Source organism: Budorcas taxicolor, chromosome 15 (assembly GCF_023091745.1).
Source record: "Budorcas taxicolor isolate Tak-1 chromosome 15, Takin1.1, whole genome shotgun sequence".
In the NCBI taxonomy this organism is placed as follows: Eukaryota; Metazoa; Chordata; class Mammalia; order Artiodactyla; family Bovidae; genus Budorcas; species Budorcas taxicolor.
Window position 1 is genome coordinate 75,435,035 of NC_068924.1, and position 144,179 is coordinate 75,579,213.

General features: G+C 43.2%; 2 protein-coding genes and 1 pseudogene across 3 annotated transcripts; 1 reads left to right on the forward strand and 2 right to left on the reverse strand.

Moving 5' to 3' along the window:
- Nucleotides 1–1,757: 1,757 nt before the first annotated feature.
- Nucleotides 1,758–31,073, reverse strand: FNBP4 (formin binding protein 4). 2 transcript variants are annotated; one of them, XM_052652340.1, is made up of 17 exons: nt 30,816–31,073; nt 29,733–29,831; nt 26,758–26,894; nt 26,228–26,411; nt 25,486–25,633; nt 25,257–25,377; nt 23,944–24,279; nt 23,160–23,370; nt 19,693–19,817; nt 18,622–18,726; nt 17,185–17,318; nt 16,008–16,195; nt 11,105–11,418; nt 10,844–10,988; nt 10,092–10,435; nt 5,580–5,737; nt 1,758–2,811 (listed from the first exon to the last, which is right to left on the reverse strand). In XM_052652340.1, the coding sequence occupies exons 1-17, from the start codon at nt 31,039–31,041 to the stop codon at nt 2,721–2,723; spliced, it is 3,066 nt and encodes a 1,021-aa protein (XP_052508300.1). In that variant the 5' UTR covers nt 31,042–31,073; the 3' UTR covers nt 1,758–2,720. The 2 variants fall into 2 exon arrangements, with proteins under 2 accessions (XP_052508300.1, XP_052508301.1); XM_052652341.1 differs by lacking the exons at nt 1,758–2,811; nt 5,580–5,737 and adding an exon at nt 6,834–6,971.
- An 11,610-nt stretch (nt 31,074–42,683) lies between these two features.
- Nucleotides 42,684–86,235, reverse strand: NUP160 (nucleoporin 160). The gene is made up of 36 exons (XM_052652493.1): nt 86,136–86,235; nt 85,748–85,859; nt 80,803–81,013; nt 80,031–80,253; nt 77,874–77,952; nt 77,439–77,553; nt 76,607–76,765; nt 69,915–69,992; nt 69,545–69,642; nt 67,199–67,283; nt 65,616–65,684; nt 63,813–63,896; nt 63,345–63,515; nt 62,305–62,404; nt 61,862–62,027; nt 61,070–61,197; nt 60,818–60,978; nt 58,933–59,066; nt 57,996–58,066; nt 56,784–56,943; nt 56,101–56,170; nt 55,418–55,516; nt 54,581–54,700; nt 54,014–54,109; nt 53,823–53,917; nt 53,633–53,729; nt 53,437–53,542; nt 50,549–50,709; nt 49,266–49,326; nt 48,354–48,464; nt 48,056–48,179; nt 47,267–47,368; nt 46,448–46,589; nt 45,184–45,309; nt 44,351–44,455; nt 42,684–43,667 (listed from the first exon to the last, which is right to left on the reverse strand). Exons 1-36 carry the CDS (start codon nt 86,233–86,235, stop codon nt 43,578–43,580), a joined length of 4,209 nt encoding a protein of 1,402 aa, XP_052508453.1. The 3' UTR covers nt 42,684–43,577.
- Nucleotides 86,236–100,791: 14,556 nt separating this feature from the next.
- Nucleotides 100,792–101,805, forward strand: LOC128059938 (protein enabled homolog; annotated as a pseudogene).
- The last annotated feature ends 42,374 nt before the right edge of the window (nt 101,806–144,179 follow it).

A 144,179-nucleotide genomic window follows, 5' to 3' on the forward strand; every position in this document is an offset into this window, starting at 1 on the left:
GCTGGGGCGCCGGTAGCCTAGCAACCGCGAGCCGGAAGCGCGAAGGCGGGGCGGCTTGAAGCTTCCGGGAGCGAGGCCCCACCTCCGAGGGGGAGCGGGGAACCGGGGGAAAGTGGGCGACTGCTGTACCAAGGCTTTGTTGTTACTCTTTTCATTACAGTATTGCAGCCCGGATTCAGGGGATTAGAAATTGCATTGATGGGGGCTTCCTTGCCGGTCCTGGGAAGGAAATGGCAACCCATTCCAGCATTCTTGCCTATAGAATTCCATGGACAGAGGCTGGCAGGCTGTAGTCCACGGGGTCTCAAGAGTCAAGACACGACTGAGCGACTAACACTTCCACTGTTCCTTTCCTTGCTGGTTCAGTGATTTGATAAGAGACCGCGCTTACATTGCAGGGCACAGGTGGGATCCCTGGTGGGTAGCTAAGGCATGCTCCCATGGGGCAGCCAAAACTGCAAGGAGATCCAACCAGTCCATTCTGAAGGAGATCGACCCTGGGATTTCTTCGGAAGAAATGATGCTAAAGCTGAAGCTCCAGTACTTTGGTCACCTCATGAGCAGAGTTGACTCACTGGAAAAGACTCTGATGCTGGGAGGGATTGGGGGCAGGAGGAGAAGGGGACGACAGAGGATGAGATGGCTGGATGGCATCATGGACTCAACGGACGTGAGTCTGAGTGAACTCCGGGAGATGGTGACGGACAGGGAGGCCTGGCGTGCTGCGATTCATGGGGTCGCAGAGTCCGACAAGACTGAGCGACTGAACTGAACTGAACAGCTTTAAGAAAATTGGGTTATTACTCAAAGGGAGCTGCTTCTCCTCCTTCACCTTATGTTCCCTCCATCCCATAGCTAGAATTGAAAAATTACCTTCTGCGTTGCAAAAAACAAGAAACAGTAAAACCCACACTTTGACTATCAAACTGTCAGACTCAAAAAAATGTTTCTGGTCTGGCAGGATAGGGACAAAGTCACTTAGTCCCTGTCAACAATTCCTAGAAATCTGGTTAACTGTTAGGCAGTTAAAAGCAAAAGCTTTAATGACTAGTCAATAGCCCTTTTTACAATGCGGGAGTCCTGGGTTTGATCCCTGGGTTGGGAATATCTCCTGGAGAAGGAAATGGCAACCCACTCCAGTACTCTTGCCTGGAAAATTCCATGGACGGAGGAGCCTGGAAGGCTACAGTCCATGGGGTCGCAAAGAGTCGGACATGACTGAGCAGCTTCAATGTCAATGTGCTCTATGCAAATGACAAGAAAAACAATTTATATACAAAATGGTCACTCCGATTTTTGTATAAATAAAACCCAACACACAAGCATACATGACACTGATTAGACAGCTGCATATAAATATACTAGAATAAAATTTTAACTACTGTTGTCTTTGGTTAACTTTACATGACTATGAGTATATATAACTCTTGTAACTATATAAAGCCCCCTTTTTTTTCTAAATATTAACCACATTTTGTCATTTCCAGGATTTAAGTAGGCTAAATACAAGCTATTATTATAGACCACAAGCTCCAATACTTAAGTCACACCATATTTTCTGGTACCAGAGTCCTGTTTTTCTAACCCCATTCTCCCACCCTGCAACGGGCTCAAGATCCTGACACTCCTCTTTCTTCTGAGAGCTTCAATGTTTGCCTTATACCATACTTGATTAGAAAAAACGACTGACTTAAAGTAAGTCTTGGTGACATCTTCAGGGAGCAACAGGCAAAACAGGAGCAAAAGGATAACCAATCAGAAGTATAAAAAAGGCTTTATTAGTGCATATATACAAATTTACAAGGTCAGAAACTGGAGAAATACAAACAGCTTTAAAACACAATTTGCTTTTTCTTCAGTTTAAAGTGACTTTTACCTGATTGTGATACAATAGAAAGTACAGAACAGTAAACTGCTTTTTTAAATACTGGAATTTTATGGAGAATACATTCACATCTAAATGGGAGGTGAACTTCGGGCCAAGGTACGACCATGGAGACATAGCGATACATACAGTGGCTCATTACATTTACTCCCACGTGTGGGGAAGGTCTCAGAGACATGAACAGTTGCTGCTGCCACCATACACTGAAATTTATATCTGTCACCTAGTATGTGCAATGACTGAGCTATCTTTATCAGTTCTAGAATTTGTGAGAAACACTCTATAAATTTATAGAGTGTGGCCACCTGTTAGCTCAACATGAATGAGTTTGTATACCTCAGCACTTCAGGGGTGGCAGACTAAGAGGAAGAGGTCAGAAGGAAATTCCTATAATCCCAGTTAAGCAAGGTAGAGTATAGAGCTGCCTTCTTAATTGCACTTGTTCTGAAGATGTTAACGAGAGCGAGCACGCCACACTAGGAACTACAACAGCCTCTATTAGCAGAAAAATCCTTCCCTTTTCGTCGGTGAGTCCTCTATAGAAGTGTCATGAGCCACACGTCCAGACTGATGAGAATAATGTACCTAACATGCTGAGTTTGCCAGTGCGAGAATCAAGGCAGCCAGGTCAAATGGTTCAGCCGCCTCACACCTTTTGGCAAAACAGAAAAAACTACATTTCACAAATGTGGGAATTTTGTATGCTCTTGCCCAGCAAATTTATATGCTCTCCCTCATAACATTTATAGTTTATTGGCAACAGTAAAACTGGTTAAGACTCTGAACTGAACATAAAAAAAGAAAATCCAGCACACAGTAACAAAAAAGTAAAAAACTATGTGTTTGGAGCCATTTTTCGTCTCTTCAGTCTTGCTCGCCAATCTTCAGGAAGGGCTTCAAAATTAGCATTTCTCTCTGCCATGCCACTGTGGAAACAACAGACAGATGACTTCTCTGAGAAAAGAGAATGGAGCTGTTCACTCCCTAGCAAATAAAAACTAACCAAACCTGAAAATGATCGGCCTCATCTGTCTTCATGACAAAGTTTCAAATTTCTCAGCTAAGTACCAGAACAGTTTTCATCAAATTTCTTAATTGATAGGTCAACCAAACACATACAAAATACTCTGCTCTACAATTGTATTTATATGTAAGTGCATATTTATTTTTATGTCTCCCCAGTAACCATTAAAGCTACACTGAAGGAAAATAACACATGCCTGTAGAAGTATTTCTTGGCTCCAAGGAGTTAGAGGAGTCCTTATCCTAGATTTATTTACTTAACCTCTAAGAAGATGTATTTAATCCTCAACATACCACCAGGGATGGGCAGACCTAATGTTTCTGAGATTCTCTTTTCATTAATTCTAACTAGCATGGATCTCTCACGGCTTATTCAAATTCAGTTATTTAAAAAAACTGATTAAAATTCAAGATTCACCTGGCGGGCTACAGTCTATGAGGTAGTAACAGTCAGAAACAACTTCGGGATTAAACAACAACAATATGCTATCTGTTCATAGGTAAACCATATAGTATGCTATGATTTAAAAAAACCACCACCAAGAAAACAAACTCAAGATTCTTGGGAATCTCCTGGCTGTACAGTAGTCAGGACTCTCGCGCTCTCACTGTGGAGGGCCCGGTCAGGGAACCAAGAGCCCACCAGCTGTGTGGCACAGCAAAGACAAAACAAAAACTCAGATTCTATCTTGCAATAACCAAAATGAGTGCATGAGACCCTTTTATAAATCTAAAATAAGATAAATTACAAGATCTTTGTGACTTCCCATCATCTTGAAAGAGTTTACTATTTCATCACTGTAGGAATTAATCATTAATCAATTCCCAGCAACACTAAAAAGGACTAAATAGTAAGAAAACTCGAGAACAATGGAGTCATCTACAAGGCTGCTGCTGCTGCGAAGTCACTTCAGTTGTGTCCAACTCTGTGCGACCCCATAGACGGCAGCCCACCAGGCTCCCCCATCCCTGGGATTCTCCAGGCAAGAACAGTGGAGTGGGTTGCCATTTCCTTCTCCAAGGCATGAAAGTGAAAAGTGAAAGTGAAGTCGCTCAGTCGTGCTCGACTCTTAGCGACCCCATGGACTGCAGCCCACCAGGCTCCTCCGTCCATGGGATTTTCCAGGCAAGAGCACTGGAGTGGGGTGCCATCGCCTTCTCTGCTACAAGGATGATACACAAGTAAAACGAAATTATCATTAATACCATCCTGCAGTTTCCTTCCTGTGTTGCCCCAAATTCCATGCATCACCTTTCAAGGAAGGGAAGTCTGGAGACAACATCTTCACAGTCTCCTCCTGGAAAGCCCCCAGTATTACATAATTCAGATGAATACAAAGATACAGCAGCACTGTACATTCAAATTGTGATGGTGAAACTGGATAAGTAAACTCTCAGGCTACGAGGGTTAAGAAGACCATAATCTAGACGCATTTTCTTAAATTCAAGATTAATGAGTGAACAATATATAGATCAAAAAGGAAATACAGTATTTGCATGTTTTCCCATTTTATGCTGCTGTATGCTAAAACTTATGTGATCAAGTTCGTAAATGGGACAAATGCTAAAAACAGGTGTGCAGAGGCTAGAGAGAAACATATTTTAGGAACAAAGATTTCATGGGAATGACTATTCCAATTGGTGTTTATGGATTTAAAAATGAAAATGTTTTCAATTACGAAGCAAAGATGGCTATCCTCTCTCAATTTTTCTTTTCTGCCACACCATGCGAGATCTTTCCATGACCAGGGACTGAACTTGGGCCCTCAGCAGTGAAAGTGAAAGCCTGACCACTGGAGTGCCAGGGAATTCCTTCAAACATTTCCGTGAGTACTGCATTTATGGATGCTGCAAGTGCCAGAAGCAGAAAATGATACGCTGGAACCTATTGGAGATGAACCTGAAATCTGGCGTCACTATCAGTATGTTCCAGGTAATGCACAACCGAGCAACTGGTTACACTAAAGGAATGTTGGTCATTTCAGTATGTGTACCTTCAAAAATCGTGAAAATAAAGAATAAAAACTTAGTTTAGGTATATGTACATCTTATTAAATTAAAAATTGGTCTCTTGGAGCTACATGGTAAATGGGGATGACTATTTTCCCCTGTATGTTCAGGGTTAAGACAGTTCTTTGCCTAAGATGAACAATTAGTGAGAAGTATTACAACTCTGATGTCTTTCAAAAAAGCTAAACTGTAATTTCTATAGGAAAAAAACATTTCTATGAATTAAAAGCTGCTTGGGTTAAGTCTATAAAGAAATCAGGGCTATGACTTTAAGAACATAGGGGCTTCCATGGTTGCTCACTGAAAAAGAATCCGCCTGCTAATGCAGAAGATATGCGTTCAAATCCCTGATCTGGGAAGATCCCACATGCTGCAAAGCAACTAGGCCTGTGCACCGCACTATTGAGCTGCGCTCTAGAACCCGGGAGCTGTAGCCCGTGCTCTGCAAGGAGAGAAGCCACCACGAGGAGCTGCCCATACACTGCAACCAGACGGCAGCCCCCTGCACTCTGCAACTAGAGAAACGCTCACGCAGCAGCGAGACCCAGCACAGCCATAAAGAAACAAAATAAAATGAAAACAAACACTTCCAGAATACAACGGTTCTAAAAGCACAGCTGCAACCAGCACAGCCTGCCCGTCTGAGACCCTTCCTCTTTACCTGACCAGCTGCTGCTGCTTCCACTCTTCAATGCGCTTCTGTGCGGTTGACTCTCGGTCCTCTTCACTGGAACTAGAGTTTTCCTCTTCATCTAACTCACGCTGGATACTCTGCCACTTCTTTACCAGAGACGGCATTTTGGTTTTACTTTTCTTTCCCTGTAACAAAGGTTAAAGGTCAGAAGGAATATGATACATAAAACAAAACAAGAGAACAAGTTCTTCACATGAGATCAAGATCTCTTCCTTAGTTCTAAGGAGTAAGTGAACTTCAAAATCAACCGAACACAAGCACCATTCTAAATTTTTTGCCAAAAATTTCTACCAAGCTTGGTTAAAAACCTAAAAACTGTAAATGGGATATTTTTTCTTTTTTAAAAAAGAAACAAAAAACTATTTTAGTTGGAGGCTAATTACACCATAGTGATGGTTTCTGCCATATGACAACATGAACCAGCCACAGGCCTACATGTGTCCCCTCCGTCTGTAAATGGGGTATTTTATAAAATCAGGTCAGAAAAATTTCCTTTAGCCTTATTCTATGAAATTCAAAACTCTTGCCCTTATCTCCTCAGAATTACAATGTACCCTTTTATGAGTTTAAACGGATGTAGCGTTTGCATCAAGTGAAACACAGTGCTGAAAAACAAATGATCAGCTTTTCTGGAAAGAACAACAGAATCAAACGTGACTACTAAATATAAAAAAAAGCAAAGAGGAATATTAAAACATTAAGTATAAGATCAGTTCTAAGAGAAGATACTACTTACAATGTAATTCTGTCCTATTAGCTTACCTTCAGTTTCTAAATTGCCTATAATAAACACAGAATCTCACAGTTAAGGAAAAAACCTTGTGATATTTGCTATATATACAATATGGCTTGCTCTATCACTACCTTCGGAGTTCTGATCAATGGCACTCTAGCAAAGATGCCTTCTCTGACCACACTATATGAAACAGTACTGCCTCCCAAAGCCCACTCACTTTCAGTCCTCTGACACTTTTTTCTTCATTGTATTTTTAAACGTTGAACATGTATTTGCTTATCTGTTTCTGCAACCCAATTGCCCCCTACCCTCTCCAAGCCCACCAAAAGAGCTCTACAAAAGCAGAGATTTTTTTAGTTACTGAATATGAAGAACGCTTGACAGATAGTATGTATTCAAAATAAACCTTCTAATATTTGTGATTAGTTCTTTGAATTTAGAGAAATATATTAGACACTGACAAAAAGTAATTTTCACCCCTGTGTTTTTGAAGACTTGGCCACCAGGGAAGATCCTGGCCAAATTACACTCTAAATGTAACAAGCAGGCCCTCAAGTGGCAGGTATGAAGGAATGCTGTGCTCTTACGAGGTCTGCGTATAGTGGCCCAACTGTTTTCCAAGCCTGCAATTAAACACATTTCGTGATTAACCACCCAAAAGAGTTGAGAAAACAAGCTTAATCTTTTCAGTCTTTTAAAATTACTTGGCTCCCTGGCTCAATACCCTATTCTAACTGTCAATAACAGGTTTTTAACCTTCTGGGGAAATGACCGTGTAAAATGATTAAGCCTTCTGCTCCACACACCTTCCCACATTCCATTCTTTCACCTGTGGTTCAATCTGACCCACTGCATACACACCCTTCCCGTAAGCTCCAAACACAACCTATTCTGGGTTAGAATGCAACCAACTGAGTAAAAAGTAGTAAGAATTGTTGTAGTAACGGTCAGTATGCATAGAGGGCTCACTGCAGTACAACCTGTCACCATATTTCTGCAAATATGATTAGAAACAACATAAATCTAGGTAGAGTCTCTGTGGTTTCATTTTGACTTCCATACGATTTTGTAAATTCGAAGTGTATTTGATTCCTATCTGTCATGAGAAAGTAAGTTATGTTTTAGTCATTGTAAGTAAGTTAGGCATTGTTTGTCACGTTCAAAACGATGGATCCAGAGTTGCACTGGCTGTTTGAACACATTTTAAATAGGGGAACCTTGCAGTCAGAGGAAAAGATTAAATGGCTAGAATTCCTTTTTCTCTAGTAAACTGCATACAAAACCTGAGCAAAAAGACTGAAAAAATATATAGGTCTCAGATATTCTTGAAATTAGGTGATTTCAAGTAAGTACATTATCTTGCATTTTAAAAAAATGGCCTGTAACACCATAGAGATGAATCACTGCTTTCAAATAAGTCCATAAAAATCACATTACCGCAGAATACTAGATTTTCGGAACTATTATTCAGGGACTTCCCTGACGGTCCAGTGGCTGGCAATCTGCTGTGCAACGCAGGATACACAGATTTGATCCCACATGCTGTGGAGCAACTGGACCCGCGTGCCCCAACTACTGATCTCACACGCCACAATGGAGATCTCATGTGCCGCAACTGAGACCCAACGCAGCCAAATAAATAGGTAAATATACTTTTTTATAAACTATTATTTATATGATCGTAAGAGTATGACTATCTAAAAAAATTACTTAAATGAATGGAGGTGGAGATGATTATCTCTCTTGGAAGACTGAAGGAAGAGCGGCAAGGAAGGCTTCATAAGAGAAATGATTCCTGAGCACTGAACATTCTAACCTTGGTTCCATAAAGAATGAACAGTAGCCAGACCAGTAAACGCAGACGAGGCGTGTAGGTGGCCGACAGTGCACTGGCTCGGGAGAGCTGCACATGGCACAGTGAGTGGGACAGCAATCCATTCAAGACGCCATCCTGTCACTGCTGAGCTTTCAGAACACTTCATTTCCAGATAATTTCTGGAACCATGGTACCAGCTTGGACAAGTGGGTCAATCCAGAAAACTCTATTTTTTGTGTAACTCAAACTTCAAGAAGGTCCTTTGAACCATGTAAAGCAAACAATTTGCCCCGCTGACCCCTGGAGCAAAAGATGGCAGCTGAGGCAATGGCGCAGTAGCACGAGGAAGGGAAAAGCCGATGAGCAAGTCTCTTCAGGCGATTTAGGGAGTTCAAAGGGTCCACCAGGGTGAAGTCAGAAAGCTGGCAGACTATGAAGCTCCAAGCTCTTGCTGATCCCATGGAAATATTATATAAACAAATAAGAAACAGACTAAGATGGTTTTGCGGGAACTCTAGAGACCAGTCAAGGATCTGCAGCAACTAAGAGAACAGCCAATCAAGAAAAACCTGCACCAAGAACAGCAGGAGATTGTGTGGCGGGTTTGCGTGCCCTCGTTCCACACTCCCCCCAGTGTGGCTGGAACAAAATGGCCCAATGCTCAGTCCCCTCGCTCCAGATGGAAGGAAATGAGTTGGGTGTCTGAAATGTTCCAGACTGCGGTTGCCTTCGGGACTGGTTCAGTGTTGTCTGAGTTCAAGGTCAGCCAGGAATGGTGGTATATGTTGGATCTTGGGTTAGAAGCTATGAAAGCGGCCTGTGAAAACCACCGGGGGACAGAAGTCACCTGGACAGTTGGGGGCAAATGCTTCTGTGCAGAGGAATACAACAGAACATAAAAAGCTCATAGAGGAAGTGTGAAATCCTCAGGGAAATTAATATACAAGAAGAAAGGAGGGGAAAAAAAACAAACCAACCACATACAAGTCCATGTCCAGGGAGCACATATGCCTAGAAAAGCCCTGAAAAGATCCTGTACCTTCATGCTGGGAGTATTGATGAAGGATGCAAATGAAAGATGCTGAACATACTTACTCATCAGAGAAACAAATCAAAACCACAATGAGATACCACTTCATACCTGCCAGGACTGATATGGTAACTTTCAGAAAATGGCAAGTAACTAGTGCTGGTGAGCCCCTGGAGGTATTAGTGCCCTCAACACTGCTGGTGGTAATGGAAAACGGCTCATTCACTGCAGGAAAACGGTTCCTCCAAAAGTTATCAGCAGAATTACCATATGCTCTAGCAATTTCACTTCTACTAAATACACACACACACACACACACACACCCCCAAAAGAAACGGAAACACACACACACCCCCCCAAAAGAAACGGAAACAAGTACTCAACATGCATGTACTCATACACATATTTATATAGATACTGCTCAAAACAGCAAAGAGGTATAAAACCACTCAAATGTCCGTCAATGGACGGATGGTAAGCAAACTGTGGTGCATACACACAACAGAAGGTTATTCAGCCACAAAAAGAACCAAGTATTGATGAAAGCTACAACAGGGATGAACCCGGAAAACACTGTGCTAAGTGAAAGAAGCCAGGCGCTGAAGCTCACAGATCCACCACTGCAGAGTGGGCAACCTGGTGGAGCTGGAAAGCTCACTGGTGGACCCTTGAGGCCAGGGGAAGAGGTATTGAGGTGTGGCTGCGTGATGGGCACAGGTGCTCTCCTGTGGAGTAATGAAAATGTTATGGAACCAGCGAGGGCGGGTGGTTGAGCCACAATGTGAATATACTAAATGCACAATGTGAATATACTAAACGCTACTGAATTTAAACTTTAAATATCACCTCAACACAACAAAAGTTCTAAATACAAATTTGAAGAGCTATGTACTCTACCTTATCTTTCTTCCCTTTTTTTGTCTTCTCAGGTGGTGGCATTTTGGGAGCTGGTGGTGGTGGAGGAGGAGGAGGGGGAGGAGGAGGAGGAGGAGGTTCAATAACGGCAGTGGTGGGCACAGCAGCTCGGGCCTGGATCGGCTGCAGCGTGGGAGTGGTCACTGCCATCGGCACAGAACATTCAGCATAGCCCATGAGCGCAGGAGCCGACGCCAGGCCGAGGTAATTCGGCTGCAGGCTCATTCCTCTGGCCTGATGGCCCATCCCTGTTGCTGGATGGCTAGCTGCTATTGCCTGGTGTCCAACTCCTGCAGTCTGGTGTCCAGCCCCTGCCGCCTGTTGACCTAAGACAGAAAATATAAAGTGAAACAACTATAAAAAGGACACTGTGACAAAGCCAAAAACAAGAAAAAGAAGGAAAAGCAAAGTGGGAGTGAGATTATCTACAAAGCGATTCTAACGTACCTTCCCCCTTTAGAAAAACCAAAACAAAAACCAGTCACATTTTCTGGTGGCAAAATATGAATTTCTGAATGTTTTTGCATTAAGGTACTTAACATCAAAATCACCATTATGTCAATGCACAGAAGACTCTGGAAGGATGTATGTCAAACTGTTAATAGTGGTTTTCGGTAACTGAAAGAAACAGCATATAAACAGTCTTTGCAACAAGAAGTCTTTAATTTATGACATCTAGTTCTGGAAACAAAGAAAACACACTGATAGAAACACACTTTGACCACAGTGCTGACCTGTAGCTGCAGCCGACTGGCTGTAGAGGACTGGAGAGCTGCCGATGGTGGCTGATCGCTGGACCACTGCAGTGCTCATCTCGGTGGCTTTTCTCTTTATCGCTTTAGTGGAAGGAGAACTAGAGATGGTAGAATCGGCTGGACTCTGAAATGAAGAGATTCTAGTCAGTGGCTGAAGGCCCTGGTTAAGTATCCTCTTCTAAAAGAAACCGTACCAACCACGCCTCAGTGCTCCAAACTGTGCCAAGCGGCGGTTCTCACCTGGCTAGTGACAACTGTGGTTTGTGCGGCAGGTTTCAGTGGAGTGTCCTCCTCCGTTCCTGGAGCAGGCGGCTCCTCACTCCCCTCGTCTTCCATCTCCACCTCCTGGATCTCACCATCTTCCACGGGAGGAGGCGGGGGAGGCGGGGGGGGAGGAGGGGACTCGGGGGGTGGAGGCGGAGGGGGCGGCATCTCCAGAGGTAGCGGAGGCTGCAGCACAGGCACATTTGACTGAAGGACAGTCCAGAACGGAGTGAGCGGCATGAGTGACGAAGAAGATACTTGGCCGGAAAAGGGCTCTTTACAAAGAGAACCTATGAAAACAAACCGCAATCAGGGGAACAGCAAGACTAAGACTCCCATGAACTGACTGCTGACACATGTCCCCAAGACATCTATTCTATACTGATGCCACTGAAATATTAAACTCACTTCCAAAATGACTTCCAAGGAAAGATAAATTCACAGAATTTACAGTTAGCACTTGCCCCAGCTGTGTTATACTAGTCTTGTTTTCTGAGTCCAGATTTATGGCTGGTAAATGAAGCACATCACATTAACTCAAAGAGAAACTCAAATCATCTGAACCGGAAGTTTTTTTTTTTTTCCCCCCAAAGATATACAACTAGAGAAGGCAATATTCTGGGGTCTTCTTTATCTCAAAAGTGAAAAAGTGAGTGAATGATGTGCATTTGCAATATTAATTCCACATATTTTATTTTTTAGTGAGCTAGGTAAGTGATTAGGATTACCTAGAGAAGCACCCATTCAAAACACTCACAAATTCTACCCATTTCAATTAATCTGGGTTACTAAGTTAAAAAAAATTCATTTGCATGGTGATATTGTCAACCCTATCATTCCTTCACATCTTTGTGTGAACTACTCATTTGCTAAATCACAGCAATAAACCCGGGAGGGTAATTTTTTATTTTAGTGATGTTAAGGGGATTAGAATGAGTCTTCAGGGTAAATGATGATTAATATTGACTATAGCCCAGGAAAGAGTTGTCTGCAGCTATGGGGACTTGGAAATCACTGCTGAAGAAATCAGAGCTGAGGGGCTGCAAGGTTTGCTTTCCTCAGAAGATGCAAATCACAGGGAATTACTGTCCCTTCTCTGCCGGGAAAAGCTTTAAAGATTAGAGAAAATAGGAAGATATACTTACTTGTAGCCTTCCCCATCCCTCTTTATCGTCAATAGGGAAGTTTCACATTACTTGGGACTATTAGATATATATCCCAGGAATGCTGAAGGGGATTTTCTCCCTAAAAATCATAGAATTTAGGAGTAGAAGAGACATGAGAAACCATCTAGTTTAACCCTCTCTTTTTAAAGGTATTGAAACCCAGGAGGGAAATGACTTGCCCCAGAATCCATCTCTCTGTGGCCATGTCTGGCCCCTAGTCTAGTGTTACTTTTTTTTGCTAACGCTGTATGGCTTACGTGCGGGATCTCAGTTTCTCCACCAGGAACTGAACCCAGGCCACAGCGGTTAAGAACCCAGTACCCTAAACCCTGGGCCACCAGGGAACTCCCCTACTGCTCTCACAGAGCAGAGGTCCAGAAGCCTCCACCTGTCAAATGTCACAGGCAAAGCAGTAGATTAAATAAGGACTCTATCATAAGACTCGAGAACAAAGATAAGGCCTTTCACCTTACTTTGCACAAAATACACCACACTGGGACTCAACAATGTAAAACTAAAGCACTGTGAGCCACTAGGCTTTGAGAACAGCTTCAGCTTTTATGGAACAGATACACTACGTAAAAGACTTTAAGAACATGATTCACGTGACTATTCTAATTACTGAGAAATTGCTTACTACCAAGGAAAAGGGAACTGAAAAAATTCACCAGAAAACAAGACTGCAGTTTTCTAGCTAAAAGACTTCAAATGTCTTATTAACCTTTACATTGTGCCATATCTAACACAAATTTTTACACTAACTTAAGACAGTCTGAGTATGGGCAAGCAGTCTACTACATTAGAGTACATCAAGATTCCGTAAGAACTAAGGTAATAAACACTGGGGATTATAGCTTATTAAGCCTCCTTTTACTAAACCAACCACAGTATGTAGTAGGTAAATAAATGCGTCAGATTTATGTATTAGTAGGTTTCTCATCTAGAAGCATAATACAGCAGTGATGCTTTTATGACGGTGAAAGTGCTATGCAGAGGAAATCAAGGCAACACGGTATGTTTAAGGTTAACAACGTGGTTTGCAACCTTCAACAAAGTTTTAATCAGCAGTAACTGAACTCTGCGTAAATATGAAACACACTAGACTCGATAAATTTAGATCACACAAGTAGCACTTTTACAGTTAATGTTTAAATCCTAAGTTTACTCAAAACATAAAAACTGTGTCTTAACATTGATAATTATCTCCTTTAGCTTAAATATAAACTTCCAAGAAACGCTAGTTTGAATATCCATGGATGTCATATTACAGAATGCTTCTCTTCATTTCTAAATTTAACCCAGTTGTTGTACTTTGCCATTTACGAGAACAGAAGTCCGAGGAGAGGTTAATATGGTATATACATAGCTTTTAGGCTTCCCTGATGGCTCAGATGGTAACGAATCCGCCTGCAATGTAGCAGACCCAGGTCCGATCACTGGGTCAGGAAGTACCCTGGAGAGGGGAATGGCAACCCACTCCAGTATTCTTGCCTGGAGAAGTCCATGGACAGAGAAGCCTGGCGGGATATAATCCATGGGGTCGCAAAGAGTAGGACAAGACTGAGCAACTAACATTTCACTTCACTAAACTTCTAAAGTATTAAGCTAAAAGACAGAATCCTGTGGGGATACGAATTTTTAATTCCCCAAGAACATATGTTTTCCTATGCATCTTCATTTCTATATAAATAGAAAGCAAGCTTTCTTTCTTATAAACGCAGGCTTCCTTTATTGTTTTCCTATATTCCCCTCAAAAGTATTATTGCTTAGTATTTTGAAGCAGGAGGGCAGTTTATCAGTTTAAATCAAGGAGCTATTACACAAATAATAGGTCCATGGAGACTTTTTGGTTAAGCAGCGGAAACCTGCTTTAACCTGACAAAAGCCCAACACTCAAATATGCTGGATGCCCTGAAGTTGGCTTATCTCAGAGATATAATGTTAACTTCAAACATGGAACAATGAACAAGGATTAAAAATGAGCAGAACTGTGAAACCTCCTTACTCCTCAGTGTAGTTTTTCTACTTTAAAAGATGATTTTAACCATCGTTGGGTTGACAGCACACATTATAAACTTTGTTTATTGGCTTAAAATAGTGATTGTCATTGCTCTCCCATTCCAAAGACTCAGTACAAGACTTAGATTTGATTTATATCATGCTTTTCATGTGGTTTTGAGAGTGTATTCAACAGAATAATACAAGCTGTTTCACGTGGCGTCTTCCTCGACCAGACAGCGGCCAACTGTGTGTGTCAGCAACGCAGGGAGAAGCCGGGGTTTGACTCTGAGGTGCACGACACTAGGCACCGGCAAGTCCAGAAGACCCAGCTTTGGAGACACACAAAGGGGCATTAGACAGTGGCCAGGAGAAGAATCACCAGACCAGAAACACCATCCAACCTCTGCAGTCACTAACTGCTAAAAAGTAAAAAAGCAAATCGAGTTACTAGATGGATCCATCACTGCTGCCCAAAGAATGAAGAGGCGATCTAAAGGAAACCTCTTCCTGAAAAGGCATGCCTTGTAACAGGGTAGTTTTTTCCCCTGAAGTATGAAGTAGAATACCACTTTTTTCCCTATGTTTTAAAATTATCACTGCTGTCATACATGTCTTTTGAGTGACTATGGATTCTCAGGATTCTTAGGTTATTTAAGAACTTAACAAAACCACTGGTACATGCCCAGTTTCATCTGGCATACAATCAGAACTTTTCTACTGGGACTGGGTAGCCAGCAGACTATAAAAACATCATTTTTTATAGGCAGAGGACATGAAAATATAGCTGTTTACTCCCCACCTTACAAGAAATTTATTTTTAATCCTCAAGGTTTAAGATTTATTCAGTTACATACATATTTTTGATATTCTTTTCCATCATAGGTTATTACAAAATATCAAATATAGTTCCCTAAAGTTTATGACTTTAGAAACCATTCCATACACTCTTACCTTAATATGACAGCATTTAAACAAATATGGATCAAAAGGTTGGTTGTTCACCACAGTCTTGACCATGTCTCATTTTCTACTTATTTTTGTCATTCCAAGAAAGATGGAGGTAGAGAAACAAAAAAAAAGTGTCTTCTCCCATAATGTGTAAATCAAGTGATGGCTCCTCATATTCTCAGAGTAACCGAGAAACCACGAAAGCCTTTCTTTTTAAAATTTATATAACCATTCGTTTAAAAAAAAAAAAAAAAATTTATATAGCCAAACTGAAGTTTCTTAGGAGCACTTTAACTGGACTGAGCCATCTTGATTATTTTATACTAGAATAGATGATTTGCAATGATTATTTTGCTTCTCTGAAACAAGCATGGTCCTAGTTTCACAGTGTTTATTCACATTATTTTGGTTTGTAACTAGGAGACTAAAACACTGACAACTTAAATATCCTATTCCTTACCATTAATTAGAATTCCTGTTATTGGACACTCACAGCCGTCTGTGGCGTGACAGAATAGTTATAGGACAGAATTTTAAAGTCACAATACACTGGCTCATAATTTTATTTTTTAGCAGTCTGGTATCAACAACATGGTTATTTCTGACTAACACTAACTTTAGTTTCTCTCAGTATAAATCCTGCATTAATTCTTTTAGTTAGAAATTCATGACTATATTTTCTTCTTTTATATGTTAATACAAGTCTTTTTTTTCCCCCCTCTAAAATCATCTCTCTCCAATTAATACCAGGTAAATTGTCCCACCTGTGGAATTCTCAGAAGATTCTGCAGAATTTGAATCAGTGCCAGTTTTGTCTTTCAAGCTCTGCTTAGGAAGAGTCTCGTCTCTACTTTCTTGGGCTTGGCTTTCTTCCTCTTCCTCCTCACCATCTGGGAACTCCCACTGAGACTCGCCCGACTGTTCGTTTACATAGAAATATCGTCTATGATCCCTAAATTACAAGAAAGAAAACACATGTTTTAAGACCCATTTTCCTACAAAGACACTTCCATTTGGTCCTGTCCCAGGACAGCAGTCTGCTCTCACAGGGACGAACCGCTTCTTAATGGACTGCTATTCACAAAGGCAACAAAGAGCTTTGACAACTGAGGATGGAGAACCAAGGATAATTCAAAGCTATTTGCGCTGCCAGCAGCTCTGTGAATACAGCCCTGCGCCCTCTTACTCCAACAGATGACTTAGAAAAACACCTCTCATATGCTTTTTTTTTTTTTTCCCCAATGCTTAACAGGGTTTTCAAGTTTCATTAGTGAAGGGACTCAATCTCCTAGAACACTAAGTTCCCTTCCACAGAAGAGAACAACGAAGTTTGCGAAAGGTGACTCTTCCCCTCTTGAACCGTGGAATTCACATTTCATACTCTTGATATCAAACACAGTGAAAGCTAAAGAGAGGGAGAGGATCTGGGAGCTGAAAAATAAAAGAGCAAAGATTTCAAATAACGAAAAAAAAAAAATCAAGAAAAGCCAAATATAAAAAGAAATGTTTTCATCTGACCTGCTGGCAGAAGATAGTAATCTTGTTCTTCATTCACATCTTCAGCCACGAAGCTTTCCTTAACTTCACCGAGGTTAATCAGGAGTAGTTGCTTCCAGAGGTCCTGTAAAGCGCACAGAGCTCTCGCATGCGCTTAACCCCCAAGCCCGCCCTACTCCGTGCAACAACGCTCTGGAGTAAAAACCAGCTTGGTCCAATCTTGGGAAAAAATCCGTTACATGGAACACTGTAAACACTGCTTCTGGCTCCTCCGCCGTGTGGCTGGCCCAAGCTCTGAGTGCTCGCGGTGCTGTGCCCGCCCAGCACCACTCAGGCCGCTGCCCTCAGTCTCCAGACAGGCTGTTAGGTCGTCAGGCGGTGGCGATCACAAATCAAGTCTGAGATGTCAAAGGTGAAAGGTGAAAAGGGGAGAAGAGTGCGTACCTGTCCCAGTGGCAGGACCAGCCTTTGGGAGTGGCGTTTATTTCATATTGTTTTAGCTGTTCTGCGGCATCCTGTAGTTTTCGTTTAAGGTAGTTTCCATTGAGAGCCCCTTCCCGCCAGTCTGCAATCCGAGTCTAAATCAAAGAGCAGCTTACGTTAGAGACTTATTCTTATGTCAACAGGAAGAGGAAAACGGACCTAAGTTTTCTGGTCCATGACTGTATACTCTGGCAGGAGAACAGACCAAAGAGGAAGAGAAATCCCATCCTAATTTCTTAAAAAGTCTTGTTTGCTCTGTAGAGTTCTGAAAAATGAGACTGGAACCCAATACTGCCAAAGCTCCAACACCTGTGAAAATGAGTAGCAGTATAGTTTTGTTTTTCCCTGTGAACTATATTAAGATGGTTCCCCAGTAACTTTACATTTTCGGTAGACACTTGATTCAATTAAGTCATGTAATAAATAAATAAATTGGGCTTCCCAGGTGGTGTTGGTGGTGAAAAAAAAAAAAAGTTTTGCAGGGGAAGGCAGGAGATTTAAAAAACGCAGGTTTCATCCCTGGGTTGGAAAGATCCCCTGGAGAGGGAACTGGCAGCCCACTGCAGTGTCCTCGTCTGGAGAATCCCATGGACAGAGAAGAGTTGTGGAGGGCTACAGTCCGTTGGGTCACAGAGTCAGACACAACTGAGGGTATGATTAATCAAGATTAAAGGTTTAGTTCTTAGGCAAATCAGTCAACTTCCTACAGGAATTCCTTACCTAATCCTACTCTGCTACTTACTGTAAAGACAGGTTACTCAGAGGATTCAGAACTTCTCTTTTTAAATAAGTCTCTGGGAATTGCCTGGCGATTCAGTAGTATGACTCCTCCTTTACACTGCTGAGGGCCTGGGTTTGATCCCTAGACAGGGAACTAAGATCCCATAGGCCTCAGGGAGAGACCAAATAAAAAAAAAATCTATAATACTATAATACTTAAAAAGTACATTCAATATTATGGGGGTCTTATCATTATGAACAGAATTTCAGTTTCTTACAAAAAAAAATATTAAAATATATGCCTATTGAAGGGAATCAAGTATCATCCTTACACACAAACTCTTCAGTTATTTATTTCTATGATTATGTTTTGCTTTGGCCAAGACACAGTTTTGTTTCCTGCGTTGGTTGTTCAGATATATATCAAGATTAATAATTTAAATTTAGGATTGAAACATAAAATATTACGGAGAAGGAAATGGCAAACCCACTCCAGTATTCTTGCCTGGAGAATCCCATGGACAGAGGAGCCTGGCAGGCTACAGTCCACGGGGTCGCAGAGTCGGACACGACTGAGCGAGTTCACACTTAGGATTGAAACATAAATAAGACAGATTCCTCACACAAAAAGCATTTTGTTCAAACACTGACTGTGTATATTAAAAATGGCTTAATTACCTCAGTTTGTAAAAGCAGCACATGAAAGTTGGAGATGGACTGTCTATTAATGCCTAAAAACTCAAATTTACTTGTCAGGGTATTTGCCAGTTCTCCAATCTGAAACTGTAATGCAGGAAAGAAAAAAAGGAAAAATTAAGAGTCAGAATATTTTAAGTAAAGTTTTTCATTTTTCATTAGAGATACTAGAAAAACGAATCTGCCTACAAGGCAGATCCATATACTGCAACTAGTTATGTAGAAGATAAAATCCTAACTTATAGTAAAATAATTCACATAAAAATTATGTGAAGAAAGAATAAATAACGACGCAAGGTCTAGAGAAACTGAATTTGAAGAGATCCTAAATGACACGACTCCTCAACACTGTCCAAACCACCACGCATCCATCACTAATTGCTTATGCCAGCCATACACTAAACAAAATGGATTCTCCCAATTCCACCCGCACAGCTGTACTACCTGCTGACTGGATGGACTTTTTAAAGTCGAAACAATAGGCGAAGTGGTTTTCCTAATAGACCACGCTTAAAGAGCCACATACTTACTTGGTCCAATTCTTCTCATGACATTAGCAACAGAAATAAATATGGAACCAAGCATGCCTTTTGTGTAAGGGCAAGTATCGGGTTGGAAACAAAGTTCGTTCTGGTTTTTCCGTAAGCTGTTACAGAAAAATCTGAATGAACTTTTTGGCTAACCAAATAGTTCATGCAAGTTAACTGTGACTTATATTTGTGACTTTAGTTTCTTTTAATGCTTCCAAACTAGAGAGGCCTATATTTGATAAGCTACTGCTTTCCAATGGAGACTTACTTATAAGTAGTTAAGCATTTAGAATTTATTTTTAGATTTCCCTACATCAAGTCAGTCTCCTTATTTCAGCCTTAAATATATCTTTTTCACTCAACCAAATGATTTATATTATAAAGACAGCAAAGATTACTTTTTTACTACTATCCAGAAGAATAAGTTTACTACTTTCTAGAAAAAAAAAGTAGTCAGCCTATTTAAAATGGTTGGCCAATTTAAAAATATTACTTGTCAAGTTGCATTAAATAATGTACATACTTTCAAGTCCTGTTCTTCTTCTACTTTAGGTACTGTCTGTACTTTTAATTTTTCTGGAGATTCTTCTGCTTCCATCTCTTTATCTGAGTTTTCATCCATTTTTTCTGAATTTTCAGCACCAACTGCTGCAAGAGAAAATGTGAGAAATTAAATCAAAAGGACTATAAACAAAAAGGTCTTACTCTACAGTGCAGGGGATTATACTCCATATCCTGTGATAAACCATAATGGAAAATATTAAGAAAAAAAAAAACAGAATGTCTATATGTATATAACTGAGTCACTCTCCTGCATAGGAGAGGCTGACACAAAACTATAAATCAACTATATTTCAAAAAAAATGTTAAAAAAAAAAATCAGACCAGTACTAATAGAGCCCCAAATATACGTTCTTATCCCTAGAGCAGAGGTATCTGAAGGTTATTAGTGCTCTCCTTTGCCTGTTTTCCACACATGTTAAGGAAGCTCTAATGACTTACCAACCTACTGTCTTTATAAAGCAAAAAAAAAAAATTATTTCTTTATAACAGGGGTCCCCTATCTTGAGGGTCTAATGCCTGATGATCTGAGATGGAGCTGATGTTAAAAGTAACAGAAATAAAGTACACAATAAACATAACTTGCTTGAATCACCCAGAAACCATCCTTCATCCTCCCCGCCCCCAACTAGGTCCAAGGAAAAATTGTCTTCCACAAAACGGTCCCTGGTGCCAAAGTTGGGGAGACTGCTTTATAATCACATTTCTTAAAATGTATCTACATATAGGATTTACTTGTTTTAATCACATTACCCAGAAGTTTCTGCTTTTCCTTTCTCCATCTATTAATCTTTTCTGATCTTTTTTTTGGTCACACTTAGTGGCTTGTGGGATGTTAGTTTCCTGAACAAGAATCAAACATGTGGTCCCCTGCAGTGGAAGTGCAGAGTCCTAACCACTGGACTACCAGGGAAGCTCCTTTTCTGATCTCTTTCAAAAACCCATGGCTTCAATTACTTATGAAGGCTAGATATCAAACCTGGAATATGTGAGGATTCTTTATGAAGGGGGTTTTGATAAAAAGGCTTCCATAATCAGAACAGCATATTAAACTGGGAGTTAAACCAAATAACTCCCTTCTTGGCTAACAGCTGTAGACAACCTTTATTGGACCTACTTATTCCTCTGGTTAGTGCTATCTGTTGGTAGTGAGAATCTCCACGAGAGAACAGGTTTACCACATATTTAAATGGACTAAAAGTTCATAAGAGATATGAAGTCTTTGTTATATTTGGTTAACACCTGCTTATCAAACTAATCCATATATCCAGTATAAATCACTCTCATGAGGATCATAGATAAAAAGAAAAAGAACAAATTTGAGTACTCTTTCTTAACTTCAGTTAATCTTTGATCTAAAGAAGAAATGTGACTTTAACACCAGTCTCAACAGCTTTCATAAAAAGTCTGAAATTTAGTATTAACTACTAAACCTTATCATACAATGGCCTTGTTCTTTTTATTTGATCATTAACATTCCTTCTGAATTTTTAAACTGTCTAAAACTAAATCTTTCTACTCTCCCATTGACTAGTTTCTAGTTTACTTATGTATCAGACATCTTACATTTAATGACAGGTTTAAGAATTCAACAATTTCGAAGAACTGCTAGAGCTCTAAGATATGATTATTTTGGAGGGCAATTAGGCAGGATTTATCAAATTAAAATGCACATACCCCTTAACCTAGCAATATACCACTAGCAGTCTATACTATACTAAAACCTGCATAAAGACAGATGTCCCAAGATGTTTGCTAAGCTTCATTTTAATTGTGAAGTATCATAACTAACGAGTATAATACATAAAGAACATGAGCCCTCCAGTAAGTACAACTCAGCCTAACAGAAGACCATTTAGTAACACCTTAAAGCTCCCTGTGCCTCTCTCCCATCATGCTCATACCAGGCACATCCTGGTGATGTTAAGAAGCGCCTGTACTTTCATCATGGACAGATCCTGAAGCACAGTAGTTTCGCTTATTTTCCAGTTCACATAAATGGAATTCTAACATATGCATTCTTCTGTGGCTTTTGAAACTCAACATTATTATTTCTAGTGATAATTCATGTTGATGCATGTAACAATGGACCATTCACATTTCACTGCTATTCTGTATTCAATTTCAAAAACACATCACAATTTATCCACTATTCTTTAGGTGGACATTTGAATAGCTTGTACTTTTCTGGGATAATATAAATGCAGTATTACTTTTAACAGTGGAACGAGGATACAAATGGTGACCAATGAGGGAAGAGTTACATGAAGACATCTGTAACACTCAGTAGTGAAAAACAATCATGTTGTTTAACAATTTATATGGTTAACCTCACCTATGTTAAAATTTACATATGCCCACTTCACAAACACACATAAAAAATAAACACAAAGTCTAGAATATATGTAGACAAAAAAATACAGAAAATGGACCTCAGAGTAGGGAATGAGAATAGTGAAAAGACAAAGGAAGGAGAGTGGGCCTTTAGAATTATATTTTATATTTTTCTGTATTGTTCATTGGAAAGAAAAATTCAAACAAGGATGTTTGCATTTATTTATTACCTGTATTTTTGTTTACTTATTTTAAAATCATAACCTATAAGGTATCTTCTGCTTGGTACACTCAGCTAAGATTTTGGTGATTAAAACTAGTCAGTTCTGGTAACAGATTGGAAGAATGCAGCAGGTTCTCTTCAATATTACTCTGAAGATAACTGGGATCCTCATGATAGTACCAAACTGTACACATCCAACCGAAGACTGGCCAACTTGGGGACATCCCCAGTAGTCCAGTGGTTGAGAATCTGCCTTGCAATGCAGGGGCGGGGCGGGGGGGGGGGGTGTGGGGTGCAGGTTCGATCCCTGGTCAGGGAACTGGGATCGCATATGGCCCAGAGCGGCCAAGCCCTCAGGCTGCAACTAGACAGCCCACGCGCCACAAGGAAAGATCCCTCATGACGCAACAGAAACCTGAAGCAGTCAGAAAAAAAAAAGACTGAGCGACTTGTACACACAGAGAGATGATGAGGCTGGGACTGCCAGAGGTGCTCCCGGCCTGCTTTGCTTACCAGCTGGAAATAGACAGATAAAGAGAACCCATGGTCTTCATGCAGATTACAAGATAACCGTTAGCAAGTGATTAAAACAAAAGGGAAGGAGGGACCCAATCTTATTTTTTTTTTTCTTTTTGAGGGAGAAGTTATCTCCAATCAGTAGCGACTGCACAACCCAATGGATTCCAGCCTCTTGAATTCCTACTGCTCCATTAGAGGTGGAGCAGGAAAAGGTAGAAGATTCCTTCCCCGTATTTCCCTAAAAGGGTAGAAGTGTGATACCGTTCTATTTGCTCCAGAAGGAACAAAGCAGGGGTAAGAAGGATTGCTCCTCTAATCTCTCAACTCTCAAGTTTAATGAAAGCACCAGTTACCAGTTTCTCCATTTTCTGGAGTCTCTCGTCCAGTTTTGCTGGAACTTCGGCTGGTAGACTCCGGACTGGTTGCGCGAACAAACATCTTCCATTTTCCTCTTTTAGACATAAGTCTACGCATTCCATCCTGAGATGCTGGCTGGCTGATATCAGAACACGGACTAGACCCTGACACACTACCATCTCCTTCCTCCAAGGCTCGCAATTCTGCCTACAACAAACAGGAAAACAGAGTGTCATGAACTGTTTACCAACACTTCTCTGTGAGCAGCAAGAATGACAGCCATGTGTTTTTGGAATTTAAGTATCTTGAGGACAAAAAGTATTTAATATATCTCTCCATCAAGACTGAACATTAAGCTCCACATTCTTTTGCTCCTCTGTCCATGGCATTTTCCAGGCAATGCTGGAGTGGGTTGCTATATCCTACTTCAGGCGATCCTCCCAACCCAGGGATCAAACCTGAGTCTCCTGAACTGGCAGGCAGATTCTTTACCACTGGGCCACCTGGGAAGCCCAGCCACTCTTCAAAGCTTCAAATTTTTCAAAAGGGGGAAGCTTTGAAGTTGTATTACTGTTACAACACCTGTTGAGACTCTGCTTCACACTCAGGGTATCAGTAGATCAACTCCAGGGTTCAGGTTTTTATTACATAGGCTTAAACATATCTACATGAAAGGATAAGAAAAACAGCCCCCCTCCCCTGCCAATGGCGTAAATGGAGCACAATGATCCCAGAGTATGACAGTTCTGAAGGAAGAAAATATATTTAATAAAAACTTACTTTTTTCCTTTCCAAAACCAGCTCCAGCTCAAGGGTATCTTGTTCTTCTTCCTCTTCACTTTCTCCCGACTGAACAACACTGCAAAGGTCCTCCTGAGTGGGGTCATCCACACTGTCCAACAGAATGTCCTGTGGCTTTACTGCCGGCGCTGCTTCTGGTGTACCTGGTTCCTTCTCTTCCGAAACTGGCTCTACTTCTTTACAAATTACTTTTCTTCTCCATCTCTCTTCTTCCTCTTTTATTCCCTCAGGCAGCAGAGGAGCAAGCAGTGATGCTGCCACCCCTTTCTTCTCCTCCTCATTATTTGAGAGAGCCTGAATTCCTTCATTTACTTCCTATAAAGAATAAAATAATCTTGCTTAACTTTCAAAGAAATTTCACCTGAATATACAGTTTAACTGTTCATGTAAAAATGACCAGAATTTTCAGTCACTGGATATTCTTCAAAACCACTGACTCCCATCAGATTAGTACATGTTTGCACCATTTTCCTTACATGTGTAATGGAAATAATGTTACTTTAGGAAGGCAGTATTATTGTTCTGGGTGGAACTCAAACTTATCTTTTCTCCTCTGTATGTCAAAAGACTAGTAAGAAACAGAGGCAGATTAAAATAAAATCCTAATTTTGTCAGTTCAACAACATAAGTGGATAAATCTTCACCTTCCTCTTCTGTATGATGAGATAACTTCATAAATATGCTGTGAAGGTGATTGAGGTAAGTGAAATATTTCAAAAATGAAATGTGTGATTATATTCAAGTGTCTACTTCCTCCACTGGGATATTTACTCTCTGTCCCTCTTAGAGTTGTACATTTACAAAAGCATTTTTTGGATACACCTCCCATCATTTAAAAATTCAAGATAAATTAAAATTCACCCACACACACTCTCTCAGTAGAGTACAACTTACTTTTCTTATTGATGAGGCTATAAAATGCTTGTTTCACTATCAGTAATTTTTAAGGTAGCTAATCTTTGTATTAAAGTTAAAAAAAAAAAATGAAGTGGAATCACCAAAGCCCTGAAGCCCTTCCTGCTTCCCCGCTTGCTTAGCTGCTCCCATTTCCTTCACAATGACCCAAGGGACCTCTATGGCACCCTAAAGCTCCAGAAGAACCACTGAACTAGGGAACTGCTATAAATGCCACACAATAACCAGAAACAGATTAAAAGGTCAAGAAACAAAATGTATCCTATTTTACATCTACGTTGCAAAATATTAACAGAAGGGTAATACACTTGTGACAAAGTAGCATTCAAGCTCTTTAGATCTAAAAATAAGCAGAAGAGGTGAGTTGTAACACTGACCTTTTTAACTTCTCGCTTGGCTATGGCGGGCCCACTTTTACTACTAGAAACAGAAGCATTTTTCTCCTTAGGGTACATGTCGGTATTCACCACGAAACTAGCTTCAGCACCTGTTACACAACTAAAAAAAACATGTACTTATTAGCAAAAGCAACAGAAGCCAAATATCAGCAAAAGGTAAGACTCTGATTTCCTTCTAGGTTAGTTTCTTTTTCAAGTCTGTTCTTACCTGGGCTGGTAATGCTGTAATCCTTGTACCTGAGTGGCAAGATACTGGGGCAATTCCCAAGTCACTTCATTTGTTTGTGTGTTCCAATAATAATAGCATCCTGTGTTCTCATCCCAGACCTCCTGCCAATCTCCCATCTCAATTCCAACTAGAAGAAAATGAAACAAATTTTAAGCAGCGTGTTATTTCTGCACAATTCTGACCTTGTATCTCAAGTCACAACCATCTAACCCAGGGTTTCTCAACCTTAGCTCTGTTACTGGGTAGGACACTCTGTGCTGTGGGGGACAATCCTGAGCAGTGTTAGCAGCATCCTGGCCACTGCCCTACAGATGCAGCAGGGCTCCCCCTTCCCCTCCGCTGTGACAGTCAAACCCTCTCCAGACACTGTTCAATGTCCCCTGGGGGGGCAACTCCTCCCTCCTGAGCTGTCTTTGCAAACATGGTTTAAAAAGCAGTTTGATAGTTGAAAGATATATTGCAAACCGCAAAAGACTTTTAAAAATAATGGCTTTTATTATTTACTGAGCATAATCTGCCACTGGTTAAAAGGCAAACAATCATCTTCTGATAAAAATAGAACCGAGCAGTTAGTTATTTTCCAAGTACTGTATTTAAAAAGCCAGAATTCTAAAGTCTGGGGCTAAGGTACATAGGCTTTCAACTTTGGGAACCTCAATGCCTAGAACAACTTTAAGAACCACATTTTAGGTTTCTTTAAAACTCAAAGACTCAAGCTTACCTCCTGCCAGTGAACACTGAGTATCATATTGCCACCCTGCGGTCTGGGTTGAGTCCGTCCCATTAGGAGTAGTGGAAGAAAGGGCAGGTGCCGATTCCTTTGGCTCTGGCCGGGGTGGAGTTGGGGGTGGAGCAGAAGCTGCTCCAGGAGCCGCAGGCTGAGGAGCTGTTATTGCATCAATTTCCTTCAGGGTGAAAACAACAAGCATTACTGAGGTGAAACCCCAAAAACAACAATAACGAAAACAAACCAACCAACCCTCCACTGTACAGTGTTTTGACTTAAGAAGCTTGAGTCTCTGCTTCTCAAGTCAAAACTCTACTCTTCCCCATTTTTGTCCTTACAACTGGCACAAAAGGAGAAATTGAGAGTGATGGGGAGGGACTAAGGGAGAAAAATAGAGCAGGAGATACAGACTGACAAGTGGGCTAACCACTTGAAATTCAAATCCCAAAGTGGCTTCAATAACTAAAAACCCAAACACAAAAACACTTCTAACCGCAAAACCCAAACACAAAAACACTTCTAACCGCTAGGAAGTTGGCCAATGTACTGTCAATATCGGTTGACTGGTTTCCATTTGCTTCCTTAGACTGTGCTGGTTTTTCTGAAATATCATTCTCTTCATCATCACTGTCAGCATATGCACCAAGCAAGCACAGACCTCCTGGGAACAAAAAGGTAAAACAACATTTCTAACAATGCCAAAGTCCTAGGAAGTATCCAACAGAAAATATGATTCTTTAGCCATTTAGTTCACTTATAGAACCTCAAGAAATCTGCAGCTAACCAAGAGAGGTATAAAATAATTATGCACTTAGAACTAATAAAATCAACCTGCATAACAATTTGACATCCTTTTCAAAATATGTGCTCAATTATTCAACTACATACTCCCTCTGTCAAAATAACACGTAATATGTATCCTGATTTTAGAATCCGATTTAGGTCTCTATCTCAAACAAGTAAACCAACTGGAGTTTAGTAAATGAAACAAGGAGATTTTTCAAAGTGGGAAACAAAGCTCTTTTCAATAATTTCCCCTCAAACAAGTGATGAATTAAAACAGAACATAAGATGCTATGACCAGAACAAAGGAAACAAGAGTCACAGCTAAAGCTGAAAATACTAAGTACGGCCTCTGTAATGCTGCAATGCGGTCACCTTCTTAAAAACACCTGAAACTGTTTATTAGTTGACCGATGTTTATTACTCTAATGTTACAATTAAGTGAGCATATATACTCTCTTTACATATTTTATCACAATAGGCACATGAACTATCTAAGCCTAACTTGACTTTTCATTTAATAACAGGACTAAATTTTCCAGTGTCGTGGAAACTGAAGATTTATCAGGAGGTAAAATCTAGTTTTCTTTGTTATAATTCCATAAACAAATTCAGATTCACCTAGGTGTGAACATAAATTGCTTCATTTATATACAGAAGTTCACATCCAATACTTTATAGTCACATAAATCATGCCTTCATTATTTTTTAGTATATAGCTAAGGTGTTACACTACCAATTCCCAAAATATTATTTTAAACTGATTAGGAATATTTTAAAGTGGATATTTATTAGACAGTATCTCCCCTTTCCAGTTTCTAAATACATCTCATTTGGTGGTTGGGGGAGGGGCGCCGTAGATACCAGTCAATTTTCCACATTTCCTGAACAACAGGTAAAGGCAAGAACTACGTAAAACATTTCTGTACAGAAAAAATCTGCACCTTAGAATTCAGCACTGATGGGTTTCTGGGGGAAAGCGGAGGATAGGAAATTTATATTTTTACATAGAAACCCTTCTTAGTTTAGAGACAATAATAAACATTGGCTTTAGTTCTATATACTTTGGTAAAAGGTTCCGGCCAGGTGAGCTGAGGGGAATTTGGATTACAAAATTCCCCGGCAGGATTAATTACCCAGGCTCAGAGAGGCTCCATCTAGTCTTTTTCTCTTCAATTCAGAGATTTTCATACTATATACATAAAATCCCTTCCAAACCCTTGAAAACATAATGCTATTTCCTAGTTCTGAAATTTCTTTCATGTGTTTTACCTTTCCCATGTGTGTGTTAGTCACTCAGCCGTGTCCGACTCTTTGCGACCCCATGGACTGTAGCCCACCAGGCTCCTCCGTCCACAGGATTCTCCAGGCCAACAATACTGGAGTGGGTTGCCATTCCCTTCTCCAGGTTACCTTTTCTAATTCAAAGTTTTTTTTAAGTGGTAAATGGGGTATGGGGAGGAACATGCATCTGTTACTTCAGGTACATAGTACAAAAAGTCCCTCAAATTCAGAAGATCAAAGTTATTACCAATTATAGAATATTTAGTATGAAAACACACTTTAATCTCTTAAGATATATAAAGAGTAGAGAAAACGAACATTTTCAGCACTTGCGGGTTAGAAATGCATATATGTTATTCAATTTAATCATCAAAACAACTTAGGGCTGAAAGATCTGTTTTACAGATGAATGATGTCATGAGGTCTTAGTATGAATGCTAGAGTGGTGATTTGAACCCAGGTCTGTCTACAAAACCACTGCTGCAAATATTCTTTCATGCTTAAAAAATATTGAGTAAGAGCAATTTTCAGCTGTGCAACATTTGCTAGGTACCAATCAGAGCAGTTTCTTAAAGAAAAAGACAAAAAGACATTGTTAGCATTCCCTAAAGAATGCCAAGATACTGGGGAAGCCAGAAAACAAGTTACAAAATAGCACTAGCAGAATAAAGAAGTTGTGGTATATATACACAATGGAATGTTACTCAGTCATAAAAAGAAATGCATTTGAGTGGGTTCTAATGGGGTGGATGAACCTAGAACCTATTATACAGAGTGAAGTGAGTCAGAAAAAGAAAGATAAATACAGTATTCTAACACATATATATATGAAATCTAGAAAAATGGTACTGTAGAATTTACAGGGCAACAGTGGAGAAAAAGACATACAGAAAAGACTTATGGACATGGTGGGGGAGAGAGGGGAGGAGAGGGTGAGATATATGGAAAGAGTAACATGGAAACTTACATTACCATATGTACAATAGATAGCCAATGGGAATTTGCTGTATGGCTCAGGAAATTCAAACAGGGGCTCTGTATCAACCTAGAGGGGTGGGATGGGGAGGCAGATGGGAGGGAGGTTCAGAAGGGAGGGAATATATGTATACCTATGGCTGATTCATGTTGAGGTTTGACAGAAAACAGCAAACAACTGTAAAGCAATTATCCTTCAATAAAAAATATATTAAAAAATAGCATTAGAAAAAGTAGCAGAAATTAATTTGGGTACAGAGAGACAAGAACAGCAAATTTTACACTGGTACGTATGTACAACTACAACCCCTCACAAAGATGTTAAATTTCCATTTAACGGGAGTTTAAATTAGCTGAAACATTCATCAAAACACCATACATAAACACAATTTGATCCTGAAGAAAGATATGGTAGACAATGAATTAAAAAAACACACACACACACACACAACTATACCTGTTGCTTTAACAGCAGTGGGCCTGGTGGTCATGACTGGTTTGGGAGGATTCTGAACAACTCTGGGAACCTCCACCACCACCTCCTGTTCATCTGGATCTAAAACAGCGAACAAAAGCAAACAGCCAGATGACCGAACAGAGGAAAAAACTACACAGGTGACAAAACAATCTCTGACTTGACCTCTCAAGTGTAGATTTCCTCAATTTCAAAACAAAGTGGCTGTAACCCATCACTGATCCAAGTAACTGAGAGGCGAGAAACAAGCACAGCTGGGATCTTCACTCTGCCTAGTGGCGCTAACATTAAGAATGTGAACACCATACATAAAAATTATCTGAAATAATCCAAAGTTAAAACACATACACGCACACGTTAAGTTCTCTCCAGCTTAACCATACGGCTTTTACTATAAGCACAACTAGAGCATTTTTCCCCAAAGTGATCTTTATTATAATTATTATTATTTTAGCACCTGAAAACGTCGGGGCTTTTCCGGCATACGGCTCCTAAATTCTGTCTGGTTCATCTTAATCCAAGTACCATTCTGGGGATAAACACAAGTGATTGGGAACCCACGAGCTCCACCTCTCCAGGAATGTTGCGGGACCTGCCAACTAGGATGGACTTACACTTGAGCTGGTATGGTTACTTCTACAGCCTCTCTCTCAATTTCAACAAAAACGAAACGAAAAGCACATGACGTGTAGGAAACGGCAGGTTCCACGGTCACTGAGGCTAAGACGAGGAAACGCACCGTCTCCATCTACCCCGTGAAGTTATTCAAAACCGAGAGCAGACGGTGAGGAAGGAGACTGGGCGGCCCGGACCAAGCCCTGCACCCGAGATGGCGCCTCTGGGCCGGCTCCGGCCGAGCGCACACGGCTCCGCGGCCCCTTCCGCCCCTCCGGGCCCACAGCCGTCCTGCCCGCAGGCCCCGCGCAGCAGGCCTCGGAGGCGGACGCCGCCCGCCCGGGCTTCTCGTTCCTCGCAGGCCCAGTCTGACAGACCTAGGCCGCAGCCCCCGAGCTCGAGTTTCGGACTGGCCCCACCTCGGCGCCAGGGCCCTCGCGCACGCTTTACCTTCTGAGGGCGAGTCCTCCGAGGCCGCCGCGGCGGCAGTCACCGCGGTTGTCGTCGTCGACACCGCTGCCGGGGCCGGCTGGCTGGGCGCCGCCGCCGCCGTCGAGTCCGGTTCGGCGTCGGGCTCCGGCTCCGGGTCCCTGCTCGGCGTGCTGCTCCGGGGACCTGGCGGAGAGAGCTGCAGGATGGGCCTCCGGCCGGGTACCGCCCGGGACTTCTTCCCCATCGCGAGCCCGAGCGCGAGCCGCGAGCGTCGGACAGCCGAGAGGGGCGGGCGCTCGGCGCGGCGATGCGTAATCAATATTCATACGCTGCGACGCCGCCTCCTGCAGGGATCCGCTTTTAACCGGCGGAGAGAGCGCTCGCGCAAGCGCACTGGGCCTGGTGTGCTCTTCTGGCCCCGCCCCCAGGAGAGGAGGGCGGACTTTACTCATGAGGCTAGGCGATTGGTTATTTTGACACATTGACGGAGCCGGAAGCCAATGGAAAATGTAAAAGGGTTAGCGTTAAGCCAATAGCACCGAAGAGTGTGAGTTTAGACTACCTTCGAAATTACGTCACGCTCCACCCTTGCGTTTTTTGCCGAGTCTCTTCTCTGCTGCTCTGTCCTCCATTTTGAGCCCGTTTTCGGCTGTGTGTCTTATCGTTTGTCATCTAGAATGCTATGCTGCTTTCCTGGTCTTTCCCTTAGTTTCGCCTTGTTTATGGGGTTTAATTTGGGTCTAGCATCGAACACTAAATAGAATAGGGGGGTCTCATGGTTTTGTAAATTTTTTCTTGGACCACAAAGATGATGCCTCATATTGTTGCTTATCAGCTGAAAAAAAAGAAATCACTTGACGTACTGCATAGGAGGAAACAGCCTACATTTTTGCGATGGGGCCCAGGAACCTTCTCAATCTAGTCGCTTTATTAGGTTTAATCTTTCTGTAGCACTCTCTTCTCCCCTGCCCTGTTTCAGAGGCAGCCACACAGAGCATTTCTCTCACCTTCATTCTTTCAGACTAGCTGGAATAACTACTGCATTACGTGGCAAAATTGTTTTCCTTTCTCAAGACCCATTGCAGGGGTTACATCTCTGAATCTTTTTATCTCAATGCTGAGTTCCTCACCAGCACTTAACCTACCATTGAGTTTAAGAAATCCGGGGTTCATCTATAAAAGAGGAATATAATCTATAAATTAGAAATAATGGTATAGATATCTATCCTATAAGGTTGTTGTGAAAATCAAATGCAGTTCTACATATGAACTGCTTATATGGTACCTCACACATAATAAATGCTCAGTGTTACAAATTAGAGAAGACTCTTGAGAGCCCTTTGGACAGCAAGATCAAAGACTCTGGAGAGTCCCTTGGACAGCAAGGAGATCAAACCAATCCTAAAGGAAATCAACACTGAAATCACTGAATAGTCATTGGAAGGGCTGATGCTGAAGCTGAAGCTGGAACACTTTAGTCACTTGATGTGGAAAACTGACTCATTGGAAAAGCCCCTGATGCTGGTCAAGATTGAAGGCAGGAGGAGAAGGGGATGACAGAATGAGATGGTTGGATGGCATCACAGACTTGATGGGCATGAGTTTGAGCAAGCTCTGGGATTGCTCATGGAAGCCTGGTGTGCTACAGTCCATGGGGTCACAAAGAGTCCAACACAATTGAAGAATTCCAGTGGTATATGTTTTTATATCCCTAAGGCCCACTCAATTCTTGCTTGAGCATACACTAATAATTTGTAACGCTGAACACTTACTATATGTGACATACCATGTAAGCAGTTTATGTGTAGAATTACATTTGATTTTCACAATAACTATATAGGATAGATATCTATATGGTTATTTCTAATTTTTAGATCATATTCCTCATTTATAGATGAACCCTTGGATTGCTTGTTGAGTACAAAAGCCTTGAAAGCAGTGACTTGTGTGTTTTGTTCCCTGTGTTGAAATGTACTTTCTGGAACATAAGCACTCAGAGTTTTTGAATGAATATAGCACACGAATATATGCAAACTTGACATACGTAGCAATATTTGTTTGTTTGTTTTTCCCTTGCCTGTGGGAGGAATAACTGGATTAGAGTGTCTTGAGGTTAGTCTCCCAAAACTTCTGAAAAATTAACAACTAGAAGCAGGTGTATATGCTGTTTTGAAGGTGTCATCAAAGTTTATTATTATTTTGGCTGCACTGGATGTTCGTTGCACCTAAAAGGCTCTTCATTGAGGAGTGAGGGCTTAGTTGTGGTATGTGGAATTTTAGTTCCCTGACCAGCAATTGAACCTGTGCCCCCTGAATTGAGAGTATGGAACTTTATCTGCTGGACTGCCGGGGAAGTCCCTGTCACCAATTTTCTGGTTTCTTTCTTTTTTTCTCATTTATTTCTTAAGAGAAACATTGAAATATGGTAGTTGTACATAAGGAGTTTTGAAGTCAAACATTTGGATATAGCACCTTCCAGATATAATTGCTAGACTTTTCTTAACATCCCTAAACTTGTTTTTGCAACTGTTAAAATGTGTTAGTAACATTACCCATAGGGTTGTTAATCATAACTTTAAGCTCTTTGCATTGGGCCAGGAACAAAATAAGCAATTATTATATAGTAGCTATTATTATTAATTAATTAATTCTGGCTGCCCTGGGTCTTCCATGCTGCATGCGGGCTTTCTTTAGTTGTGACGAGTGGGGGTTTACTTTCTGGTTGCCGTGCATGGGCTTCTCATAGCAATGACTTCTTGTGGAGAACGGGCTCTAGGGCATGTGGGCTTCAGTGGTTGTGGACAGGCAGGCCCGGTTGCCCCTTGGCCTGTGGGATCCTCCCAGACAAAGGATTGAATCCTCGTCCCCTGTGTGGGCAGGCAAACTCCCCACCACTGGACCAACAGGGAGGCCCTCTGGTAGCTATTGCTAATGTTAATGAGCATTTTGTTTATACAAAAGTGCAGATCCTGTTACAAAACTAGCTAGAACCAAGTTGAGATTATGAACTAAACCACAATGCATAGCAATGTGAAAGGCTGTTTTCCTTGGGGGAAATTCCCAATTCTGGAGGTGGCTGTTACTGTTTGTAACTAGGGTTCTCAATGCTGTCTGTCCAGAGAACCATCTGGAACAGCAGCAATTTTATCAAGGAAGAGGGTGATGGGGATGGTTTAGGATGATTCAAATGCAGTATGTTTTGCATTTCTATGAGAATCTGAATGCTGCCACTGATCTGACAGGAAGCAGAGCTCAGGTGGTAATAACCACAGGAAGCCGTGGCTGAAAATACAGATGAAGCTTCTTTTACTCACTGGCCACTCACCTCTGGTGGTACGGCCCGGTTCGTCACAGTCCACAGACCCAGACAGGTCTGTGACCTGGAGGTTGGGGATCCCTGATCCAGAGAACACTAAAGCGACCTAAGAATCTGAATCAGTGGTGGAAATGCAGGGCTTATATCAGTTTTCTTTTTAAAAGCTCTTTAGATAATTTTAGTGCTTAGCCAGGGTTGAGAACCACTGATTTTAGAGACATATTTTGCTGTTTTGGGCCTCAGAGGAGGTATTCGGAAGGGGGGGAGGTGCGGTTTCCCTAGTGGCATAAAAAGCCCACCTGCCAATGAGAGATTTGGATTCAAGGCTTTGGTCAGGAAGAAGACACTCCAGTATTCTTGCCTGGAGAATCCCATGGACAGAGGAGCCTGGTGGGCTATAGCCGATAGGGTTGCAAGGAGTGGGGCGTGACTGAAGCGACTTAATACGCAGGCACTCATGAAGGTATCAGGATCTGAACTAGGGATGGGCAAACCATGGTTAAATCAGGTTTACTTTTTAAAGGGTTAAACAAACAAGAATATGTAAAAAGAGACCTGTGTAGACAACAAACCCTAAAATACTTATTATCTGGCTTTTTACGGGAAGGTTTGACTGTATCTCCAAACAGAGTGAATAAACATAGAGCTACTCCTTTTAAAGAAAAATCAGGCCTGATCCTTGATCTCCAAGGGCCTAAACACCTCACAAAATACTGAGGATGTTTTGGTTGTGGTGATGATATTGTTTCAGTAAAATCAAATTATGAGGAGTTACATTTGACAAGTAAAATACCCATTTTAAAATATAGTTAGTTATAATCACAATTGGTGGCCGATGCCTTACTCTATATCTGATGTTATTTCTTTTTTATTAATAATTTTAAAAAATTTGGTCTGCACTGGGTCTTCACTGCTGCAGGTGGGCTTCCGTTGCTGTGAGCAGGGGCTACTCTTCATTGTGGAGTTTTCATTCCAGTGGCTTCTCTTGCTGCAGAGCACGGGCGCTAGGGCACACAGGCTTCAGCAGTCGTGGCTCGGTAGTTGTGATGCACAGGCTTAATTGCTCCGTGGCCTGTGGGATCTTCCTGGAACAGGGATCAAACCCATGGCCCTGCATTCGTAGATTCTTTCCACTGTGCCACCAGGGAAACGATTTAATTTCGAAAGCTGACCTTCCTAATCCACGTTAAAACTCTAGCTTTTGGAACTTCAACAAGAGGTATGCTGCAGAGAGGGACTGTCCATAGAAGTCCCAGCTTCAGTTCATTTCAGTTCAGTTCAGGCGCTCAGTCGTGTCTGACTCTTTGCGACCCCATGGCCTGTAGCACACCAGGTGTCCATTACCAGCTCCCAGAGCATACGCAAACTCATGTCCATTGACTTGGTGATGCCATCCAACCATCTCATCCTCTGTCATCCCCTTCTACTCCCACCTTCAATCTTTCCCAGCATCAGGGTCTTTTCCAATGAGTCAGCTCTTCGTATCAGGTGGCCAAAGTATTGGAGTTTCAGCTTGCACATCAGTCCTTCCAATGAACACCCAGGACTGATTTCCTTTAGGATGGACTGGTTGGATCTCCTTGTAGTCCAAAGGACTCTCAAGAGTCTTCTCCAACACCACAGTTCAAAAACATCAATCCTTTGGCGCTCAGCTTTCTTTTTAGTCCAATTCTCACATCCATACATGACTACTGGAAAAACCATAGCTTTGACTAGATGGATCTTTGTTGGCAAAATAATGTTTCTGCTTTTTAATATGCTGTCTAGGTTGGTCATAGCTTTTCTTCTAAGGAGCAAGCATCTATTAATTTGATGGCTGCAGTCACCATCTGCAGTGATTTTGGAGCCCCCCCAAAATAAAGTCTGTCATTGTTTCCATTGTTTCCCCACCTATTTTCCATGAAGTGATGGGACCAGATGCCATAATCTTAGTTTTCTGAATGTTGAGCTTTAAGCCAACTTTTTCACTCTCCTCTTTCACTTTCATCAAGAGGCTCTTTAGTTCTTCACTTTTTGCCATAAGACTGGTGTCATCTGCATATCTGAGGTTATTGATATTTCTCTCAGCAATCTTGAATCCAGCTTATGCTTCAGCCAGCCCAGTTTCAGAAGCATAGAATAAAGTTTTAGGGTTGTGTATGTTTATTCATCTAAGTTTTATTATATAAAAAAATTTTATAAATAGAAATCTCTATTAAATAGAGACCAGAAGGGGAAGCTTTCACACCCTGTGATGATATCCCAATAGGAAGAAGATTCCTCTTCTTTCCTGGTAAGGACTCAGCCAATGAAAAGCCCTGTGCTCTTTATTTACTATAGTTCTCCCAACTTCTTTAGAAAAGCAGCTACGGAGTCTTCCTGGTGGTCCAGTTGTTAAGACTCTGCTCTCCCAATGTAGTGGGCAAATGTTCCATCCCTTGTCAGGGAACTAGATCCTACGTGGCGCAACTTAAGATCCCCTGTGTTGCAACCAAGACCCAGCACAGCCCCGCCCCCTCAAAAAAAGTGGCGACTTCCCTTGCCCTGAGGGAACTTGCACATGGCTTGCCAAGTTGTAATATCCTGAATTGCCAATTCTCTGATGCTTCAGAATAAACTCATCTTTGCTGGAGAAATAACAGGGCAGAATATTTGTTTTAGGTCAACGATCAATTCCAACTGGGCATGTCTTGAGCAATTCAGTTCTGAGGATTAGCCCTAGGAGCTGGCATCAGACACCACAGGCCCAAGGGCTCAGGCTCCCAGAAAGCAGTGTCAGTCACTCAGTCGTGTCCAACTCTTTGCAACCCCAAGGACTGTAGCCCGCAGGGTTCCTCTGTCCGTGGGATTCTCCAGGCAAGAATACTGGAGTGGGTTTCCCTGCTCTCCTCTAGAGGATCTTCCCGACCCAGGGACCGAACCCGGGTCTCTTGCATTGCAGGCAGATTCTTTACCGTCTGAGCCACCAGGGAAGCCTTGGTGTCCCCAGAGCTGCCTTTACATTAGAGGTCAACTTCAAGGGAGACCCCCATGCCACTCACACTTCTGGTTGGCTACATAATGAGGTTTCCATAACCACCTTAAATTTTATAATTCTCCAGAACCATTCATGGAACTCAGGAAAGCACTCTACTTATGATTTCAGTTTTACTACAAAGGATACAAGGCAAGGTCTGGGAGGGAGCACAGAGTTCCCACACTGCCGCTCTGTGAAGTCAGCACGTCTCCCTCTGAGCACATCATCTTCTCAGTCCAGGACGTTCTATTGTCTTGCTGTCTGGTTTTTACTTGATTACACAGGCGTGGTTGATCGGCTTACTGGCCACTGTGGCTCAACTTAATCTCCAGCCCTCTGGTCCAGTCTTCCCAGGAGGTTGTGAAAGTGAACGTCATTCAGTCGTGTCCAACTCTTTGTGACCCCGTGGACTATACAGTCCATGGAATTCTCCAAGCCAGAATACTGGAGTGGGTAGCTGTTCCCTTCTTTAGGGGATCTTCCCAACCCAGGTAACCCACATTGGAGGCAGATTCTTTACCAGCTGAGCCACCAGTTGAGGCTTAAAACTCAACATTCAGAAAACTAAGATTATGGCATCTGGTCCCATCACTTCATGGCAAATAGATGGGAAAACAATGGAAAGTGAGAGACTTTTAATTTTGGGGCTCCAAAATCACTGCAGATGGTGAGTGCAGCCATGAAATTAAAAGACGCTTGCTCCTTGGCAGAAAAGCTATGACCAACCTAGACAGTATATTAAAAGGCAGGGACACAAAAAATAAAATAAAATAAAATAAAAGGCAGGGACAGTACTTTGCTGACAAAGGTCTGTCTAGTCAAAGCTATGACTACTATTTCCAGTAGTCATGTATGGATGTGAGAGTTGGACTATAAAGAAAGCTGAGCGCCAAAGAATTGATGCTTTTGAACTGTGGTGTTGGAGAAGACTCTGGAGAGTCCCTTGGACAGCAAGGAGATACAACCAGTCCATCCTAAAGGAGATCAGTTCTGAATATTCATTGGAAGGACTGATGCGGAAGCTGAAACTCCAATACTTTGGCTACCTGATGCGAAGAACTGACTCATTTGAAAAGATCCTGATGCTGGGAAAGATTGAAGGTGGGGGGGAGGAGGGGACGACAGAGGATGAGATGGTTGGGTGGCATCACCGACTCAATGGACATGAGTTTAAGTAAGCTCCGGGGAGTTGGTGATGGACAGGGAGGCCTGGCGTGCTGTAGTCCATGGAGTTGCAAAGAGTCGGACACAACTGAGCGACTGAACTGAACTGAACTGAGCGGTTACGGATGATCAAGGGCTGACTCTCCTCTAGCAGCTTCCTTTGCTTAAGCAAAAGGGAAAAAGGGAAAGGAACACTCTCATACAGAGGCAGATGTCACCAGAGTGAACCCCGCCATTCTGGATGAGGCCACTTGGAAATATTAGCAAGCCTGAGGGGCTCAGAGACCTGCGTTGCTTGGGACAGGACTCAGGTAGTCAACATCTAGGAGCAGAGTCAGGAAACCTGCATTCAAGCCCTATCTACACTGTGCATTGGCAGCAGAAGCCAGAGCAAGAGGCTTTAGTCTGCTGACTCTCGCTGTTTATAAACATGCGATCGTGCCTATCTCAAAGGATGCCAGCAAGATTAAATGAGATGTTTGCAAATGTCCTAAAACTGGGCACACACGGCACTCAGCAGGCCTTCGGTGAATGGTACCTATTATACGCTTGCTTTAGTGTTAAGAGTATATGAAACACAGAAGTCTTTTCAAGTTCTAAATAAGCAGGAAGCTAGTGGGGATAATGAGCAAAATGAATGCAGAGCTGGCTAGAATCAGAGGAGGGGATATGTAGGAAGTTTAGAAACCACCCAAGCTACTCTTTGTGCCTAGCTTTGATGGAACCTTGTGTGTGGCAGTAGAAAGAAAACTAAAGAGATCCTTTTAATTTTATCTTGGTCAAAACATTTTCAAGAAAATTTTATTTTTTGTGCAAAATCATTGAAGGAAAAACTAGACTTTGTTGAAAGAAACGAGAAACAGTTTTTAGGCTACTGAACATCATCAAACAAGCATCATCTTTCAAAAGCCCATGGAAAGTGTTTGGCTTTCATTTTGGTCTCACCTAGCAAAGGTGACTGCTCTCTGTTGCAGGCAACCTCAGAAATAGTGCACACCATTGAGATGCACTGAGCAACTCTGACGCTGGCTTTAAGTATCTATTTTGCTGGAAGGGAGAAGGGAGGGAAGGATGAAGGAGCAGAGTATGGAGTCAGGGGTCACCTGAGCCATTTCCCATACCTCTTCCCCAGACTCCAAAGCCTGTGATTACACTGGAGCATCTGCTAAACATCAAAAGTGAGGAAGAGTTTCGAACATTTTTCTGCTTCCAAAAAAATACACTTTCCTCTCCTGAATGATCCCTATAATAACCTTAACTTTCTACTTTTGCTACTTTATGGAAATTGTTTCCATGGCAAAACTAAATTGTGCAATTCAACTCATATATGTAAGACTTGTTTTTCTCTCTGCCTGGTTCCCCTGGAAACCTGAGTTGTATCTGCATGTCTGATTTTCACCCTACCCCCATCAACTGGCATTCAAACATGACTCCTCTCAAAAGTCACTAGCATGCACTGATGTTTCACATGTCTGAACTGGGCATTTTAACTGCATACACCTAGAAAGTAAATAATCTTACTTTCACTTGGATTCAGAGGATGAGGAGGAAACCGGTCTGTGTTTCCACCAAGGTAGCCAAAGAACATTCACACAGAGACAAACAGAGGGGGGCTGGCCAGAGGGGGGCCAGTATTTGCAGAGAAGATGCGAGGCTACCTTACAGAATCCACGGGTCAGTAAATGACTGGGGATTCACTGTAACAGCTTCAGAAAATAAATAATGTGCTCCATCACCACCTATGCTGAAAGGCTGGTTGTTGGGCTGGAAGGCAGGTTGGGCTGGCCCAAAGTTTTAACCCTATATTCACCATCACAGGATGGATCTCCCCAGGGACTATCCCTATCCTGAAGCTATGTAAGGGGCCCCATTCAGAGTCACCTTATTAGCATAACAAAGATTTCTTTCACTCAGGGTTTCACAAGGATTGTAAGCTATTTGCCAGGAATGGGGACAAACACCAAATATATTTTCTGTTATATCACATTATTTGACCTTATGTGTTCCATGGAAGTTCATTTAAATCACGAAGCCTCGTTTACTCGAAGAAATACCTTTTAGTCTATAGAAACTGGTATAGGTCATGCGAGCAATAAATTGATCTTTTGATGATGGCATTCTAAGCAGATACAGGTATATTCTTGTGGCTTAGGGTTAATGATGAGCTACTGATTATATTAAAAGTAATACAGGACTATCTTTGTTTTCAGGTACAAAGAGCTCTAAAGAATAAAATAAACTTTAGAACTTTCTATAATATATACTGTGTTCTAGCAGAAAAAAAGAAGTATTAATCAGGTTGAGGTAAATCAGGTTGTTACCTAGAATGTGTTCACTGATGGACAGCTTTGTAGAACAAATGAGCTTTGTTAGAGCACAAAAAGAATGGTTAGTATGAAACTGTGTGCTATATATATTCTATTATTAATAGAAATAATGCTAAAAAAAAAATGATGCTTGCTTCTATTGTCACAGGCCAGAAAAGTGTAACCTTGTCACATTTTGTTAAAATTTTTTAAGAACTATGAAGTTTTCTTTCAAGAGTCACATGTTTAATGGTGCATACTATACTAAGTGGCTTCAGCCATGTCGACTCTTTGCGACCCTATGAACTGTCGCCCACCAGGCTCCTCTGTCCATGGGATTCTCCAGGCAAGAATACTGGAGAGGGTTGCCATGTCTTTCTCCAGAGGATCTTCCTGACTGAGGCATTGAACCTACATCTCTTATGTCTCCTGCATTGAAAGGTGGGTTCTTTACCCCTGGTATTTAATGGTAGTTAAGTCTCTTTAGAAACCTATATACAGGTCAGGAAGCAACAGTTAGAATTGGACATGGAACCACAGACTGGTTCCAAATAGGAAAAGGAGTATGTCACGGCTGTATATTGTCACCTTGCTTATTGAACTTCTATTGCCGGGAGAAATATCAATCACCTCAGATATGCAGATGACACCACCCTAATGGCAGAAAGTGAAGAGGAACTAAAAAGCCTCTTGATGAAAGTGAAAGAGGAAAGTGAAAACGTTGGCTTAAAGCTCAACATTCAGAAAACTAAGATCATGGCATCTGGTCCCATCACTTCATGGCAAATAGATGGGGAAACAGTGTCAGACTTTATTTCTTGGGACTCCAAAATCACTGCAGATGGTGACTGCAGCCATGAAATTAAAAGGCTTACTCCTTGGAAGTAAAGTTATGAGCAACCTAGATAGCCTATTAAAAAGCAGAGACATTACTTTGCCAACAAAGGTCAGTCTAGTCAAGGCTATGGTTTTTCCAGTGGTCATGTATGGATGTGAGAGTTGGACTGTGAAGAAAGCTGAGCCCCGAAGAATTGATGCTTTTGAACTGTGGTGTTGGAGAAGACTCTTGAGAGTCCCTTGGACTACAAGGAGATCCAACCAGTCCATCCTAAAGGAGATCAGTCCTGGGTGTTCTTTGGAATGAATGGTGCTAAAGCTGAAACTCCAGTACTTTGGCCATCTCATGCGAAGAGCTGACTCATTGGAAGAGTCTGATGCTGGGAGGGATTAGGGGCAGGAGGAGAAGGGGAGGACAGAAGATGAGATAGCTGGATGGCATCACCGACTCGATGGACGTGAGTCTGAGTGAACTCCGGGAGTTGGTGATGGACAGGGAGGCCTGGTGTGCTGCCATTCATGGGGTCGCAAAGAGTCAGACATGACTGAGCAACTGAACTGAACTGAACTGAAGTACTAAAAGAGAAGGGAGTCCTTTTAAAAACAATTTATAATCAGAAAACTGTCAGAGTTGGAAGAAACAAGGAGAGATGATGCTATTAATACATCACATGGTCCAGAATACAAAACTGCAGACTCAAAGTGATGTGAAAAGTGAAGTGAAAGAATGTGCGCACCTTCTCTCTGCTCTGGTTGGAAATCAAAGTGAGGAAGATGGAAGAAAATGGACAGAAGAGCTGGTCAGTGTCTTATGAACTGCTACCATGGAAACCACTGCTTTGCTCTTCTATGCACATGAGCAGCTTTCTGGAATGGGGCCAGTCTTGAGCTACTTCTCCAGAAATGGCTACAATAGGGTTTGATAGTTTTCAGACTGCAGTTATCATCCATTAGTCACTCATGAAAATATAGTAAGTGAGAAAGCTTTCTCTCGGTCACGTATGTCTATTCAGGTCAAAATATATTCTTTGCTACAACTGGCAGTCACATGTTTATGGAGCTGCATAAAGTGCATCAAACACTTCGCATTAATCATGGCAGAGATGAAGTGAAAAAAGAACCAGACACCGCAAGATCTACAATAACAGTACCACAGGGAAACCCACGTTGTTATTTAAAATATATAATGTAAATATGATATTGACAGTATAAAAGGTAAATGCTTATGAAAAACTCAAGGAAGGTCAAAGGGCATATAAGCAAGTACTATACAGATAGTTTCCTTAAAAGATACATTTTAATATACAGAATAAAATTCAAGAGTTTATTTTTTCACGTTTCCCCCAATTGGTGGCCATGAATGCCTCTAAATCTGACCAGGAGAGTTTATATTTTGGTCCAATACATTATTAGACTACTTGTAGGATCAAGTCCGGCTTGATTATCATATAGCAGTTAATGGAATTTACCTGGAAAATATTATTTTCATAGATGATAAATTTTCAACTTTTTTCTTAGCTAAGAGTTTATTCCACTTTAGCCTCAGAATCAGATTCAAGACATCTTCCTCAACAGCTGGTCATCATGTTAGGGTTAATCTAGGAAAATTATTTACTACTTTATTGAAGATCATAAAAAAAAAATTCCACAATAAATAATGAAAAGAGTATGCAAAATCATTAGCCTCTGTCTGCAATACAGAAAATACATGTCAATTCTGGACCAAAATAATTTCATTGAAATACAAAAAGCGATAGGGAAGAATGGAAGGATTTGCACTGACTGCTTTTGGTGGTCAGCTACAACAAACCAACAACCCTCAGCTATTTTGGAAAGTGAAGGTGGGGTTTACTTTGCAGATAAAGAATGTCTTCGGTAGTTTAAAAAAATATAAACTCTAAAAAAGCTTGTGACTCATATAAAAAAGCAGCTGTCTGAGACCAAGGTTGAAACCCAGAAATCTGCGTGTTAGCACCACCAGCAAGCACAGGTCCTGTGACTCATCTTCATCGACTTTTCTCTCTTGTGCAGAATGCAGGCCGGACTGTTGTACATGTCATTTATAGGTGTAAAAGCCAGCCCGGAGTACAGGCTTCCTGTAGGATAAAGTCTCAAGCCTGAAGAGGCACCAAGCGGTTACAAAGCCTGGGCAACCGTCCAGGTCACAAGTTCCGACGATACAACAAATCCCGTGTTGCCTTATCAACTTTTTGCTGGTAGTCCTCCAATTTGTCAAGTATTTTCTGGGACAGCTGTAGGAGAAAAGAAGGGAATTGTTAGTGAATAGGTCAAGGATTGAGAAAGACTAAAGTTATCACTCTAATGTCACCAACCAGATGTCCCCTGATAAAGCTGTCAGCCACTGTGCCTCATTTAATCACCATTCAGTGCAGGAGTCTGCTCCGTGGCTCCACCGCTAGAACTGGACTTTTCTATTACATACAGTACTCCAAACCTGTTTTCGTAATGAATTTCTAACTATGCAAATCACACCAGTATTTTTAATAAAACTTTATTAGCTCTTGTCCCAGGACCAGAAAACTTATATGTGACTTAACTAATCATTTCGTAAAGGGGTAGAATTCCCTGGTGGCTCAGACGGTGGAGAGTCTGCCTGCAATTTGGGAGACCCAGGTTTGATCCCTGAGTTGGGAAGATCCCCTGGAGAAGGAAATGGCAACCTGCTCCAGTATTCTTGCCTGGAAAATCCCATGGATGGAGGAGCCTGGAAGCCTACGGTCCATGGGGTTGCAAAGAGTCAGACACGACTGAGCAACTTCACTTTCACTTTTTCATAGAGGGGCTGGGCAGCACGTGAAGGGCAATGCATGGCTTCGGCCCCTCTCTTAATCCTTGAGAACCAGAAGAGCAGGCTTTGCAACTGCTCGCACAAGGACTTATGAAATCTAGGGTGCCTCAGGAGAGGGCTGCTCACCGCGATGCTGTGACTGTTGGCAGTGTTCTCTCCCAGAGCCTGGAGGAGCTGATCGATGGCGGAGTACGGCAGCCACACCGCTGGAGCCGTGGCGGACAGCGGGAACTGAAAGGGAAAATACTGATCGTTTGAAGAAAGTCTGAAAAGTGGACCCTTTCTCCTGGGCAGTTACTTCCACAGGATTCAGTAACATGAACGCTTTTTTTTCACAGCAAGGAATTGTGTGTGTATGCATGCAAGTGCATCCATGCACACACACACGTGTGCACATAGGTACCTGACTGGATCCCTCCTCCCCAACTCTTCAACTGGGGAACTAGTGCTTTTCTTAGTTAAATCAAATGTATATTTTTAAATTCATGTCATCTTTTATCTGGAGAAGGCAATGGCACCCCACTCCAGAATTCTGGCCTGGAAAATCCCATGGATGGAGGAGCCTGGTGGGCTGCAGTCCATGGAGTCGCGAAGAGTTGGATACGACTGAGCGACTTCACTTTCACTTTTCACTTTCACGCACTGGGAGAAGGAAATGGCAACCCACTCCAGTGTTCTTGCCTGGAGAATCCCAGGGACGGGGGAGCCTGGTGGGCTGCCGTCTATGGGGTCGCACAGGGTCGGATACGACTGAAGCGACTTAGCAGCAGCAGCATCTTTTATCTTAAAGCAGGCCTAAGGCCAATTAAGGATAAACACACTCAACAAAACTTTTCTCTAAATTGTTAATGAATGATACTGTTTCCAGTCTGAAATTTAAATTCAAGTTATCTGGAAAAACCTTTGGAAAAAGCAAGTGTGATAATACAGAATTAAAGGAAATGTGGAGACAAGCCTACCTCAATCCCAAAGTACTGATGTCCTTTTCCCAGTACAGCATCCACATATTCTGAAACCAACTCCACAGCTTCTTCTAAAAGGTCATAGTTTAAGTACAGACGGAGCAACTCAGCTGCATCAACTTTCTGTAAAAAGTCAGTGGTCAAAAACATGTAGCGGTTTCCATCTAACCGGGCACTGTCCAAAGGATGGTGAGTGTCCGATTCCCTGGCACTGATGCTTTTCTTTATAAATAGACAAACACCATGGTTTGCTTATCTTGGCATGAAGGCTGGATTCCCAAGAGCCTAGTTACCTCCGGGCACCTTGCGAGGCCCTTCTTCACCTGTTCTTTGATCTAAGACGCATTTTCATTCTTTCCTACTTTGTTTTGACAGCGGTAAAAGTCAACAAAGCTTCCCAGAAATGCTGAGTACCAGAGACAACATAGTCACATTAATTCTAAGAAATACATGAAGAATCACCAACTTTCAACGCTTGAATTATATTTGTAGTAAACTCAGGGTGAGAGAGAAATGAATACAGCCTCAGTTAGGAAGGTTCTCCTAATTACCCCAATTATGCTTTCTACATTCTGATTTGATCACCATCTTAACCATTACCAACTTAGCTGCCTTCTCTACTTTCTAACTTAAGAAAACAGATTAACTTTCTTGATTTTAAGCTTTGTATTCTTTTCCCTATTCTTCCCAATGTATTTCAGAAACAGTAGTCCTCAAATTTAGGCATGCATCAAATCAAATTAGGACCTTGTTAAAAATGCGTATCCTGGATCTTATCTCCAGGCAATTTGATTCTGGAAGTCTTGGATAGAACCCAAGAATCAAATATTTCAAAGAAGCCTACCATCCAAATAATTTAATGCAGGCGGCCCGAGAACCCAGTTTTGACAAAACCTGAGAGAAACCCTGCTGCAGTATTTGAAAACTATTCCACCCACTGCTGTGATTTCTTGAGTAATGAATAGTAAATACAGTGTCCCACATTAACTCTTTGTTCTAAAATAGATACTCATTGTTCACTGGGCACACCAGCACATACTAACTTAGTCACCAACCCAGAGAACTTTAAATCTCACACCCAGTACTTCAAAGGGACTGAAACAAGCTGTTTTTAAAGTTTTCAGCTAAGATTAAGAAGCTATAAGTATCTGTCAGTATATTTCCATAAATCATCACTCTTTTTCTTTTTAATCATCTCATAAAGTTATTCTGGACGGTAAAGACCAGGTTCCTACTCTCTACAAGCTAAGGTGCCACTTACCTTGTAACTGTTTATTAGCCAGTTAGGCAGAGGAACTCCATGAGATAAGAGCTTGTTTATTACACAGTGGTGATATAAGTTATTCTGGACTTTGTACCTTTCCAGGTAAGCTGATAATAGCCGCCAGGCTTCATCTGTAGCACTTGATGAAAAGAAAGGACTTATGAGTTCCAGATTCTTAATAGGTAATTACAGTACCATTCAAAACATGTATTTACAAGGAAAACAATCCTTAGACATAACGAATCGACAATACAGCTACACGATAACTAACATTATCAGGGCCAATGTGACTTAGAGGTGGCATTAAAAAATAGATGACTTGGATTTTTGTATTTCCCAACAACCACATATGAACTCAACAATTTACTTTACTTATTTGTTCCAGATTTCTAAAACAATGAAATTGGCTCAGACCCCTGTTTCCAACCCTGATCAAGCATTAGAATCAGGTAGAAGTTCTGATTTAGAAGATTAGGGTGATGTTTTGTAATCTGTATCTTGATAGTAATTCTGGTGTGAATTTAGCGGCTGAAAAATAATGTCAAAGGACTTCATCACTGTAAAATGCCATAATTCTAAAAAAGGACTTCGTAATTGTAAAATGCTATAATTCTAAAGTGCTAAGCTGCATAATACAAATTATAAATGCAATTCAGGGAAGGGAAGGGTGCTGAGGGTTGTTAGAGGAGGATTCCAAAGACACTGGAGCACACTCCTCTGCCTAACTGGCAGAGTATCTATTTTAGAACAAAGAGTTTATGGGTGCACCGGGGAAGGATGTGGAGGTGAGCCTTTGCAGGGCTGGCAGGGCTATACCTAGACTCTTTAGTGGTGATGACTGATGAAAGCTGGTTGGCTGCTAGCCAGGCCCAGGCTTCTGCTTGCGCTGCTTCTCCTCCAAACTGCAATTTGATGCATCTGAAAGGAGAATGGTTCCACACACAGTAAATCAATTTGCTGAAATGCACATTATGTTGCTACTAAACCTGGAGATACGATGACAACTTTAGCTCCAATCTATTACTGAATTCCCTGCTGGGATATTGGCTTTCCCTCTCCTCACAGTCACGTAACTGGATGACCTGTAAGGCCATTAAGAAGTGTTAAGAGATCATTTACTTACAAGAGAAAACTGATGATGAACAATTCTGAAAGTTTATTTCTAAATCACAGACAACTTGACCAATATTTAGCTATGACGTAACATCAGTAAGAAGCACTTTTAAACAATGTGTGGGCCAAGACATGCCCTAAAGGACTGAAGAGAACACATGTCTTGTCTAAGTGGACACACAGGCTACCTACTGTCATGCAGGCATGTGGGCTTGGCAATGCCAGATTTGATTTCTTGAAAGACGCTATAAACCAAGATTAACACCCCTCCCCCACACAAAAACCTCACAGTCAACTACCAAAAAAAAAAAAAATCCAGATGACACAAAACTTCTTTAGAGTTGGCTTATAAGATACTGGCTTGCGTGATCACTGCTTCATACTAAGCAACAGTGAAGTAAATAGAAAATTAAGAATATTTTAGAAATTTAAGACTAGGAAATCAGACTACGTTAGCAAGTTAAGACTATAGAAAAGCAATTTTATACATACTTGAAAGCAAGTCCTTCAAAGACTGGCGTTAAGGGAAGCTTGAAAGTCTGACACAGTGATATGGCAGTGTCAAAAAGGCCAGCCTGAACCAAGAGAGTGACCATCTCCTCTGCGGATGAACTTCCTGCGGAAGTGGAAACGAGCTATTTAATGCAACCACTGGGACATGCCAGTGAACTGAACCCAAAGACCGCGCCCTTGGTGAATGCCCAGGATAGCGACGACACACTCCACACCCATGTGGCACACTACGTCTGCTGCCCGGGCCTGAAACGCACTGTTGGTGCCGAATGCCCACCTGCGACAGCGGCCGCCGAGGGGTCGTGCTGAGCCAGGGTGAGGCGAATGCGGGCCAAGGAGCACTCCTTCTCCAGATCTTCCAGTTCCAGGATTTCAATCTGTCTATTCGCTATAAGCCAAAGGAAAACACTGTCAATTCCCAGAGCACAAAGAAAGTGCCTGTTAGACAAACGCAACCCGTCAGCTTCCACTACACACTAAGTCACTGTCCGTTTAATTTTAGGAAGATACGGTGGAAACAAGGGGCTCAATAAAACAAACGACCCTGCTTCACTCTAGAGCCGAGTCAAGTCAAAGCACTCTAATAACAGCTTCAGGGAGGCACTTGCAAGGAATTAACTCTTACAACTGTGAAATACTGTCATCAGTAAGGGACATGCCCAAAGTGAGAGGCAGAATTAAAGCCGAGTGTGTCCAACTCTAGAGCCCGGGCTCTTTAAGGAAGGGAATCGTGGTCCAAGACTCTGCGCTCCCACTGCGGGGGATGGGGGTTCAACCCCTGGTTGGAAAACTTGGAGACTACTTGCCTCGAAGCACCATCACGAAGAAAAGGAAAAAAAGAGAAGGGAAATCATGCCTCTATAGAGACACTAAAGGAACCTGATTTAAAAAAGTATACTAAGCTGACTTGAACACGACAAGCAACAAACATACACACACCCTTTTTTAAGGATTTTCATGTCACACACAGGCATACAGGCATACGAAGTTTTCGAAGGGCAACCAGACAGAATACTGATAAGAAATTTTACCATATGTTAACAAAGTAACTACCATACATATACAATATACTATAATATGATTGTCCATACTATAATAAGTACTATATAAAAAACAAGTAAATATAAATACAACTAGTGTAGCAATTAAGTGCCATTCAGTGAAAGTCAGCCTGAGATCCCCGACTCACTTGGGGCAGCTGTGCATTCTCCATCATGATTCCTTTTAGGGGATGCTCCAGGGCGATCATACTGAAAAGACAAAGCAAGAGATTTAACTGTGAAAAATCAGTATTTTATTTTAACATCATTAACTGTGATCCAGGGCTTTCATGCTTAAATTTTCCCAGCGTAAATTATGTCTATTTCAACTAGCACAGCTCTTCTCACAAAGTTACTGGAACCTCTAGACGAAGAAACGCGGCTCACTTAGCTAAAATTGTACTGAGTCCAAAGGCACTGATTTGATGTCCATATAAACCATCTGACCTTCTTTGGTTTACAAAATTACATTCTTCACTCATAACCCTGGAAAACAGAACTATGCAGGAACTATATGCAGGAACTATACAAGTAACTGGGAGTACCCCATCAGCATGATAAGAAAAACTCAAGGTTCACCTCCTTTAAAACAGTAACAATACATTAAATTAACAAAAATGAATGAAATAAAAACAGTTAGCATTTACTGAGCACTTTCTGCAGGCCAGGCACTGTCACTATTCTATGCAATCTTACATGGGTTATCTCATTTAATACCCAAATAATCCTGTAAGGTAGATATTATTATCATCATCATTCTTATTTTATGCAAGAGGCTAACTGGACAATAAAAGATACAGTAATTTGCCTTAAGTCAGGTTGTCTAATTCCAAAACCACTCTGTAATATTTATTCAGATTATCTGATGATTTTGAACTGTGGTGTTGGTGGACTCTTGAGAGTCCCTTGGACTACAAGGAGATCAAACCAGTCAATCCTAAAGGAAATCAACCCTGAATATTCATTGGAAGGACTGATGGTGAAGTTGAAGCTCCAATACTTTGGCTACCTGATGCAAAGAGCTGACTCACTGAAAAGACCCTGATGCTGGGAAAGATTGAAGGTGAGAGGAGAAGGGGACGACAGAGGATGAGATGGTAGGATGACATCACCGACTCAATGGACATGAGTTTGAGCAAGCTCCGGGAGATAGTAAAGGACAGAGGAGCCTGGCATTCTGCAGTCCATGGGATCGCAAAGAGTCCGACATGACTTAGCAACTAAACAACCATACTTACTCCTACAGTAATTCTGAACTTGGAAACCAAAGCGGGTAGTAACATAAGACAAATGAATCACTGCAAAAATAGATTAAGTTCACAAATATCCCAGTGGAAGTTTTAAATGAAATGAAGCAAAATGAGGTATTTTCAAAAGACCAAACAAAATAAGTTAAATGATCCCCAACTTCCAGCATACAAAGTTTTCATACCACTGCACCAGATGCTGGCTGAACAATCCACGCGTACTCTGGGCGAATAAGTCGTAAGCAATTAATAGCAGCCAGATAACAGTTGCCTTGCTTCTCAAGTCCCCGGATAGTTCGAACCTCTCTGCCAAGACGCATTCCATACTCAAACATCACTGTGCCAGCTATGAGGCAATAACAGATATGAGGATTTCAAAAATGTGTCTCTTTAGAGACACAGAGAAAATCTGTCACATTTACCAAATGTTAAAATTAAAAAAAAAAAATCAAGTTTAACTTAAAACAACAAAAAATCACATGTTGCTAAGAATGTGGACAAATTGGAACCCTTGTGTTGTGCTGGAGGGAATATAAATTGGTATAGCCACTAAGGAAAACAGTTCTTCAAAAAATCAGAATTAGTTTATAATTCACCAATTCTACTTTTGGGTGTATTAACCACCCCCTCCCCCTAAAAAAACCAACTGAAAGCAGAGTCTTAAAGAATTCATTGGAGTGTTATTCATAACAAACAAAAGATGGAAACATCCAAGGTTCCATCAAAATCGTTATCAATACATCCGTACAGTAGAGTATCATAAATTCTGATGGATGCTACAAGATGGATGAACCTGAAGATGTTATGCTAAGTGAAATAGGCCAGTCATGAAAAGTCAAATGCTAGAAGATTCTGGTAGCCAAATCTGCTGACAAGAGAGTGGAATGGTGGTTGCCAGGAGATGGGGAAGGAGGGAACGAGAAGTTGCTGTTTAAGGAGTGTAGTTTCCGTCTGGCAAGGTGAAAAGAATTCTGGAGACTGGCTACACGGTCAGGTGAAGGCGCTTAGCACTACTAACCATGTACAACAGTTAAGACAGGAGTTTCTATCACATGTACTTTACAATCCCCCAAAAAGGCAGAAAAAAAGAAGTTCTGCAAACATCTAAAATGTTACTTTTCAAGTTTAGATACCACACACCCAGGTAGCACAGAACACTAGCCTGGAGAACTAGTTTCAACTCTGTGGTCACCTATCACCACCCAGGATCTGAGTGTCTGTTCAAGGTCATAAACTCTTTTTTCTGGCCGAGTCATACAGCACGTGGGATCTTTGCTCCCCGACCAGGGATTGAACATGCGTCCCCGTGTTGGAAGCTCGGAGTCTTAACCACTGGATTGCCATTGAAGACCCCCAAGATCATACTCTCATCATTGTTTTGAGACAGCATGGGACTCCAGAAACTAAACAGATTTTAAAATTCTCTTTCAGTTTTCAAACCAAATCAGACTGTTTTTCATCCCAACAAATACTTTTGAGTGCCTGGAATGTGTAAGACGTTTTTGTCAGAAAAACAGCCTTGCCCCAGAAAGATCTGGACATTAGTCCAGCTAAACTGGTCTTAATTGGGTGGATGTAACGGATGCTGTCATTGTGAAAGCAGTGAGAGATCTTGAATCGTCTATACCGCCTTTCTTGCAATAGTCAATGAACACGCAAACACGTTTTACCATTGGGAATATTAAGAACAGGCCTATGAACTATTTCCATCTATTCTTTCCAATGAAAATCAATAAGAAATTAAAAAAAATTCCTGAGTGAAAATAGTATAAAAACGTTAGTGGTTCCAAAGGGTAACCACAACAATTATCTTGTAAAATATGATCTTAACTTAAAACAGCCATGTAATCCTTTAATTTTAGCTGACCTGATAAAGATCTCATTGTCACCAAATAAATCCAAATTCAGAAACATTCTACAACACTGATTGGCCTGTCCTCTTCAAACTTATCAGTGTCATCAAAGGCAAAGTAGGGCTGATAGAATGCTCTGGATTAAAGGAGACTAAACCGACAGGACAATTAAATCCAAGACATCATCCCAGATCAGGAGGTGAGGACACTATGAGGGAAATGTACTAGCCGTGTTTGGCGATATTTAAACATGAATAGCACGTCGGAGAAGAGCACAGCATCTACATTTAGTTCACAGAATCAGTTATTTTCTCAGTTTGCGATTATGTAAGAAAACGTCCTTGAAAAGCACCTGAAGTGTTTATGCATTGAGTCATGATGCCCACACCTTACTCTCTAAAGGGTCAGCACAAGGGAGAGAAAAGAAAGGCCAAAGGCTTCCCTTGTGGCTCATCGCTAGAGAACCTGCCTGCCAATGAAGGAGACACAGGTTTGACCCCTGGTCTGGGAAGATCCCACAAGCCACGGAGCAGTTGGAAGCCCGTGCGCCACAGCTACTGAGCCTGCGCTCTAGCTGTGCTCCACAGCAAGAGGAGCCCAAACACCGCAGCCAGAGCGTATCTGCTGCTCACCGTAACTGTAGAATATCGGAGGGCTCAGCACAGCCAAAAATAAATAAATTAGTAAATCAACAACAACAAAAAGAAAGCAGAAAGAAAGGCCAAAGACAAAACTGTACAGTAACTTAAAAACCAGCCACAAAAATTCAAAGTGCCTTTAGTGAAATAAAATTTCTTCTAAAATTAGAAGAAAGATACACATAGAACGCCATCTCAATGGAAATGCTTCAAGAACATTCTAAAATGGGAGAAATATCTTTTTTTTTTGGCTGCACCAACCAGCTTATGGGGATCTTAGTTCCCTGACCAGGGATTGAACCCGGGACCTTTGCAGTAAAAGCATGGAGTCCTAATAACCACTGGGCCGCCAGGAAATTCTGGCAGAGAAGTATTTATCTTTAAGATTAACAGGTAATCTACAAAGAGGTGAAGCAAATCTTGAACTTAAACATAAGTTCCCCAAATGCTTGTAGAGAACACTTGTCCACTGGTAAAAATAAGGTAAAAATTACATAAGTCAAACAGATAATACTTTTTTATAAAGCATGAAACAATTGATTAGGCTGCCTCCCACAAAGACGACATGCTTCAAGCGCTCACCCTTCCGGTAATTGTGACGATAGATGTGAAAGGCATACAGAAGCTCATAGTAATTGTGAGTCATAAGGTCCACAGCTCTTGCCCGTGATTCAATTATTCCCACCACCTAAAGGAGGGGAAGAAGTCAGCTATCAACGTTAGCCGTAATGACAACCACCAGAACCACATCCAGCCATCAGTGGATAAATAAGATGACCTCATTATGCAGATTCACATAGGGAAACTCCACGAGATCCTGAAGTTGGGAACGTTCACAAAGAACTACCACCAGCTGCCGCAGACAATCCAACTGCCTAGAAGGAAAGGGATACGGGTGTACACCTTCCTTGTGGATTACTCAGGGCTGGTAAAATGCCTCCTCTAAGTAAGACTGTGGGTTTGATTACCTGCTGGAATCAGGAATTTGGGTCAACGCTTCATAGGCTTGGCTATTGTGCCCTAAATCCAAATGATGTTTGAAGATGCACGTCCTTAAGGTGGCCTAAGTATCAAATGTCGGGGAAAAAAGAACAGAAATCAGAACACCATACCCATGAGGAAGCTCCAGGGTAATAAACAGGACACAGTTAGTCCTCACCTGACTTTTCCAGTCATCACCTGCTTCAGTTATTGCTGATGTGGCCAACTGAATAACCAGTTCAGGCAAACCTACGACATCCAGCAGACGCAAGACCTAGGGAGAAATATGAGGGCACTTCAGGTTGGATACAATTCACTTTATTTCATGTTTCGGCTTCCCCAGGGAGCCAGTGCCTAAGAGTCCACCCCCCAACGCAGAAGACAGACTCGATCCCTGGCCCAGGAAGACCCCACATGCAGCTAAGCCACTGAGGCACAACCACAGCCTGCGCCTCTGCGGCCTGCGTGCTGCAACAAGAGGAGCCGCTGTGGCGGGAAGCCCGAGCACCGCAAGCACAGGGGCCCCTGCTCGACGCAGCTGGAGCGCCCGCGAGCAGCTAGAGACCCAGCGGGGTCGGAACTGCAAGACGCTGAGTGCAGCTTCTCGTGCTGCAGAGTAGGTCCTCGTCTACCTAGCTTATATATCAAGAGTCTATGCTAACCCCAAACTCTCATTTATCTGCTTCCCTGCCCCTGTTACATGTTTACCCAGTGTGGTGTAAGAAGGACCAAACCATGCCAGAACCTTGTCATAATATTGCAGCCGGGGGGTGGACACAATCTCTCCATCCTCTGAACGGATCAAGCGATCTAAGAATTCCTCTTTGCCCACTTCGGATGCTGCCTGGCAGAAACATTCCAGAGCCTGAAGGAATAGAAGGACATAAAATGACTTATAATAGATTGTTCCACTTCCAGATAATATGAGCCAAGAGTTCTTATACCGAGAAAAGCCGAAAAAAAGAAAGAAAATTATTTAAGTAAGTAAATGACTGCATTTACTGTTTGCTGTATTTAAATTCTCTGATGCATTATTTAATATTTTAATTTATCTAACTTTTTAATTTAATGTTGCTAATTACAAAGTAAACTTTAAGAGGATATTTGATGGATACCTGTGATACAGCAACTATAGCACCATGTTAATTTTTGTAGAATCTGAGTGGGGGATTTAGTATGAAAGTCTTTGGACTTTTATGTCTGAAAGTTTACATAACAGGATGTCAGGGAAAAAAATTAGAAATGTAAACTACCATAATGGGAAAAAAAAACCAGCATAAAAAAACATGCTATAAAAACAATGTATCTGAGAAATATTTTCGTCACAAAAATGTATCCCTATAAGCACTGCACAGGGGCAGGAGGGTTTTAAAGTATTCTTCTTCATATTTTCCTGTGTCCTAAACAATCTGTAAAGTACATGAAGCCAAACGGTCCCCACGGGTAGATCATGCCCCTTGCTGGCACTGTTAGTCTTCTTTACCCTTATCTGGAGGATTCTAGGCCTCCAATCCCCTCCCTGAGATGGAAACTGAGTGTCCTCCTTGCTCTAAAGTCTGCTCATCTTTCAGATGCAGTTTACCTTCTGTCCCTCTCCCGTAACCAGGTAACACCGTCCCAGCATAAATCGGCAGGAACCAACGTTGACTTGACACCAGGGATGCAGCAACTGAATATAGTCCTTAAAGGCAAAAAGGTGGTTTCTGATTAGAGGATAAATGTCCCTTAAGGAGATATTCATTTCCATGTTCTTCAGAGGGAGAGAAGATAGTGGTCATTCAACACAAAAGCTGTATTTCCAGAAAGCATCTGGAGGTTAAAACCAAACCCTGTTAATCCATTCTTAAATTATTAATAAGTTATTAGACACGCTAAGAAAGCAAACTGGACTCCAATAACACTATCACATGAAAACAAACACACTTTCCATCTTGGCAATCTTCCAACTTTTGGTATTTACTGGCTCAACTGACTAGATTCCAGTGAAGGATTTATATGAAGACAACGATACGTTTTCTTTCTATAAAGAGAACCCAATAGAGAGAATTAACAAAAAAGTACTTTATAAAACACTGTGTTAGGAATGATACTGCCAAGAATGAAGTAAAGAAAATCTCTCTGGTGTATGTTTCCATGTAATCCAGTGTAAATTACTGTGGGTCTTATCAGCCCAATTAAAATGCAAGAAACATTTACAAAGAAAAAAGTTCTAAAAATACCCTTCTTTACAAGAATAACTGTCCTGAAATGTTCAACGGTACTCACCTGCAATTGTACATACTGACAATTTCCCATCAAACATTCTAGAAAGAGACAACCAGGATTGCTAGGCCATCTAGTCATTGGTTAAGGGAACTGTTTACTGTTTTGGTAAAGCTTAAATATACACACTGAGCACCCAAACTCCATGAAATGGCTTAATTTTTAAAAAGAAGGTAAATAGAAGGTGGTACAACACATGTTCTTCCTACACAACTATATAGCTTTAATATTAAACACAGTGGAAAGGTTGTATACTAGGGGCCTAGTCACCTGCATTAGAATGCAACCAGCTAAGAACTAAAGCATGTATCTCACCTCTTGGTGCTCACTTCTGATTTTAGCTAGGATATTGCCCAAGCATACTAGGCCAATGGATACTCAGTACCTAACACAGGGCTTGGCACACAAAGCCATTCAATAAATATTTGATAAATGTACGCTTTAAAAGCAACCTAGGTATTAACTGTATGTGCACCAATAAAATGTGGCTCAATCCCTGAGCAAAAAAAAATTAAAAAAAAAAAAAAAAAGGGATACCTGAAAATAACTATCATTTCTTATTGGGATGGGGGGGGTAAACATCCAACCTCATTAAAATTTTTCATTACACAGGCAGAATATTCCTGAATCTTAGACTATTTGAATAGAAAAAAACCCTCTCAATTAGCTTTTAAATGAAAGGATACAAGAGCTGCAATAAATAATTGGTAACTGCAGTGATCATCTCTGGCCAGTTCAATCCAGTTTGGCTTAGAGGCGCCTTTGGTTGAGAGAACAGATGAGATATAATGTGTTTTCTTGCAACTTCTTGGAAGAATAATTCCACAATTGTCTGAGGGCTAGATACTTAAAAATAAAAAGTTTTAACAGTCACCAATTTGTGACAGTAGTATCAATTTTCAATTAAGACAGCCTACCAATTCATTTTACGCCTGTCACAAAGAACGTTATTTAAAAACGTAAAACGCATCACTGGTATAATCAATGGCAATATAAATAAAAGCAATCTGTAAACTATGAAGTACTATATAAATACAATAAAAGAGCCACTAAATTAACATGACAGTCACGCCATTCCTTTCAAAGTGTTTCCAATAAACATAGTCCTAGGAGTCTAAATTTTATACCAAAACACAGAATAAATTCTCCAGAATGGTTCTCAAGCATGAGAGAGGACTCCTTTTGAATATTTGCTGATGGAGACAAGATTACAAAAGCTATATGAACTTAGTAAATTAAAAAAATGACTAACCACTGGAGTATCAGTATACAATGGAAAAGCAGTTGTACACACACACACACACACACACACACAGCTTCCCAGGTGGCTCAGTGGTAGAGAATCTGCACACACACACACACAGCTTCCCAGGTGGCTCAGTGGTAGAGAATCTGCGCGCGCGCGCACACACACACACACACACACACACACACACACACAGCTTCCCAGGTGGCTCAGTGGTAGAGAATCTGCGCACACACACACACACACACACAGAGCTTCCCAGGTGGCTCAGTGGTAGAGAATCTGCCTGCCAATACCAGAGAGATGGATTCAGTCCTTGGGTTGGGAAGATCCCCTGGAGAAGGGAATGACAACCTACCCTAATATTCTTGCCTGGGAAATCCCATGGACAGAGGAGCCTGGGGGTCACAGAGAGTCGGACATGACTGGGCACACACGTGCGCATATATACAGGCAACACCCTTCATTTTTGTCTGATTTGATACTACTTGTCACAACCAGCGAGGTCTCAGGACACAGCTTGCTCACACCCTCTCAAACTGAAAGCACAGCTGAGGCACCTTTTCTAAAGCAAGGCGGCAAAGGACCACCTTAATGAACACTCAATAAATGCCAAACTTAAAATCAAATGCACACACAGTCCAATCCTTACCCAACTTATTTGTCGTTAAAGCACCAGAGTCAGTTAGTTCCAGTACTGATAAATGTTGAAGATTAGACTCCCTGTGAGGAAAGGGGAAAAAACCAGAAAAGCTCAATAAATTTCCCTATGCTAACATTACTTCAGCAAGTTAGCGGATTAAAACACTGTCAGTTTCACTAATGAACTACACATGAACGCGCGACTGAAAGCACAAAAGTATCTGGAAAATGAGCTGTGGCTTAGATTGTTTCCCATCCTATCACTCAGCGATCCTTCAAGGAGAAGCCAGGGCAAAAATTTCTTAGGCCTCCATGCCATGAAAAGCCTTCCCTGGCCTTTTAAGCAAAGTGGCTTATCTAACTGAAGTGTCAGTCTGTTAGGCACACGTTAAATTTTCTTTCTTACTTTGGTTATAAAGAATCTCAGTCTACTCTTGATAATTAGCATATTTTCGTACGTGGCCTAACTTTCTCTGTGACCTCAACTTAAAAAAAAAAATTATTTATTTTTAACTGAAGGATAATTGCTTTACAATATTGTGCTCGTTTCTGCCACAGGTCAACATGAATCAACCACAGGCATAAAAACGTCCCCTCCCTCCCACTTCTCCCTCCATCCCACCCTCCCAGGTTGTCACAGAGCACCAGGTTGAGCTCCAAGTCATACCGCAAAGCGACCTCATCTTCTTTTGCTTTCCACAGGATCTGTCTTTACATTATTCACACACACATATAATAATAATACATATTTACTGCTTTCATTCTTCTCATATCATTTTCATTCTTATAACTCGCCTCTAACCTTTAGAAAATGGAGCTATCTGAAAGCTCTGAACTTTACAGGCATATCACGCTACAGCATAATATTCAATTTGCTTTATCAGACAATGAAAAGAAGCATTAAGCTCACAATTTATTTTTAAAATAATCAGAACACTGAAACTCACAAGGTGTCCACTGGAACATCAGTTGCCAAGCACTGACTTCCCCACTTAATGAGGTGATAAGATAAGAGCAGGGGAGCTGTTCGATGCAGCAGGTCTTGCTGGGCTTGAAAGAGCTGGCCAGCTCCCAAGATTACCTGTATGTCATGGGTGGGTGGGTGAGACAGGAAACAGTATTTAGTAAGGATAACCCTTAGGTTCAGGTGGCAGTGAAATCACACAGTTACAAAGGGCGTACGTAAAAGCGACACACCCATTGTGTTTTGGGGTAGCAGGCAGCAAAAGGATCTACCCACTTATCAGCGCAAAATAACAAAAACAGCTCATCAGGCCACAGGAGCTGATGGTGAAAAAGAAAACGGTAACAGACTGCGTAACTTTCCCCAAGAAGAGGAACAGGGAAATCTAAGACATTTCTTAATCTTCTTGTTTTGGGTAAAATAAATACAAGCATTAGAGGAAAGCTTGACAAGAATATCAGTAGCCTTAAAAACGTGTGTCGCTTTGGGACTTCCCTATTGGTCTGGTGGTTAAGACTCCACGCTTCTACTTTAGGGGCATGGGTTCAATCCCTGGTCAGGGAACAGACCCCAAAGGTACCGGCTATGACTGGATGCAGCCAAATAAATAAATATTAAAATACAATACAAACTCAAAAAACAAAACCACAAAGGGAATTCCATGGTGGTGCAGTGGCTGGGACTTGGGCTTTCACTGCCAAAGCCTGGGTTCAATCCCTGATCAAGTAACTAAGATCCCATGAGCTGTGAGGCAGACAGACAGACAACTTTCAGGAAAGGGTCCTGCTTCTCCTTGGTGGTCCTAAACCAATCATCTTCCGGAATGTTTTCTCCTTATCTTTTACCAGAAATTCTGCCATTAGCCATGTACTTGAATTAATGAATTCTGATTTAAAAAGTATAAACACCCCTGGGAACTCCAAAGGGCTTTCAGTTTATATCAATATGAATTAGTTTAATCAGATTGCTTCCTTGTCAGGCTCAGATGAGTGTTTGGAAGGAATGATGCTAAAGCTGAAACTCCAGTACTTTGGCCACCTCATGGGAAGAGTTGACTCACTGGAAAAGACTTTGATGCTGGGAGGGATTGGGGGCAGGAGAAGGGGACGACAGAGGATGAGATGGATGGATGGCATCACTGACTCGATGAACGCGAGTCTGAGTGAACTCCGGGAGTCAGTGATGGACAGGGAGGCTTGGCGTGCCGCGATTCATGGGGTCCCAAAGAGTCGGACACGACTGAGCGACTGGACTGAACTGAACTGAACTGAACTGAACTGATGGTGGGAAGAAAGGTTAACTCTGGAATGTGAAACGTTCAAGGCGGGGAGGAGGGGGAGAGACAAGGACAGCAGTCTGGCAACACAAGGCTGGTGGCTAAAAGGCGAGGATGGACAGGGAGGCAGAGCATGGAGCTGGGGGACCCCAAAACCAACTGCAATTTCAAAACGGCTTAGGGCAAATCCTGCACTGGAGAAAGAGAGAAATTCTTTTTCTCTTTCTTCCTCTCTCCTCCGTCCTAAATGGTACCCTGTGATCACATCCAGAGCTGTACTAATACTACTACATTTTGGGAGAGCCATCCTAGAAAATTATCTCACCATGATATACACAAAGGTTAAGAGTAAAACAACCTGCTTCATATACATTCTTCCCCCCACCTCATATGCATTCTTAATCTGCAGTTTAGGCTCACTCATTCTTAAATCAGCATGCATTCACAGAGGACCCGCGAAGGGCCAAGCACGTGGGACAGAGCAGTGAACAAAGACACACGTCTCTGTGCTCTGGGGCTGATGCTCCGCCACGTGCCTGCAGGTCAAGTCCAGAGTTCAGATTTGACAAGCTCTCCCTCAAGCAGTACTTACAGCATCTCCTAGCCTCATTAGTAGCTGCTGTAAGATCAAAAGGTCTCGGCAGATGAGGAAGCGCGTGCTGGCAATTTTACACACACTTCTGCACACGATATGCCCTGATGTGCTACTACCGTAGAGCTGAGAAAGATTCATTCGAATATTCAAAGGCTGAGCTGTAAATTCAAAAATAAGAATTGATTTAAAAATTTAACTGCATTACTGTTTCTCTAAATCAAAAGGTGCACTTGCTGCTTTGTCATTTACCTGGACTGAATCCCTTTGCCATCTCTACTTCCGTTTCATAATCCATCTCCCGTATTAGAAGTCCGATGGCATGGATTGGGTTCCTAATCTCCTGCAGCTTACTACAGATATCCTCCATCACATTGTCTCTATAAGGAAGTTAGAAAACCATTACTTCTGAGAATGTATGTGATAGACTCTTTACGCCCCTGTAAGGTAAATGCTCTACGAATCAGGAAAACCAGCCATGTCACAGAGGAGTGAAGTAATCACTCTGGTATACAAGATACTTTCATGCCATGTAGCAAAGTTTCCTTCATTTTTTTCCAGAAATGACAGACAAAATGTATTAGAGGAAAATACATTTACATTTTAGAATTTACAGCTCAGTTCCCTGGTGGCTCAGATGGTAAAGGCATCTGCCTACAATGTGGGAGACCCGGGTTCGATCCCTGGGTTGGGAAGATTCCTTGGAAAAGGAAATGGCAACCCACTCTAGTACTCTTGCCTGGAAAATCCCATGGACAGAGGAGCTTGGCAGGCTACAGTCCACGGGGTCGCAAAGAGTCGGACATGACTGAGCGACTTCACATCATAGTTAATAGCTAGACTGTAATTCATGAGTCTTCTTTCCAGACTTGAATTCATGTATTAGATTTTCTGTTTAAAAGCTGAAAACAGCTACTTAGAATCATGACAACTCACTTTAAGCCACTACTTTGTACATATCTGAATTATATTCAAACCTGATATTGACACTAAGAATTGCTAAATTTCCATTAGGAAATGGACTTTACCCTAAATTCTCCTTACACATCAATAGTGATCAAATCTTCCAGAATCTGTTCTGCAGCCTTTTCTGGAGACTGTAGGTTGTAACAGCTCATTTCCATCATTACTGACATATCCATAGTTACTGACTCTCCAATCAGCCGGAGGCATTTTATAAGACACATGACATCCCGAGCAACATCCACGTCTGTAAGTAAGAGAAAGGTGACATTCACGTCTCAGGTCAATGAAGAGCTGCTAGTTAATATTATACTAAAAAAAATATTAATAATAAATGACAGATAGCTATCTGAAGTCTTGGAGATGCTTAGGCCTCCTCAGTTTTTTTTTTTTTCAAATGTACAATGAGGTACACTGACCAGGAAAGGTCACAGTGGCCATCAATGTTTTTTGTATCTGTTTGAATGAAAGCATAGGACTTAAGGAGAAAGGAGCTTGAATGTGGACGTAATAATCACTCTTACCATCAGATATGGTTGTCTCATCCTCTGTCAAAAGGTTCTCATCAGGGAGGAGATACAAATGATCCACTAAGGAGGAAGGCACAAGGAAAGACAGGTACCCCTGCAAATACAAATCTTCCAGTTATATTAGTTTTTTCAGTGAGTGTTTAAGGGTATAAAATAGTTGAGACCTGAATCTTATCATGAGGAGACCCCAGACAAATCCAAACTGAAGGACACTCTACCAAATAACAGGTGCAGCCTTCAAAGAGGGTCAACGCCAGGACTTCCCTTAAGAATCTGCCTTGCGATGCAGGGCACGAGGGCTTGATTCATGGTTGGGGAACTAAGATCCCACATGGCCCGGAGCAGCTAAGCCCTCTCACCACAACTAGGGAGTACGCATGCGGCAACGGAAGACCCCACTGGACGCACCTAAGACCAGATGCAGCCAAATAAAGAAACAGTTTAAAAAGTTAGTGTCACGAAAGACAGAGAAAGGCCGACAACAGCTGGAGATTAAGTAAAGAAACATGACAACTCAATATATGCAAGATCTTGAAGTGGATCCCAGATCAAGGAAGAAAAATTCTAAGCACAACTAGTAAAATCTGAATACAAATCAATATCAAACTGCCCGATCTTTAAATTGTGCTGCAGTTATGAAAGAATGCTGCTGTGCTTAGATACACCGCGAAAAGGTGTCAGGATCAAGGGGCACGATATTTACAACTAACTCTAGTGGCTCAGGAAGAAAGGCAAATGAAAGTTAATAAACGGTGAATCTGGGTGAAGGGGATATAGAAATGCTTCGTGCTATTCTCATAACTTTCAAATAGGGAATCACTTCAATGTAAAAGGTGAACAAGATGCAGAAAAGGGTAAATAGTGCAGAAGACTATTTAAACACAAATTAACTATAATTCTGAGGATGCCGTCCGCCCTGCAAGAGAAAACCCACCAAAGTCCTAAAAGCTAACTAGAGTATACAACAGACATTGCATTCTGAAAGGCCCACTGAATAGCCTACAGGAGAGCTCTGTGTGTCTCCGCTCTCTTACTTTCTTCAACAGGCACACCATGTTTGTGTGTGGATTCAAATGCAGGGCAAGAGGATGAGAAAGGGCTTCTTGATACTGAAGACAGCAGGCATAGAACTTGCACCAGAATTCCTGCTGTAAATTTCGGAACTCTTCCTGGGAAAATTCATACTCTGTTACACTTCCTTGGAGCTGGCAAAGAAAAAAAAAAGAAAAAAGAAACTCTTGATACCATTTCAGATATTTTCTTCCACCAAACATAAATGTTTAATATCACTTTATTAAGCTATAGGGAAGTGAATATTCCTTAAAGTATAGGGAAGTATATATGCCATAGACTATTAAATTTGTATCTAATTCTTTAATGAAAAGGTTTAGAAATTTATATTTCTTAGCAACAAGGTCCAATGAACAATTTGAACAATTTCTTGGTACCAATCTGCCCCACAGTGAGATGAAAGAAACTGTCTTTCTTTAACCAAACCTCACCTCACTTTCAACAGCTAAAGTAACTTCTTTCTTTAGTTCCGTCCAGGAAAGGTCTAAATTCCTCTCAGTTCCTCGACAGAAAATCTGAAGAGAGAAACAAAGAGACACTTTAGAGTACCACATAACACTAAAAACTAACTGAAAAATACTCCAGGAGACGCTGAGGCAATATATAACAACACAATAGACACTGGACAGGCCTGAAATAGCACAGTTACTCTTAACATTGTGCAAATAACTTCTAACCGTGAGATCACAGGAAGATGAAATAGTTTCTGTAGTCCAGGATAAACTATAAAAACTCACGAGCCTGCAAGAATCATAAAACGAAACATAACATCTACTGCTCAGCTGGAAGGGAAAGGTAATATGATGCCAAATACAGACATCCTGACAGGCGCAAAGGTGAGCGAGAGCAGTGGTGGGGGTAGGCCACTCTACTGGGAAAGACTCTCCTAAGGTTGGTGGGGGTAGGCCACTCTACTGGGAAAGACTCTCCTAAGGTTGGTGGAGGTAGGCCACTCTACTGGGAGACTCTCCTAAGGTTGGTGGGGGTAGGCCACTCTACTGGGAGACTCTCCTAAGGTAAAGCTTGTGATCGGCGCCTTACTGATCATTCAGGATCTCAGTCTGCAAGAGACACCATGAGAAACTGTACATTTGACTACTGTTAACAAGAAGGGCTGATGAGATGAAAGAAATAATGCCTTAGAAGTAAGTTACTGTGTCATCCTGTAGTTTTATTAGAGAGAAAAAAGAAAACGTATAACAGCCAGATATTCAAGAATGTACCCAGAAGAGTCAAGGATCTGGAAACCACATCACCTGGGAGAAAGTTAAGGGACTGGGTGTACTGAGCCTGGAGAAAGATAACATGGGAAAATGCTTAAAATACTTGAAGAGTTGCTTTGTAGAAAAGAGCCGTGTTCTGGGAAGCTCCCGAAGAAAGATGCCACCTAAATGATGCAGGATTAAATCTGATCTAATACTAGGATGGACTTCTCTTTGGCTGTTACCACGCGGCTTGGAGGACTTTAGTTCCCCAAACAGGGATTGAACCTGGGCCCCAAGAGTGAAGGTGCCGAGTCCTACCCACAGGACTGCCAGGGAATACCCTGGGATAAACTTTCAGATGGCACAGTTCTGAGTGGTAAGTCACACAGGAGGAGCTGAGATAACTTGTCCCTGGAGGCAGAGACAACTAGAAGCTGACTAGCTGTCTGTCAGAGAAGCCTCAGAAGGTATTTCTGCTTTGTGTGGGAGGTCAGATCAGGAGATTCTAAGGGATTTTTAAATTCTATGAGTGATTATTTCAAATTCATGAAGCTAAGTGGCAATTTAACAAAGTCTAAGTGACTTGCATCTCTTATACCCTGTAGCTTTGAAGCTTAGATTTTTTTTTTTAGAGTTTTCTTGAACCTGAACCAAGTCAGACCTTTGCTGTACTAACAAAAGGGTAAAAACCGTACCAGCAAACCTATCCAAGAAAACATTTAAAATTTCTTTCTAGTATAGAGAGTATACGCAGTGTAGTAAGAAGGTATGTTTTTACAACAGTGTAGGTGCAGGTTTCTCCTTTACTAGCGTCATGCTTCACTAGTCAGTGGGAAAGTGCCCTTAATCCTCTCTCCACATTGGGACTCTTGGTACTCTTATGGAAAGAACATTAAAAAAAATTACAACAGCATTTATAAACATCCGTATATACAACTGCAAAACTATGTTGGGGTTAGTACATGCAAAACAACAAAAATTAATAGTAATCATTAACTATATAATAATAGCAAATATTTTTTCACTGACCTGTAAAGCTTTACATAAAGCTGCATTAATGAATCGCCCTGGTGTAAAAAGACTCTGCAAATACATCTCCTGTTAGAACATTGAAGCAAGAATTAGCATCATTCTAAAAAAGATAAAATTCGGAAAAATTTGAATGAAGCATCCAACACATTAAAATCAAAGTCTGCATTTCTATTACGTGAACGTAGAAATTCTGCCCTCTGCGTAGAGCAGAGTGGCGGAGCAGTCATGAATTTTCACCCTGAGAGTGAAGCCGCCAGCGTTCTGGACCAACTGGATGTACTACACTGAGAATGTAGTACATTCTCACGGAGCACTTCAGTGGGTCAGCTTATCAAACGCCAATCTGAAAAGTGAAGAGTTCCTATCTAGGTTATTAGTCATAAACACCAGGAAGAGAACAGTTAAACTAAGCCAGTTTCACCATCCACAAAAGGCCTCATTCAAGGTTCACATATGAAAAGGGAAGGATCAATAAGAACAGGCATTATATATATAAAAAACGAATGAACTGCAATAAGCTCGAATAAGCGGGGAAGTGAAGCAGGGAGAACGACATGGAAAGTCTCATACTAATTATTTTGATCAAATTTTATAAACCAGATTTGCCAGTAAGTAGCAGACTTGGTTGACCTTTATTCAAGTTTCCTTCCTTCCTTCCACTGAGGTTCTGAGGGACATTTATAAAATGATCAAAATGAAGAAAAACAAGAATTTTTAAAAATCAGCACGTGATTTTGAATTCTAGACGAAAGTTTAATGCCAATAAACTCTTGGGATTAAAAATATAGCAATATTCAATTTCAGATACTCAAAATGGGTTTCCCAATCCTACAAAGAGTTAACGTCTTGGACCCAGAGCCCATAATCTTTAAGCTCACTTTAACAGTAAAGAATCAAGTTCTTCTTCCGTTTACCTTGAGGATGTCCCTGAAAACCAGGGAGCCTGGCCCGTTTTGTTCTCTACTGCATTGCCTTTTACAGCTGTGTTCTTCATAGCATATACCTCTGTCAGAATTTATTTTGTTTCCAGTTTTTATGCATCTATTCACACGGTTAGTATAGTGGACACCCATGGTCTGTGCCTGCCCAGAATCCATTTCCCTTTCTTTTACTAACAAACCCCTTACCTTTCTCTGAAGAATCACTCCTCCTCTACCCACACCCAGCTGAACTTCACCTTCCACAATAAGAGGGTCCAGGCTGGACATGTTGCCCAAGCCAGAATATTCTATCATTCTGATCAAGCGACCATGCCAGGCCAGGGTCAACTCCACGACCTAGTACAGAAGCGCTCTCTTTTCTGAACAAGGTTGCACTTGTTCAACAATAAACCCAAAAAGGAGGGAAAGCAGAATAGAGACAAAGGAGAAATGAAGCCCGAAAGGCATTATTCCAGCCCTGGCTGAAACCAGGTTAACTCTGAACTTCTCAGCAGCACAAGCCAATATGTTCAGCTAAAGGCAGTTTGAGGTGGGTTTCTTTCATCTGCAGCTTAAAGAGTTCTGCTAATACAACTGGTTCTTCTCAAACTGATGATCAGGGTAAATCATCTCTTTATATAAAACTTCAGTGTCACTTACTCTGGGGTCTTGATCATCTCTGATGACGATTTCTTCCTCTGGCAGAGGCTGCATAAAAACTGGACTCCACTGACCTGCAACATTACTACAGAGAAAAAAGTCCATCAGTCTACGTAAAGATGATGAATAAAAATGAAGTTTATGCGGTTAGCAATATCTGGGCAGGAAGGGTCCCATTGCTGACCTCTGCAACTACTGCTTGATGAATTCTATTTTTTTTCTGGCTGCGCCAGGCAACATGTGGAATTTCCCTGACCAGGGACTGAACCCGTGCACCCTGCAGTGACAGCATGAAATCCTAACCACTGGACCACCACGGAAGTCCTCGATCAATTCTATTTGAAATAGTTTCCAAAAAAAGAAACATATTCATAGCAGAGTCTGGATTATAGAAGTGCTCTTACTTCTTTGGATGGGCATCTTCCTGAATTAAAACTCTAAACACAAATCTACAAATAGCTAACTGTCATTCTACATTTACCATACGCTACACCTTCTGTAGGTGTAATTCTAGATATACTTCATGTATGTGCTTAGTTGCTCAGTCCTGTCCAACTCTTTGTGACCCCATGGACTGTAGCCTGCCAGGCTCCTCTGTCCATGGGGATTCTTCAGGCCAGGATATAGGAGAGGGTAGCCTTTCCTTTCTCCAGGGGATCTTCCCAACCCAGGGATCGAACCCAGGTCTCCTGCATTGCAGGTGGATTCTTTACCATCTGAGCCACCAGGGAAGTCCAAGAATACTGGAGTGGGTAGCCTATCCCTTCTCCAGGGTACGTTCCCGACTCAGGAATCAAACTGGGGTCTCCTGCATTGAAGGCAAATTCTTTATCAGCTCAGCTACCAGAGAATCCCACACTTCATTTATACCTTATGATAATTCTTTGAAGGATACACTGCCCTCATTTTAAGATGTCTAAAGTGAGGTTTAGGGTATCTCACAGCTAATAAGTTGGGGAACCAGGTTTCAAACTCACCCAACACTGGATTCTTTGCTTTTTTAACCCACTTGCCTGGATGCCATCTATGAGGAGTACTCTCTGCTTTCTGAGGTGTGGTTCAGGGTCAAGCTGGGGGCAACCACTCCTAGAATTCTAATCTAGAATATGGGTTTCATAAGGGACCCCTTGGGTACAATTACTTTATAGTTGACTCTTGAACAACACGGGGGGTTTACAGGCGCCGACCCTCGAAAACCCAGGTACAGCTTATTCAGGGAACTGTAGATCCCACAGTACTAGAGTAACTGCTATGAGAAAAACTGATGTATTAAGTGGACCCCCCAGTTTAGAATCCATGCTGTTCAAGGGGCAACTGTAGTTCCAGGAGCATCAAAATATGATCCAGGGACTCCGTCATACGTTTCAGGAATTACACAAGTGTCTGATTCAAAACTGGTTCTTAAATGTGTTTTGTAACTGTTAAAAATCTTAAAATGCATATTATGTAAATAAAAGGGTTTCCTGATCAAAAAACGAAGTTTGAGAAGCACTGTTGTTGTAGAATCTACTTTTTACCTTAGGGTGAGGACACTGAAACCTCAAAGGGGCTGCAGTGACTTTTGGAAGTTGTGGGTATCAGAAACGGACTTTGCTTAAAAACAACGGAAATGTGCAGATTACAAGTATTTGGGACCTTTCTCGCTCCCCAGCCTTCTTGGAGGCTGCCCTTGGCTGGGGCCATCCCACACTAAAGGCAGGAAGATGGTGAACATGAAAAAGTCGCTGGAGTTACTCAACTCTAGGCTCCAACCCGTCATGAAAAGTGGAAAGTGGGTGCTGGGGTACGAGCAAATGCTGCCAACGGTAGACAAGGCAAAGCGAAACCGGCCATCCTTGCCGAGCACCCAGCCTTGGGGAAATCTGAAGTACAGTGTTAGGCCGTATGAGCCAGAACAGGCCTCCATCGCTGCAGGGGTGTTAACACGGAACTGGCAACGCACGTGGGAGATACCAGAGCATGCACACTGGCCGCCACGGGTGCATCCAGGTCGTGCCAGAGCAGACTGGTAAAAAGTCAATCACGCACAGCTTTTCTTTAATAAAGCCAGCCAGAGCTTGTTTGAAAAACAAACAAAAAAAGAAGTATTTTGGATATGTGCTGTCTCTCCCAATAAAGATGGTATAAATGCATATTTCTGTGTGTCCTTCCAACTCTAAGAATCCTTTCTCTGTCCTAAAACCGCAAGGTAAGAACGCAAAATGAAATAGAAGGTCTGTCAGAAGGCAGGCAACCCCAGGGCTGAATCCTTTAAATGCACACATCTGACTTTTGCCTACACAATGAGCTCCCTTCTCTAAGCGTGACTTTGCCTGGGGCAAGGTAAGACAGAGGAGAGGGACGCACTGTTCAAAGTTGATGTATTTCACAGCCGTCTGGTTCTCGGCGTCGTGCCACAGGGCCCAGATATCCGTAGAGGTTAAGGCAAAGTCAATCAGTGTCTCCTGGAAGGAAATGCAGGGAGAAAACAAACAAATACAGGTTAAAATAAGACAGAAAGGGTACTACCTTATGGTGAGTTACACTCATAAGCAGAGGTAAAAACATGGAAACAAAAGATGGTGCCATGTGAACCCGGTGAAATCCAAATCAAATTTTGTTTGGACGAAGTTTCATTAAATAATCCACTTTAAGATTACAATCCCATTACAACAGGTAAGTTAGCCAATACATCTTTCCTGTACTTGTGTGATATGCAAAGCATGATTCAACCTACCTGAGAAGTGAACAGTGAGGAGATGTGATCTAGGCTATAGCGGTTATTCTCAGCGCTCACCAACTGGAAAACGCAGAACTGATAAAACACAAGTTGCTAAGTTAATACCTGAAATAACCAATATGCCATTTTTCTAAGCAAGTAAGAGTTATTAGCATTCGAAAACCAATTTTTAAAAAATATATGTGGTAAAATATATGTAGCACTTACCATCTTAACTATTTTTAACTGTACAGCTTAGTAGTATTAAGTACATTTATACTTGTGCAACCAATCTCCAAAACTTTTGTTTTTCAAAACAGAAACCCTGTGTTCATTAAATCCCCCATTCCCACCCCCACCCCACAACCCCGCCCAGCTCCTGGCAACCAGCATCCTACTGTCTCTCTCTAGGATCTTGACTCATCAACATAATGGTACCTGTCTTTTAGGGGCTGTATTTTACTTAGGACAATATCCTCAAGGTTTACCCACACTGCAGCATGTGTCAGAATTTCTTTCCTTTTAAAGTTGAATAACATTCCGTTTTATGTAAATACCACATCTTGTTTATCCATTCAGTCATCGATGGAGACTTAGGTTGCTTCCATTTTGTGGCTGTTGGGAATATTGTTGCTAAGAATGTGGGTGTACAAATATCAAGACCCTAGTTTGAATTCTTCTGGGTATATATCCAGAAGAGGAATTGCTTGGTCATACGGAAATTGAGGAGTTGCCAAGCTGTACCCCATAGTGGCTGTAGCATTTTACATCCCCACCGGTAATGCACAAGGGTTCCAATGTCTCCACATCCTCCCTAACACTTGATATTTACTATTTCCCCCCGCCATGCTAGCTATCCTTGGGTATGAAGTGGAATCTATGGTCAGAAACCTATTTTTAATGCTTTTACCAAAAATAATTTAAAACATACACATGATAAAAATCAACTAGAGTCAATCTTCACTACAAACAAAAACCTATAAAATAATTCATGTTTCATATTTAACTCTACTGCCAAAACAAAAAAGATGTCAAACTCAAAAATAATATTTAATGAACATTATTTTAAATAATTTCTTGACAAAGAAAATATACTATAAACTAATAAGAGTGATGATTCTATTCTGGTAACATAAGCAACTGTTCACAAGAAGCTTTAAACAAAATATATAGTGATTCCCTTTGAGAGAAAAACAGACTGTACAAAGTATGAGAGAAATATGCAGGGGCCGCATTCACTCCCGCCTCCAGCTACATTTTACCAGCTACATATCTCAAAGCACTAGTGAGACATGAATCAACTTAGTAGGTCTCAACCAGCATTTAAGAAAAAAAAAAGATTAAGAGCTTATCAGCTCATCCATCACCCATGGTGAATATGTTTCATGAAAACTGTTTTCTGTTATATGTCCATCGCCACATAACGGTATCCAGATGGCCATGTAAACTATTTGCTGTTCTTCCAGCCAAAAAGCTGGGAAAACGCTGGTCCAGTGCAGCACTTCTCAAACCACCTGTGGTAAAGGAACAAAGGGATGCTTTTTTTAAAAATTTTTTTTGGGGGGGGGATGGGGGCCACGGGCAGGGGCTCCACTGGGTGGCATGTGGGAATCCTAATCCCCCGAGCGGGGACTGAACCTGCGTACTCTGCAGTGGAATCATGGGGTCTTAAATCGCTGGACCGCTAGAGAAGCCCCTCAGACTGATTCTTTCATGACATACAGAAACCACGCATGTCTGCGGCAACGTCAAATCACTTATGCTTCCATTCTCAGTTTCTGTACTTATTTTATTGTAAACTAGTAACAACACTTTGTGGCCCAAGACCATTCCACAGACCACATCACAGGTCTATGGCACTTCTGTTTGAGATTTTTATTAGTGTCCTAGACGGAAACCATTATTATTACTGTGTAGTGGCTAAGTCCTGTGCAACTGTTTTTCGACCCCAGGGACTATAGTCCACCAGGCTCCTCTGTCCATGGGATTTCCCAGGCAAGAATACTGGAGCGGGTTGCTATTTTTTCCTCCAGGGCATCTTCCAAACCCAAGGATCAAACCCATGTCTCCTGCATTGCAGGCAGATTCTTAAGCATTGAGCCCAAGGAAGCCCAGATGGAAATACATATGGCATGATATAACACTGAGGACATGATGCTGAGAATGATTAAATTAATGCACTTAACAGAATTAGTGTCCAAAGAACCAAAAGAAAACCAAGAAGAAACAAATGAAACTAACAGGAATGGATGTAAACTACTACAGAGATTAGAAAGGCCAAACAGGGCTTCCGTGGTGGTCCAGTGGTTAAGAATCTGCTTTGCAATGCAAGGGACACCAGCTCGATCCCTGGTCCAGGAAGATCCTAGAGGCCTCAGAGGAATGGAGACTGCTCCACAACAAGAGACGCCATTGCAACAAGAAGCCCACACATCGCAACCAAGAGTGGCCCCAACTCACCCCAACTAAAAGAAAGCTGTTGTGCAGCAACAAAGACCCACCACAACCAATAAACAAATCTGGAAAAAACAAAACCAAACTTCAAATGTGCAGGTTAGGGAGAAAAAAACATTCTGAAGAGCAGTTTTTGTTTAGAAAAAAAAAAACAAAAAACGACCTCAACCTCATTATACTCTGAATAGGCACACCAGCATTACACGGCTGCTAAAAACGAAGTGTATATGATTTTAGGCTTCATTAATAGAACCTTAATGCTTAAACCAAAGCAGGTAATAGCTCTGCTCAATTTGATCCTAATCCTAGAATAACACATCCAATCTCAGTGTAATCTTTAGAGCACAGGTTCTCAAAATGTGGTCCGCAGACACCTAGAGGTCCCCGAGACTAGTTTCAGAGGGTCAGTGAGGTCAAAACTCTTCACAGTAATTCTACATTATTTGCCCTTTTCATTGTGTTAATATTTGCACGGATAATGCAAAAAAGCAACAGTGGGTCAAACTACTGATGCCCTAATGTTACAGTGGCACCAACCTGAACACTCTTTCATGATAAAAACTCAACAAGCGAGGAATAGACAGGAACTTCCTCAACACAAAAATACACAGCTAACATCACACTCAGTGGTGAAACACCCAAAGCTTTCTCTCTTAAACTGGAAATAAGACGAGGGTGTCAACTCTTGTCACTTCTATTCAACACCATACTGGAGGATCTGTTCAAGGAAGTTAAGACAAAAAAAGAAAAGGCACACAAACTGGAAAGGAAGTAATAAAACTATCTTTATTTGCAGGTGTTGCTGTCCTATAAATAGGAAGTCCCAAGGACACTACCAGAACTAAAAAGAGTTCAGTATATATAAAATCAATATAAAAAAGTGAATTATATTTCTATAAACCTGCAATGAGGAACCGGAAATGAAATTAAGATAACTTCATTCACAATAGTATCAAAAGGAATAAAATACATAGGAATAAGTTGATTAAAAAAACCCCACAGAACCTGTATCATGAAAACTATAAAACATTAAATGGAAAAGCATCCCGTGTTCATGAAGCAGAAACCTTAATACTGCTAAGATGGCAATGCTTTTCAGTATGATCTAGAGTTACCAAATCTCTATCAAGAGTCTGCGAAGTAGCAATAAACATACATGTCGGTCTCTGGCTCGTGACACCGAGCTCCTAAAACCCCTGCAATCTTCTGAGTGGTGACAGAGGCGCTAGGAACATCTTTTGTTATAGTAGCTGGTCTTTGACCCTGGTTTCCGGCACAGACTCCTAAATCCCTGTGCATTTCCTGAGTGACAGGAACACCTTTTGCTCCAAGAGCTGACTCCTGGATAGCTTCAGGATGGCAACTGGTCACCAGAAAGAGGAAGCCTGAATAGAATCTTGCAACTTTCAGCCCAGACCCCTATTTTCTAGAAAGGGAAGAAAGGCCACTGGCTCAATAATCTATCATGCTTATGTGATGAGGCCTCCGTAAGAACCCCTATCCCTCTGGGGTGTGGGGAGCGCCCAGGCTGGGGAACACATCCGTGTGCCGGGACGGTGGTATGCCTCAAGACCCTTCTGGACCTCGCCCCACCTACGTCTTCAGCATTTACTGTATAATAAACCAGTAACTGTGAGGGGTTCCCTGAGTTCTGTGGGCCATCCGAACAAATTACTGAGCCCAGGGAGCAGGGGGCATGAATCAAGAACCCAAGGACAAATGACTTCTCTTGTGGTCCAGGGTTGAGACTCTGTTTCCAACGCATGGGGCGTGAGTCTGATCCCTGGTCAGGGAACTAAGATTCCGCATGCAAGGCAGTTTGGCCAAAAAGGTAAAAAATGAAACAAAACAAAAAAAGAACCCAAGGAGGTAAGAATAAGAGTCTCCGTATCGGGCAGCAGCCTGGCTTCGGGCGATGAGCGTGAGCAGGGCGAGGGGGCGTCCCCCTATGTGGAAGGCCTGGGGCAGGGTGGAAACTCACGCAGGGCGAGGAGGGTCCACACGGAGAGACAGCCTGCAATGGAGACTAGAGCCCAAGGAGGCGAGGAGGGTGTCCACTGCACGGGGGTGGACCAGCGCAGTGTCAGCGCCCGAGGCGGGGGAGGGCGTCCACGTGAAAGGGCACCCTGGAGTGGGACCGCTCTCGTTTAGTCGTTCAGTCATGCCTGACACACGGACTGCAGCACGCTGGGCTCCTCTGTCCTTCACTGTCTCCCGGAGTTTGCTGATGGACTGGGACACCAGAGCCCAGCAGGACTGAGGAGGGGACCCAGACAGATCAGCAGCCAGCATGGGGAATCAGAGCTCCCGTGGAGGAGGAGGACAAACCCAACCTTGCTGGAATGTCACTAGGATTAAATGGATGGTATGTGTGGTGTGTGAGTCCAGAGAAAGCACACAGTCCACGCATCTGCTGTTACTGTACATAAAGGGCCCGGCACTGTGCCAAACACAATATCCAACAATCTATTTATTTATTTGGCTGTGCCACAGGGCTTAGTTCTTGTTGCTTTCTGCCATAAGGGTGGTGTCATCTGCATATCTGAGGTTATTGATATTTCTCCCAGCAATCCTGATTCCAGCTTGGGCTTCATCCAGCCCAGTGTTTCTCATGATGTACTCTGCATATAAGTTAAATAAGCAGGGTGACAATATACAGCCTTGACATACTCCTTTCCCGATTTGGTTCATTTGGACCAGTTCCAAATGAATAAAGAACTGTTGTTCCATGTCCAGTTCTAACTGTTGCTTCTTGACCTGCATACAGATCTCTCAGGAGGCAGGTAAGGTGGCCTGGTATTCCCATCTTTTTAAGAATTTTCCACAGTCTGTTGTGATCTACACAGTCAAAGGCTTTAGTATAGTCAATAACGCAGAAGTAAATGTCTTTCTGGAACTCTCTTGCTTTTTCCATGAATCAGTGGATGCTGGCAATTTGATCTCTGGTTCCTCTGCCTTTCTAAATCCAGCTTGAACATCTGGAATTTCATGGTTCATGTACTGCTGAAGCCTGGCTTGGAGAATTTTAAGCATTACTTTACTAGTATGTGAGATGAGTGCAATTGTGCGGTAGTTTGAACATTCTTTGGCATTGCCTTTCTTAGGGATTGGAACGAAAACCGACCTTTTCCAGTCCTGTGGTCACTGCTGAGTTTTCCAAATTTGCTGGCATATTGAGTGCAGCACTTTCACAGCATCATCTTTCAGGATTTGAAATAGCTCAACTGGAATTCCATCATCTTCACTAGCTTTGTTCGTAGTGATGCTAAGGCCCACTTGACTTCACATTCCAGGATGTCTGGCTCTAGGTGAGTGATCACACCATCGTGATTATCTGGGTCGTGAAGATCTTTTTTGTACAATTCTTCCGTGTATTCTTGCCACCTCTTCTTAATATCTTCTGCTTCTGTTAGGTCCATACCATTTGTGTCCTTTATTGTGCCCATCTCTAATCTTCTTGAAGAGATCTGTAATCTTTCCCATTCTATTGTTTTCCTCTGTTTCTTTCAATTGATCACTGAAGAAGGCTTTCTTATCTCTCCTTGCTATTCTTTGGAACTCTGCATTCAAATGGTTATATCTTTCCTTTTCTCCTTTGCCTTTAGCTTCTCTTCTTTTCTCAGCTCTTTGTAAGGCCCCCTCGGGCAACCCTTATACCACTGTATTGTATCCTAAATACCTCATTGACATACAACAGCTAATGTTTGAATGATGAGCAAAATCATTTCGTAAAATTAACTTCCCCTGCACTACTTAATAACACCTACATCCCGTTCACAACTCCATTTTTTTCACTCAGACTTTCAAACTAGCTCTTTCTTGTTTAGTTTTGGTTAACCTTTCCTTCCACGGACTTCCCTTGTGGCTCAGCTGGTAAAGAATCCACCTGCAATGTGGGAGACCTGGGTTCGATCCCTGGAGAAGGGAAAAGTTACCCACTCTAGTAATCTGGCCTAGAGAATTCCAAGGACTGTATAGTCCACGGGGTTGCAGTCGGACACGACTGAGCGACTTTCACTTCACTTTCCTCCCACATTCCTTTAAACTCTCTACTCCCTTTCATCCTGAATTTTCCTATCAGATCTTTCAATTCACACAGTAGCACAAAAAGCGGAAACATTTTTTTGTGTGGAAATAATGCAAGATACATCTAGAGGCTGATGTGAGTAGCTGAAAAGAGGCTCGATGAGCCTGCTGCTGCTGCTCCACGCCAGCACCCACAGAATAACGCAATACATGTCTCAGCTGCCTCATACCTGTCCTCGCTTTGGTGCATGCAGGTATACTCCCAGGTAGAGTCCCATGGAAGGGGAATAAGCAAGTCGCAGTTTGTGTCCAGTCCCAGCAGTGAGCCGGAGATCTTTATTTACGGGGACGAACTCCAGCATGTCAGCCACCATCAGGCACATTTGGTCCTGTCAAGAAAAGATTTAGTAAGTGGTATTAAAGAACATTCAAGATGGAAAAAAAACTCCTTCCTTTTTTAAAGAATGCGTATCCATCATATCTAGCACCGTATGTAATTTATCTGCTGAAGGGCCCTAAGGTTTTTTTTTTTTTAAAGGGCTGAGATGAAAACATTTCTTTGGTCTGACAGATAAAATCATTAGCTATTTTGTATTCAAAGGCTGAACAGTATTTTACCAACTTGCATTTTATTTTTTTAAGTTTTTATTAAAAAAAAAAAAAAGGTTTTGGCCACACTGTGTGGCATGTGGGATCTCAGTTCTCCAACCAGGGATCAAACATGCACCCCCTGCATAGGGAACACAGGATCTTAGACACTGGACCCCCAGCGGAAGTCTCTCAACTTGCGTTTTAAAACCGCATTTGTCCTGAAGTGAAGAGTATACTTTGTACGACTTCAACCTTTCTGTAGGACTTAACTTCCCAAGATAAAAATACGAAAATTTAGGGGAGAAACGTAGGAAAAATAAAGTTAAGTGAAACTGCTGAATCTGGAAATGGCCCATCATTTCCAAAGTAAGAGATCTGATCATCTTTACGCGAGGAAACAAGACTTATTTCAATTTCTCTACAATTCGCAACCCTATTGTAACTTACAGTAACTATCAGTGTAGCATTTACCTTGTAAGACCACATTCGTAGTTTATGATCTTGACACAGAGCAAAGATGAAGGCATTGTGCTCGACACAATGCACAGCAAGGCTCAGGGGACGATCTGAAGGCCCCTGGTCCCCTCTGAAAACGGAAGGCTGAGCATTAGCGTTTTATTGGCGCCAATTACCCGATCATTAGAGTTTGCAATTTAAGAGACAAAATAAAATGTACACTCTTAACGGAAGGAGCAAGAGTTTCCAGGCTGGTGTACGATAGCACACTTTCTATCTGACTTGTGTCCGGTTACTACGGTGGACGGAGTGCGGTGTTGTGCAGACCCTTCTCCTTTCCAGCATAACGTTTATCTGTCTTGGAGTCAGACTGGAAGCACTAATCGCCGCTGACCAGGGCAAAGGCTCACACTCTTGGGCCCTCTGATTCACCGGCTAGAGACCACTCACCTGATAGCTGTGGGCATCCAGCCTATGAGCAGGCGCTGCATCACTGAACTTTGTTTCAGCTCCACGACTGACACCACCCCTGCAAGACGGAAAACAGGCCAGTGATACCCAAGGCACCCTGTGACCATACTTGGCGAAACCCAAAGACAAAGAGTACGCAACCGTGAACAAGGAATTTATAACGGGTGAGTTTCCTATACCAAGGAAGTCTTAGGCTGTACCTTTTCCATAGATATCTCCTAACTAAAATATTCTGAATCATTATTGGATCAAGAGCAACAGCAGTTTTATATTCCGAGGGGAAATTTTTGCCATTTACAAATGGTAACCCATGTGGCTGCTCAGAAGCAGCACTTCATTCTTTCCAAAAGCAACAATCAGTACCTTTCCTGTGCTAGGCGCAGTTCTAGACGCGAGAGATACAGCAGAAAATACAAGTGAAAACAGTCTTGTCCTCCTGGAACTTAACATTCCACTGAGAGGAAGGGAGAAGCAGACAGTTAACAAAGTAAACAGAACGCATTAAGTGGAGAAAAAGAAAACACAGAAAGGGTACAGTGAATGGGGGGAGGGGTGGCGTGCGTTACAATTTTAAAAAGTGGTCAGATCACCCACTGAGAAAGGACCTAAAGGAATTGAGAGAATGAGCCACAGTGGTAGCTGGGGACAGACTATTCCCACCAAAGCCCTGGAATCAAGACTACAGGGAGAAATATCAACAACCTCAGATATGCAGATGACACCACCCTTATGGCAGAAAGCGAAGAAGAGCCTCTTGATGAAGGTCAAAGAAGAGAGTGAAAAAGCTGGCTTAAAATTCAACATTCAAAAAACTAAGATCATGGCATCCGGTGCCATCACTTCATGGCAAACAGATGGGGAAACAATGGAAACAGTGGCAGACTTTATTTTCTTGGGCTCCAAAATCACTGAGGACAGTGACTGCAGCCATGAAGTTAAAAGACGCTTGCTCCTTGGAAGAAAAGCTATGACCAACCTAGACAGCATATTAAAAAGCAGAGACATTACTGTGCTGACAAAGGTCTGTATAGTCAGAGCTACAGTTCTTCCAGTAGTCATCCATGGATTTGCAAATGGAACGTAAAGAAGGCAGAGCACTGAAGAATTGAAGCTTTTTAACAGTGTTGGAGAAGACTCTTGAGAGCCCCTTGGATGACCAAAGGAGATCAAACCAGTCAATCTTAAAGGAAATCAATCCTAAATAGTCATCAGAAGGACTGATGCTCAAACTGAAGCTCCAATCCTTTGGCCAACAGATGTGAAGAGCCGACTCACTGGAAAACACCCTGACGCTGGGAAAGATTGAAGGCAGAAGGGGACAACAGAGGACGAGATGGTTGGACGGCATCACTGACTCAATGGAAATGAGTGTGAGCAAGCACTGGAAGATGGTGAAGGACCAGGAAGCCTGGTGTGCTGCAGTCCATTGGGTTGCAAAGAGTCGGACACAACTGAGCGACTGAACACCACCAAAGCCCTGAGGCAGATGTGCCTGGTATGTTCAAGGAACTGCCAGAAGACATGTGGCAGGTTTGGAGGAGGGGAGAAAAGAATGAGAAGATGCAGTTAGAGAGGCAGCAGGGCATCGCCCTAAGGACGCTTATGGAGTGAGATGAAGAACAGCCCCGCCCTGAGGGCTTCGAGCAGTGAAATGGCATGACTCAACGTAGGTTTTAAATGTCTCCGTCTGCCTGAGAAGTTTCTGCAGAGGGCTAAGGACAGATCTGGGAAGATAATTAGGAAGCAAATGCAATAGTTCAGGTAAGAGAAGGTGGTAACTTGGAGCATGGTAGCAGCACTGAGCTTCCTTGTTTCAGTTAAACTTATTTTAGTTACAGCACCTCAAACTGAAAATAGACATCAGGCAACTCATCTCTACTAAAGGCCTTAGAATAGGCCATCTTATAGCCACCTGTTTTCCTATATTCCAGTAAGCTGCAGTTCCTCATTCACTGTATGAAATCCCACCCTCTTGGGAAAAACTGTGAAGTGTTAGGGACTCATTAGGAAAGTAATAATGAATTTAGGATGGTTTGGAAGCAGTTCCTGCACTGGATAATGGCCTTGGACTTCTAACATCTGTCTTAATGCCAGTATCTGTTTGAAATTAAATCCATGTTGCATTCCCGTTCTTACCAGGTACGTCATAAGGAGGTAGTTTAAGAACAAAGATCCCCCCAGAGGCAGATGGCAGAGCAAACAGAGCCTCCCCATCATTGCTCAGCCAGGCTGCTGAGGCGGCAGAACCAGGGGAGAGGCCAGGCACTGACGGGATCAGCTGATAGTTGCAAGGATCCCTAAAATCAACTTTTCCAATGTCAGTGAATATTGACTGCATCTGACTTTCGATTGCCAACTCCTGTGGAGAAATGAAAAAGAAAAATCTGTTAAAAACAAAATAAACGAATTTTGCTCAGTTCCTCCCAATTGCTATCAATGTTTTTAAAGTAAAAAATTGTTGAGTTGAAAAAAGCTGCTCTTTTTAATAAAACTATTTTTGTAACTTAGAATGTATTTGATCATTTTAAATAGTAACTAGGAAAGTATGAGGCTTCCCCCGCAGCTCCTCGGTAAAGAATCTGCCTGCAATTCAGGAGATGTGGGGGTCGATCCCTGGGTGGAGAAGATCCCCTGGAGGTGGAAATGGCAACCCGCTCCAGTAATTCCATGGACAGAGGAGCTTGGGCAATTCCACGGACAGAGGAGCCTGGCGGGCTATATTCCATAGGGTCGCAAATGAGCTGATCATGACTTAGCGACTAAAACAACAATGCCAGCACGAAAAGTGTGCTTGGTGAGGGCGAGCAAGGAATCCATCTTTTCTTCAGTTTCAAAGGACACTGCTCTAATACTCAATTTGTGACCAAGTAACTTGAGAAATAAAGGACATTTTACTTAACCAACTTACACTCCTATACATCCGGGAAGGGTGTGGTAAAAGCAATCTATGCACGGTCTGATTGGTCAATATCAAGATCATCACATGATTCTGAGTCTCAGAGACGTGAACTCCTCCGGGTAGAAGGACGCAGTTTTGGAATTTGAGGCGAACTGCATTATTCAACAGATTTATGTCCAGTGACTCTTCCACCAGCTCCAATGTATCTCCAGAGGTTTTCCTATTAAAAACAGACATTTGTAAAAAACAACAAAAAAAAGAGTTTACGCTTTTCTTTCTGATTGTTGCATGGAAATGTATGACAACAGTTTTCAGGTGAACTCTAACTCAAAAATTTTGGATAAGCAAACTCAAATCAATTCTGACATTCCAAACCACATTGTATAGTCTACAAAACACAGCATTATATACAATTCAACTATTATTATATGATTCTCTGTTAAATGGAGACATTTCCAAACTTGATAGTATGTTTAGAACAAAGTGTTAAGTCGCTTTAGTTAGTTCAGACTCTTTGCAACCCTATGGACTGCAGCCCTCCAGGCTTCTCTGTCCACGGGATTCTCCAGGCAAGAATACTGGAGTGGGTTGCCATGCCCTGCTCCAGGGGGGATCTTATCCACAGGTCTATCTTATCTCCCCCCTTGGCAGGGGGGTTCTTTACCACTAGCACCACCTGGGAAACCTTTAGAACAATAGTCAATTCAATTAAACTCCACTAGGATTAAAATTCACACCACACACTCACACCTTATAGTGTAACATGGCCTCTACATATAATCACTATAGCATCAAACTACAGTGATCTTATAAATGTGGGTGTTTCCCTTCTAAAGCTTCCTCCTGCTAGGAAGCAGGAGAGACTCCTGCTCACGTATACCTCTGCTATGCGGTAGCTTCAGAACCACAGACAGCACCATGCTGGCCGTGTCCTAACCAGATCTCATCTACTGCACTACCCGAATCTCCTGTCAGCGGGCTTCCACCTCCGGGATCTAACGCTTCATGATCTGAGGTGGAGCTGATGTCACAATAACCAAGGGCACCGCAGATGTAATGTGCCTGAATCGTCCTGAAACCAGTCCCCCCACCCCAGATCTGTGGGAAAATTGTCTTCTGTGAAACTGGTCCTTGGTGCCAAGAAGCTTGCGGACCACTGCTATGGGCGATCACCTTTGGTTTAACAGCTTTGACTGACGATGATTTCTAAATCTGTATCTTCTTCAGCCCACACTCTCCACTCACCTCCTGACTACTGCCTCAAACTTGCACTTGTATATCAGGGATCTCAAACTACACCTGTCCGAAACAGAATTCCTGGACCCAGCAAACCAGAGAAAACATCTGCTTCACCTCCACTTTTTTCCCAACTCATGGATGGCATCTCTGTAACTTCCAGTTGCTCATGCCAAAAACATGGGGTTCACCCTTGAATTTTTCCTTTCTATATACCCTACATCTGATCCAACACTAAATTCTAACAAAAATCATTTTAAAGCATATCCACTATTAGAAGATTTCTCACAGCCTCTAACAATACCAAACTCATTTTAAGCCACCATCGTCGTTTGTGTGGATTGTGGCACCAACCTCTAATTGGTCTCCCTGCTCCCATCCCTTCCTACTACACTCTGTTCTCAACACAGCAGACAAGCAATCTTTTAAAAACACTGTTATTCATAATACTTCTTCACTTAAAACCCTCCTCTCACTCAAAGTAAAAGTCACAGCCTTGAAATAACTGACAAAACCCTAACCTGCCCCTCGGCTACCTTATTCCTCTATCCTTCATCCTCTCAAGAGGCAGACTTCTGGCCCTTTGCCATTCTTTGAAAACAACACACAAGCTCCTGTCTCGGGATTTTTGCCCTTTTTCTTCAAAGACTCTACCTGAAATCTCAACCCCTGGGTACCCTTATTTCCTCTGCTCAAATGTTAACTTATCACTGGGTCTTGCCCAACTACCCTATGTGAAATATTAAACATAATAATTCCCCTTCTCCCTTCCCTGTTCTCCATTCCACATATCACCTGATGAACTACTGTTTTTTGGGGTTACTGTTATTGATCAGCTTCTGCTGAGAGCAAGGACTGTCTGCTTTATTCCCTGCTATGTTCCCAGTCCCTAAACATTCACCGGAACACATTGTGTGTGTGCAAAGTCACTTCAGTCTGACTCTTTGCAACCCAAAGCCCTACATAGCTTGCCAGGATCCTCTGCCCATGGGATTCTCCAGGCAAGAATACTGCAGTGGGTTGCCATGCCCTCCTCTAGGGGATTTTCCTGACCTAGGGATCGAACTCACATCTCTTGTGTCCCCTGTACTGGCAGGTAGATTCTTTAGCACTGGTGTCGGAACATATTAGGCACTCAAAAATATTTCTGAAATCAATGAGATTTGCACCTCTAACATAGGTCTTTCTTCTGAACCTATAAATTTCAATGCCTACTTGACATTGTCAAAAAGCAACTACACAGACACTTTAATAGCATGTCTAAAAGAACTACTTAACATCTGTCCAAAACCCATCTTCTACATCTCAGAAGATGGCAATCCTTCTGCAGGATATCTGGTCAGTCACACCAAAAGACAGGAACTTGTCCATGCTCCCTCCTTTTCCCTTACCATCCTTTATCCCATAGTCAGTCTATCACCTGGTCCTAATGAAGCTACCCTCTAAGTGTATCTCGAATCCATCTATCTCTGTTTTTCTAGCTACTCCCACAGCTGAGTCACCAACATGTTGAGAGGGCAACAGGCATGAAGGCCAGGGGTCTCCAGGAAATAGCCTGCAAGTGTCAGACATTTTTATCTCTCTTAAGCGGCAGGAGGAAACAAACTATCGATATTTTTTCCTTCTCTATACACATTTAAAAGGAGGTTTCCCTTAAAATACTGTGTTGCCATAATGACACCTGGTTTCACAAGAACTTAACTATTCTCAAACCTAGAGATAACCAATGCCTTTTTCTTATGGAAATGTTTATCTTAAGCTATACTAATATACTATGCACTTACCCCAAACTCTATCTTCACGTTGGTTCTGCCTCTTGGCTTAGAACCTACTTGACAAACCAGTATGTTATACTCAGATATTGTTCCTCTAATCTATGTAAATGAAACTATTTGTATGGTGATCTGCCCTTCTTCAAGATTCAAGTTAATCATTTTATGGCCCAGGATGAACCATCTGGTGCCAAGATTATCCCCAAATGCATCTTATGGGTGAGGGGCCTGGTGCCATTCTGAGTTTTAAGACATTCCTTTCTTTCATTAACAGAATGCTGCTGCTGCTGCTGCTGCTAAGTCGTTTCAGTCGTGTCCAACTCTGTGTGACCCCATAGACGACAGCTCACCAGGCTCCCCCGTCCCTGGGATTCTCCAGGCAAGAACACTGGAGTGGGTTGCCATTTCCTTCTCCAATGCATGAAAGTGAAAAGTGAAAGTGAAGTCATTCAGTTGTGTCCGACTCATAGCGACCCCATGGACTGCAGCCCACCAGGCTCCTCCATCCATGGGATTTTCCAGGCAAGAGTGCTGGAGTGGGTTATATAACATTCAGCTGAAGACTAACAGAGGGGTACTCTTTCTGCACCCTTCTGATGCCTATGTCAGAAGCATTCTCTATCTCCTTTATACTATAATGAAACTTTATTACACAAAAGCTCTGAGCGATCAAACCTCGTCTCTGGCCCTGGATTGAATTCTTCTCCGGGGGCCAAGAATCCCTGCGTCTTTGCGTGATTCAACAACCTTTCAATGTCTTACTTGGTCCATCATAAAAGCAAACTGTTCTTTTGTATTTTACCCATCCATCCCAAATCTATTTTACACAAAGCAGAATGATTATTTTAAAATGTGACTTTGATCATGTTTATAGACTGTCAGTGATTGCTCAACATACTCAGGATAAAATTCACATATCTTGGGGCTTCCCTGGTAGTCTAGTGGTTAAGAATCTGCTTGCCAACTCTTGGGACATCAGCTCGATCCCCGGCCTAGGAAGACTCCACGTGCTACGCAGTAGCTAAGGCCACGCTCTAGAGCCTGTGCTCTGCAACGAAAAGCCGCCGTAATGAGAAGCCCGTGCACCAGAGCAGAGACCAAGCACAGCCTGAGGTCCTTCATGATGAGTCCAGCCTAGCTACTAATCTCAGCATCGCTCACGTCCTCATCCATTTTGCTCATTTGCAGTTAAGCCGCATAGATCTTTAGTCAGTTCCTCAAACCTGTCAAATTCTTTTCACCTCATGGATTTTGAAGATAGTGATCCCACTTGCTCAAATGCTCTCTCCCGCAACACCTTGCTTGGCTAACCTTTCACCCTTCCAATCTCAGGTTAAATGTGACTTACTTTAGGCCTCTCCAGCCCCACCAATAATACTTGGTCTTCCCATTTGCCTCTCAAAACCCTATTCTTCTCCTCTGAGGCAAGAATGAAAAATCTGTATTGATATACCTATGTATGAACATTAGCTTAATGCCTTTTTCCTTCTCAAAACTGCCCCGTGAAAGGTAGGTCCACTTCTCTTACACTGCCACACCTTGCATGATGAAAACGGTGATTGTTTTTGTTAGGCATTTTGTCCCCAGGACACCTAGCAGTGCCTGACAAGTAAAGGCTCAAACACATAGAATGAAAGAAGCTTCATTCATAGAATGAATGTAAAGCACTACAAATACATAATGGGCTCATGTTTAAAAACTGGTCTTTGGGGCTTTAGCCCCTATGCTACATTTCTTCTGCTTTCAGTGTTGCCTGATAGGGTAACTCTTCCAGAACTCTGGGTCTCCTTAATTCTCCACTGATTAAGACAGAAATAGAAAGCAGTCTTTTTTTCTTTTCCTGTCTACAACCACTCGGAAAATGAATGACATCTCAGGGCCAGACAGGAAAATTCAGCCGCCGAACGACCCGACCTTCCAGAGGGCTTGCCAAACACAGCACTCACCAGTGAATGAATCTGTTTCTGGTGACGGAGAACAACTTGCCACTTTCCACATAGTAGAAGCCTCCCGCGCTCTCACTGCATTTCACGGCTCCGGCCGCTGCATTTGCAGTTCCTGTAAAAGGTGAGTGGTCAGCCTGCACACGTGGTTCTCTGGGGATGACACGGACCGAGGTCGCTGAGAAAGCAGAGGAGGACGGACTGACAGTCCATACAGAATGAAAGGGGAGGAAAGAGGAGGCAGCAGGACACTAAGGTAGCTCTGATTCCTGTGCTAACAGGCATGTGGGCTCAGAAGGGTAACGGGGGGGGCGGGGGTTGGGATGGAGAAATCCACAGGAGAGGCCCGAGGGGAAGGTTCGGATCGCGCTCTGCTGGGATGCTGCCGTACCAATGCCGCAGACGGTGAACTCCCGAAAGTGCCTGGGCCTTTCGCGCTCAGCGCCGACGAGCTCCACGAAGCTCCGTTCCACGGCTCCCGCCGCCGCCATCTTCCCGCGCCGCCGCGAGGCCCGACGGGACACCAGCAGGGCCGGGCGAGTGTCGTCACTTCCGGAGGGCGGGGCAGGCGGGCAGGTGGAGAAGCCCGGAGAGGTCGAGGGCGGCCGGATCGTGCGTTGAGGTGTCCATCGAGTTCGCTGGAGATCAGGTGCGCAGGGAGGGAGCCGAGGGAGAAGGGGCTAGGGGAAGCCTGCGGACTCCACCTGAGGAAACCTTTGCGTGGCCGGCTGGGACGCCCCAAGGGGCGGCGCCACATTTCCCGGCGGCCTCGGGGCAGGGGGCGTGGCCGGGTTTGTTTCCATTTTAAAAACGCCGGCGCGGGACGCAGGTCTCAGCCTGCCGGGAGGGGCGAGGTCCTGGGAGGCCCGGCAGACGGGCGCCCTCTGCTGGGTTTCGAGCTTGCGGTCACCTTCCTGAGTCGTGGTGTCTGTCAGTGCATCTCGGCTCTGTCTCCTTTTATTCACCCTTAAGCGAGCCTTGGGGATGGGATGGTGGGTGATGGGGGCGGGGCAGTGAAGGGCAGAGTGTCCTTTTGTGTTGGAATTTTTCCGAGAGACTGTATACGAGTATTTTTGTATAATGAACCGTAATGTATTCTGGTATTCACCCATCTGGAATGGGTGAATTTAACTCAGATGACCATTATATCTACTACTCTGGGCAGAAATCCCTTAGAAGAAATGGAATAGCCATCATGGTCAACGAAAGAGTCCAAAATGCAGTACTTGGATGCAATCTCAAAAACGACAGAATGATCTCTGTTCGTTTCCAAGGCAAGCCATTCAATATCACAGTAATCCAAGCCTATGCCCCAATCAGTAACGCTGAAGAAGCTGAAGTTGAATGGTTCTATGAAGACCTACAAGACCTTTTAGGACTAACACCCACAAAAGATGTCCTTTTTATTATAGGGGACTGGAATGCAAAAGTAGGAAGTCAAGAAACACCTGGAGTAACAGGTAAATTTGGCCTTGGAGTATGGAATGAAGCAAGGCAAAGGCTAATAGAGTTTTGCTAAGAGAATGCACTGGTCATAGCAAACACCCTCTTCCAACAAGACGAGACTCTACACATGGACATCACCAGATGGTCAACACCGAAATCAGATTGATTATATTCTTTGCAGCCAAAGATGGAGAACCTCTATACAGTCAGCAAAAACAAGACCGAGAGCTGACTGTGGCTCAGATCATGAACTCCTTATTGCCAAATTCAGACTTAAATTGAAGAAAGTGGAGAAAACCACTAGACCATTCAGGTATGACCTAAATCAAATCCCTTATGGTTATACAGTAGAAATGAGAAATAGATTTAAGGGACTAGATCTGATAGAGTGCCTGATGAACTATGGACAGAGGTTCGTGACATTGTACAGGAGACAGGGATCAAGACCATCCCCAAGAAAAAGAAATGCAAAAAAGCAAAATGGCTGTCTGAGATGCCTTACAAATACCTGTGTAAAGAGAAACGAAAAGCAAAGAAAAAAGGAAAGATATAAGCATCTGAATGCAGAGTTCCAAAGAATAGCAAGGAGAGATAAGAAAGCCTTCCTCAGTGATCAGCGCAAAGAAACAGAGGAAAGCAACAGAATGGGAAAGACTAGAGATCTCTTCAAGAAAATTAGAGATACCAAGGGAACATTTCATGCAAAGATGGGCTTGATAAAGGACAGAAATGGTATGGAACTAAGCAGAAGATATTAAGAGGGGGCAAGAATACACGGAAGAATTGTACAAAATAGAGCTTCACGACCCAGATAATCATGATGGTGTGATCACTCACCTAGAGCCAGACATCCTCGAATGTGAAGTCAAGTGGGCCTTAGAACTAACTATGAACAAAGCTAGTTAAGGTGATGGAATTCCAGTTGAGCTATTTCAAATCCTGAAAGATAATGCTGTGAAAGTGCTGCACTCAATATGCCAGCAAATTTGGAAAACTCAGCAGTGGCCACAGGACTGGAAAAGGTCAGTTTTCATTCCAATCCCAAAGAAAGGCAATGCCAAAGAATACTCACACTACTGCACAATTGCACTCATCTCACACACTAGTAAAGTAATGCTCAAAATTCTCCAAGCCAGGCTTCAGCAGTACGTGAACTGTGAACTTCCAGATGTTCAAGCTGGTTTTTAAAAAGGCAGAGGAACCAGAAATCAAATTGCCAACATCTGCTGGATCATGGAAAAAGCAAGAGAGTTCCAGAAAAACACCTATTTCTGCTTTATTGACTATGCCAAAGCCTTTGACTGTGTGAATCACAATAAACTGTGGAAAATTCCGAAAGAGATGGGAATACCAGACCACCTGACCTGCCTCTTGAGAAACCTATATGCAGGTCAGGAAGCAATAGTTAGAACTGGACATGGAACAACAGGCTGGTTCCAAATAGGAAAAGGAGTATGTCAAGGCTGTATATTGTCACCCAGCTTATTTAACTTATATGCAGAGTACGTCATGAGAAACGCTGGGCTGGAAGAAGCACAAGCTGGAAACAAGATTGCTGGGAGAAATATCAATAACCTCAGATATGCATGTGACACCACCCTAATGGCAGAAAGTGAAGAGGAACTAAAAAGCCTCTTGATGAAAGTGAAAGAGGAGAGTGAAAACATCGGCTTAAAGCTCAACATTCAGACAACTAAGATCATGGCATCTAGTCCTGTCACTTCATGGGAAATAGATGGGGAAACCGTGGAAACAGTGTCAGACTTTATTTTGGGGGCTCCAAAATCACTGCAGATGGTGACTTCAGCCATGAAATTAAAAGATGCTTACTCCTTGGAAGGAAAGTTATGACCAACCTAGATAGCATATTCAAAAGCAGAGATATTACCTTGCTAACAAAGGTCCATCTAGTCAAGGCTATGGTTTTTCCAGTGCTCATGTATGGATGTGAGAGTTGGATGGTGAAGAAAGCTGAGTGCCGAAGAATTGATGCTTTTGAACTGTAGTGTTGGAGAAGACTCGTGAGAGTCCCTTGGACTGCAAGGAGATCCAACCAGTCCATCCTAAAGGAGATCAGTCCTGTGTGTTCATTGGAAGGACTGATGCTGAAGCTGAAACTCCAATACTTTGGTCACCTCTTGCAAAGAGTTGACTCATTGGAAAAGAGCCTGATGCTGGGAGGGATTGGGGGCAGGAGGAGAAGGGGACGACAGAGGATGAGATGGCTGGATGGTATCACCAACTCGATGGACATGAGTTTGAGTGAACTCCGGGAGTTGGTGATGGACAGGGAGGCCTGGCGTGCTGCGATTCATGGGGTCGCAAAGAGTCGGACATGACTGAGCAACTGAACTGAACTGAATGTATTCAGGTAAACATTGGTGCTGCTCCCTGCTGGAATTACATAAATGCTGCTCACTTGCATAGGTGAAAGGAATTTGCCGTTTCTTCCATTTGTGATTTGGGTGTTTGGAAGATACTCTGGCTTTAGTTGTATATAGGGCAGAGTAGGGGGCTTACCCAGTGGCTCAGCAGTGAAGAATCCACCTGCAATACAAGGAGGTATGGGTTCCATCCCTGGGTTGGGAAGATCCCTTGGAGGAGGACATGGCAACCCACTCCAGTATTCTTGCCTGGAGAATTCTATAGACAGAAGATCCTGATTTGCTGCAGTCCATAGGGTCACAATGGGGTAAGGTTGGCCATGGGGTCACAGTGGGGTAAGTCCATGGGGTCACAATGGGGTAAGGTTGTTCATGGGATCACAATGGGCTAAGTCCATGGGGTTACGTCCACCTTACCTGTCTCCTGAGAAATCTGTACGCAGGTCAAGAAGCAGCAGTTAGAACCGGGCATGGAACAAACAACTGGTTCAAAATTGGGAAAGGAATAGGTCAAGGCTTTGTTTTGTCATCTGGCTTATTTAACTTACATATAGAGTACATCATGCGAAATGGTGGGCTGGATGAAGCACAAGGTAGAATCAAGATTTCTGGGAGAAATATCAATAACCTCAGATTTGCAGATGACACCACCCTTATGGCAGAAAGCAAAGAAAAACTAAAGAGCCTCTTGATGAAAGTGAAAGAGGAGAGTGAGAAAGTTGGCTTAAAACTCAACATTAAAAAAAGAAGCTCACGGCATCCAGTCCCATCCCTTCATGGCAAATAGATGGGGAAACAATGGAAACAGTGACAGACTTTTTTTTGGCAGGCTCCAAAAATCAGTGCAGATGGTGAGTGTAGCCATGAAATTAAAAGACGCTTAGTCCTTGGAAGAAAAGCTATGACCAACTTAGATAGCATATTAGAAAGCAGAGACATTACTTTGCCAACAAAAGTCCATCTAGTCAAGGCTATGGTTTTTCCAGTAGTCATGTATGGATGTGAGAGTTGGGCTGTGAAGAAAGCTGAGTGCTGAAGAATTGATGCATTTGAACTGTGGTGTTGGAGAAGACTCTTGAGAGTCCCTTGGACTGCAAGGAGATGCAACCAGTCCATCCTAAAGGAGATGAGTCCTGAATATTCATTGGAAGGACTGATGCTGAAGCTGAAACTCCAATACTTTGGCCACTTCATGCGAAGAGTTAACTCTGGATAAGACCCTGATTCTGGGAAAGATTGAAGAAAGGAAGAGAAGGGGATGACAGAGAATAAGATGTTTGGATGGCATGTCTGATTCAATGGACATGAGTTTCAGCAAGCTCCGGGATTTGGTGATGGTCAGGGAAGCCTGGTGTGCTGCAGTCCATGAGGTCGCAAAGAGTCAGACATGACAGCTGAGCTGAACTGATGGGGTCACAAGAGTCAGACAACTGAACACAGCACAGGGTAAAGTAAATGTTCAGTTTTGGGGGAAAATAGTCCTTTGCAGGGGGAAAAGGTATTTTTCCCCCTACTAGTTAACATTTGTTAAGCACTTCTATTGTTTCTTGTTATTACCAGTGACCGCAACCCTTCGCTGGCATTCTGTTTCATTCCTCTATTGTAACTGCTCTCCACTGATTTTCCAGCTCACTCCTGCTAGTGAAATGGAGCAGGACCCTATGCTCCTTACCATACACCCCCCGCCCCATCCCCCACCACCACTATGTCCCCTGCCTGCCTTTTGACTGTGCAAAACTGTAGTCAAAAAATAAGTTTAATCAGAGAATTGAGAAATGCAGAAACAAAGGAAAACAGTTAAAAGAGACTAAATAATAATGTAGTCGTTAAGCACAGACAAGGACCTTTAGTTCTTTCTCAAGGGCTATAGATAATATTCTGAGCCATATCCTGGGAGCTGTCTTACAGATACTAAAACACCAGGTGGAGAAGTTAGCGACGTGATGACCAGACCATACCCAGGACACGAGTTGCCACAATTCCAAGAACTGGCCACAAAGAAATGAGAACAAAGGGACCCTGGACCTGAAGATTAACTGTACTGAAAACAATCAAGATGATGCTGGTCAGAGCACTGAAAACCAATCTGAAGATGACTGTTAGAGATGACTGTGCTGTTTCTGCATATAGCCACCGCCCCCCTCTGTCTAGAAAAGCTCTCACCCTGTTCTTGTGGAGGGGGTGAGGGGAGTCAGCCTTTGGACAGATGTCTGCCACCCTCCCCCCACAGTTGCCAGCATCTGAAATAAAGCAAACTTTCCTTACCACCAACCTGGCCTGTTTGTTGTCTTTTGAGCGGCGAGCAGCCGGGCCCCACAAACTCCTTTCAGTAACGCCAGGACACCCACTCTAGCAGTGCAGCCCTCTGGCCCACCTGCAGTGCCCTGTTCCTGTCACCTTTCACTGCCTTTCCCTTCTTGCTCTTCACACCTGTTTGCCAGGGAACTGGAAAGAGTCTTGGGAAACAAATTTGCTTTGGGAGAGAAGGAACCTGTTACCACCTAATGCCATGGGGCCTAACTGTAGGGGCGGGGGGAGCATTCTGGGTGTGGTGTGGTTTTATCTCCCTCCCCAGTCCCACTGGACTTAACTCTGAGGCCTGTGGAGGCAGAATGGGGGACTAGAATGAGAAAGAGACCAAGTTCATTACCAATTCTATGAACCATTGAGGGTTCACAGATGCTCCGCTGAGACTGCTCTCACAGAGAGAGCCAGCATTCCCGCCCCCACCAAATAAACGACCCCAGAGCAGTTTAAAGGCTTTCCAGAAATCTGGTGATCAAAGGGGTGGAATGAGTACCTGGCAAGAGCTGGGGTCTAGTGTAGGTGGTCCCCAAAGGAGACGAGCCTATCCAGTACAGCATCTCTCTTCTCGGGGGAGTATTTTAATCCCTTTTTAAAAAAAAGTTATTGAAGTATAGTTGATTTATAATGTGCTAATTTCTGATATACAGCAAAGTGATTCAGTTATACATACGAAAAAAGTGTTAGTTGCTCAGTCATGTCTGACTCTTTGTGACCCCATGGACTGTAACCCACCAGGCTCCTCTGTCCATGGCATTCTCCAGGCAGGAATCCTGGAGTGGGTAGCTATTCCTTACTCCAGAGGATCTTCCTGACCCAGGAATGGAACCTAGGTCTCTGGCATTGCAGGCGGATCCTTTACTGTCTGAACCACCAGGGAAGCTCATTTATTATAAGCTCATTCTTATTCTTTTCTGTTACGGTTTATCATAGGATATTGAATATAGTTCCCCGTGCTATACGGTAAGACATTGTTGTTTATTAGCAATTTTAAACAGTTGATAGAGTACTTGTACTGTTTAGAAATGGATTATTTCAGAAGCAGATTATTTCATGAATATAGAGATCCCCTGAGAACCGTCAGAAGTTTGAGGGACTCTTCAGCAGGGACTGAGTAGGTGGGGGCAGAAGTCAGTAGAATTTGTTCACTTTTTTAATGTAACTATGCTTTTTACCCATGGGATGGGGAAACTTGAGTTTTGTGCTGTTTGGTAAGAATTTTCTATTGCTGATTAACAAATTACTGCAGATTTAGTGGCTTAAACAATACTCTGATCTCACAGTTCTATAGAAGTCCAACAAGGGTCTCATGGGCCTAATATCATGATGTCTGTAAGGCTGTATTCTTTCTGGAGACAAAAAAGAGAATCTCTTTTCTTGTCTTTTCCAGCTTCTAGAGATCAGCACATTCCTTGGCTGTCGACACCCTTTTTTCATCTTCAAAGCCAGCAATGTCATCTCTGTCTCTGATCTCTGAGAAAGGTTCTCTGCGTCTAAGGACTCATGTGGTTAGGTTGAGCTCACCCAGATAATCCAGAGTAATCTCTGCATCTCTAAATACGTAAACTGAATCATGTCTGCAAGGTTCCTTTTGCCATGTCGGGTAGCATAATCACAAGTTACAGGGGTTAGGGTGTGGACATCTCTCTTGGGAGGGGACATTATTTATGATTTTACTAATTATATCATGTTCTAATTTCATTCTCATCACTTCCCTTGTGAAGTAGTATTATCCCTGTAAGGTAGATGACTTTTCTGAAGCGCTTGTTAAAAATACAGTTTCTGTCCATTGGCATCACCTTAACCTGGAATTCAGTCTTAGCGTTGCTCACTAATAAGGACAACCAGATGTAGAGTGCCTCCTTCTGAGATGTTATATGGGAGACCTTTTGTTTATGTCAATGACCTCTTTCTAGATCCAGAGACTCAAAGCCTCTGATCTTACACTATGGCCATTGGGTACTTCCAACAAGAAAGGCGCTTGGAGGGTGTCAACCGGGACCCAGAAGGACTCTGAGGGACTGCCGCTATAAGCCCCAGGGATTCAAGTACTAACTAGGGTTTGGAAAGGTGGGTCCCTAAAGGCTCAACTCCAGCCCACATGGACGACCCCTACCCTGTAATACTTTCTACGCCTAAAAAAATTGTCCTACCCATCCCTCTTGGCTTCCCCTTTTTTATCCATCTCCTCCTCTTGGTTGTGCCCTGTGTAAAACAGGGCTTGTACCCACCACCAATCAAGAAAGGAATTGAAATGGGCATATGCTGAAGGCCAGTTGACAGTTGCAAGTTATATAACTATAGGCTCTGTTGTGCACACCTTCCCATAATTCAGTCTATTATAATCAGATGTATGTACATATAGGATATTAGTGACCCCTTAGTGGGCTCCTAGCTGCCTACGTTTACTTGAGGAAGCCCCTGTGGTTAGTTTGCACTGTGTGCCCAGGGTGCATATGCAGGAGTTGGAAGAGTCTCTGTGGTTATTTTTGTAGCATATCTGTGAGCTCTCCTGGGTGTGTCTGGGATGGGGTTTAGAGATTGCATGCATCCTGTTGGCTAGGCTAGGCCACCCCTGTTGCTCATGCCTAACTGTCTTGATATAAAATGAAAGACACATTACCTCTAAGGCATCTTTTGTTCTTTTGGCCGCACTCCCAGGCTTGCAGGATTTTAGCCCCCCAACCAGGGATTGAACCTGGGCCCTCGGCAGTGAAAGCATGGAGTCCTAACCCCTGGACCACCAGGGAATCTCCTGCAAGGCAGTTTTAAACAACTTTTTTTAAAATAATTTTTTTGTTTGTTTATTTTTCGGCTGTGCTGTGTCTGTTCCTGTGTGGGCTTTCTCTGGTTGTGGTGCTCGGGCTTCTCATCGCAGTGGTTTCTCTTGTTTCAGAGCGTGGGCTCCAGGGCACACCGGCTTCAGTAGCTGTGGTTCTCAGCTGTAGAGCGCAGGCTGGGTAGTTGTGGCACCTGGGCTTAGTTGTTCTCAGTCACATAGGATCTTCCCAGACCGGGGATCGAATCGGTGTCCCCTGCCCTGCAAGGCAGACTCTTAACCTCTGAACTACCATGGAAGCCCCACAACTTTCTTAACACAGTCTTCACATACCGTAAAATCCCCGCCTCTAAACTGTGCCATTCAGTGACTTTGGGGTATTCATATAGTCATGTAACAGTCGCCACAATCTCATTTGGGAACATTTTTTCACCCCTAAAAGACATTGACCATTTCCGCCTCCTCAGCCCTTGGAAACTGCTAATCCACTTATGTTTCTATAGATTTAGCTATACTACATTTATATATTTCTCCCGGCAATCTTGATTCCAGCTTGTAACTCATCCAGCCCAGCATTTCACATGATGTGCTCTGCATGTAAGTTAAATAAACAGGATGACAATAAACAGCCTTGTCATACTCCTTTCTCAATCCTGAATCAGTCAGTTGTTCCATACAAGGTTCTAACTATTGCTTCTAAAGAACCTCTTCGTAAGGGTGAAGAATGAGAGTGAAAAACTGGCTTAAAACTCAATATTAAAAAAACTAAGATCATGGCATTGGGTCTCATCACTTCATGACAGATAGAAGGGAAAAGATAGAAGCAGTGACAGAGTCCCTCTTCTTGGGCTCTAAAATCACTGTGGATGGTGGCTGCAGCCCTGAATTAGAAGACAGTTGCTTCTTGGCAGGAAAGCTATGACAAACCTAGACAATGTATTGAAAAGCAAAGACATCACTTTGCCAACAAAGGCCCGTGTAGTTGAAAGGTTGTTGCTAAACCATGAAAGACGCCAGGATTCTTGGCCTCTGGAGAAGAATTCAATCCGGGGCCAGAGACAAGGCTTCATCGCCCAGAGCTTTGGTGTAATAAAGTTTTATTAAAGTATAAAAGAGAGAAAGCTTCTGACACAGACATCAGAAGGGGGTTAGAAAGAGGGCCCCCCCACCCCCCGCTAGTCTTTAGCTGGATGTTATATAGCTACTAGCAGTCGGCTAATTAAAGAAACGAAATGTCTCAAAACTCAGAGAATGGCACCAGCCCCCTCACCCACAAGATGCGTTTTGAGATAACCCTGGCACCAGGTGAGTCATCCTGGGCCATAAAACCATTGACATGAATCTTGAAGAAAGGCAGATTTCCATACAAATACACAGTTTCATTAACATGGATTAGGAGAACAATGCAGGAGTATCACATACTGGTTTGTCAAGTCGGTTCTGAGCCTTTAGGCGGAACCGGAACCAACTTGAAGACAGAGTCTGGGGTAAATACACAGCACATTCACATAGCTTAAGACAAACATTTCCATAAGAAAAATGCATTGGTTAGCTCAAGGTTTGAGAAAAGTTAAGTTCAGGTAGAACCAGGTGTCATTATGGCAACACAGAATTTTAAGAAAAACCTCTTTTTAAATTTGTATAGAGAAGGGGAAAAATGTAACACTAGTTTGTTTCCTCCTGCTGCTTAAGAGAGAGAGAAGAAATGTCTGACACTTGCAGCCTATCTCCCCCATTTGGAAACCCCTGGCCTTCCTGCCTGTTACCGTCTCATAGTCAAGGCTGTGGTCTTTCCAGTAGTCATGTACGGATGTGAGAACTGGACTGTAAAGAAGGCGGAGCACCAAAGAATTGATGCTTTTGAACTGAGGTTTTGGAGAAGACTCTTGAGTCCCCTGGACAGGGAGATCAAACGAGTCAATCTTAAAGGAAATCAACCCTGAATACTCCTTGGAAGGACTGATAATGAAGCTGAAGCTCCAATCCTTTTGTCACCTGATGTGAAGAGCTGACTCTTTGGAAAAGACCCTAAAGGTGGGAAAGATTGAAGGCTGGAGAAGAGGGCAACAGAGGCTGAAATGATTGGATGGCATCACTGATTCAATGGGCAAGAACTTGGGCAAACTCCAGGAGATGGTAAGGGACAGGGAGGCCTGGTGTGCTGCACTCCATGGGGTCTTGAAAAGTCTGACTTCGCAACTGAACAACATATTCACACATACACACACACACATCAGTTGCTGGACGTTTGGGTTATTTGCACTTTTTGGCTATTATGAATAATGCTGCTATGAACATATGGAGTATTCTTACATTTAATTCATACTGTGGCAGGCAGAATAATGCCCCCCCACCCACCCCATATGTCTACTTCCGTATCCCTGGAACCCGTGACCTTACATGGCAGGACTTTGTACTACGTATAAGTACAGTAAGGATCTAGAGATGGTAAGGTGAGCCTGGATCATGCAGGTGGGCCCTGTCTAATCACATAGCCCTTAAAAAGAGAACACCTCCCTGCTGAGGTTGGAAAGACGAGAGGACCGAGGAAAGGCCAGAGTTATTTGAAATGACTGGCATGTAAAGGTGGAGATGGGGCCATGAGTGTGGTCAGTCTCCAGAGGCTGCAAAAAGCAGACACAGATTCTACCCTCGAGTCACCAGAAAGGAGTGAAACCCTGCACACCCTGATGTTGGCTCACTGAGTTTTGCTCTCAGCTAAAGGGAGCGGCCTGGCCTGTGGTTATGCCCCCTGCATCCAGTGAGTGGTCAGTGTGGGGAGTGTGAAGGTCTCACCTCCTGGGTTGGATCTGGAACGACCCTGAGGGACCATCTCCACTCCAGGGCAGCGAGTGGAAATATCTGAGGCTCCAGCTTCTCTTTCTGTCCATCCTGCCTCTCTCTGTCCCTTCAAGGTGCTCGTTCTGAGAGCACTCTCCGGCAAATGTCCTGCATGCGGATCTCTGCCTCGGAGTGTCTCCTCTGGGAACCCTGCAGGAGACATCCACTCACGCATCAGGTCTTGCCTGAAGATAAGCAGCCAGCTGGGAACCAGCAGGGAAAAAGTTGCAAAGGGAGGATCTTTTCTAAATTCCAAAATTGGTGATGCAATACTGGAAAGAACCTCAGCTGGACAGTAGAAGACCGGGGTTCAAGGTCTGGCTCTGTCCCAGCTCACCTCTTGTCACCTGGGAAGTCCCCCCAGGTCACTTGAGTGCCCCAGGGTCTCTGTCTCAGCTACTTAGGAGAGGGTGTTGTACTCATTGACCTTGAAGCTCTTTCCTGGCACTAAAGCTCTCGCATCTGTGGTCTGAAAGTCAGACAGAGGCTGGATCTTCAGCTTCATCTCTCCTTAATTTCCAAGCTCAGAACTGAGCCCACTCCAGGCGCTCCCAGGGTCTGAGGACTGGCATGTCCTCCCTGAGTCAAAATTGACAACCTGTGACCTCTGTGCCACTTAGAACAGACAATGATAATTTCTTACGTACTTGTCTATCACAGTGCTTTCCATACACTGCATTTTCTCACTCCTATGATGTGTACTTAAATTTTTTTTAATGTATAAAAAAACAATAAAAAAAGATTTAAAATTTTGTTACATAGTAAATGGCTGAACAGATAAATTAATAAAATACTTAAAAAAATAAGAATGTGTCATACAATCCACATGCCTATTTAATGTAGTCATGTTTCTTTCTTTATTTTTTTTTTTCCAAAAAAAGCAGTTCTTTCAAAATAGTGAAGTGGAAAAGCCTTGAGCTTAGCCTCTTCTCATGGACACACCAAAATCTCAACTAACTGCTGGACAGCCATCGATAAAAAAGGCCGGAGCCTGCCAAAGCAGATCGTCTACATCTGAAGGCATAAAGAAGTGGCGACAAGATGGTAGGAGGGTTGTCCCTGTAAGATAATCAACCCCTTGTCACCCCCACCCACTGGAGAATAATTGTATTACAGGCGCTCTCCCACAGGAGTGAGAGTCCTGAGGCCCACGTGAGGCTTCCTTCCAGAGGCTACCTTCCAACCCGAGGGTCTGGCATCGGGAAGAGCATTAGGATTTGAAGGCCAGCAGGGCTTAATTGCAGGAGCGCCACAGGGCCGGGGGAGACAGACTTAACTCTTCAAGGGATTGCACAAAATCTCACGTGCACTGGGATCGAGGACAAAAGCAACCATTTCATAGAAGCCTGGAGCAGACCTACCTGATGGTCTTGGAAGGTCTCCTGGGGTGGTGGGGTGCAGCTGTGGCTCCTGCTGGGGTCCAAAAGCTGGTGGCAGATATTTTGGGGGTTATTCTTCTGCATGAACTCTCCTTGAGGCAGGCATCTTGCTTGGGTCCTTAGCAGCAACACCTGGCTCCACTCAGCAGCCTGTAGGCTTCAGAGCTGGATGCCTCAGGCCAGACAACTAACCAGGCAGGAACACAGCTCTGCCCGTTAGCAGACAGGTTACCGAAAGACTTCCTGATCCCACAGTCACCTCTGGACATGACCCTAGACACCATCCTGCCTACCAGAGGGCCAGGACCCAGCTCCACCCACCCATCAGCGGGCATCAGCTCTCCACTAGGAAGCCTACACAGGCTTCTAGAGCAGCCTCTCACCCACCAGGGGGCAGAAACTAGAAGGAAGAAAACTACAATCCAGCAGACTGTAGTCTGCAAATGCAGGCTAGACACTGCCCTGGGACCGCTGGCCCCTGGCCCTTGGGTGATGAGAGAGGAGGGCACTGCTGGGACCCATAGGACGTCTCCTACTGAAGGCTGCTTCTCCAAAGTTGAGAAACACAATTAACCCAAAATGAGGTGGCAGGGGAATCTGTTTCAGATGAAGGATCAAGATAAAACTCCAGAAAAACCAAGTGATATGGAGATAGGCAGTCTACTGGAGGGGTTCAGACTAACAGTGGTAAAGGTGATCCAAGAACTAGGGAGAAAAATGGATGCACAGATCCATAAGTTAGAAGGATTTTTGAACGAAGAGAAAGTATAAAGAACAACCAAAACAATTGAACAATACAGTAACTGGAATGAAGAACACACTGGAAGGAATCAGTAGTAGAGTAAATGAAGGAGCAGATTAGCGAGCTGGAAGACTGAGTAGGGGAAATCACTATTGTGGAGCAGAAAAAGGAAGAGAGGAGGGCAGTTGAAGAAACCTCTGGACCAACAGTAAGCACCCTAAGAGCCACATTATCGGGGTCTCAGAAGGAGAAGAGAGACAGAGGGCCTGAGAAAATATTTGAAGAGAGAAGAGCTGAAAACTTCCCTAACCTGGGAAAGGAAACAGTCACCCACAGGAAACAGAGAGAGAGTTCCAAGCAGGATAAACCCACAGGAGAATACACCACGACATACTGTAATCAAAATGACAACAATTAAAAGTAGAAGATATTAAAAGCAACAGGGGAAAAGGAACCGATAACATACAGGGGAACTCCCATAAGGTTATCAGCTGGTTTTTCAGCAAAAACTGCAGAGGAGAAGGGAGTGATAAGAGATGTTTAAAATAAAAATTAAACAGAATATCCATCAGGCAAGAGCTGCTGTAAGGGTTTAAGATGATGCCAGTAAAAAGTGGGTGCCAGCTGGCGGTTCTGCTGGGTTCAGCAGAGTTCATATATATCATCATACAGGCAGCAACACATTCGGAGTGGTGGGCAGGAAGATTCAGGACCATCATCAGATCAGGATAAATTGTATTGTTCCTAAAGGGTTGAAGTACAATCAAGCTACTCAGACCTTCCACCCAGGGTGGGACGCTAGACAGGTGTAGGGTCTCAACTCTGGCAGCAAATAAGATGCCAGTGTCTTCACAAGTGCCCTGATGCATGCCTTAGAAGTGTTGAAATCATAGGAAATGGCAAAATTCCCGACTACCTGCCCAAGTTCACAATGGCCCATCACAATTTGGAAATTCAAAGAAGGCAGCTACAAGCCCAGCAACTGTAAAAGGAGCTGGCGTGGGAAAGGCTGGAGAGAGAAAGAAGGGAAAGGGCGAGATTGGAGAGGGAGAAGGGAGAAAGGGAGAGGCCCGGGAGGGAGCGACTGGAACAGGAGCAGCTGGAGAGAGAGAAGAGGGAACGTCAGGATCACTGGAGCGGGAGAGGCTCCAGAGACTGGACCTGGTGAGGGGATGGTAACAGCGCAGGAGCAGCTAGAGAGGGCGCGAGAGCAGAGAATACCAAATGCCCCCGTCTCTGCCTCGGTGGAGAGTCCTCTGAACTCTGTGCTGGGGCCCTCCTCTGCTTCGGAGCCAGGCTTGCAGGCAGCTGCTCAGGGCATTGTCATGGGACCACCTGCACCCCAGCCACCCCTCCACTACCCCCCCAGGTCCTGCCCAGGCATCAGGGTCCTGCCCCCCTCCTCCCCCAGGGTCCCCTCCACCCACTCCACTTCCATCCTCAGGGCCTCCACCTCCTCCACCACCTCTTCCTAGTCAAGTACCCCCTCCTCCTCCACCCCTCTTCCTGTTCCTCCCCTCCCTGCATCTGGATTCCCACCCCACCCCCACCCCCTGCCCCAGGATCACGGCTGAAGAAAATCGCCCCTTACCTGGACTCACAGCTGCAGTTGCTGGCCCGAAACTTAGCAGAGTGTCACGGATGGAGAAGGCCTCTTTCCAAGTGGAGGAAGTTTGGTAGGAATTCAGCCTCATCTAAAGGGGATATCGGTCGTGGAAATGGACCCCTTCCTCTCGAGGGTACTGATACAGTGGAAGAAATGAGTGCCCTGCTGGCCAGGAGGAAAAGAATTGCTGAAAAGGGATCAACAATAGAAAGAGAACAAAAAGGAACAAAAATGAAGATTCAGAGCCTGTAACTTCTAAGGCCTCTTCAACCGTACACCTGAACCGACAAGAAAACCTTGGGAAAGAACGAATACAGGAATGGCAGCAAGTCACCTGTTGTTTCCAGACGTGATTCTCTGAAGAAAAATCAGATCTTTTTGACCACAGGCCCTATGACTCATTACACAGACCAAACTCTGCACCCTGGTCACAGGGCAGTGCCGGCAGAGTCCAGACGGAGGACCTGGACTAGGACAGATTGAAGCAGGCCATTTTAGATGAAATGAGAAAAGAATTAAGCCAAAAGAAAAGCTCAGTGATGCAATCAAGCCAGAAGTGAGCAAGTCAAATGTTGCCTAGAGAAACAAAGGAGAGATAGGACTTTAATCTGGAGAGAGAAAAAAAACCCCCTACAAAGAACACCAACAACAATGAAACCTTTACATTTTGTGAGCTGTAAGATGATGGAGACAAACAGTTGGAAAGGAGGGGAAAAAACCCACATACTTTGAAAGCCTTCAGATGTTACTACTCTGGCTGTTTCTCTCCCAATTTGCTGCTTTTCTCCCCCTGACCTTTATAGCAGGATGGAAGATAATCGTATAGGAGTTCCTCTATCAGTTATGTAGAAAATACGAAACCCATCAGGTAAGATCACCGTGCAGTGAAATATTTTCATGTCAGGACAAAATCGCACATTTTCCATAATCCATTGCTAAAATAAAGAAGAGAGGGCTTCCCTGCCGGCTCAGTGGCTAAGAATCTGCCTGCCCTTGCGGGAGATATGGGTGCGATCCCTGGTCTGGGAAGATCCCAGCTGCCATGGAGCAACTAAGCCTGTGTGCCACAACTATTGAAGCCCGAGTGCCCTACGGCCCTTGCTCTGCAACAAGAGAAACCCCTGCTGCGGGAAGCCCCAGCAACCAGAGTTAAACCCCGCTTGCTGCAGCTGGACAGAAGCTTGAGCAGCAACAGAGACCCAGCACAGCCAAAAACAACACATAAAATTATTTTTTAAAAAAGAAGAGAAAGACTTGAGAAGTTTTTTTCAGAGAACGTTGGTGAAGAATTTGGCAAGTTCCAACCACAACGAAGAGTAGCCCCCACTTGCTGCAACTGGGAAAAGCCCACACATGGCAGCGAATACCCAGCACAGCCAGAAGTAAATAACCTAATGGATAAAAAAGAATTTCGCAAGTTATACTGTTGTATTGTAAGTGGCTCAGGTTTGTCTCCCTGTCCTATTTGATGTTGCGATAATAACTGAGATCAGCCCTATGTAGGTTAAGATCATAAAACACAGAATAAGTGGAACTGTATATGCTTTCAGAGGGTGATATTTATAAGAAAGTGTCCTAAAAAGGATTTGTCCGGAGTGAGGAATTTTAGAATGATAGGAAGTCTCTCAAGTTTAGTCCTCATGCAATTTCATAGATTCAAGCATGAAATTCATCCAGAATTAAAAGATTTAGATGCCTTCCTAAATTATTACAATGCTTTACCAAATTATGACTCCTACAAATACAAACCAGTGGTCAAATGTAAAACAATATATTGTAGATTTGGGACATCTCTGCTGGTCCAGTGGTTAATAATCGCCTTGCAATGCAGGGGACTAGGTTTCAATCCCTGGTCTGGGAGCTAAGATCCCACCTAAGCCTGTGAATCGCAACGATTGAACCTGAGCATCTCAACTAGGAAGCCTACCACTGCAGCGAAAGATCCCGCCTGATGCGATGGGGACCTGATGCAGCAAAATAAAAATACAGTGTTTAAAAAGCATGTTGTAGCTTCATTGAAGGTTTTCAACCTTTTTTAGATTTATGCATGTGGACGTGTTTATAATGTAATTACAACCACCACAAATTTAGCTTTTTAAATTGCACACCGTAGCGCATGTCATATTAATATGTAGCGACCTTTTCAAGGCCTTCTCGTTGTTTAGTTGCTAAGTCATGTCTGACTGCGACCCCATGGACTGCAGCACGCCAGGCTCTTCTGTCCTCCACTACCTCCCAGAGTTTGCTCAAATTCGTGTCCATTGAGTCGGTGATGCTATCTAACCATCTCATCCTCTGCCATCTTTCTCCTTTCTCCTTTTCCCTTCAGTTTTTCCCAGGATCAGAGTCTTTTCCAATAAGCAGCTCTTCTGATTTTAGACTATAGAGTGGTTGCAAAAATAGTGTTATATAAAGGGTTTCTGTACTCTTTTAATCCCTAATGTTAACATTTAACATAACCATAGTACAGTTACCAAAAATAGGGTTAAAAATGGTACAAAACTATAAAAACCAGGTGTTGGCAAGCTTTTACTGTAAAAGGCAAGATAGTAACTATTTTAGATATTTGCCACTACTTTGTAACTCCACCATTATAGCACAAAAATAGCCATAGGCAATTTGTAGTAAATGAGAGTATATCCAATCAAACTTTATTTCAAGAGCAGGTGGCAGACCAGATATCCATGGGCTGTGTAGTGGGCTAACACCTGCAGAACTGCTTTTAAATTTTAAGTTGCAATACTAGTAAAAGTAACAATGATGATAGCAATTACGGTGACAGAAATCATTAGATAAAGGGAAACCAGTGAGGGGCTGTGCATACTTTTAATAAGTAAGATGAGACTTAGGTGGTAGGAAGAAGGAACTGGATACTCTGCTTATCACCATGTGTGTGCCTGTGTGTGTGCATGCATGACTGTGTGGGCGCTCAGGTGTGTGTATGTAATCCAGTCCCTTTTCTTTGAAGCTTCTAAGATTAAAACGGGAGAAAGCCTATATGCTGCAATGATAGAGTTTTTTGAAAATTTAGGAAATCAGAAAATTTCCAGGCTCTTCATTTTGATTTATGCTTGAGTTATTTTGTGCCTTATTTGCAGGCAGCAAGTGTCACTCAAAACTGAGATTGAACACGAATGTTGAGTTCTTACGCTTTGGGTGTACTTCCTTTTTAGAGTTTTTGGTTCTCTGCTATTTTTACCGTATTGTGTCATTTAAATTTCCTACACGCTACCTTCATTTGTGCAGTTGAAGTAAAATTTCAATAAAAGATATGGTTTTTAAATTGATGGGACATCCTCATTTCCCAGGAATCCAGGGATTATTGGGTTTTCCCCTATTTTTATCCATATTTTATTTTTCCCTGTTCCCATCACATCTGTAGTTACCACAACCAGTCAACTGTGTAAAGATCAATTTAGTGGGAAACTCTCATTTATGAAAGAATGTTCTGAGTCTTAGCAGAAAACATTGCTCTTATGTGGATCTCAATCTGGAATCCACAAATGCTAGTAAGTCAGGTTTTAAATGTTTTAAAGTTTAACCCACATTGACATCATAGGAAATCCACTGAGAAATGCTTTTCTAGGCTGAACACCTGTTTCCCCTTAGTCTCCCCCAACAGAGCGTGTGCATTCCTGGCGCCCTGGACTATAGCCCACCGGGCTGCCCTGGCCACATGGGATTCTCCAGGCAAGAATACTGGAGCAGGTTGCCATTTCCTTCTCCAGGGGCTCTTCCCGACCGGGGGATCGAACCCAAGTCTCTTGCGTCTCCTGCACTGACAGGTAGGTTCTTTACCACTGGGCCATCTGGGAACCCCAGTGTACGTGTTAATTATCTTCATTTTACAACCACTGCTCTCCCACCACTGTACCAAGATCACCTAAACTCTGTGTGTTGCATTCCAAATGTTCTTAGTTACATATTAACTGCAAAAGATTTTCTGCATTAACCTGTCACTTGAATTCTTTGGCTACTATTGAAGATGAAATCCAAAGAACTCTTTTTTCCCCCCAAAGAACTCTTAAATGACACTCCTCTGGGGGTGGTTATTTTTATAGAAATTAGCAACCGGCACCTGTATCTGTGCGGATCCCACCTGGGAGACAACTTGTAAAATTAAAGGATCATTTGATGCAACAGCCAACTCAGTGACTCAAAACCAAAGGTGAAGTTTAGAGAAAAACGAGGATAAGAGGCAATCCTGGGGGAACTCACTCTAGGCAATCGATCATCGTGCCTCTATGTGTGCGTTGCGTGTGTCTGTGTGTGTGGAAGGCATTAGGAGATTGATTCAGGACAGGCTGGCAGGGTCCCAGACGGCTCTCTTTTTTGGGAGATGGTGATCTGAGGGAGCAGAATCTGGCAAGCAGCCAGTGAAGAGCAGCAGTAAAGAGCCGGGGGGCATTTATATTCAGCCCCCTCTGGAGTCGAAGCTTCCCTGGTGGTTCAGCAATAAGGAATCCGCCTGCAATGCAGGAAGACCCCTGGAGGAGGGCCTGGCAACCCACTCCAGTGTTCTTGCCTGGAGAATCCCTTGGGCAGAGGAGCCTGGGGGGCTACAGTCCATATGGTCGCAAAGTGTCGGACACGGCTGAAGCGACTTAGCACTCAAAATGTAGTCAAGCCTGCTGCTTGGGGAATTCCCTGGCGGTCTAGTGGTTAGGACTCACCTCTCTCGTTGCCAAGGGCCAGGGTTCACGTACCAGCATCATAGGCTTGTGGGACTTCTTTGGGGCACGTAAGATGGAAACAGCTTACACAACAGGACAGGAATCGTTTTGCTTGATTCAGGTGTAGCAGTTCAGCTGTCTCTCACACTGCAGGCACACAAGAGCAATTCCGCCCTGGGTCCGGGGCAGTGACCAGGCACCGCTGCCAGTGTCTCCTGGAGCATCCTTTCTGGCCTCAAACTGAGGCCGAGACTGTACTGGTTATGTAAATTTCATCATGCAGATTCTTACATCTTTGGATGATGGTTTTCATGTAACTTTTCAAAGTCCACAGCTAACATCTTTAACCCATTTCCAAGCTCCGTTTGTTCGTTTTAAACTTCAACCTGCCGCTCTCTTCTCACATCTCCATAAATGCCGAAGAAAGACCCCGTATCACAGCGAGTCCTCCGAATTACAGTGAGCTGTCTCATTTTTCTTCCTATTTTCAACATTCATCAGAGCTCTCAGAACTTAAAAGTTCCTAATAAGTTGTTTGAAAGAATGACTGAAAGTGAATAAATGCACATATACATTCTTAGAAAACTTAAATATTCTTCTTGGTGTGGTTGTAACATAAACGGGGCTTCCCTGGTGGCTCAGCTGGTAAAGAACTCGCCTGCCAATGCAGGAAACGTGAGACATGGATTCGATCCCTGGGTCAGGAAGATTCCCCAGAGAAAGAAATGGCAACCTGCTCCAGTTTTCTTGTCTGGAAAATTCTATGGACAGAGGAGCCTGGCAGGCTACAGTCCCTGGTGTTGCAAAGAGTGAGACACGAAGGAAAACACACGCACACACACATCGTTCAGTTCAGTTCAGTCGCTCAGTCGTGTCCGACTGCGACCCCATGAATCGCAGCACGCCAGGCCTCCCTGTCCATCACCAACTCCCGGAGTTCACTCAGACTCACATCCATCGAGTTGGTGATGCCATCCAGCCATCTCATCCTCTGTCATCCCCTTCTCCTCCTGCCCCCAATCCCTCCCAGCATCAGAGTCTTTTCCAGTGAGTCAACTCTTCCCATGAGGTGGCCAAAGTACTGGAGCTTCAGCTTTAGCATCATTCCTTCCAAAGAACACCCAGGGCTGATCTCCTTTAGGATGGACTGGTTGGATCTCCTTGCAGTCCAAGGGACTCTCAAAAGTCTTCTCCAGCACCACAGTTCAAAAGCATCAATTCTTCGGTGCTCAGCTTTCTTCACAGTCCAACTCTCACATCCATACATGACCACTGGAAAAACCACAGCCTTGACTAGACTGACCTTTGTTGGGAAAGTAATGTCTCTGCTTTTGAATATGCTATCTAGGTTGGTCATAACTTTCCTTCCAAGGAGTAACCATCTTTTAATTTCATGGCTGCAGTCACCATCTGCAGTGATTTTGGAGCCCCCCAAAATAAAGTCTGACACTATTTCCACTGTTTCCCCATCTATTTGCCATAAATGATGGGACCAGATGCCATGATCTTAGTTTTCTGAATGTTGAGCTTTAAGCCAACTTTTTCACTATTCTCTGTCACTTTCATACACACACACTAACTTAAACGGAATTATGCACACAGACACACATACAGTAACTTAAATGGAATTATGTTGCCATCTAGTGGTGAGGTGATGACTTCATTTAGAAATAAAATGCGCGCGCGCGCGCGCGCACACACACCCACACGCACCCACCCACCCAGAGTAACTTAAATGGTATTATGGTGCCATCTAGTGGTGAGGTGGTTATTTCATTTAGAAATAAAATGCGCGGGCGCGCGCACGCACACACACCCCCTCCCAACACAGAGTAACTTAAATGGAATTACGTTGCCATCTAGTGGTGAGGTGATGGGTTCATTTAGAAATAAAATGCAGAATGTTACTAAGATTGCTGTTTGTGCAGCATGTTTTATTTACAAATACTTTCATAGGAAAAATAGTTCTATTGCTTGACACTACTATCTTGCTTTACCTCGAGAATGTCTTGATTTGCCAGGTCACCACTAAGTAGAAGAGTATTGTAAATTGAACTTCAAAGCAGATTTTCCTATACTAACCGAAAGGCTATTACTTCAAAGAAGAATTCAGTGGTTGAAATAAGCATGGGAGATGATGACAAAGTTCAACATATTTCTTTCCTGCAGAACTTTCCAGGGACATTAATATGATGGTGTGCTTTGTAAAACTCCAAGAGGGCCTTACGAGTGATGCGTTTCCCAGACTATGTTCTTTTCATTGGAAGGACTGATGCTGAAGCTAAAGCTCCAATCCTTTCACCACCTGAGGCGAAGAGCCGACTCATTGGAAAAGACGCTGAACCTGGGAAAGATTGAGGGCAGGGGGAGAAGGGGGCGGCAGTGAATGAGGTGGTTGCATGGCATCACTGACTCAATGGACATGAGTTTGAGCAAGCTCCGGGAGACAGCGAAGGCCAGGGAAGCCTGGCGTGCTGCAGCCCACGGGGTCGCAAAGAGTCGGACATGACTTAGTGGCTAAACAACAGCAACACTCTTTATAAGGAACAACTCATTGGACCATTGTTCTATGGGAAAAAAAATTGGGGGAAGCACTGCTGTATTTTCATGTTCCTCATATATTAAAATATCCAGACTTTTCATTTTGTTGTGGTGGGCATGGGGACTTCTTGTTTGTGTGGAAGCATGTTTGGGCTTACTAAGCTATGGGAAAATTCACTAAGATTAATTTACTACATTTTATCAATAAAAGAAAGAGTCTAAAAAAACCCAAAACAACCTATTACTGCATATTGTCTTCCTGACTACAAAGCCTTTTTTGTCCTTCGTGTCCATGTTCTAGACACAGTGAATTCAAGGCACATTGTAAGAAGTCAGTAGTCACACCTTACATTTATGAGGATCTTAGTTAATTTTTTGGTAATAATTTCTTTAAAAATTTTTTAAAAATATAACTTTATTTATTTTAATTGGAGGCTAATTACTTTACGATACTGTATTGGTTTTGCCATACATTGACATGAATCCACCACGGGTGTACACGTGTTCCCCATCCTGAACCCCCTTCCCACTCCCTCCCCAGCCCATTCCTCTGGGTCATCCCAGGGCACCAGCCCCGAGCATCCTGTATCATGCATTGAATCTGGACTGTCGATTCATTTCACATATGATAATATACATGTTTCAATGCCATTCTCCCAAATCATCCCTCCCTCTCCCTCTCCCACAGATTCCAAAAGTCTGTTCTATACATCTGTGTCTCTTTTGCTGTCTCGCATACAGGGTTATCATTGCCATCTTTCTAAATTCCATATATATGCGTTAGTATACTGTATTGGTGTTTTTCTTTCTGGCTTACTTCACTCTATATAATAGGCTCCAGTTTCATCCACCTCATTAGAACTGATTCAAATGTATTCTTTTTAATGGCTGAGTAATACTCCATTGTGTATATGTACCACAGCTTTCTTATCCATTCGTCTGCTGATGGACATCTAGGTTGCTTCCATGTCCTGGCTATTATAAACAGTGCTTCGATGAACATTGGGGTACACGTGTCTCTTTCAATTCTGGTTTCCTTTTTGTTTTTAATTAACTTTATTCATTTTTGGCTGTGTTGGGTGTTTGTTGCTGGCATTTCTCTGGTTGTGGTGAGTGGTCTTCTCTTGGTGGAGTGTTCTCTTGTGAAGCTCAGGCTCTGGGGCTCGTGGGCTCGGGAGTTGCGACTCCCAGGTTTTAGAGCGCAGGCTCAATAGTTGTGGTCCGCGGGCTTAGGTGCTCTGTGGCCCGTGGGCTCTTCCCAGATAAGGGATCGAACCTGTGTCTCCTGGATTTATAGGCAGATTCTTTACCAATGAGCCACCAGGGAAGCCTGGTAATCATTTCTTTGATTGATATTAGCATCATTTCACATTGACTACTTTTTACAAAATCTACTTGGGTTCTAGGAATGTCATTTCCTTCCATGCTTTCAATAATAGCTGCTAGTGATAGCAGAATGACTTGGGATATAACCACAATGCAAATGACTTGACATTTTCTATTTCTGCTTTTTTTTTTTTTTAATTACCTTTCACATACGTGTTGCTGAATTAATCATAGCAACTAAATTTCAAATTCCTGGCAGTAGCTTCATTTACCCTTCGTTTATTTAGACTTGAGGTCTTGATTGCGCTGCTACTGCTGCTAGTCACTGGGCTTAGATCCCTTAGGGTACAGCTTTGTGCAGTCAGGGGTCTAGTCTGCCTCCTTTTCTGTTGTATCACTGGTGCCCGGCATGGTGACCAGCACTTCCTCAGTGTTCGTGAAGTATATGTGGACAGAATAAAACTTTCACACACTCTGCTTTTGAGAGTCTCCCGACTGCAGCCACAAAATTAAAAGACGCTTACTCCTTGGAAGAAAAGCTATGACAAACCTAGATATCGTATTAACTAGACAGCATATTAAAAAGCAGAGATGTCACTTTGCTGACCAAGGTCTGTATAGTCAAAGCTATGGCTTTGCCAGTAGTCATGTACGAATGTGACAGCTGAACCATAGAGAAGGCTGAGCGCCAGAAAATTGATTCTTTCAATTTGTGTTGCTGGAGAAGACTCTTGAGAGTCCCTTGGACTGCAAGGAGATCCAACCAGTCCACCCTAAAAGGAAATCAATCCTGAATATTCATTGGAAGGACTGATGCTGAAGCTCCAATCCTTTGGCCACCTGATAACAAAGAGCCAACTCATTGGAAAAGACCCTGATGCTGTGAAAGATTGACTGCAAAAGGAGAAGAAAGTGGCAGAGGATGAAATGGTTAGATACCATCAATGACTCAATGGACATGAGTCTGAGCACACTTCAGGAAATAGTGAAGGACGGGGAAGTCTGGCGTGCTGCAGTCCACGGGGTCACAAAAATCTGGTCATGACTTAGCAACTGAACAACAACAATGGTTTAATAGAGAGACAAAGGAGAAAGGACAGTAAAATATGCTAATTAATATAAAAGAGATGTGTACCAAAAGGAGAAAGAGCATTCCAGGCAAAAAGTCTTAAAAAGCATGGAGAGAAGTGGAGTAAGAAGGCTGGGGACCTTTTTCAAGAGCTTTTCCTTTCTTGCTGAGGAGTTTACAGTATCATTATACATTATATAAGATAATTATACATTATCGTTGTAGATTTGGTGTAATAATTTTATTGGATCTCAAGCCAAAATTTTGTAAATAGTTAAAAGAAAGTTTTTTTGAAAGGCTGATCTGATCCCAGTATAGAGAAACTTAATATTCGTGGGCTTTGTTGAAACACAGCAGACATCACTCTATGCTTTGTAACTCATGGGGAAGCCAGGCTGACATTGTAAGTTCTTAATAATTGCCCCAACATGCTGTCTAGAATTTTGAATTTCTCCCCAGGAAACCCCCAGAGCAGAGCCCTGCAGGAGAAGTTTCTTTTAAAAGCAAAATTGTGGAATAAGCGAAGTGTGTCGGTGACATCTCACTTCCCTTTTCATGATTTCTTTCTACCCAGTTAGGAAACCACCCTGATTCAGACACCAGGGCCTTCTGATGGCCTGTGAAAGCTTAGAGTTCCCACCCAGACCTGATCTTCCTGGGCTTTGGATTTATCCCTGGGGACTGTATGCCTTGGATTTTTTTTCACCTTTGCTAGAATGTTCCCCATAAATTTCAGTATGTTGTGATTCATTACATGCTTACTTAAATGTTAGTTTTATATCTTTGTAAGAGCTTGCATATATTATTTAATTCACAAAAATCAGGAAAAAAAGGCAAAATGAGCAAAACCTTGCTTGAACCATCTATCCTGACTTTTGCTTTTATGAAGTGTGCTGTGCCTGTTGAAACCAGCGCTGGAAATGATCTGATATGAATTCACCTGAGACGCTGATGCTATAAAAGCTTGATAAATTGCCCTTCCCAGAGGTATGGGTCCTGCAACGCACATTGCCTTAACCCATGGGGCGTTGTCACTCTTCTCTCTCTTGCTCATCTTGCTAATCAGTTGGAGGAGTCCTTTCCTACCTCACTGTTGTTTCGACATAGTCATTCAGACAGCTGCTACCAGTTGACGGGGATTGACATGTGATACATAATCAATTCACCATCTAATTCAAAGGGATGGTGGAACTGGAGGCATCGATAAGGAAGCAGATGTTTCGGCAGGCTCAACAGGGACAGTTTAGTTATCTCAGTAAAATTTGTTTAATATTGAGCTTCAAGACCAGGATCAAAGCTGCTTCAGTAAATGGGACTTTCCTGGTGGTCAAGGGGTTAGGGACTCGCCATGCAATGCAAGGTTCGATCCCTGATCTGGGAACCAAGATCTCATATGCTGTGGAGCCAGCAAGCCTGCAGGCCACAACTACTGGAACCTGTTCAGTCTGGAGCCCAAGTGCTACAACTAGGAAGTCCATGGGCCGTACAGAGTACTCCACATGAAGCAATGGAAATCATGGGGCTGCAACTAAGACCCAACATAGCCAAATACATAGTCACGGGGGCTGCAACTAAGACCCAACATAGCCAAATACATAATCACGGGGGCTGCAACTAAGACCCAACATAGCCAAATACATACATTTTTTTTTTTTTAAAGCTGATCCAGTAAAGAGTTTTACTCGCATGTACATGAAGCCCAGAGATGCTTTTTCCTGTAAAAGCACACAATTAAGAACCTAGAGATTCAGATTTCTAAGCATAGATTCTTATTTGAATCTAGATTCTTGCGAAGTTGCACCCACTTCAGATGCTGCACTCTCGTTCTGTCCTTCCCTAAAACCTCAGGGCTGTCCCTTCTTCTGTTGCTCCGAGATCATAGGCAGGGCCAACCAACCTACCCGTGTCTTTGCCTCTTCCACTACAAAATGCTGATGGCAGCTAATAACCATCAGAAGACACTGCCGTCCGTTTAATTTTTTCTTCTCCCATCTCCTCCTGTGAGCTCTCTGACTCGATCTCCTGTTCTATTCCTTTAAAGAGTCAAAAGGTTCAAACCATAAAAATAGAGTTTGAAGAAGTATGACCCCTTCCTCATTTTGCCTGCCAAGTTTCAGTCTGGTGCAGGTGCTGACAGACCCTTATAGGCAAATAAAATAAGTCATTTCCATATCGCTAAGGGAGAACGCTCACTGACTTGAGTCAGGGTCGGGACTTTGATTAGAGGCTCTGGTTTGAGGTCAGAGGCCAGTGCTTTTCTAAATCCCAGACTTGAGTCTTGTTTTAACTAGCTTTTGTCATCACCCAAATCCTGCAAGAATGTCTGGAAATTAAACAAGTCAGAAATGGATGGCTGTAATCTTGGGCCTGGCAGAGCTTCTACAGGCAGCCACACCGCACCCAGTGACTGTTTATACTTCTCCTGCGTCCTCTAGGATCCTGCTTACGCATCAGTTTCTGTTGAGTAACGGTGTGCGGAGCCAAGTCAGGAACGGTCAAGTCCCTTGTCTGCCTTCTTGGTCTGGTCCTGACACCGGCCCCCAACAATGCCAGGCTCGGGAACTATTTGTTTCTGAACTCCAGCCAAGAAGTCTAACAATTCTCTCCCTTCCTCTCCATCGTCCTCTTCATCCTTACCCATGCCAAGTCTGGGATTTTTTCCTTGTCTAGAGACTATATAGGCAAGGAAATGAACGTTCTTGGGACATGACAGACCACTTAGCAGAGAATGTGCCCTTTGTTCCCATTTAAATGCCTTTTCCTTAAATGACGTTTCTGAGGCTTCTGCAGATATATCCGCACTTAGCTGCTTAATTTCTACGAGGTACCTGTCAGACGCTAAGAAGTAGGTGCTGGAATTCCAGTTTTGTTTTGTTTTGTTTTTTTTTCTGATCAGGAAGCAGTGGCTCAGAAAGGAAAACTGATACGCCCAAGGACTTAGTCAAGCACTTCTGTTAGTTGTGTCTGAGTCCATCCTTTAATTTTATTTAAAAATCCTTTCAGCTTCCAGCAACCACGTCCAAGACAAAGGAAGCAAACACTTACTTACAGAAAAAGACACAGGTCTGAGTGTTGACTCCAATCCCACCATGAGTCAGAAAATTTAATTTCATTTGGACACACCCAAGGACAGCCCAGCACAGATAAGAGTCAACAGGGAAACGGGTTCTGCTTCCCACTGTTCACTTGCCACTTGACCTTGGGCAAGTCACTTCAGGCCTCTGGACCCCAGTTTCCTCATCAGTAAAGCAGGGCAGCTGAGTTTCACGAAGCCTTTGGTTTCCTTTCAGCTTCAAGAAGCCTTGTTGTTCGGTCGCTCAGTCATGTCTGACGCTTTGCAACCCCCTGGGCAGCATGCCAGCCTTCCCTGTCTTTCACTATCTCCTGAAGTTTGCTCAAACTCATGTACAACAAGTCAATGATGCCATCCAGCAATCCCATCCTCGGTCGCCCCCTTCTCCTCCTACCCTCAGTCTTTCCTAGCATCAGTGTCTTTTCCAATCAGTCACATAGGAAAAAGCTGAAATGAAGACACAAGGTTAAGGAGACATCTCTAAGAAGCTGGCAAAGCATCTACATATAAAAAGCACTTTAAAAGAATAATCTCTGGGGGAAAAAAAAGAATAATCTCTGGTAAGTAAAAATATGTGTTCATTTTGACTCAGCAGTTTCACTTTGGGGGCTTTATCCTAAGGAAAGAATCAGAGGTGTGCTTCAAGGTACAAGAATGACTATCACAGCGTTTGTTGGTTTGTTTAATAAAGTTTTAATTTTAGGATAGTTTTAGATTTAACAGAGAAGTTGCACAGGTCGTGCAGTTGTTGTTTCAGTCACTAAGTCGTGTTCCGACTTCTCGCAGCCCCATGGACTGTAGCCCGCCAGGTTCCTCTGTCCATGGGATTCTCCAGACGAGGATACTGGAATGGGTTGCCATTTCCTTCTCCAAGATAGTGCAGAGAGTTCCCATATACTCCTCCTCGCCCATTTCCTTTACTATTAACAACTTACATTAGTATCTAGGATACATTTATCACAACTAATGAACTAATACTGATGCATTAGTAACGAAAATCCATCCTTTAACCATAGTTCCCTGCTTTTACTTTATTGCTTTTTCCTGTTCCAGGATTCTGTCCAGAACACCACACAACATTTAGTTGTCACAGCTCCCTAGGTTCCCTAAGATGGTGGGAGATTCTCTGATTTTTCCTGATTTTTGATGATCTTGTTAGTTTTGAGGAGCGCCGGTCAGCTGTTTTGTAGAATGTCTTGATTTGGGTTGGTCTGATTTTATTAAAAACAGAAGAATCATGAAGAGACCAAGTTTCCTGGGAGAAAGGTCCCAGACGTGAGCTGCCTTTCTTGTTACATCATATCAGGGGTACCAGCTGTCCACCTAACGTTTACCGATGATGTTGATCAGATAGCAGGTGGTATTTGCCAGGTCTCACCACGCTATTTCGCTTTGGTTGTGCCACATGTGGGATCATAGTTCCCGGAGCGGGGATTGAACCCAGCCAGCCCCTCTGCCGTGAAAGTGCGGAGTCTAACCACTGGATCACCAAGGAATCCCCTCACCATGGTATTTTTTAATAATAAAACTTTTCAATAATAGGACTGCAGTCTTCCTGAGGGCAGGGACTCTGCCTGTTTCAATCACCACAATGCACCCAGTGCCAAGAATAGTTCTCGTACATAGAACACGCAGTTCAACAGGTCGAATTGGTTGAATGAGAAGAGATCTATTTAAATTAATGAATTTATGCAATAAGACAGAATACTAGCAGTCATCATAAGTGTTTGGTGATATGGATAAATGCTAGTGATAAATTCAGTGAACAAATAGGTTAAAAGCAGTCACTATACATTGTATTTTTATAAAGTGTGCACACCCGTGTGTGGGTAGAGGATTAGACTACTATTGTCAAAATGTTAACCAGGGTCATTAGTTACTGCTAATGGTGGAAGGATTAGGGGGATTTAAATTTTCTGCCTTGTTCAATATTTCCCAAAATTTAAACGATAAAAATGAAGTTTTTCTGGAAATCAGAAAGAAGCATACCATGAAAAATGGAGAGAAGTTTAAACCTTCAGAAAGATCCTGGAGCAAGAAAAACAGATGTTCCAATACAATGCCCGGCAACCACATTATTTAGTCATGTATTAGTATCTGTGAAGGAACTGAAATTAATGGTGCAGTGCGTAGAGGGTGTTGTCCTCAAAATTCTGCAGTTTCTAGGAAACTAGGCACCATCTGTTTCTGATTTAGGGCATTAGAGTTGCAAGATCATGCGCTGTATCTTTGTTACTCTCAGAACAAATTGTTTAAAGTGAAAAAAATAAAAAGAAAAGGAGCAAAGAGCACAGAATACCAGAGTGAATGCCGTTCTTGTCTGGTTTGCTTTCTCCTCCCTGGGGCTTTGCATTTTAAAAACACATGTTGTGGTTTCTCTATGATCGTCTTCCCACTTCCTGTGATGTATCTCCCTTACTGTAAATATCCTTTCATAGAGTCATGCTTTTCTTGTGTCTCCCAGGCATTCTGTCTTGCTTCATATTCACTAAACTTTCTCCAAGCTTCCACTGTATATTTTTTTCTAATTTGTATGAGTCCGATGGTATTTATTTTATTCTCCAACAAGATTTTTAGAACCCTGGTTTCAAATCCTAGTTCCGTCTTGTATTAGCTGTGTGATTTGGAGAAAGGCGCTTAACCTCCCTGAGCCTCCCCCTTGGAAACTGGGGGACGATATTACGCGCGCCCCTGGGTGTGTTGCAAGGATGGAATGGGATTTGGTGAAAGTGTGTAGAGGACCTATCCCAGTGCTAGTCAGAAACAGGGCCCTTAACCGTTGGTGTCCGTCACTTCCTCTCCCCCTTCCGCGCGTGCTCTGTACTGTGCCTCTCGCCACCTTTCTAAAACACCTATTAAAGGATCCAGTCCAAACTTAGGCTTTCAGAGTCCTTTTCAAATGAGCCCTAATCCGTCTCATGGGCCTCACTGTCTTCCAGGAATGTTCTGTATCCCCGAGTATCCCCGTGTTCTGTAACTCCGGGCACACTGGCTGTTGCCTAAATACATGGCACTCTTTCTTCTCTGCTCGCCTTTACACACGCTGTTTTCTGGGTCTGGAAGTCTTTTGTGCTCCTACCTAAGAAATGGTCTTTGTGAAGCCTCTGACAGCTTGAGGCCCCTACGCTCCCCTCCGACCACAGTCATTTGTTCAGAACTTTATCACCCCAACTCCTTATTCAAGTGTCTCTGTCCGTCACTCACTCATGCAGTGAAGTCATCCAGCCCCTACAATGTGCCAGGCCCCGAGACTGCAGCCTCTATTAACAGCTGAATTATAGGTTCCATAAGCACAGGGGTCTTGTCTGATTTCTCCTTCCCCAGGGTTTAGCACAGGAGAAAAGCAAACACTCAGTGCTTGTTTGTTCAATATCGAATAAAATTAGAGCATTTCGCTTTCAATCATCAAATCGAAACTGTAATGCTGCCAAGTACTTCCTGGTTTGCCTTTTAAAGGCAAAGATAAAAGACACATATTTTCTTTTACATGTAACATATTGTTACGCTTAAAAAAAAAAACAATTCCAGGGGGCTCAGAACTATTCCCTTGCTTTGAATGCTTTCCATCTGGAAAAGTTTAGCTAATTAAACCAAAGACTGCAGATGAGTTGGCCCCATTTATCTCCAAGGGATGAAATCTTTTTCTCTCCAGAGATTCTTCCTCAGACAAATACCAAGGGTCAGTGTTATTTTTAGTAACATATAGTTTTGAAAGTCTTAAAAAAATTTTTTTTTTCAATTTCTAAGTTTGGTAACACATACTTTAAAAAAATCTTTTCATAAAAAAATATAAAATTTACTAATAAACCCTAGCCTGTACAGAAGCATTTCTATCAACTCTAGATTATGTTGAATTACTACAGTGGAGGTTAAGTTAGCCATTAATCTACTAACAAGAAGTTAGAAAAAAATGCTTTCTCTTTCCTTTTTTTGGTAAATGCAGGATGCCTATTGGTGATGATACTCTGTGCAGACTGAGTGTGGTTCAGAGAAAGCTATTCTCATCCTTCATTTTGAGGGATTTTCAATTTTTGATGATGTTTTGTCACTATTCCTGTGTTTCAATTCTTGTCCCTACCCTGTCCCCTTCTCCGTCTTCTCCTAATCTACAGACACATACGAGACTTGCTTTCTTGAATGAATTTGGGTTCTCGTACACCCTGCAGGACAATTATGAAAATCATGTGCCAATTACATGCTGATTTCTTTGAGGTTCAAAGTGAAAACGCTATAACTTCACACTAACAATGATTAAGAAATGGCCACAAAAGCTGAGTTTTATTGATATAAATTAAAAAAAGAATTTTTTTTTCCAACTGAAAATAATTTGTCCATCTCCTGGACATGAGATTTAAACCAATGGGCCCTGATAGGAAAGAGCTACATCAGGTTTTAGTGAAAAAGATACTGTGCAAACTTTGATAGTGAATAAACCAAATTTCAGGGCTAACACTGCCATCTTCGCCAGGCAATGTCAGCATGCACAGTGGATTCAACTGAATTTCATAAAAACGAAAAACCAGTAAAGAAAGTCAGTGTGGGCCCAAGAACCTGTGGAAGTTCATCTGGCCCCCTGTGAGCGAGGCCCTCTTTCACACTCCTGCCTGGGGCTGTCCCCCAGCCTTTCTCAAGGCTGACCACCTCCTTCCCCATTCTTCTTCTGTGGGAACAAAAAGGCCCCCCAAAAGCCAAAGGCTCGGGTGGGGGATGGCCATTGAATTTCATTTCCTTTTGAATTTATCTGCTATTTATCCTGACTGTGCGGGGTCCCTGCCCACGGGCTTTCTCTAGGTGCAGTGCTCAGGCTTCTCACTGCAGCGGCCTCTCGTTGTAGAGCCTGGCTCTAGGGTGCGCAGGCTTCAGCAGTTGCGCACAGACTTAGTTGCCCTTGGCGCGTGCAGTCTTCCCAGGCCAGGGACTGAGCCCTGCCTTGGAAGGTGGATTCTTAACCACTGGACCAGCACGGAAGTCCTGGCTGTGGAATTCAGAGGACTGAGTTTAATGAAACAGAAGGTTCTGTGGTCATCACAGCCCCAGAAGTAGATTGGATCTAAGCCTTCGCTGCTGAGCAGTCTGACACTTACGTTGTTCAGTCACTAAGTCGTGTCCAACTCTTTGCTACCCCACGGACGGCAGCACGCCAGGCTCCTCTGTCCTCCACTGTCTCCCCAAGTTTGCTGAAATTCATGTACATTGAGTCAACCATGCTGCCTAATCATCTCATCCTCTCTGGCATTTTACAGGGTCCCAAAAGCCTGAGGGCCAGCACCAGGTATTCATTTCTCTTCTCTCAGGCCCTCCTGGAGGTCATTCCATCCATCCTTCACTCCTGGGTGGTGTCGGAGGAGGTTACCCCAGTTTTGTAGACTCAGGTAGAATCATTAGTGCTTCTATCTTGGGCTTTGGTGTTGTAAGGAGGATCCAGGCCACCCTTCAGTATGCTTTGAGGAAGATGTTATTAGGATACTCTCCACTAAATTCCTTTGGATGATCCATGGGATACTCCATAGTTTTAGAACAATTATGCTGGGCCTATGCAGTTGGTGTGCTTATCCCTCAGGGACCCCATGCATTTTGTGATTCATCATTTTTCTCTCTTGTGTTGAACACCAGGAGGCTCTGAGCCAACTTTTGTCTCATTGATAGCAAAGATTCCATGTCTTGCATCTTAATTATACCTTTGCTTTCCCTCATGTTTCTTATTTCAAATTTATTTGATATTCCTATAAGTGTTTGCTTCCCTGGTGGCTCAGATAGTAAAGAATTTGCCTGCAATGCAGGAGACCCAGGTTCGATCCCTGGGTCAGGAAGATGCCCTGCAGAAGGGAATGGCCACCCACTCCAGTATTCTTGCCTGGAGAATTCTGTGGACAGAGGAACCTGGCGGGCTACAGTCCATAGGTTCTCAAAGAGTTGAACACGCGTGAGTGACTAACACTTTCATAGTGTTTGCATTTTTACAAGCAGCCTTAAAGTCTTCTCGAAAGAAAATAGGTTGCAGATTAATAAGAAAATAAACATTTGTGGGTAGGAAAATTCAGAGACAATGAGTTCTTTCAGGCAACAGACCTTGATAGGATTTAGGACTGCCACAGTTTGGTATGGATTATGTTAAAAAAGTCAACGCCCCTTTCAGCACCATGGCATTGCCTATAGTATGGATAAATATGACCATCGATATATGAATTACAGCCTCGGGTCAGTGAATGAATGGAAAAGCAGGGATATAGGAAGAGAATGTCTTTTTTAAGTTGGTTGTTGAAAAAGATGAGATTCTTTTGCAGGAGGAAAAACTCAAGTGACCCAAAGGAAGTGATTCACAGGGGACGAAGACAGAGAGTGGTGACAGAAGGCTAAGGATGGCGACCCAGAGGGAAGCGGGAAGTGCCAGGCAGAAGCTAGGAAAAAATACAAATAAATAAATCCACATTTGTCGAAAGGCGGGTACAGAAGCCGTCCAAACCAGGGTCACAAGCTTCCAGCAAAGTAGCTAGAATTTCTGCTGATGAATTGAAGGAAATTTGCAATAAGGAAAAATACACCCATCTGAAAAGAAATCCAGTTCATAAGGTCAGCCCAACCCAAAACAACATCAGTGAACAGGAATTTCATTCTCTGAACAATACCAATCTTAGCGCTACTGTGGCCGACTCATTCCTTCCTAAAGGGCGCACAGTTCACACCTATTTTTGTCCTGAAAATTCTACAGAGAACTTTTGAAAAGAGGCCTGCACAGTTAGGAATCCTCAAATAAACCGTGTGATTGTGCTTCCTTGTTCAGCTGCAGGGTGGCACACATCCCCTTTAATATGCTGGCAATTCCCAGCTTCACTAAAACTGCACAGATGGGCGCAGTGAAACCGCCAGTTACCTTGTACACAGCAAGTCTCTTAGGGAAGGGAGACAGAGTCACATGGTAATATTTTACATGGAGCTGCTCATAGCCTCCGTGTTAGCTGCTCAGTCGTGTCTAACTCTCTCCGACCCCATGGATGTGTAGACTTCTAGGCTCCCCTGTCCGTGGAATTCTCCAGGCAAGAATACTAGAGTGGGTGGCCATTCTCTTCTCCAGAGGATCTGCCTGACCCAGGGATCAAACCCAGGTCTCCTGCATTGCAGGCAGATTCTTTGCCATCTGAGCCACCACAGAAGGCCTTATAACGACCGATAACTAATACCACCCTCATGGATATGATGGTCGTAATAATATCACTTGCCCATACTGACATGGTGCTTACTATGTACCGGACCCGGTGCTAAGCATGTATACATATTAACTCATTTAACTTAATCCTCATAACAGGTAGTGACGTAAGATCGCCCTAGAGAGGCTTTCCCATTTTCAGAATGTCTGCATATGTACGTCTTATTGCCATACACTAGGTCTAGATTTCCCCTGAACTTGAATATTTATGAACTCCTCCAGATTCCTTGGGCAAGTGGGTAAGGAGGTACCAGGTGGCCTGCTCACTGAGTCCCTCCTCTGTGCCTGGGGTGTGCTAGGCGTACATTACATTGTACTAAGTCTCTTCAGTCAGGTCTGACTCTTTGCGACCCCATGGGCTGTAGCCCACCAGGCTCCTCTGTCCATGGGATGCTCCAGGCAAGAATCCTGGAGTGGGTTGCCACACCCTCCTCCAGAGGATCTTCCCGACCCAGGGATCGACCCCGTGTCTCTGATGTCTCCTGCACTGGCAGGTGGGGTCTGAACCACTAACACAACCTGGGAACCCACACATTACATCATCAAATCCTTAAAACAAGCCTTTGAGGTGGTTTCTGTTATTAACCCCATTTTATATTCGCAGGAACTAAGTCAGAAGGATAATTTACCCTCAGTGTCTAAGTTAGATCTAGTAAGTCAAGACTGAGAGTGTCAATGGATTTGGCCATGTGGAAGCTGCAGAATGATGTAGGGTCCCCAGCAGGTAGCAGAGTGAACGGGTGGTGAAGGAGAGAGATGACTTGAGAGGCTTGGCTGTGCTCAAGAGGGGAGAAGTGTTATTTATTGAATGTTCACTGTGCTCTGACATCATGAGATGCCAGGGTGAAGCAGAAGAGCCAACAGAGATGGGCTTCTGTCCTCAGATGACTGACAGTCCAGCAAAGAGAGACGGTCCACAGATTTACTCAACTTCGACTTGGTAAGCGCTAAAAACTCAAGTGGAGGGTGCTGTGTGCCTATTACAGCAAGATGGCACCTGAGGACGGGGAGGGAGGAGGCATCTCTGAGGAAGAGACGCTCGAGTGGATGACGATTTCGTATCCCCCGTGGGTCCGCCTTCAGGAAGCGAACACCCCGGCCCTGCTGACTTGGGCACTTGGGTCCCCATGGGAATTTCTCATTGTTGTGTGTCAGCTCCGTCACCTGGCTTCTAGAACCAGCATATGCAAATGGAGTCGTTTATATGCAAATGAAGTCGGCTATGTGTGCTCAAAGTATCCTGGCCACACCCTAAAGTAGGGACTGAGCCTCCCCGACTAAAGTAGCCCCAAACAACCCCAGAGAAGCACTTCACTCACACTCTCAAACCAGCCTGCCTCTGCAGGCTGCCTCTCCTTCCTCTTTGACCCTGGCTTCCGTTTGTCTAAATCCCCGGCTGGTGAGGCTAGCTGATGGCCAAGGTTAGAGGGTCTGAATGTGAGAATACCCACATGTGTGCCGGGACCTTCGCCCCAGGCTTCTAGCACCGCCGGTCACCCGGGTGAGGAGCAGGGCTGGGTCTGGGTGGAGGTACTGAGGTGCAGAGTGCGCTGGCCACACCCCGGAGCAGTGATGCCTGAGCCCATAGTCTCCCATTCAAGTCTCCTTTCTGTCCTGTTCAATTCCAGTTAAAGGACCAAATGGGAGGTCGACATATGACCTTGGGCACGTTACTTAACCTCCTTGTGCCTCAATTTCCTCCTCTGGAATATGGAGATAATGAAAGTACCTATTTCAGGGAATTCCCAAGTGGTCCAGGGGCCAGGACTTGGTGCTTTCATTGCCCAAGTTCAATCCCTGGTTGAGGAACTAAGATTCTACAACCTGCGTGGTGTGGTCAAACAAACAGCACCTGTTTCCGACTAAGTGAGAAAATTCATATCAAGCACCTTGCATAGTGGCTAGCACATCGTAGGTACCGGATAAGTGTTAGCTTTTATCATTACTATTACGATTATGCTTTGGAGAGTTCTGTTATATTGTGTTTGAGTCTTAGCTCAGCTAACCTGAGCCTACTATTTAAAGTCTACTGATGAGCATCCCTGGTGGCCTAGTGGTTAAGAGTCTGCCTGCCAATGCAGGGGACACGGGTTCGATCCCAGGTCTGGGAAGATCCCACATGCTGCGGAGCAACTTATCAGCTACTGAAGCCCACACGCCTACAGCCCATGAGCCCTAACTACTGAGCCCACAGGCCTAGAGCCGGCACTCTGCAACTGGAGAAAGCCCGTGTGCAGCAGCGGAGACCCTGCACAAAAAAGAAACAAAAGTAAATAAATAAATCTTGAAAAAAAAACCCAAAGTGTACTGTTGAATAAATTGGCATTTTACTTTTATCCATCAGTCTTACAAACTTAGCTAAAGTGCATCTGACCCTAAAGGCTGAAGCGAAAGCTGACAAGCTCTGGATTTGGAACGACAAGGCGGAGGACAGCCTTGGCTTGGGACACACGCGCCAAAGGCATGAGGCTTCTTGGAAGTCAGCTTGCTGCCCTCCCTGGATACGCCCAACCTCTCCATTGTTTTTCCATTTGAAACTCTGGCATTCTAAGGCCACCCTTGCTTTTTATATTCCAACCAGAAAAGAATGTGTTTTTAAACATAGTAGTACCTACATGTCAAAGGTTTCTAACTGTCTCAAGAGTTTGGGGAGATCTTTTTCTTTTGTTATTTTTGAAGAAAAATTCACAACGTAGGCTGCTGATCAGCCCAACTGCAAGCATTACTGTCATTTTCTGTTGGAGTATAATTGCTTTACAATGCAGTGTTAGTTTGTGCTGTGCAACAAAGTGAATCAGCTATTTGTATACATTTATCTCTTCCCTTTTGGACCTCCTCCCACCCCCCATCCCACCCCTGTAGGTCATCACAGAGCATATGTGGAGTCTAGAAAAACGCTTCAGATGAACCTATTTGCAGGGCAGGATAGAGACCCAGACAGAGAGAACAGACATGTGGGGCAGTTGGGGGCGGGGAGGGTGGGGCGAACTGGGAGAGTAGCTTTGACATATATACACTGCTGTGGCGGCTGCTAAGTCACTCCAGTCGTGTCTGACTTTGTGCGACCCCATAGACGGCAGCCCACCACGCATCAAACAGCAAGCTAGTGGGAAGCTGCTGTGCAGCACAGGGAACTCCTTTCAGTGCTCTGGGAGACCTTTGTTTCCCCCCCCACTCTCTTGCTTGACTTGGTGGGCCTCCTATTGTCTTCCTTAGCGAGGCAGCGCAGTGCTGAGCACCAGAAAAGGCCCAGGGAAAACCCTCTGCCAAAATGCAAAAACCAGAGGAAAAAAAAAGCGATGATTTTGGAGCAGACTGGCATCAACTGTGAGCCCAGTCTGCCATATTTACTTTTTCTTAATCTAAAATAACAGAGATAACGTACACAATAGACTAACTTGCCACTTTTCCCTTATCTGTTTTCCCTTTGTGAACCTAAGACATCATGTTCTTTCATACAATCCCTCAAAAAAAAAAAAAAAGAAGAAGAAAAAAGCCTTTGGCCATTCCATTCCCTGCTGCCCATGGAGAAGGACAGACTCTATCTGATATTTCAGCTGGAAGGCAGGGTGGCAGATTCTTTCCAATGGGGTGGCGACTTCCTCCCTACTTTCAGAACACACCCCTTCCCAAAAATACGCCCTCCAGGGCGAGCAGCACAAAGGGAGCTCTCGGCGTCAGCAAATGCCCACATCCCTTCCTTTTCCTTTTACACCCAGTGGCCTGAGAATGGCATGAGAGTTTGGGGAATCCACACCACAAAGGTGTGTGTAGCCCCTTTGGGCCTGGAAGTGGCCTCGTTCTCCTCTCTTACCCTTCTGGTCCGTCTTCCAAACCATCGAGGGGGTTTGGTTCCTAAGTCATGTCTGACTCCTGGCAACCCCATGGCCTGCAGCTCTCCAGGGTCCTCTATCCATGGGATTTCCCAGGCAAGAATACTGGAGTGTGTTGACATCTTCTCCAGGGGATCTTCCCGAATCAAGGATTACACCTGCATCTCCTGCATTGCAGGCAGATTCTTCACTGACTGAACTGCCAGGGAAGCCCGTCATCGTGATTGTCCTAAAACCCAAATCTGATCATTCCATCTACTTAAGAACTTGCTATGGCCTTTTGGCCCAAAGCAAGCATTCTCAAGGTCCAGCCGAGGCATGGGCCTGTGCACAGTTGACTGAAAGAATAGTCTTAAAATTTTTTTCTTTTTTACTTTTTGGTGGTGCCACGCAGCATGTGAATCCTAGTTCCCCGATCAGAGACAGAACCCATGCCCCTTGCATTAAGAGCATGCATAGTCTTAACCACCAGACCATCAGGGCAGTCACAGAATGATCACATTTAAGATGTAGTTTCTGAAGTTTGGGATAAGACCTGGGAATTTGTAGATGTTAGCTTGAATTCTTTGGATTGTAAGTGACAAAAAGTCATCTTAAACTAGTTTAGGTCAAAAAAGGAATCCGTTATTTCCTAGGGCGTTCAGGGGATAAAACTATCTCCATTATATCTGGCGGATTTTAATCTATTGGCATGACTGAGTGACGGCATGGAGAGGTCAGTGTCTTTGAAAGAGTTTATTACTTACATTTCCTGAGAGCAAAGGCCCTTGCCATGCGGGGCCACCTAGGGAAGCACGAGCTTTGCCAGGAGGCAGGAAGAGGTGAACTACAGCCCTGATTGGGGCTTTTGCAGGAAAGCAAGGCGGGTTTAGTAAACAGCTTAGGACTGGCTAGTTTGAATGATTCTTCTGGGCTTTGGGGCACAGCAGCTCTTCCTAGATGTCTGATTTCTGGCCCTGTGTTGACCTGGGTCGGGGAAACAATGGCTTGGTGTGTATGAGTTAGTTAAAGGAGGTGATTTCAGAGCATGAGCTCCAGATCTCAGAGGCGATGTAAACAACTTCAGCTGTCTGAAGGTGAAGGTGAAGTCGCTCAGTCGTGTCCGACTCTTTGCGACCCCGTGGACTGTAGCCTACCAGGCTCCTCCGTCCATGGGATTCTCCAGGCAAGAATACTGGAGTGGATTGCCATTTCCTTCTCCAGGGGATCTTCCCGACCCAGGGATCGAAGCCAGGCCTCCTGCATTGGAGGCAGACGCTTTAACCAATGGATGCCAAATAGACAAATATAGAATCCAAGAAAACAGGAAAACAACAGATTGGGAAAGACTAGAGGTCTCTTCTCTAGACCCTCCTGTGCCAGCGCAGCCACCGCTCCTTGGACGTCGGGTTGCTCCTCCCGGCTGCTGCCCCTGGCCTCAGGTGCTGCCCCTGGCCTCGGACGCAGGGTGGCTCCTCTCAGCCGGACGACAGAGGATGAGATGGCTGGATGGCATCACTGACTCGATGGACGTGAATTTGAGTGAACTCCGGGAGTTGGTGATGGACAGGGAGGCCTGCGTGCTGCGATTCATGGGGTCGCAGAGTCAGACACGACTGAGCGACTGAACTGAACTGAATGAGAGATCTCTTCAAGAAAATTACAGATACCAAGGGAACATTTCATGCAAAGATGGGCTCGATGAAGGACAGAAATGGTATGGATCTATTAGAAGCAGAAGATATTAAGAAGAGGTGGCATGAATACATGGAAGAACTGTACAAAAAAGATCTTCATGACCCAGATAATCACGATGGTGTGATCACTCACCTAGAGCCAGACATCCTGGAATGTGAAGTCAAGTGGGCCTTAGAAAGCATCACTACGAACAAAGCTAGTGGAGGTGATGGAATTCCAGTTGAGCTATTTCAAATCCTGGAAGAAAAGTGCTGCACTCAATATGCCAGCAAATTTGGAAAACTCAGCAGTGGCCACAGGACTGGAAAAGGTCAGTTTTCATTCCAATCCCAAAGAAAGGCAATGCCAAAGAATGCTCAAACTACTGCACAATTGCACTCATCTCACACGCTAGTAAAGTAATGCTCAAAATTCTCCAAGCCAGGCTTCAGCAATACGTGAACCATGAACTTCCAGATGTTCAAGCTGGTTTTAGAAAAGGCAGAGGAACCAGAGATCAAATTGCCAGCATCCATTGATTCATGGAAAAAGCAAGAGAGTTCCAGAAAAACATCTATTTCTGCTTTATTGACTTTGCCAAAGCCTTTGACTGTGTGGATCACAATAAACTGTGGAAAAGTCTGAGAGAGATGGGAATACCAGACCACCTGACCTGCCTCTTGAGAAACCTATATGCAGGTCAGGAAGCAATAGTTAGAACTGGACATGGAAAAACAGACTGGTTCCAAATAGGAAAAGGAGTACATCAAGGCTGTATATTGTCACCCTGCTTATTGAACATAAAAATGCAGAGTACATCATGAGAAACGCTGGGCTGGAAGAAGCACAGGCTGGAATCAAGATTGCTGGGAGAAATATCAATCACCTCAGATATGCAGATGACACTACCCTTATGGCAGAAAGTGAAGAGGAACTAAAAAGCCTCCTGTTGAAAGTGAAAGAGGAGAGTGAAAAAGTTGGCTTAAAGCTCAACATGCAGAAAACTAAGATCATGGCATCTGGTCCTATCACTTCATGGGAAATAGATGGGGAAACAGTGGAAACAGTGGCTGACTTTATTTTTCTGGGCTCCAAAATCACTGCAGATGGTGACTGCAGCCATGAAATTAAAAGATGATTACTCCTTGGAAGGAAAGTTATGACCAACCTAGATAGCATATTCAAAAGCAGAGATATTACTTTGTCAACAAAGGTCCATCTAGTCAAGGCTATGGTTTTTCCAGTGGTCTTGTATGGATGTGAGAGTTGGACTGTGAAGAAAGCTGAGTGTCAAAGAATTGATGCGTTTGAACTGTGGTGTTGGAGAAGACTCTTGAGAGTCCCTTGGACTGCAAGGAGATCCAACCAGTCCATTCTAAAGGAGATCAGTCCTGGGTGTTCATTGGAAGGACTGATGCTGAAGCTGAAACTCCAATACTTTGGCCACCTCATGGGAAGAGTTGGCTCATTGGAAAAGAGCCTGATGCTGGGAGGGATTGGGGGCAGGAGGAGAAGGGGACGACAGAGGATGAGATAGCTGGATGGCATCATCGACTCGATGCACATGAGTCTGGGTGAACTCCGAGGGTTGGTGATGGACAGGGAGGCCTGGCGTGCTGCGATTCACGACTGAGCAACTGAACCGAACTGAACTGAAGAAAACACGGGACAAGAGCCGGCTTCAGGAGGAATGGATCTAGAGTGGTGTGGTCAACAAAGCTGCCACTAGCCACGTGTGACTGGCAAGCACCTCAAAATGTGGTTAGCCGAATTGAAATGGGATGTGAAGTACAGGCTGGCTTTCAAAGAGCATAAAAAAGAAAACCATCTCATTAGTGATCTTATAGATTGATGATACATTGAAGTAAAATTTTGGAAATATTGAATTAAATAAAACATAGCTTGGAAATTAATTTCCTTTGCTTCCTTTTACTTTTCCTAACATGGATGCTAGGAACTGAAGATTGCGTATGGCAGCTTGTATTTTGGAGTAGGAAATGGCTACCCACTCCAGTATTCTTTTCTGGAAAGTTCCATGGACAGAGGAGTCTGGCATGCTGCAGTCCATGGGGTCACAAAGAGTCCGACACGACTGAGCACAGCACACCTTGTATTTATGGCCTACACTATATTTCTATTGAACAGCATTGATCAAGATCAAGTGAGGTCCTCTCTGTCTCCCTCTCTCTTTCCGTAATTCAACTCTGCTCCCTTCTGATATATTTGGAGTTCATTCTCTCTGACTGTCAACTATCTTTCCCTGTGCGTCCATGGGAAAATGACTGATGGAAGCTCCCGGCTTATAGAATTCCAGCTTCCTAATGCCTTCGAAGACAGGCTTTCTTCCGCTGTTCATACATTAGTCTCTGAGAGAAAGACTCACTGGCTTGCTGATGTCATATTCTAATCCCCCTAGAATGCTTCTGTCCAGGGAAAATTTCCTGTATCAACCACTTAGTTTTCGTGAGATGTAGTTTGTATCCCCTCATCCCTGAGCTTTGACACGTACCAGTCCGTCAGCCTGGAATACCTTTCCTTCTCTCCTGCCCGGCCAATTTCTAATTCAGCCAGATTCTTCACGATCTAGCTGAAATGTGAAGCTCTGCTGTCTCAGTCGTAACACTCATTTCTTGTTTTTCCTTCTTTTAATTCTTTTGATGTGGGCCATTTTTGAAATCTTTGTTGAATTTGTTAAAATATTGCTTCTGTTTTGTTTTGGTTTTTTTTTTTGGTGGTTAGGCATGTGATCTCCTAGCTCCCTCACCAGAGATTGAACCTGCACCCCCTGCATTGGAAGGCAAAGTCTTCACCACTTATTGCTTTTAATTTTTTGCTTTCCTGTCTCCTCCACTGACCTTTAGCTCCTCAAAGGCAGGCTCTGTCTTCTATTCTTTCATTTGGCCCCAACAGAAGAGTGGGCACTCAACAAACATTAGTGAAACGAAGGTGAGCTTGTTCACTGCAAGCAGCGGGCAAAAGACAAAGGTTAGTTACCTACTTTATATTCTGTATTGGCTTTGTATTGCTGTGTAGTGAACTACCACAAATCTAGAGGCTTAAAACAATACATTTATTGTCTCGTAGTCCTGTGTTTCAGGAATCTGGCATGGTTTATTTGGGTCATTTGCTCAGGATCTCAGTAATCAACATGGTAGTTGATCTCCATAGTCTAATCTGAAGACTCCATTAGGGAAGAATTAATTTCCAAGATCATTCAGGTGATTGGTAAAATTCATTTCCTTTTGATTGCATGATCCAGGTTTCTGTTTTCTTGTTGGCTGTAAACTGGGGCTACCCTTTTTCTTTCTATCAAAATTAATTTTTATTTTTAATTGGAGGATAATTGCTTTACAATATTATGTTGGTTTCTGCCATACATCAACATGAATCAGCCATAGGTATATTTATGTGCCCTCCCTCTTGAACACCCCTCCCTGGACGTCCCTCCCTTCCTACTCTTTACTAGAGGTTGCCCACAATTCCTTAGTGTGTGACTTTCCCCATAAGCTCTCTCACAGGGAATTCCCTGGTGGGCCAGTGGTTAGGACTTGGTACTTTCACTGCCAGGACCTAGGTTCAGCCCCTGGTTGGGGGAGCTACGGTCCTGCAAGTTGCCATCTCAAATATGGTAGCTTATTTTTTCCAGGCCCGTTACAGAGAGTGAGTCTCTCTAGCATGTGCTTTCGGGGTGGAACATGTACACAACTGTAACTCTAATCACATTTTTAGTTCTACTGGTTACAAGCACATCACAGGTCCTATCCACACCTAGGGATGTCCTCCACAATTAGCAATGTGAGTAATGAGAGTCTGCTGTGTACCAGAAACTATACCAGGCACTTTTCATTCATTATTTCATTTAATCCTCAGATCACCTTAGGAGATGAATACTATGAAAGCTGTTTTAAGACTTGGAAGTTGAAGCTAAAAGAAATTGGTTTTGACTTGTTCAAGGTCCTCTCCCACACTCCTGCCACCAATACATGGCAAAGCTGGGATTCAAACTCAGATTTAATCTTAAAAGAACCTTCTGCCCTTTCCACCTCAACTTTTAAGTAGTTTGCCCCAGAAATGTTTAAAAAATCATCCTCTTATTCCTCTTTCTCAAGGGTCACAACAGAAATAGGAAATGCATATTCTTTGCTTCTTGGGTTCATATTTTTAATCACAATCAGAATGAAGTCTTCCTGCTAAGAGAGACTGTTCAGATAGAAGCTGGCCATTCTAGGAAACATTATATTGCAGAATAAGGGCAGGCTGCCAAAGCAGGGTATGAGACCTGACCTGGATTTTCTCGATGCTATTTGACGATAATTACATAATACCTCATAGTTATATACTGCATTATCAATTGTTGTCTCATTTGATTCTCAGTGTCCCTGTGGGTCAACCAGGGCAGAGATTTTGTGTAGTATATATATATATATTTGTTTGTTTGTGTTAATTTACCTATTTTAATTTTCGGCTGCGTTGGGTCTTAGTTGCAGCATGTGGGTTTTCTCTAGCTGTGGCAGGCGGGCTCCGGAGCACCTGGGCTCTGTATGTGGTTGTGGTGAGCTGGCCTAGTAGTATGATCTGAGTTCCCAGACCAGGGCTTGAACCTTTGTCCCCTGCCTTGAAAGGTGGGTTCTTAACCACTGGACACTAGGGAAGTCCCCGTTCATATTCATTAAAAATATATGTGTGCTTATTTATTCTTATTTTTGACTGTGCTGGGCCTTCATTGCTGTGCAGGCTTCCCCTTGCAGTGGTTTCTCTTGATGCGGAGCACGGGCGCTAGTCCCGAGGCTTGTGGGATCCTTCTGGATGTGGGATCAAACCCATGTCTTCTGCATTGACAGGTGAGTATTTTTTTTTTTACCATTGAGCCACCAGGGAAGCCCCAACTCCATATTCTTAAATCTTCTCCTTAAGCAGGATTTTAGATGGCTGCTTAATATTTAATGCGACGGATCTATTCTTCCTTACTCTAAAATGTCTCCTTAATTTTAGCTACTTAGGTTTCTCCTTGTTTTTCACCGTTATAGAAAGTATTGTGAGAAGCATCTCTGATGGTCAAAAATGTCCTCTCATTAGGACAGAGTGCCGGAAAAGGGATGGCAGATGACAGCCTTAAGGGTCTCGGTGTACATAGAGATATGATTATAACCCCCATCTTTCAGGCACGGAAACAGTCTTAGAGTGTGACTTGCCCAGGTTCACATGGCTCATAAATGTATAGTGGAGCCTTGGATCCAAATGTTCTGCTTCCAAGACGAAGCTCTTCCTTACAACCAGCTACTCATAGTGTGCTCCGTGGAGCAGCTGCATTGGCAGACTCAGGGAGAAGGTTGTGTTGTTGTTCCATCCCTCAGTGGTGTCTGACTCTGCAACCCCATGGACTGCAGCCCGCCAGGCTTCCCTTATCCTTCACTATTTCCCGGAATTTTCTCAAACTCAGGTTCATGGAGTCGGTGATGCTATCTAACCACCGCATCCTCTGCCACCCTCTTCTCCTGTTGCCTTCAATCTTTCCCAGCATCAGGGTCTTTTCCAGTGAGTCAGCTCTTCCCATCAGTTGGCCAAAGTATTGGAGCTTCAGCATCAGTCCTTCCAATGAATATTCAGGACTGATTTCCTTTAGGATGGACTGGTTGGATCTCTGCAGTTGAAGGGACTCTCACAAGTCTTCTCCAGCGCCACAGTTCAAACGCATCAATTCTTTGGTGCTCAGCCTTCTCTATGGTCCAGCTCTCATGTTGGTACATGACTACTGGAAAAACCATCGCTTTGACCACATAAACCTTTGTCAGCAAAATGATGTTTCTGCTTTTTAATATGCTGTCTAGGTTTGTCACAGCTTTTCTTCCAAGGACCCAGCGTCTTTTAATTTTATGGCTGCAGTCACTGTTCTCAGTGATTTTGGAGCCCAAGAAAATAAAGTCTGTTACTGTTTCCATTGTTTCCCTATCTACATGCCATGAAGTGATGGGACCAGATGCCATGATCTTAGATTTTTGAATGCTGAATTTTAAGCCAGCTTTTTCACTCTCCTCTTTCACCCTCATCAAGAGGCTGTTTACTTCTTTACTTTCTGCCATTAGAGTGGTATCATCTCCATATCTGGGGTTGTTATTTTTCCCAGCAATCTTGATTCCAGCTTGTGATTCATCCAGCCTGGCATTTTGCATGATGTACTCTCCATGTTGGAGAAGGCAACGGCACCCCACTCCAGTACTCTTGCCTGGAAAATCCCATGGACGCAGGAGCCTGGTGGGCTGCAGTCCATGGGGTCCGCAAAGAGTCAGACAAGACTGAGCGACTTCCCTTTCACTTTTCCCTTTCATGCATTGGAGAAGGAAATGGCAACCCACTCCAGTGTTCTTGCCTGGAGAATCCCAGGGACGGGGGAGCCTGGTGGGCTGCCGTCTATGGGGTCGCACAGAGTCGGACACAACTGAAGAGACTTAGCAGCAGCAGCAGCAGCAGCAGCACTCTCCATGTAAGTTAAATAAGCAGAGTGACAATATGCAGCCTTGATGTACTCCTTTCCCAATTTTAAACCAGTCCTGTTGTTCCATGTCCAGTTCTAACTGTTGCTTCTTGACCTGCATACAGGCAAGGTGGTCTGGTATTCCTATCTCTTTAAGAATTTTCCACAGTTTGTTGTGATCCACACAGTCAAAGGCTTTAGCATAGCCAAGGAAGCAGAAGATGTGTTTCTGAAATCCCTCGCTCTCTCTATGATCCAACGGATGTTGGCAATTTAATCTCTGGTTCTTTTGCCTTTTCTAAATCCAGCTTGTACATCTGCAAGTTCTCGGTTCATGTACTGTTGAAGCCTAGCTCGAAGGATTTTGAGCATTACTTTGCTATCATGTGAAATGAATGTAATTGTGCGGTAGTTTGAACACTATCATTGCCTTTCTTTGGGACTGGAATGAAAACTGACCTTTTCCAGTCCTGTGGCCATTGCTGAGTTTTCCTAATTTGCTGACATACTGAGTGCAGCACTTCAACAGCATTACCTTTTAGAATTTGACAGAGCTCAGCTGGAATTCTATTACATCTGCTAGCTTTGTTCGTGGTCATGCTTTCCAAGGCCCAATTGACTTCGCGCTCCAGGACGTCTAGCTCTAGGTGAGTGACCACACCATGGTGGTTTTCTGGGTCATGAAGATCTTTTTTGTACAGTTCTTCTGTGTATTCTTGCCACCTCTACTGAATTTCTTCTTCTGTTAGGTCCTTGCTGTTTCCGTCTTTTATGGTGCCCATCCTTGCATGAAATGTTCCCTTGGTGTCTGCAATTTTCTTGAAGAGATCTCTAGTCTTTCCCATTCTATTGTTTTCCTCTATCTCTTTGCATTGTTCACTGAAGGCTTTCTCGTCTCTCCTTGCTATTCTCTGGAACTCTGCATTCAAATGGGTATATCTTTCCTTTTCTCCCTTGTCTTTCGCTTCTCTTCTTTTCTTAGCTGTCTGTAAGGCCTCCACAGACAACCACTTTGCCTCCCTGCATTTCTTTTTCTTTGGGATGGTTCTGGTCACTGCCTCCTGTACAATGTTATGAACCTCAGTCCGTAGTTTTTCAGGCAGACCTAATCTCTCGAATCTATTCATCACCTCCACTGTATAATCATAAGGGATTTGATTCAGGTCACACCTGAATGGCCTAGTGGTTTTCCCTACTTTCTTCCATTTAAGTCTGAATTTTGCAATAAGGAGTTCATGATCTGAGCCACAGTCAGCTCCCAGTCTTGTTTTTGCTGACTGTATAAAGCTTCTCCATCTTTGGCTGCAAAGAATATAATCAGTCTGATTTGGTGTTGACCATCTGGTGATGTCCATGTGTAGAGTCTTCTCTTGTGTTGTTGGAAGAGGGTGCTTGCTATTATCAGTGCGTTCTCTTGACAAAACTCTATTAGCCTTTGCCCTGCTTCATTCTGTACTCCAAGGCCAAATCTGCCTACTATTCCAGTTATCTCTTGACTTTCTACTTTTGGATTCCAGTCCCCTGTGATGAAAAGGACATCTTTTTTTGGTGTTAGTTCTAGAAGGTCTCATATGTCTTCATAGAACTGTTCATCTTCAGCTTCTTCAGCATTAGTGGTAGGGGCATATACTTGGATTATCGTGATGTTGAATTGTTTGCCTTGGAAATGAACGGAGATCATTCTGTCATTTTTGAGATTGCACCCAAGTACTGCGTTTCAGACTCTTGTTGACTATCAGGGCTACTCTATTTCTTTTAAGGGATTCTTGCCCACAGTAGTAGATGAAATGGTATCTGAATTAAATTCACATATTCCCATCTATTTTAGTTCATTGATTCCTAAAATATCAACGTTCACTCTTTCCATCTCCTGCTTGACCACTTCCAATTTACCTTGATTCATGGACCTGACATTCCAGGTTCCTATGTAATATTGTTCTTTACAGCATTGGACTTTACTTTTACCACCAGACACGCCCACCACTGAGTGTCATTTCCACCTTGGCCCAGCTGCTTCATTCTCTCTGCAGCTATTAGTAATTGCCCTCCACTCTTCCCCAGTAGCATACCGGGCACCTTCTGACCTGGAAGGCTCATCTTCTGGTGCTATTTCTTTTTGCCTTTTCATACTGTTCATGGGATTCTCTTGGCAAGAACACTGGAGTATCCTCCAGTGGACAGTCTTTTGTCAGGCCCTATCCAAGATTTTGTGAGTCAGAACCTGCATTTGCACGATCCTGAGATGCTTATACATACATTAAGTTTGAAAGTGATGCTTACAACACACCCTCTCCTATAATCCTGTGAAAAGCTTTAAAATGAAGCATAACACCAGTTTCTCCTCAGCTTTGAGATGTCTCACATTTCCTCAAGGGCTGTTTGCAGTGTGCCCTTGAAGGGATTTGTTCATTTCCTTGTAAACCATCAGATTCTTTTTAAAAAACATTTATTTATTTGTTTGGCTGAAGTGGGTTGTAGTTGCAGCACTTGGAGTCTCTGCTGCAGCACGCAGGATCTTTCTAGTTGTGGTGTGTGGGATATCGCTCCCTGGCCAGGTACCGTACCTGGGCCCCTGCATTGGGATTGCGGAGCCTTAGCCACTGGGTCACCAGGGAAGTCCCAAAACATCGGCAATCTTTAACTCCATACTATCCCTGGATATGGCCAAACTCTCCTGCTCAGAACCATACAAAACAGCACTTTGGATACTTTTCAGGAAGTACCAGGGTGAAGGAGAAAGGGCACGACACCAGGAGTCCTGGTCCAGATTCCATAATTAACAAGCTGGGTGACTCTGGAGAGCCTCTGAATCTTTCTTTATTGATTTAGATACAGTGATGAGAACAGGCTTTGTACATCATGAAGCCTTGGGTGCATCTGGTTGGGAGCCTGTATTTAGACATCATCTTCCCTGTGAGGGAAATGATGGTGTTTAGATGATCCTTGGGGCAAGCATTCTGAGGACCAAATCCTTCCGAGAAAGTCTATTTTAGGTAGGGTTCCGCCTGTGCTCCCCAGGAATACAATGACAGGGGGATTATATAATGAGTCAAATCAGAATGAGTGAGAGTGAGAGCTTGGAGTAACTGATCTTCAAAGTCCCTTTAAAATCTAAAAACGTACGCTTTTCTCCCATTTCAACACAAAAGAAGAATGAGAATTCTAGCATCAGCTGGTTATTTTATGCAACTACCTGCTTTCAGGAAAGAGGAAACTATTCTATTCTTTAAAAATTTGGATTTACTTCAAGTCTCATTCCTGAGATTTAAATATGTCTTCTTGTATGTGATTCAATTAATTTCACTTGCCTTAAGCACACTGAGCAGAGAGCAGGCTCAGGTCTTCCCAATCAGATGTAATTAGTGAAGTCACTGATCTCTGGGCTGTTTTCCTTTTTCCTCTGCACGTATTGCCTTTCTTGGAGGAAGGAAGTTAAAAGCTTTACACAGTCTCTCTGTTTTGTGACCACATTTCTCAAACTGAAGAGTTGAGCATCGTGATGACTAAATAAGAGGTCTGATTCAGCTTCTTGGAAAAACACATAGTTAAAGGAATTTATGTGTCACACGCAGCAGATTTTTTAAAAAAAATGGTCAATGATCGCTATTAACCCTGAACATCACAGTCATGTCCACAGAAAAAGGAATCGTATTTTTGAGACTAAAATCTAAAACTTCCCTTTTGTTTTAATGTATTATATAATCTGTTTTCTTATGATAATTCAGATTATATTTTTTTTCTTAGAGCTCCTTGGATATGGGGGTGGGGGTGTTAAATTGAGCTTTTTGATATTGAGAGGTCAGTATTTCTAAAATCTCCAGGTTCTGAGAGGGGGAAGCAAGGGGAACAGAGACTATTTTGATAACTTTCAACAGCAAGATATTTGCACAAGCATCTATTACTTAATACTCCTTATTAGGTGCGGATAGGAAACTAACTGCTCATTCATTTTACACGTATTTGGTAAAAGCTTATGTGTCAGACACACCTAGAGATCCCAGGTGAAAAACATAGTTCCTGCCCTCAAGGGGCTTCGAGTGCAGTGGTTTACTGGGTGTTGGCATAAGGGTGCCCGCAGGGTACTACAGAGACGCCAAGGACAGAACATTCCTCCGAAGAGGCTGGGAAAAAACTACCTGGAAGAGGAGTCCCGTGGGCTGAGGAGGAGACAGTGAGGGGGACGAGGGAGGGAAGGGCGTTCCATTCAGAGGGAACAGCAGAGGCAGAGGGGAAAAAAAGCAAAGTGCAGAGGCAGCCGAAAGCACACCGACGGATGAGGCACGGCTCGATGGTGGCAGATACGCAGACGATCAAGAAAGATGCAGGTGACACCGGCAGGACCCCACATGGCACCCGCTGAAATCACCCCGGGCAGGCCGAGCCAACGTCTTCACTGTATAAGACTTCAGAGACTGGGGTTACTTCACCGGCACTTTAGAAATAATACCTGTTAGGAGGGAACTTGAGTTTGGAGACGGCAGCATATCAAAAATCCTTTGGTTGGAACTCCCCCGGCGGTCCAGTGGTTAAGACCACACTTCCTATGCAAGCGGTGCAGGTTTTATCCCTGGTGGGGTTACTGAGATTCCATATTCTGTGCAGCACAGATAAGAAAGTATATTTAAAAAAAAATAAGGGGGAAAAAGAAAGAAAGAAAGAAAGAAAGAAATTCATTGGCATTATTCCAGAAATAGAGATTATATTCTTACTTTGCCTAGACTTAGTTTTTCTTTCTTTGTAATTTTCTTTTTCTTTCCCCCTTTGAGAGCAACTGCTTCATCTCTCTTTGGAAGAAAATAGAGCCTCAGCACAGGCAATGTTTGATTCAGGGCTCATTTGATCTGGTTGATTCAGGAAACAGATGCATCCTCTTGGTCTCTGCACAAATTGTTGGGGTTTCTTTTTTTCTTGGTTTCACCAAAGCCAGATCTATGTCTCGATCAGCACAGAGGAAAAAAGTAATTACCGAAGTATTAGTGTGATTATTATTTCCTGATATGAACTGGTGCACTCTTTACTAGTATCTGGTTCTCTCCCTAGGCTGGAGTCAGAACATTTAAAAACAAACTCTCCTTGGGCAAAGACTGTACTAATTATTTTTTAACCTTGTTTGCATTAGAGAACTCTTTGAACATTTAATGAAAGAGATAAACCCTCTTCTCAGAAAAATTCATTTTTTCGCACCTACGCAGCACAACAACAGTTTCAAGAAATTCACAAACTTCCTGATGCCCCTGGGATCCTCGAGGAAGCTTAGACCCTGGTTATAAACCTATGGTCTGTACAGTCAAGAATAAAATGGAAGAATCGCTTTTTAAAATTGGATTGTGACTGTTGTCTGTTAATTCTGGCAGGACGTTCCCCAGTTTATTCTGGGAAGTCAGAATAAACCTAAATAGCATTGGCCATAGCTGCTCAAGCCTCTGCCACAGCCTTGATTCAGTGGGTGGAACTCAGCTTCCTCAATGTCCCCACCTCCATGCCAACCCAAACACAAGCTAAGGTCCCAGAGGAGCAGGGGGAGCCGGAAATCACTTGAGACTTCTAATTTTCTAAAATTATCACTCCAGACTTTTAGTTTCCTAAAGTTGTCTCCCCGGCCTTGGAGTTAAAAGAAGACCTGGTTTTAATCTTAGTGCTATCGCTTTCTATTTATGTAGTCTTGCCAAGTCATTTACATTTTTCGAGTATCAGCTTCCTCATCTGTAAAATGGGGACAATTTTAATACCTACCAGTCACCGCTGTTCTGAGGGCTGAGAGAGATAACAAGTGTGAACGAAGCTACCAGACATTTGACTCATAGATGGTGCTTGACAAACGTTAACTGAAATTGAATTCTTCTAGGGCAGAGTAAGACCTTTTAGAGACTCCTTGGTACTGAAAAAATTATGGTGGAGGACTTCCAGTTTCCTGTCTGGCTTGTAAGGGGCTTAGAAGTTGCTGCTGTGTCATAACAGTGGGTAAAAAGCTGAACAAACTGAACAAGAAAAAGACAAACTTGTCTTAGATCTGTCAGAGAAATGAGGTCCCAGGGCAAGTCACCAGACAGATGAGGGGATACAGAGAATCACAACTTCCGGGAGCAGAAACCACCCTGCTGCGCGTGCGCGCTCCGCAGTGTCCGACTCCGCGACCCCATGGACCGGAGCCCGCCAGGCCGCTCTGTTCATGGGATTCTCCAGGCAAGAATACTGGGGTGGGTTGCCAGTTCCTCCTCTTGGGGATCTTCCCAACCCGGGAACGGAAACTGCATCTCCTGTGTCTCTTTCTTCGGCAGGTGGATTCTTTACCACTGAGGGACCTGGGAAGCCCAATAATGGAAAGACCTGAACCATAACTGAAAAATTGCTGGAAGGTCAGTGTGGATAAGTCTGAGGGTTAAGAGCTCCAGGGGGACCCAGTGATAAGGGGGCCTCCGCACTTTTGTACCAAGGTTCCTCCCAGTGAATACTGGAGAAAAGTACTCGGAAGTCCAGCAGGTGGCGGGGGAAGAGGAACCCCTTTGAAATATGCTAGAGCATTCTGTTCTTAGCAAAACCTGCTCTCAGGAGAAATTATTTCATCAGAATTTAACCTACTGGGGTTTTACCAGAACCTAACTTACCTTGGGGAAAGGAAATACCTAACTCTAGCCTCCTCTAGCCTCCCATGTGGGAAAAGGAAAATACATAACTCCAGTCCCTCCAACTATTCTGGCCCAACTAAGGTGGGGGAGAGGGGTGGGTGTTTAAAGCATTGGTGAAGCTCTCAGTCCACGGCCACGTGGGGTTTGTACCAGGTATGCAAGGTTGTTTCAGTATTTGAAAATCAGTTAATGTAATCCATCTCGTGAACAGACTAAAGAAGAAAAATCACATTATTATATGAATAGATGGAGAAAAAGCCTTTGACAAAATCCAACACTTGTTCACAATAAAAACTCTTGGCAACTAGGAACAGAGAGGAACTTCCTCAACTTAATAAAGAACATCTACAAAAACCTCCATCTAGTATACTGAATGGTTAGAAACTAGAAGAATTTCCACTAAAGTCAGGAATAAGATGGGGATGTCCCTTTCACCTATATTTTTCAAAATCATACTGTAAGTCCTAGTTAATTCAGTAAGACAAAAAAAAAAAAAAAAAAAGAAAGAAATAAAAGGCATACAGATTGGGAAGGAAGAAATAAAACTGTCTGAGTTTTCTCCTGTCTGTTTCTTCTCCTGAGAAACCTGTATGAAGGTCAGGAAGCAACAGTTAGAACTGGACATGGAAAAACACACTTGTTCCAAATGGGAAAAAGAGTACGTCAAGGCTGCATATTTTCATCCTGCTTGTTGAACTTATATGCAGAGTACATCATGAGAAACGCTGGGCTAGAAGAAGCACAAGCTAGAATCAAGATTGCTGGGAGAAATATCAATCACCTCAGATATGCAGATGACACCACCCTTATGGCAGAAAGTGAAGAGGAACTAAAAAGCCTCTTGATAAAAGTGAAAGAGGAGAGTGAAAAAGTTGGCTTAAAGCTCAACATTCAGAAAACGAAGATCATGGCATCCAGTCCCATCACTTCATGGCAAATGGATGGGGAAACAGTGGAAACAGTGTCAGACTTTATTTTTCTGGGCTCCAAAATCACTGCAGATGGTGACTGCAGCCATGAAATTAAAAGATGCTTACTCCTTGGAAAGAAAGTTATGACCAACCTAGATAGCATATTCAAAAGCAGAGATATTACTTTGTCAGCAAAGGTCCGTCTAGTCAAGGCTATGGTTTTTCCAGTAGTCATGTATGGATGTGAGAGTTGGACTATAAAGAAAGCTGAGCACAGAAGAATTGATGCTTTTAAGTGTGGTGTTGAGAAGACTCTTGAGAGTCCCTTGGACTACAAGGAGATCCAACCAGTCCATTCTAAAGGAGATCAGTCCTGGGTGTTCATTGGAGGGACTGATGTTGAAGCTGAAACTCCAATACTTTGGCCACCTGATGTGAAGAGCTGACTCACTGGAAAAGAGCCTGATGGTAGGAGGGATTGGGGGCAGGAGGAGAAGGGGACGACAGAGGATGAGATGGCTGGATGACATCACCAACTCGATGGACATGGGTTTGGGTAGACTTCGGGAGTTGGTGATGGACAGGGAGGCCTGGCATGCTGCAGTTAATGGGGTTGCAAAGAGTTGGACACGACTGAGTGACTGAACTGAACTGAACTGACATAATTATGTAGAAAATCTGAAAGAATTGAGCAAAAAACTCATCAAACTAGTAAGTGATTATAGCAAGATCGCAGAAAGACATGGAGGAAACACATGCATAGTACTAAGTGAAAGAAGCCAGTCTAAAAAGGTTGCATAGTATGGTTCCAACTATATGACATTCAGGAAAAGGCATGACTATGGAGACAGTAAAAGGATTGCCAGGGGTTGCAGGCAGGAAGAGGAAGGAATAGGCAGAAGGCAGAGAACTTTCTGAGATAGTGAAACTGTTCTGTGCTATACTGCAGTGGTGGATACGTGCCGTTATGTGTGTGTCCAAACCCATAGATTATAAAACCTCGAGTGGGTGAGTGAGTGAAAGTCACTCGGTTGTGTCCGTCCGACTCTTTGCGACCCCATACAACACTGAGAGTGAACCCTAACGCAAACCATGGGCTTTAAGTGGCTATGATGGTCAGTCCAGGTTGACTGACTGTAACAAACGTACCCCGCTCGTGTGGGGGTGTTGATGGTGGGCAAGGTTGTGCTTGTGTGAGGACAGGGGCGCATATGGGAACTCTGCGCTTTCCACTCAACTGTGAACCTAAGACTACTCTAAAAAGTAAAGTTTATTCATTTTTAAAAAAGCAAAAAAAAAAAAAAATTGTGGTATACCTCCACTCCTACAAGTAATTTGAACTAAGAACAATATATGATAAACCTCAGGGAAATATTATCTTTTTCTTATGATGTCATTGGAGGTTTTTGTTATTATTATTATTTTTTTTATTAAACATTCCTTTTTTTTGGCCGAACCAGGCAACTTGTGGAGTCTCAGTTCCCTGACCAGGGATTGAACCTGGGCCACGGCAGTGAGAGTCTGCAATCCTGACTATTAGGCCGCTAGGGAGCTCTCCAGAGCGATTTTTTTTTTGAAATCAGGCATTTATAAACAGTAAAGCATACATTAATTACGTAAAAATTGTTTTCAAATAGTAGAGTGAGTCTCCAGGTTGTCGTTAGCAGGGGCAAAGGAGAGGAGGGACGGCAGTGTGGATGCTCCTCCTAGTGGGTACGAAGGTGGAACTGTGGCTCCCCAGAATTCTTTTACTTGTTTTTAAATTGCATTTGCTTGCTTTCAGCTGCGCTGGTCTTTCCCTGCTGCGCGTGGTCTTTCTCTAGCTGCGGCGAGCCCGGGCTGCTCTCGTAGCAGTGCGTGGCTTATTGCAGTGGCTTCTCTTGCTGGGGAGCTCAGGGCCTCCAGGTGCCCGGGCGTCAGCAGTGATTCCTGGGCTCCAGGGAGTGTAGGCTCAGTAGCCATGGTACAGGGGCTTCGTTGCCCCGAGGCATGTGGGATTGAACCCTGGCCAGGGATCGATTTTTAAAAAACCATCGAATTCTTGTGTGTGTGTGTGTGTGTGTGCCTGCCTTCCTGGTATTGTAGGAGCATGCTTCATCTTCCAGCTGGGTAACCCAAGCACTGAATTTCCCAAGTACACAGCTCAAGGTCATAATCAAGGAGAGCAGGAAGGAAGAATCTTGCGCGGGCGTGGGCATCGTTGTCAGGGTCAGAGAAACCACAACAGTTTCCTCCGAGGGTTCGTGAGCAGGACTCCCGCCCGGGGGTCAGTCTCCTGGTCAGGCCGCCTCTTTCCTTTTCAGCCACACAGCTGGATCAGAAGTACTCAGACAACCCTGTGTGTGGCCCACCCCCAAGATGCGTTGGTCACCTTACTTCTCGGATGGCCTTTCTCTTTCTAAAGCAGAACCGAAATTTCACCTGGGCAGTCAGCTTGAGCAACCACAGAACTTTCATTTCCTTGTTACTGCAGGGAGAAAGTTCTGAACATTATTATTTCACCAAGAGAAACTGAGTTCTGGGGGAGAAGAGGCTGGATGCTTAGCTCACACCTGTGGTCGCTAACCCAGCAAATGACTGAATTGCCTGGGGGAACTTGTGATGATGAAGTTCCTGGCTTCACCTGAGAGCTGCTCTGGGCACGTAATTTCTTATGTGCTCAAGTGTTTCTGGTGATCTTCCAGGCTTGGGATCCACTGGGGTAGAGAAATAAAGCTACCTGTCCTTTCCTGCCCAAGAGTATTCAGTCTTCCCTAAACTGGTCCCTCATCTCATGCTTTATCATCTTTAATCACATTTCCCTCTCACTGCTCCTTCCCATAATTTTTGCACATTCCTTTGTTATGTCACTTATATGATATCTCATGTGATTTTTTTTCCTCTTGACCATATGAGCTCCTTATGGCAGAGATCAGGCCTTATTCATCTTTGTGTTTCCTGTTCCCAAGGTTGCCACGTATAGTTGAGCAGGTCATTCACCATACAGAGGAGCTTAGTGTGAGGGTAAGTGGGGTTGAATGTGGTTCTGAAATTTAGCCAGACCCACAAGGTCACGAGCCCTGATTTTGACCTCTGACTGTCTAGAGGACAGATGCTTTTTCTCATAAGAACTAAGGTGCTCTGTAGGCTATTGCTGGCCCTGTCTGCCCCGAATAATCGCATCACAGTAGTATTGCAAAACTTAGTATACGTTGGGCACCTTCCAAGAAAGGCACAGAATTTAGTGTTTTTGGTAAAGAGTAGGTGATTAAATGGTGTTTGTTAAATTGAATTAAAAGCCTTCTTGGGGTTTCCCTGGTTTAGTGGTAAAGAATCGGCCTGCCAAAGCAGGAGACACAGGTTAGATCCCTGGTCCGGGAAGATCCCACGTGTCTCAGAGCAACTAAGCCCGTGCGCCACAACTATTGAGCCTGTGCTCGAAAGCCCAGGGGCTGCAGCTACTGAAGCCCATGTGCCCAGAGCCTGTGGTCTGCAATGACAGAAGCCTCTGCAACGCAAAGCCTGTGCACCGCAGTGAAGAGTAGCTGCTGCTCGCTGCCACTAGAGAAAAAGCCCTTGCGGCAAGGAAGA

What these genes read in the sequence shown, in the direction of transcription:
- FNBP4 (XM_052652340.1), bottom strand. Translation starts at nt 31,041, where the DNA reads ATGGGGAAGAAGTCCCGGGCGGTACCCGGCCGGAGGCCCATCCTGCAG. An exon ending in GGAGGACTCGCCCTCAGAAG is followed by an intron (nt 29,832 to 30,815) that starts GTAAAGCGTGCG and finishes TCGCTGTTTTAG; the next exon opens with ATCCAGATGAACAGGAGGTG. An exon ending in CCACAGTTGTCACTAGCCAG is followed by an intron (nt 10,989 to 11,104) that starts GTGAGAACCGCC and finishes TCTTCATTTCAG; the next exon opens with AGTCCAGCCGATTCTACCAT.
- NUP160 (XM_052652493.1), bottom strand. Translation starts at nt 86,235, where the DNA reads ATGGCGGCGGCGGGAGCCGTGGAACGGAGCTTCGTGGAGCTCGTCGGC. An exon ending in TACGAATGTGGTCTTACAAG is followed by an intron (nt 76,766 to 77,438) that starts GTAAATGCTACA and finishes TTTTCTTGACAG; the next exon opens with GACCAAATGTGCCTGATGGT. An exon ending in GGCAAAGGGATTCAGTCCAG is followed by an intron (nt 60,979 to 61,069) that starts GTAAATGACAAA and finishes TTGAATTTACAG; the next exon opens with CTCAGCCTTTGAATATTCGA.